Genomic DNA, 144,179 nt, shown 5'->3' on the forward strand with positions numbered 1-144,179 from the left:
TGCACTCTTGGAGATCTTAGTATCTTTAAAAATGCTAAAAATAGGAAAAAAAAGTGGAAAACATAAGAATAGCCCAGTGCTACTTACCCTCCGATTTTTCCCTTTATGAGAGAAATGCATGTTGCTTCAGCAACACTTTGGCGGCAGGACAGCTTAGATCACACAGTGGATAATGGCTGATGTAAATCCCTATCCTTCCACATGGTGGCACTGCAGACTCACTTGAATATGTTGTGCCTCAAATATTAAAATCCTTTCTTTCAGGTTTTCGTACTTTTTAAGAACAACTGTTGGTTGGCTGGAGATAGCTGAGGAGGTCAGTGCAAGGTCACCGTGTGACGCACCTGGCTCCAGTGCCGCAAACGCTTCAATTATCTTGTCCAAACATCAAAAGTGAGTTTCACATCACACTTACTTCCCTTCTTTCCTCATCACCAGCACTCTGCTTTGTCAGCCTGCTCCTCCACATCCCACCTTACCCTTACTTCCCTTGCAGTCTTACCTTTCTATCTCTCTCTGTACTGAATCACTTCACCATCCTGCTATGCAGCCCTCACACTCGCTCTCACTGTTATGCAATGACAACAACTAACAACGCACAGGGAGGCTCCTTCCTCTTGCCATCTCACTCCATCCTGGCCTCCCTCTAAGATTCTACCTTATGGATTCTTCACACTCACTCCATCACTCTCGCTGAAACTCCACTTGTGTCCTTCCTTGCAGGAAAAGATAGCCCACAATAAGGAGAGAGCCAAGACAGGAGGAGGCAGATCATCACTCGCCACATTAACTCACACTGAGGAGGCTGCTCGCGACATCATGGGAGGTGGCGAGGAGCTGGAAGTGGGGGACGGAGAGACAGGCGCACTAGAGGAAGCTGCGTTATCATCCCTCACTTTTACAATTCCTCATTGACTGCAATGGCATATGTTGCTCATAGAGATTGACTTCTGATCATCTGCACAATAGGATGTGTCTGCTACCTCCAAATCTGATGTCTAACTCATGCCTTTACACTCCCACAGGACCATCGAGAGCCCCCCTCCCCACTGTCCAGGAGGAAGAGCCGGACGAATCCTCAGAGGAACCTGCAGCCTCTGAGGGAGCAGCGTCAGCAGAAATGAGCGGACTCAGCACCAGCGCAGAAACACACACCTCGACGGGGCCTTCGCAACATAGAGTAGTGTTGTCACTTGGTGTATCACAGCTCACAAGTGAGCATCAGCAGATGGTGGAGACAGCGACAGCAGTGGAGAATCCTCATCGGGGGTCACAGGACTCTCCTAGCTCTGCTCAGCTGCATGTAGACACTGTGCCTCTGGGGCAATCCAGAAAGAGAGCGGTGCTGGAACTCCAGGATCAAATGCAGGAGTCTCTGACAGGGTTTGCAACCACGGTAACTGTGAGTGTGCAGAGAATGGAGGAGTCCATCTCAAACATGAGCACTGCCTTTGTGGAGGCAATAGCGCATGAACGTGCCGCCATGGAGAGGGTGGCAACCTCCATGGAGGACATAAGCTGCCAGACTCAGGATAACATGGTGACTCTTCTAAATAGATGGTCTGCTATGGAGGAGAGATGGGCAGCTATTGAGGAGAGACACCAGAGGTACATGGACGTCCCCGTTATGAGGAATGTCAGTACAGAGGCAGGTCCTCATGGCCCCACTGAGGTGCAGCAAGGTGCTCTCCAGCCACTTGCTAGCAGTGAAGTGCGGGTGACCCATGAGAGGGATGTTGGTGGCAGACAACAAGGAAGTGTGGGCTCCTCTCCAAGCGCTCACACGGCCATGCCACTGTGGAGCCCTTGGTCAGAGCCGTAGGTTCCTCACCCAACTAAGATGGCCGTCTCAGCCCCTGCACAGCCGCAGGAAGAGCAGACTGTGGAGGAGCCCTCACAGACTCCCAAACCCAGAGGACACCCGGCAAAGGCGTCTAAGCAGGCACAGTATCAAATTGAGCAAGGTGCCTCTACATCTGCTGAAGCCACAGGAGAAGCACCACGTAGGAACATGCGTAAGAGGAAGTTAAAGCACTAATAGTCACAAGGGTAGTCATTTGGGTGTTTTATAGTGTTGTTCAATATCGAGTGTCATCCTTTTGTGATGTAATTAAACAAAAGTGATGGCAAAGAGTTGATGTTCTGGCCTATGTGTTTTGGGAAATGGAAGTTCAAGAGTGAGGGCTCAGGTCTAATTCCATTTATAATGATGGTGCTGAGAGTGAAGGGACATCACCGTTTATTGGACAGATGATGCATGAGGTTTTGAGAATGTCGGCCTTATATTCAACTCCATCTGCCAGCTCCCTGTGTTTGAAGTGTAAGCTTACGCAAATCTGGCATGGATGAGTGCTTCGCTTGCCAGACGGCCAGCAATGTGGCCGCGTGCGGCTGCAATGGCCACATCCAGCCCGGCAATATGTGGCTCCCCGTCCTCCTCCTCATCCTCCTCCTCCTCCTCATCCTCCTCATCCTCCCTCTCATCCTCCTCCTCTTCCTCGTCCTCTTCCTCTTCTTCCGAGGAGTCTGTGTGCTGAGCCACTTGTTCATCCGGCAGCACGAAGCCGCGCTGCTGTGCGATGTTGTGCAGGGCACAGCAGACCACGACGATTCTGGACACCCTGGCTGGTGCATACTGCAAGGCTCCACCAGATCTGTTCAGGCATCGGAAGCGCATTTTGAGCAAGCTGATGGTTTGCTCTATGATGCTTCTGGTGGATAAGTGACTCAGATTGTACCGCTCCTCAGCCTCGTTTGTTGGCCTCCTCATCGGTGTCATAAGCCACTTTTTCAGGGGATAGCCCTTGTCTCCAAGTAGCCATCCGCAAAGTTGAGTTGGCGAATTGAAGAGCTGAGGCACAGTAGACTGCCGCAGGATGAAGTGTCATGGCAACTGCCAGGGTACTTAATGCAAACATGCATGATGATCTTCCTGTGGTTACACACCAGCTGGATGTTCAGGGAGTGGAATCCCTTGCGGTTGACAAATACAGCTGGGTTGTGATGGGGGGCCCTAAAGGCCACATGTGTGCAGTCTATGATGCCCTGCACCATTGGCAAGCCTGCCACACTGGCAAAGCCAGCTGCACGCGCGGTCACACTTGGGCCATCCGTGGAGAAGTGGATGTAATTGTGGGCCTTTACAAAGAGGGCATTGGTGACCTGCGTGATGCAGGTGTGTGCAGCCGACTGGGAGATGCCGCTGATCCCTGGAAGGAGCCCGAAGCAAAGAGGTTGAGTGCAGTGGTGACTTTGACAGCAACTGGTAAGGTGTGTCCACCCGCTCCTCTGGGCTCCAGGTGTTGGTGCAGCATTGCGCAGATGTCAGCGACTACGTCTCTTGAAAGTCTCAGCCTCCTTTGGCACTGCTGCTCAGTCATGCTGAGGAAGCTGATCCTCTGTCTGTAAACCCTGTGTTGGGAGTATCTCCTGCGGCGAGGTGCAGCCCTGTGCTGAGGCCCTCCGCCCTGTGCTGAGGCCCTCCGCCCTGTGCAGCATCAGGTAGTTGAGGAGGAGGTTGCTGCTCCTGGTGCTGGTGCTGCTGTTGTGGCTGGTTGTGGTGCTGCCGTGGCTACTCTTCCTCCGAATGTGACGACCAGGATAAGAGGATGTAAATGGTTCCCATCCCGTTGCTATAGATTTCAGTTCAGGCAAGAAGCTTGCAAGCGCATAGTCGAAGTGGCCTGAAATTATTGCAATCAGGTCACACTGCAGATGGCTGTCAGCATGAACAGTCACAAGGTCAGTAGAGTTGCTAAATCTTATCCCAAACCTCCAACAACAAAGTTGTGGCATTTGAATGTCAGCCATGTTGCAGGAGCGCTTTTAAGCAGCTGCAGCAATTGACAACAAATCATGTCCTCGAGAAATGCACCAAATGCACCAAAATTGGAATTACAGATTAAAATAGGATTAGCAAGGCACTTAACTGCCTTAACTGCCTGTCCAGCGTTTGCTGTCAGGTCAGTTTGGGAGCGACCCGGGGGAGAGGGGGGTCCAACTCTAACCCCGGGGGCCTATGTATGGCGGGGGGGTGGTCGGTCTGATGGGGAGGAGCTTGGGGGGCCGGGGGGAAGCACTCCTGCTCCTCCTGGCCCACAAGCAGCACTGTGAAGGTACTTAACGTCTCCCCGAAGCAGTCCTTGCCTCACTTCAGCTGTTGGGTTTCCCGAGGCCTGGGAACAATGCTGCCCACTGTAAAACCTGTTAAGCAGCTTAAATCAAAGGTTGCCAGCCTCATTGAAATACTTAACTTGCCAACCCGCTGCCTGCCCCTTGTCCCGCCTCCGTTAAACCTGGAAGTGGGCAGCATGGAGGCGGGTTAGGGTTGGGGTTCAGATTTTTAAAATTTTCACCCCCCCCACCCGCTCCCAACCCACCCATTTGAGTGCGCTAAAATTCCCCCCATAGACACTGATGTAACTTAGAAACACTCGCCGCGAAATTCGGCACCTTAGCACCGGCAGTTAACGCCGGTTTGGAGACAAAATGGCAACAGTCTCGCTCCCGCCCACATCCAGCGAGGCCCACGATGGTCGCCATCTTGGTGAGGGCAATAACGTGGGCGGGACGTGTGTGCAGCGTCAGTATGCAGAGTAGGAAGATCGTGATGTCAGTCAGCGTGTAACGCTGATTTGACGCATGACCTGCCATTTTTAATGTCGCCGTTCCAAACAACGCTCTCTCCTAAACACGCACAGCTGAACGCGCGTTCAGCTGCACGTGGGACCCCCCACCAGCGCAATTTAAAGCGATACATCTAACTTGCAGGTAAGTTGATTATTTCTCTTGCACTGGCTCTTGCAGAGTTTATATGAACACTGGATTGTTGGAAGACATTTATAACATTGGTAAAGTGTGCAGGGAGTGCTGCTGGATGCTGGGAAGGAGTTGGCTGCAACTGGATGGTCTCTACATCTCTTGCTCCCAGTTATGGGGGCTCTACTTGCAGTCCTCCTCGCGCTACAGCATGACAGGGAGATGGAGCAGGGACAGCAAAGACAAGCTGCTCGCAGAGGGAGGGAGAGGAGGGCTTTCAGCAGGAGGTCTTACCCACCTAGGATCTTCAGTGAGACTTCTCCCACCTGCACCTAAGCCAGGAGCAGTGTATTCGACGGTTCCGCTTCACCAAGGAGGTGGTCACAGAACTCTGCCACTCCTTGGGACCAGACCTGCAGCCACAGAGCAGGGCGACGACAGCTCTGCCAGTGGCCCTCAAAGTGACTGTGGCCCTGAATTTTTTCACCAGTGGCTCCTTCCAGGCTGGAACAGGCAACATTGCAAACATATCGCAGTTCACCATCCACCACTGCATCCGAGAGGTCACAGAGGCTCTGTACTCCAGGAGAGGGGACTTCATTATCTTCTCTCTAAACAGAGAGGAGCAGGAGGAGCGCGCACATAGCTTTGCCAGGATATTGGATTTCCCAGGCACAATCGGCTGCGCACACATGCCTTTGTGGGCGCCGCATATCAATGCTGAGATGTATTGTAACCGTTCACTTAATGTGCTGTTGGTGTGCGCCCATGCCCAGCATACCACAATGGCGAATGCCTGGTATCCTGGCAGTAGTCATGATGCCATCATCCTGCACCAGTCCGCAGTGCCAGCAATTTTGCAGCCACCACGTCAATCCCGAGGGTGGCCGCTCGGTGACAAGGGCTATCTGCTCTACACCTGGCTGACGACTCCCCTCCGCAACCCACCACTCATGGCCAGCAATCATAGAATGACAGCCATGCTGCCACGAGGAATTTCATCGAGCAAACCATCGGGGTGCTCAAGCAACGGTTCCGCCACCTCGGTTCTCTCCAGCACTCACCAGAGCGGGTGTCCCAATTCATGGTGATCTGCTGCATCCTCCACAACTTGGTCATCATGAGGGCGCAGCCCTTGCCACCAAGGGTTTCACGACCATCTCAGGAGGAGGAGAAGGAAGAAGAGGAAGAGGAGGAGGAAGAGGAGATGGTGGAGGAGGAAGAGGGGGAGGAGAAAGGGAGGAGTCAGCCTGCAAATTGCCATTGCGGACTGGCTGTCCATGAGCGCATCATCAGACTCTGCTTCCCCTGAATGAAACCCCAGATCCCCGTTGCTCACCACTTCCCCACCTTACCATCCCTCCATCACGGAACATCACAGCATCCTCTTGCCACAATGCTGAAATGAAAGCCACCACAAAACAAACATCCCAAACACAATGTATAAATGATTAATTTCAATATTACATTACAAAGTCAACTAATCACCCTTATGCAATCCCTTAGTATCTGCCTTTCATGTGCCTTTGTCCATTCTAATGCTGCTACGAAGTGCTACCCCAGTGGCTGCAGCATGGCTGGTGGAAGACTGCTGACTTTCCGAGGGGTACACTGCAGATGGCCTTGCAGGAAGACCTCAAGCAGCTCTGGGCCTAGAAGGCCCGGCTTTAGACTGCACCACCTCGGTATGGGCGGCAGCAGTCTGGGCTGGCTGACTGACAGGCAACTGCAATGGCACTGGTGGAGTGGTCGTGGTGGAAGTACGAATGCTGTCACCATGAGAGAGGGCAGCAGGTTCTTGCTCCACGGAGCCACAGCCACTCCCCCGGGGTGGCGCCTCAGCATTCTTAGCCATCTGTTGGAGCACAGATTGCTGGAGTGCTGTGAGACCCTATAAGCCCCTTTCCACACTTGTAAACCCAGCCATGATGGCAGCAGTCTGAGCTTGCGTAGCAGCAGTCTGAGCTTCCACTGCAGCACTCAGATATTGGGTAGCTTTCAATGGTGCTGCAATGGAAGCTGCGACATCGTCCATCACATCCAGCATCATGGTTGGGTCCACAAGTTCTATAATGGAGTTGCCCATCACTTCCATCCTGGAAATCATGGGCTGCAAGCTCCACACAAGTCCCTGTGCAAGATTAGAGCCGGACTCCTACATGCACCTTGACAGTGACAAGAGGCTCTCTGGCAGGCCTGCCATTGCACCAAGCACTTCTGTTTGCATGCCCATCACCCTTCTTCTGAAGGCCGCCCCATCGAAGTCCTCATTTGAGTCCTCTGCAGCAGAACTCATGCGACCTCGCCCTCCGGACAGCTGGCACCTGCAATATCCTTTCCCCCTGCCCTGGCTGCAGCCCATTCATGCCCAGTGACTCCCCACGTGCAGATCCCGCCTCTATACTATCCTCTAAAGTTTGCGCAGTGCCATTATCTGAGCTGGGAGTGTCAGATGGATGGATCTCCGTACTTGTTGAACATCCTGTTGAACACGTGGTCAGTCATATTGTTGGGCAGATTGCCTGTGAATGGTGTCTCTTCTTCACCATCACCCTCCTCCTCTATTTCTTCCTGTACAGGCTGGGATGGTGGCAGTTCTTGGGTATCTGAAATGAGAAAGGGACAAGGGTTGGGTTGTGGAGAGGGGAGGCGGGAGAAAGCAAGATGTGCATGCTTACACCATCAGCAGCTTGTAAGTGAGAAGGAATTGTGGGAGGAGCAGGAAGTGGGATGTGAGAAGAAGGATTAGGTATGAGCATACCATCACCATCATCATTAATGCGGAAGCAGCATGCCATAGACAGAGCTAAGCGATCCCACAATCAACGGATCAGATCAAAGCTCTGCAGTCCTGCCACATCCAGTTATGAATGGTGGTGGACCATTAAACAACTAACGGGAGGAGGAGGCTCCATGAATATCCCCATCCTCAATGATGGTGGAGCCCAGCACGTGAGTGCAAAAGACAAAGCTGAAACATTTGCAACCATCTTCAGCCAGAAGTGCCGAGTGGATGATCCATATTGGCCTCCTCCTGAAGTCCCCACCACCACAGAAGCCGGTCTTCAGCCAATTCGATTCACTCCACGTGATATCAAGAAACAGCTGCGCGCACTGGATACAGCAAAGGCTATGGGCCCCGACAACATCCCGGCTGTCGTGCTGAAGACTTGTGCTCCAGAACTAGCCGCGCCTCTAGCCAAGCTGTTCCAGTGCAGCTATAACGCTGGTATCTATCCGACAATGTGTAAAACTACCCAGGTATGTCCTGTCCACAAAAAGCAGGACAAACCAATCCTGCCAATTACCGCCCCATCAGTCTACTCTCAATCATCAGCAAAGTGATGGAAGGTGTTATCAACAGTGCTATCAAGCGGCACTTACTCACCAATAACCTGCTCATGATGCCCAGTTTGGGTTCTGCCAGGACCGTTCAGCTCCAGATCTCAAAATAGCCTTGGTCCAAACATCGACAAAAGAACTGAATTCCAGAGGTGAGGTGTGAGTGACTCCCCTTGACATCAAGGCAGCATTTGACCGAGTGTGGCATCAAGGAGCCCTAATAAAACTGAAGTCAATGGGAATCGGGGGGAAAACTCTCTACTGGCTGGAGTCATACCTAGCACAAAGGAAGATGGTGTGGTGGTTGAAGGTCAATCATCACAGCCCAAGGACATCGCTGCAGGAGTTCCTCAGGGTAGTGTCCTAGGCCCAACCATCTTTAACTGCTTCATCAATGACCTTCTCTCCATCATAAGGTCAGAAATGGGGATGTTCGCTGATGATTGCACAGTGTTCAGTGCCATTCACAACTCCTCAGATAATGAAGCAGTCCACATCCACATGCAGCATTCAGGCTTGGGCTGATAAGTGGCAGGTAACATTCGCGCCACACAAGTGCCAGGCAATCACCATCTCCAACAAGAGAGGCTAACCACCGCCCCTTGACATTCAACGGCATTACCTTCACCAAATCCCCCAACATCAACATCCTGGGGGTCACCATTAACCAGAAAGTTAACTGGACTAGCTGCATAGAAACTGTGGCTACAAGAGCAGGTCAGAAGCTGGGTATTCTGAGGCGAGTGTCTCACCTCCTGACTCCCCAAAGCCTTTCCACCATTTACAAGGCACAAGTCAGGAGTGTGATGAAATATTCTCCATTGCTTGGATGAGTGCAACTCCAACAACACTCAAGAAGCGCGACACCATCCAGGACAAAGCAGCCCGCTTGATTAGCACCCCGCCCACCACCTTAAACATTCACTCCCTTCACCACCGACGTACCGTGGCTGCAGTGTGTACCATCTACAAGATGCACTGCAGCAACTCGCCAAGGCTTCTTCAGCAGCACCTCCCAAACCCACAACATCTACCACCTAGAAGGACAAGGGCAGCAGGTGCATGGGAACACCATCACCTCCAAGTTCCCCTCCAAGTCAAACATCATCCTGACTTGGAAGTATATCGTCGTTCCTTCATCGTCGCTGGATCAAAATCCTGGAACTCCCTCCCTAACAGCACTGTGGAAGTACCTTCACCACACAGACTGCAGCGGTTCAAGAAGGCAGCTCACCGCCACCTTCTCAAGGGCAATTAGGGATGGGCAATAAATGCTGTCTTTGCCAGCGATGCCCACATCCCATGAAAGAATTTTTTTTAAACTTTCAGCCTCGCCAGAGCCGCAGTGATGGCCCCTCCAATTATATCTAGAACCAGCTGGGTCAGGTTTTGAAGCCATGCTTGTCCCCCACCTGTTAACTCCTGCTGGCGCGTCCTTGGCCTGCAAGAGAAGGAAAAATGTGTCAGTGAGTGTGGTGCAATGTGTTTGGGTGATGTGCCTGTTATGATTGAATAGATGGCATTGTGTGCAGGGTGTGAGATGTGGGTGTGAGGCTAGCAACAGTGGTAAGTGTGTGAGGGTGAGGTGAAGGTATGATTGTGAGGTATGAGTTCCGATTGCTAGAGATTATTAGTAGGTGAGTAAAGGGGGTGTGGTGCATTGAGCAGTGTCTGAGGCTAGAGGTGCACTTGGTGGGATGTGGCATTTGAAGATGCATTCACTGAACTTGACCACTCGTGTGAGGTCATTAAACTTCTTCTGGCATTGGATCCAGGTCCTGGGGGAAAGACTAGTGGCACTGACTGCTTCAGCCATCTCCTCCCACTGCCTTCGTACAGTGTGTCTGGAAGGTCTTCTGGCCCCCTGTGGGTAAAGGACCTGCCTCCTCCTGTAGACCCCCTGCACTAAGGCCTCCAGTGCTGTGTCAGAAAATTCAGGTGCCCTTTCTCTGCCCTGTTGTGACATTGCTAACTTCCCCTTTGCTTAGCGCCAATCAGAATGAGGTACTTCTTTCACAAAGCACTTCACCTTTAAGAAGTGCAGACAGCATTTCACCCTGCAGGCAGAGCATATACAGAGCAGACCCCACGATATTGGGCCCCCTGGTCAGCGCTGAGTCAATCAGCATGTGAATGAGCAGGCAGCATGAATTTTGTGTGCTGCCTGCATTACTTTCAACAGACGTGGGCAGATTGCGCATCGCAATCCCTGCGCCTGTTTTCGGGCCTTATCCAATTAAGCCCCAGAGTCCTGGGTCATCCCACTCAGTACTTCCACCGCCCACCTTGACATTACCCCTCTAATCAGTGCCTGTTTTTTTCTACCCTTCTGCCAGTTTCTTATCCATACCCAAGTGATGCCATGAATCCCTGCAGCTTTGAACTTAATTAGTAATCTTTCATTTGCAAATGCCTTTTGAAAGTTTAGTACACAAGGCTGTAGGATTTGCTACAGTTAACTTGGGGTTTTCACAGCCTCAAAGGATTCAAGGAGGTTGGTCAAGCAGGATTTTCCCCATTTAAAGCTGTATTGGGTTGTTGTATAGATAACCCCTAGGTTTACTCCTGATAATCAATTCCATTTTACGTTGATTTGCATCTTTTAACATTCTCAATTCTCACCTGTTCTCTGGCAGTTCTCTTGTTATTGTACTGGAAGAAGTTTTTGACTGTAACATTTTGCCTCTACAGCAATGCTTTCTTCTAGTTTTCTCTTAGCTCCTCTCAGCTCCCTTTTAACTTGTTTCTGGGTGAGCCTATATTCATCCCAGTGAGCCCCTTCTCCTTTCTCCTTGCAAGATATGCAGTGAGGTAATATTTCCTCTTCAATTCCCTTCTAATTTGTTAATTAATTTAAGGTCATGGGGATAATTTTGGCTTTGTGCGATAGTGTAAAATTGGTGATAGCTAATCGACAGCCGGTTTGAAATGTGAAGCGGGCTGCCGATTCGCTATCCCACATTTTACACTCTCCCGCAAAGTCACAAATGTATGGTGCTAACAATTTGATAGCTGATCACATTAATCTGGGTGAGATGATGGCACACTAATATGCTAATATTACTGAATCTTTGTAAAATTTTAATTGAATTTCATCCTGTTTATTAAGATGTTAATATAAGTCCCATTCTTTGCTGTGCTTCTGTAATTAGGACTGCAGTGCTATGATATGAATAGTGCAGTTACATTAATCTTCTGTAATTATGCCTGTATGCCCAAGGGAAATTGCATTGCCTGCAGATAAAATTATGCAGTTTGTTCTCATTTTAGTTTGCTTCCCGTGTCTGTTTTTCCTATTTACAAGCATAAAGTGGCTGCTGTTGCAATGTGAGTGGGTGAAGTTATTATTTACAACAGATTTCAAATTAATTTTGCCCAGTACTGTGTTGATGTAGGAATTTATAGTTCACTCATACAATGAATATAGATCTGAAGGCCAGAATGTTTTTCTTTTTATTGGCATCATAACTTACACACTGCTCTCAAGAAGGTGAAACAAATCTAAATGGTACATTCATCCACTTGAGTCTTTAAGCATGAATGTATGGCAGTTTATTTTCATTATTGCAAATCGACTGGGTATTAACGGTTTCCGCTTTCTATGCTCTACAAATAACCCTCATGCTCATAAGTGTCTTTTGTTAACTGACAATAGTTACTACTATTTTACAAACTTTTACTGCCATTACTATTAGCAATTAAAAAACATTTTAAAATGTTGCCTTGAAATGACCTTCAGGTGTTCTACTCGTCAGCGCAGTGTAAGTACCATTGATGTGCTAACTACCTGGATCATGACAAGGAACAGTGTGTAAGAAGCCTGTGCCTTGGCAAGAATTATGGCCCCGATATTCCATTTGTTGCAAGCTCAGCAGTTATGCCAGGATTGTGCCCAACAGTGCCCTCGAGCACTGAGCTGCCAGAGGTTGTGGGGCCAGTGGGAGCATGTCCCAATCGCACAAGGCAAGCAGGCACAAGTTTCCACTTGGGTTGCATCTTTGGCACCTGCCCAAGCCTCAAGCTGTGGGGGTGGGAGGGGATGCATAAATTTATTTTAAATTAGTTCCATCTGGGAGTTGCTTGCCAGGCCTGGACCCCACTACTGAGACCCACGTGCACCCTTGTGGAGGACAGTATGCCTCATCTTACTGAGAGGACAGATCATCACTGCTACACTGAGTTCCCTGGCCAGGACCAGGAACTCCTGGATTGGAAAGTCCCCGTCTTCAACCCATCATTTGCCTTATAAGGGGCAGAAAGAAGTTCCACCCCTTACAATGGAGACCCAACATAACCAGGTCTCCATTGTTTCCGTGGGGGTCATACTGGTCTCCTGCCAGAGTTACGCCAGAAAACTGGCAGAACTCCTGAGGGATTTCAGGCCCACTACCTTGACCTGTGTCAGATCCTGGAACTAGAAATGTAGCCAAGCAGCAACATCCTTACAGCACGTTCAATGCAAATGAAAATGACCAACAGACTAATCTTCTATGCCACTGGGTCCCTCCCAGACCCACTTTTTTCAATCATGTGGTATTACCCTGAAAACAAGGTGCCATCGATTGATGATGTGAGTACATTTGTGCACCTGTAGGCAGTGGCTTCCATTTATCAATAGAAAGGGTAACTGTTCCCTTCATGTTCAAGAACCAGCAAAAAATTGTGTTAAGTTAATGATTGTTTTCCAAGAGTGCTCACAGCGCTCTTGTCTTATGGAATCAAGGGTTTTTCAACTGTTAAAGAAGAAACATTGAAGGCAAGTTGAAGGCTGTTAAAAAAGCATACAGGATCCTTGGCTTTATAAATAGAGGCATCGAGTACAAAAGCAAGGAAGTTATGCTGAACGTATATAAAATATTGGCTAGGCCCTGGCATGGTCGGCCAAATGGCCTCCTTCTGTGCTGTATCATTCTATGATTCTATGAAACACAGACGACCCCAATGTACCAATGTGTTCCTTTGTAAGTACCTTATAGCAAGATGTACAATGACTTCATAAAATATATCTATTTACTTTTTCCTTTAGGAAAATCAGTTAAAAGATGATAAATAAGGAAATATTGTAAAATTTAAACTTGCTCCTTATTTCCTTACTTGCACCTAATTTTCTGAATTATTATGCATATCAGAAAATAATTATAGGAATATAAATTGAACCATACTATCACGTAATTGGGTGTTTACGCTAGGTTCAGCTTCATTGACCAATCCCATAAAGAGATCCAAGGTTTGAACAGAAAACCCTCATCACTGAATTACAGTGCATTGGATACAGCACCTGCTGCCATATGAGCTTCTTAACTTCGGTACGTGGCAAAACGTACATTCAATCAGACCTTGGCTTAGGCTTTAAACGACTAGACAGTTATATTGAAAATTAAACAGGCAAATGAACAATAGTCAGCATAAACTTGTCAAAATGTCAAAAACAACAAAGGCACTTCTCCTATTCTGCCTAAAATTGACCATGGAAAATGGTCAATTACTTGTTAAGTGGCTATCTGCTACACCTAAGGCTTCTGAAAACTGCTATCATTGCTGGTTGCAATACAGCTAAGATATATATCCAGATTTCTTTGAAGGTATACCAGAACAAAAATAATTTAAATTGCATTTCTCTCAATGAAATTAGATGTTCAGCCATTCATAGAATTCAAAATAGTATTTACCCACACAAGTACAGATGCCAAATAAGATTGTACTGTAAGCAGCCCCACAGTATGATTCTAGTTGAATCATAGTTTCATAGGATGGTTACAGCACAGAAGGAGGCCATTCGGCCCGCTAGTTCCACTCCCCTGCCCTTTCTCCGTAGCCCTACAATTTTTTTCCTTCAGGTACTTATCCAATTCCCTTTTGAAAGCTATGATTGAATCTGCCTCCACCACCCTCTCAGGCAGTGCATTCCAGATCCTAAACACTCGCTGCATAAAAAAGTTTTCCCTCATATCGCCTTTGGTTCTTTTGCCAATCACCTTAAATCTGTGTCCTCTGGTTCTCAACCCTTCTGTCAATGGGAACAGTTTCTCTCTATCTATTCTGTCTAGACCCACCATGATTTTGAAAACCTCTATCAGATCGCCACTCAATCTTCTCTGCTCCATGGAGAACAACCCCAGCTTCTCCAATCGATGTACGTAACTGAAGTTCCTCATCCCTGGAACCATTCTCGTAAAACTTTTCTGCACCCTCTCTAAGGTCTTCACATCCTTCCTAAAGTGCGGTGCCCAGAATTGGATACAATACTCCAGTTGAGGCCGAACCAAGACCAAGCTTTTTGTCGCCTGCCCTAATTTCTCCTTATGTGGCTCGGTGTCAATTTTTTTTTTGTCTTATAATACTCCTGTGAAGCGCCTTGGGACATTTTACTATGTTAAAGGCGCTATATAAATACAGGTTGTTGTTGTTGTTTATAAAGGTTCTTCATAGCTTCCTTGCTTTTGTACTCTATGCCTCTATTTATAAAGCCCAGGATCCCATATGCTTTTTTAACCGCTTTCTCAACCTGCCCTGCCACCTACAATGATTTGTACACATATACCCCCAGATCTCTCTGTTCATGCACCCCCTTTAGGACTGTACCCTTTAGTTTGTATTGCCTCTCCTCATTCTTCCCACCAAAATGTATCACTTCGCACTTTTCTGTGTTAAATTTCATCTGCCACGTGTCTGCCCATTTCACCAGCCTGTCTATGTCTTCTATCCACTATCCTCCTCACTATTCACTATACTTCCAAGTTTTATGTCATCTGCAAATTTTGAAATTGTGCCCTGTACACCCAAGTCCAAGACATATATCAAGAAAAGCAGTGGTCCTAGTACCAACCCCTGGGGAACACCACTGTGTACCTTCCTCCAGTCCGAAAAACAACCGTTCACCACTATTCTCTGTTTCCTGTCACTCAACCAATTTCGTATCCATGCTGGCACTGTCCCTTTTATTCCATGGGCTTCAATTTTGCTGGCAAACCTATTATATGACACTTTATCAAACACCTTTTGGAAGTTCATGTACACCACAACGACTGCATTGCCCTCATCAACCCTCTCTGTTACCTCATCAAAAAACTCAAGTTAGTTAAACACGATTTGCCTTTAACAAATCCATGCTGGTTTTCCTTAATTAATCCACACTTGTCCAAGTGATTGTTAATTTTGTTCCTGATTATTGTTTCTAAAAGCTTCCCCGCTACTGAGGTTAAACTGACTGGCCTGTAGTTGCTGGGTTTATCCTTACACCCTTTTTTGAACAAGGGTGTAACATTTGCAATTCTCCAGTCCTCTGGTATCTAAGGAGCTTTAGAAGATTATGGCCAGTACCTCCGCGATTTCCACCTTAACTTCCCTCAGCATCCTAGGATGCATCCCATCCGGTCCTGGTGACTTATCTACTTTAAGTACAGCCAGCCTTTCTAGTACCTCCTCTTTATCAATTTTTATCCCATCTAGTATCTCCACTACCTCTTTCACTATAAGACTTTGACTGCATTTTCTTCCTTGGTGAAGACAGATGCAAAGTACTCTATAGTTTTTGCACCTCTCTGTAATTTCCCTGCAAATTTGCTCCTCTACATCCTTCCCACTAGTTGGCAGCCTATAAAATACATCTAGTAGTGCAATGGCACTATTATTTCTTAACTCTAACCAAGTAGATTCTGTTCTTAACCCCTCCAGGACATCCTCTCTCTCCAGCACTGTAACATTCTCCTTAACCAATACTGCCACCCCACCTCCTTTCTTTCCTTCCCTATCTTTCCTGAACACCTTATATCCAGGAATATTTAATGCCCAATCCTGCCCTTTTTTGAGCCAGGTCTCAATTATCGCCACTGTTACGTCCGTGTAATAATAAGAAAAGGACTGCAGAGAACGGTACAACAGGTGTTTACTCAACGTGGTTCAAACTGCAACTGAAACAAACAGATTACTACTCAGCGTTATATACAGGTGTGGTCACTGCCGGTACTACAGTATACATGAGCTGTAGAATGTAGTTCCCCCCTTAAAGGTACATGAAGGATTGGGATTTGAACCAGTTGAATGTTGCAGTCGAGCGACACAGCATGACAACCTAGTTTCAGTCGAGACTAGTTTAAAAACACAATGGACTGAACTACAAAAGTGATTAAGCATGTGGAGATATGAGAAGCTGATTAACCTTTGAGCCATGTCCAATCACGAGTCACTGATCGGCCGAAGCCACAATGAAGTAAGAAAGGACCCTGCTGTCCAGATAACTGGACAAACTTAGATAAAAGACAGAACTAAAAGAAGGGGCTTAGCTAACGATGTAAAGTTATAATTAGGTTGTTTTTGAAGGAATATAATTGGGGAGGGGGGCAGCTGTTGCCACGAAGCCAGACTGGCCAAGGAATAAGTAATGTAATCAAGGCTATCGATGTGCTCCAGTCTTGTACTGTATATAAGCTTGTGAATTTTGTTGATCGGGGAGAAGGTGCTCGCACAGACCGCAGGGTCTGAGACGCTTCTCCCAGAGCTCTGTTTTCAATAAACTGCACCTTTTACTTTACCACAGATTAGATGTGAATTTATTTTCACCCAACAGTACATACATTACAATTCCTCCCCTTTTAGATTAACAGTACCATAACACTCATTTAACAATTAAATATCAAACTAATTACAATTAACACTTTTAACATGCAACATTAGCTGAAAATAGTCTATTTATAAATTCAGTCTTTGGGGAGGCTTCCTGATCCTTTCTGGATAGTGCCTTTCCCGAGTGTCTTGCTCCTGGTGCGGAGGCGATTCTGGCCCCCTGTCGTCGGTTGGTTCATCAGCTTCCGATGCTACTGTTTCTGGGGTAGATGCTACCTGTACATCGGGTTCATCACCAGGTACGTATGGGCGAGGCATGGGGTTGACTCATTCCTGTGACTCTAGGATCTGGTCAGCATGGCGTCTCACGATGCTCTCCCCAACGTCCACTGTGTACATTAGTGGCCCCTGCCGTCTGCATATCGTGCCTGGTTGCCATTTCTCTGTTCGGTAGTCGGGGGCCAAGACTGGTTGCCCTATATTGAAGCTCCTTGTCGGCTTCTCATTGATGTACTGGAATTGCTTACTCTCAACATCTCTTCGTACATTTGGTCTGAGCAAATCCAGACGAGATCTCAACCTTCGGGGTCTGGTTGGTAACTGCATGTGTCGCATTTCTGTAGGCTAACAGGAAATTGTCCACCTTATGCTGCAGTGGAATGTCGTCATCGCACATGGCCCTTACTGCTTTTTTAAAGGTTTGTACGAACCTCTCAGCCAATCCATTTGTGGCTGGATGATACGGGGCGGATGTATAATGCCTTACCCCATTCCTTCTCATAAATTTTCGAAACTCTTCGGATACAAACTGTGGTCTGTTATCAGAGCAAATCTGCTCTGGCAAGCCGTTACTGGCAAATATGGTCCGTAGGACTGCAATCGTTTTCTCCGTGGTGGTGGAGGACACTTTGATCACCTCAGGCCATTTCGAGTGCGCATCCACGGCTATTAAGAACATTGAGTCCATGAATGGACCAGCAAAATCAATATGCACCTGTTGTCATGGAGAGGAGGGCCACTCCCATGGGTGTAGAGGGGCATGTGGTGGTGCATTTTGGACCTTCTGGCATCCTGAGCAGCTCTTTGTCAGGTCCTCGATTTGCTGATCGATCCCCGGCCACCACACATAAGCCCTAGCAAGGCTTTTCATTTTCACCCCTCCCAGATCACCTTCGTGAAGCTCATTGAGCACTCTCTCCCTTAACTTGGGTGGAATTACCACTCGGGATCCACACATCAAGGTCCCCTGGCATACTGACAGCTGTTCTCTTCTGGATGAGAATGCTGGCAACAGTGAGTCGCCATGTGTTGGCCATCCCTTCACCGTCAAATCATATACCCGAGACAGTGTCGGGTCATTTCGGGTCTCCTTCTCTATATCCGCGTTAGTTACTGGCAAGCGTTCAATTATAGTCGAATAAATTATTTCAACAGGGTCCACTGCTGGTGCTTCCTCCGCAGTAGGCAGTGGCAGGCGTGATAGCCCATCAGTGTTTCCATGCTGTTTTGTGCCCTTATACTCTATTTCATATTGGTTCGCCCCTAGAAAAAGGGACCATCTTTGTAGCCGTTGCGCAGTCATCACCGGAACACCCTTCTTTGGATTAAAGATGGAGACAAGTGGTTGGTGGTCAGTCAGCAAGGTGAACTTCTGCCCGTGCAGATAGTGGTTGAACTTTTTCACTCCCCACACTAGGCTGAGGGCCTCCCTGTCAATCTGGGCGTAGTTACGCTCGGCTGAGGTTAGTGACCGAGACGCAAAGGCTACTGGCCTCTCCGAGCCGTCCGGGAATTTGTGCGACTGCACCGCTCCAATACCATAGGGTGATGCATCACACGCCAACCGAATTGGTAGTGCTGGGTTGAAATGAGCCAACACCTCTTTTGATGTGATCGGTTCTTTGCACTTCTGGAAAGCTCGTTTACATTCGTCATTCCACTTCCATGGTACCCCCGTTTGTAGTAGGGTGTTCAGTGGGTGTAGTACTGTAGACAAATTCGGCAAGAACTTATGGTAGTAGTTCACCAGCCCGAGGAACGACCTCAGTTGTGACACATTTTCCGGTGCTGGAGCCTTAACTACTGCCTCAATCATTTCAGGGGACTTATGTAACCCCTCTTCATCAATAACGTGGCCACAATACGAGATCTGCTTCTGGAAAAACTTGCATTTGTGGCGATTAGCTCGGAGCCCATATTCCTTCAATCTAGTGAGCACCTGCTCCAGGTTGGCGAGGTGATCACTGTCATTTTCGCCCGTGACCAGGATGTCGTCCAAATAACACTGGGTCCCTGGAATCCCTTGCAGGACTTGACCAATTGCCCTTTGCCAAATAGCCGGAGCTGATGCTACCCCGAACACCAGCCGTTTGTATTGGTAGAGACCTTTGTGAGTGTTGATCGTGAGGTACTGTTTCGAGGCTTCTTCTACCTCCATTTGCAGGTACGCCTGGGCCAGATCAATCTTAGTGAAGCGTTTTCCTCCAGATAGCGAGGCGAAAATATCTTCAATCCGCGGAAGCGGATATTGTACCGTGTGAAGGATTGGGTTCACTGTCACCTTAAAGTCCCCACAGATGCGAACCTTCTTTGGTTCCCCAGGCATATTACTCAACGACCTCTTCATTACAGGAACGATGGGTGTAGCCCACTCGCTCCAGTCCACTTTGGACAGTACTCCTGAACGTTCCAAACCTTCCAGCTCTGCTTCGACGGCTGGGCGGATCGCATAAGGCACTGGTCTGGCCTTAAAAAACTTTGGGCTTGCATTTTCCTCTATTTTGATCATCGCTGTTATGCCTTTTAGTGTTCCGAGTCCCTCCTGGAACACTTCTTGTGCGTCAGTTAGCATTTTTGACAGTCGTCCAGGTGTGACATCGTCATCCTTTTTGGCATCTACCATCAGTGCTTGTATGACATGCCAATCTAACTGTATCTTCCGGATCCATTCACGTCCTAGTAGTGGTGGTCCTCCATCTGGCAATACATATAGGTCCATTTTTGGTGTTTCCTTGCCGTTGCATATCACGTTCACCCTTATTTTTCCTTTGGGGTAGACTTTTTGCCCCGTGTACGTCTTCAAGACAATCTCTGTATCTCTCAAGGGTATATGTGAGAATAGCTGCTTGTAGTCCCTTCGGTTTATGGCTGTTAGGGCTGATCCTGTGTCCAATTCCATTTTCACTTGGACTCCGTCTATCTTGAGCGTGACCCAGATAGTTTGGTGATCCTCCATTTTGATTACATTATGTAGTTTCAGACAACCCAGCTCCTTGCTTCCGGAGTCTGTATCACTTTTCTGTTCGCCTGAACTACTCTCCGTCACCTTATGTACCTTCTTGTACTTCTCCTGTGGAGATTTCTTGCTGCTGGTTTTCTTTCCCGACCTGCAGACTCTTGCTATGTGTCGTACTTTTCCACACTGTCTGCACACTTGGTCCTTGAACCAACAATCCTTCTGGTCGTTTGTTGTTCTGCCGCAGCGATAACACTTCACTGCTCCATATGACATTTCATTTGTGCCATATTCTTGCGGTCTCCGTTGTATCTCTGCAGTGCCCCGTGCGGCTGCTTCATGTGATACTGCCATGCTGAAAGCCTTGTCCAGCGTAAGATCTTTTTCTGATAGAAGCCATTTCTGGGTTCCTTCACTTTGAAGCCCACACACAAACTTGTCCCTTAAAGTATCTGCTAGTCCCGTTCCAAACTGGCAGTGTTTCGATAGCTTGCGCAGTTCCGTTAAATACTCAGCATTACTTTCATCTTTATGCTGGTTCCTTTTGTGAAACTTAAATCTTTCTGCTATCAGCAGCGGTGTGGGGTTTAAGTGGTCCTGTAGGATTGACACTATGTTTTCAAAATCCTTTTCTACTGGCTTCTCTGGGGTTACTAGGTTTCGTAGTAAGCCATACGTTTTTGCACCCATTGAATTCAACAATACCAGCGCTTTCTTGTCATCTGGCACTTCATTCGCCTTGCAGTATACTTCTATGCGTTCGACATATGTCGTCCAATCTTCGACTTCATTGTCGAACGCTGTGATACTGCCACTCTTCGGCATTTTTGGGTGTGGTTAGACTGGCTTAAAATGGCATCTCCCGTGCTTTCCTTTCTTCCCCGCTGCGGCTTAAAATGGCGTCTCCTGCGCTGCTGCCAACGCCGCTCTCGGCGGTCCTCGTGGCAAATGGCGATGCCCTGTGGGTTTCGTGCGCTGCTCCTGCGCTGCTGCCAACGCCGCTCTCTGCGGTCCTCGTGGCAATGGCAGTGCCTCGCGTTTTCCTGCGCGCCTCTCTCCCCCGTTGACGCTGCTCGGCCTTTGACCACTGGCTGCGCTCTGCTCTCTCTCGCCTCTCTCCCCCATTGACGCCGCTCGGTCCTGAACACCGGCTGCGCCCTGTGCGCTCTGCCCTCTCTCTCTCCCCTGTCGATGCTGCTCGGCCTTTTTCTGTGCCGTTCGGTCGGGCTCTAGCCCGTCGCTGTCCGGGAAGGGTCTGCGCAGTACACATTGCCAGCCCGTTTCGCTGGACCACCGTGACTGGAAAGCCAAGCCTGGCTCTCGACAGCCTCCCCTGCGATGCTCAATTCTCCGCTGGATGACTGGGCGGTTGCCCATGGTCGACACCCGTGCTTCTGGACTCGACCTTTTTCCACCGTTCTCCAGGAGCGAATCCCTGGGAGGTGATGCAGAGTTGCAGGTAGGTTCGAACTTGCTCATCGCCACTGTTACGTCCGTGTAATAATAAGAAAAGGACTGCAGAGAACGGTACAACAGGTGTTTACTCAACGTGGTTCAAACTGCAACTGAAACAAACAGATTACTACTCAGCGTTATATACAGGTGTGGTCACTGCCGGTACTACAGTATACATGAGCTGTAGAAAGTAGTTCCCCCCTTAAAGGTACATACATTACAGCCACAACATAATTTTCCCATGTGGCTATTTGCATCTGCAGCTCACCAACCTTATTTACCACACTTCATGCATTTACACACATGCACTGTAAATCTCTTAGACCTTCTTGTATTCTCTCTTAGCCTGACCCCACCTAATACCATACTATTTCTTACTCTAGTGCTATCTGTCTTTCTCAATCCTTTGTGCACATTCTTTCTCCTTTCTAATGGTTCATCCTGGTTCCTATCCCCCTGACAAATTAGTTTAAACCCTCCCCAACAGCATTAGCAACCCCCCGCCCACCCCTCCCAGCTCTGTTGAGGTGCAACCCGTCCGGCCTGTACAGGTCCCACCATCTCCCCCAGAACCGGTCCCATTGTCCAAGGAATCTAAAGCCCTCCCTCCTGCACCATCTCTCCAGCCACGCATTCATCTGCTCTATTCTCCTATTTCTATACTCACTAGCTCGTGGCACCGGGAATAATCTGGAGATTACTACCTTTGAGGTCCTGCTTGTTAATCTCTTTCCTAGCTCCCTAAAATCTGCCTGCAGGACCTCATCCCTCTTTCTACCTATGTCGTTGATACCGATATGGAATACAACCTCTGGTTGTTCACCCTCCCCCCTCAGAATATTCTGCAGCCATGACATCTTTGACCCTGGCACCAGGGAGGCAACATAGCATTCTGGAATCACGTTTGCGGCCGCAGAAACACCTATCTGTTCCCCTAACTATTGAATCCCCTACCACTATTGCTTTCCCGATCTTCCTCCTCCCCCCCCCCCCACCCCGTACAGCTGAGCCACCCGTGGTGCTGTGGACTTGGCTCTGGCTGTACTCCCCACAGGAACCATCGCCCTCACCAGTATTGAATACTGGTTAGAGTGTAGGATTCACAACATTGGACTTTATATTAATAAGGGTCAAATGGCAGAAGAGGCCGTGATTTTAAAGACTGTTTTCAAAGAAGCCCAGAAAAAGGGGCATACAAAATGGCCACCATATCATGTGACCAGCTTATTGGGACACTTTAAAATGGTTCCTGCGCAACCTCAGACAGATTTGTGGATTCAACCCACAGTAAGTTCTGGAAGCCGTTCCTGAGAGAACAAAACCAGACCCACAGGTATGCATATGGATTAGATGCATATCTCGTCAAGATCGGCCTGGAGACAGAGGCCATCAAAATGTTGCCCCAGACAAAAGGGGACAATTTCATATTCATGAGAACAGCACCCAGGACTAGATAACGAGATCAGCAGGCCATTAAAAACAATGGAGGTAATTCCAGGCCAGAGATGGGCCTGTTACCAGCCGTTTAAGACATTTAAAAATATAATGGCTACCCCACTGTGCTCACAGCCCGCCAAAAATAAAACAAAGACTAACCTGATTTTGGGCGGGAAGTGAAGCCTCTGGAAGAAAGGTATATCTGGAAGACCTTGTCGGCAGTTAAACACACAGCACTCGGGACAAGCTGGCAGCTGGAGGACACGCAGGCACACAGGCAGACACGCCGGGTTGGAGAGCTGGAAACACGCAGCTTGAATCCGGACACCCAGAAGAAGGAGCAGTCAATCGCAGGAGGAAGAAGAAAGCCAACATCGAGAAGGCCGTCTCGAAACCGGCGTTCCGCCCCGGGGAAGCACATCGGGAGATCATCGACCATCCCCGGGCCGTTGCCGGAATGAGAGGCCATCGACCCAACTTGGGAGAAGAGACAAAAAAATAAAGGTCCCAAGCGAAGAAACCTTCCAGCCACCCCGGCTCAGGAGAAGAGAAAGGAAACTGAAGAAGTGATGGGAGCCAGCCCAAGGCTCCTCTAACCAGGGTCGAGCCGACGATCCTCGACCCCGCCGACATCCAGGCCCGCCGGTGTCCAGCCGCCCCCGACCCCCACCTCAGGAGAGAGGTGTGGCGCAGCTCGCAGGGGCTCCACGATCCACGTGGAGACGAGATGCCTGAAAGGACCAAACACAGACTCGATTTCAAAACCTTGCACTTCCTAGTGGGATTGGTGAGCATGTTTCTGGCCCTTCACAATCAGATCTAGATAGGTTTAATAAGGGGGTGGATTTAAGGGTATAATTAACATGAGTTGTTGTCCCTCGATGTTCCGTGTGTTTCCTTATTTTCATGATAATCTTTGTAGAGTATAAGATGCCTGTATTTGCTTTAGTTAGTACTGTGTCGTTATGATTTTGTTTGTGTGTTTTTCCCTCCCATGTACTCCCTTATCTGCTTGCATTTGATTTGATATTTTCCCTTATGCAATAAAATTTCATTTTGTTTCATCAAACTTGGTCTACAAGAGTTTTCTCTACATTGTAGTTCCTGTGCCTAAGTCCAGAGTATAGAATCTAAGGGGCGAGTGGGTCGAACCACTCAAGATTTACTGTGCAAGAGAGAGAGGCCTCTAGAGAGAGAAACCTCAGGGAAACCTCTCAAGGAAAACCCCTTACAAGAGAGTGAGATGCACTCAGGAGACTCTTGCACTACCTGCCTGGCCCTCCTTGTCTGTCTGGTGGTTGTAACATTTGCATACTGAATTATCATTGGCCCGCAGGCATCTGTAAGGAATACCTATTATATTCACATGTGCTCACATGCTGAGTTGTCATTGGCCTGCAGACATCTGTAAGGGGTCCTAACTCCATCTTGTCCTGACTGTGCTGTATGATTGAGATCACAGACCTGATGCTTCAAAAAAGAGTTTAAACTGTAATACTCCGTTGTCCTGCAATTTATTATTTTTGTACAAAGTGTGCAAAACAAGACATGGTGTCAGAACAGGGATTTGAAATGGACATCGTTGGAGCTCCCTTACCTCGAATGAATTGGGAATCTTTGAACGTACATAGCGAATGGTGCAAGTTCAAGCAACACGTGCAGTTGATGTTCTCGGGTCCGTTGAAAAGCAAAGGGGAGGAAGAAAGATGCAGCTACCTACTCCTGTGGATCGGGGAAAAGGGGAGAGACATTTTTAACACATGGTCTCTCACCGCAGATGAAGCAAAGGTACTGAAAAGTTATTTTGACCGTTTTGAAGCATATGTGATGCCCAAGACAAATACGATATTCGCTAGGTACAAGTTTCAGGAGAAAGTACAAGGAGCTAGTGAGTCGTTTGAACAGTTCATGACTGAGTTAAAACTGCTGGTAAATGACTGTGCATATGCAGATAAAGATGAGATGGTCAGAGACCGCATCGTGTTTGGAATACATTCAGCTAAAGTGAGAGAGAAACTTTTGAATGTTGGGTCCGGGCTAACGCTGGACAAAGCTATAGACATAGCTAGATCGCACGAGATAGCCCAAACATAGTTGAAAACCATAACTGGCGCCACGAGCAGCTTGCGTGAACAGACAGCGTGTTTCAGAACAGAAAGAACAGAGAGAGTTCTAAAAATGAGTGACATAGACATAAAATGCTTCAAAAACTGTGGATATTGTGGAAACAACTGGCATGGAGAAAAGGAGTACTGCCCTGCCAAAGGAAGGCAATGTGCTAAATGTGGTAAATGGAACCACTTTGCTAAAGTTTGCAGGACTGTTTTTGGATTAACAGTACACACAGTGAGTGACAGCCAAATGCCAGATAGAGAGCCAAATGCACAGGAACTGTTTATTGATTCTGTGTCACAGAAAAAACAGATTTCAGAGACTGAGCAAGCCTTTGCAGATATTGAGATAGGAAAAAAGGGCACAGAGCTTAAGTTTAAACTAGACACTGGAGCTCAGGTTAATGTAATTCCTCTGAGTGAGTATCACAGCTTGAAGGATGAGTGTGAGCTACAGCCCACCTCACACAGACTGACCAGCTATGGGGGTGAGCAGCTCATTGTAAAAGGCACATGCGTGATGAAATGGAAGTACAAAGAAAGCGACCTGATGTTGGATTTTTACATTGTTGACACTCAAGCACCTCCAGTGCTAGGTCTAAAGGCATGTTTAGACATGGACCTTGTCAAGCTAGTGCTATCATTGACAGCACCAGTTGAGAAGCAGACAGTCATGGAGGAGTTTGCTGACATTTTCAAAGGAATCGGACTATTCCCAGGTGAATGTACTATTCACCTTGATCCAGCAGCAACCACTATGGTTTGCCCACCGAGAATGATACCCCTTGCTCTATGTAGTCACCTGAAGGAGGAGCTGCAGAGCATGGAGAATACAGAAATCATCGTCCGGGAAACAGAACCGACAGAGTGGGTCAACGCGTTAGTAGTGGTTGAGAAACCACGTACAGGCAAGATCAGAGTCTCGACCCCAGAGATTTGAACAAGACTATCAAACACCCTCACTACCCTCTACCAACGCTAGATGACATCACACCCAAGCTAGTGGGAGCACGTTACTTCAGTGTAATGGACGCACGATCAGGATACTGGACTATCAAGCTCACGGAAGAGTCATCTAAGCTAACAATGTTCAACACACCATTTGGACGCTACCGATTTCTGCGTTTACCATTTGGTCTTATCTCAGCTCAGGATGAATTCCAGCAGAAGATCGATGAAACCTATGAAGGCCTCGACGGAGTAGTCGCAATCGTATGGCAGGAATAGAGAGGAACATGACAGGAACCTCCGTGCGATGCTACAAAGATCATGGGACAAAGGTATCCAGCTCAACCCCGAGAAAAGCATAATCGGATCCACCGAGATCAGTTATTTCGGGCATCGCCTCTCAACTGATGGCATTAAGCCGGATCCAGAGAAAATCTCCGCCATCAAGAAGATAGAGCCGCCGAAGAACCACGCAGAGCTAGAGACAGTACTAGGCATGGTTAACTACTTAGCCAAGTTTGCCCCGAGCCTCTCCGAAATCAACACACCCATGCGTCAGTTGCTCAAACAATCCAATGAGTTCCTGTGGGACAAACAACATGACACAGCATTTCAGAAAATGAAAGACCTAATCACCAGAGAACCAAGACCAGTTCTTGCCTACATCGACCCCAACAAAGAGCTCAGACTACAAGTGGACGCGTCCAAGTACGGACTAGGCGCAGTATTAATGCAAGAAGGAAAGCCCATCGGCTACGCTTCCAGATCTCTCACAGACAGTGAAATCAACTATGCTCAAATTGAGAAAGAGCTATATGCAATTCTGTTTGGATGTAAGCGTTTCCACCAGTACGTCTATGGCCGACAAGTCATTGTGGAATCCGACCACAAGCCCCTCGAGTCAATCATGAGGAAACCACTAGCCGCAGCCCCACCAAGGCTACAGAGAATGATCCTTCAGCTACAGAAGTACGACTTCACAATCATTCACCGCCCAGGCAAAGACATTCCTGTCGCAGACACGCTCTCCAGAAAGTCTCTTAGCTACCAGGACAGCAGCCTCAGTGAAGGCATGGATGTGCAGGTGCACATGGTGTACAACAGCTTACCTGTGAGTGACTCAAAACTGAAGGAGATCCGAGCAGAAACAGAGAAAGATGCACAACTCACACTGCTGAGCAAAGTCATACATGAAGGATGGCCTGAGAAAAGGAGGAAATGCCCTCAGAGCATATCTGAATTCTGGAACCACAGAGATGAACTGTCACAAATCAACGGAATCGTCTTCAAAGGGGAGAAAATCATCATTCCTACCAATCTCAGAGAAGAGATGTTGACAAAAGTTCATGCTGGACATATGGGCATGGAAAAATGCAAACAAAGAGCACGTGACATTATGTTTTGGCCCGGGATGTGCAAACACATTGAGGACATTGTCGGAAAATGTTCCATTTGTCTGGAACGCCACCCATCAAATGTCAAAGAGCCCATGATACCTCACCATATCCCAGACAGGCCCTGGCAGGTCATCAGCTGCAAGCAAGTGCATGCAAAACGTGTACAGAGACAGCAACACCAAAAGAGATACTATGACAGGTCAGCTAGACTACTGCCACCGCTGCACAATGGAGAATCCGTCAGAATCCAGGAGCATGACTACTGGAAGCCAGCAATCGTCATCCAGCCAGCTGACACTGAGCGATCGTATCACGTCCGCACCCCAGAAGGACAGGTGTACCGCTGCAATCGCAGGCACCTCCTGAACACCAAGGAACAACACCGTCATTCCGACGAGAGGATCAGTTCAACAGAGTGTGATGAACAGAGCAATACACAAAACACATCATACTTACTTGAACCTGAACTGTTGACCGATTGAGGAGCATGCTCAGTTCCATACCACACAAGGTCGGGATGAGAGGTCAAGCCTAGAGTTATCCTTGACTTGTGAACTGTCAAAGGGTGTAGGCGGATCGCTGCCCTAAAAAAAAATCTGTACATTGTTATTGCAACGTTGAGATGTTTTCAGCGCTAGTTAAATGTTGAGTTTACTTATATGTTTATGCTACCGAGAACATTATGTAGAAGAAAGGTTTAAAAGTAATGCATAACATTTTTCTTTTAAAAGAAAGGGGATGTAACATTTGCATACTGAATTATCATTGGCCCGCAGGCATCTGTAAGGAATACCTATTATATTCACATGTGATCACATGCTGAGTTGTCATTGGCCTGCAGGCATCTGTAAGGGGTCCTAACTCCATCTTGTCCCGACTGTGCTGTATGATTGAGATCACAGACCTGATGCTTCATAAAAGAGTTTAAACTATAATACTCTGTTGTCCTGCAATTTATTATTTTTGTACAAAGTATGCAAAACAAGACAGTGGTCACCCATTCCCTCTGCCTGCACGCTCTTATGCTGCGGGGTGACCACCTCCTGAAATATGCTATCCATGTAGCTCTCAGCCTCACAGATGTACCGCAGTGATACCAGCTGCTGCTCAAGCTCCGAAACCCAGAGTTCGAGCTCCTCCAGCTGACGACACTTCCTGCACATGTGGTTGTTCAGGACACTGGAAGTGTCCTGGAATTCCCACATGGCACATGATGCGCATTCCATGGGACTGAGGTGCCCTGCCATGCCTCTATTTATCCAACTTACAGAAATAAATTGAAGACTAAGGGCTAGAAATTCATTATAGCCAAGAAATGGGCTGTGTTTAGACTAAAAATGGTTAAGTAGTGCCAGTTGAAAATCATCTAGACTGCACGCAAAATTTGTCCTCACTCCTCATTAAAATGATTGCCATCATGATTCTCATCTAAAAACCCAAGCTCATTGGCATTACACTGAAAAGATGGACCAATATCAAGGGTAGGCTAAACGCAAGTAACGATTGCCACAGGGTTTTTTCACTACTTAAAGGGGAGGTTCATTGATGCTGCAGCACCTCATTCTCAGCATCAACAACCATAAGAAGGACAAGGAGAAGGAGCACTTATTTACAAATCCTGATGGCAGATCTCCAGTTCAGGGAGAGAGCCCGGGGGGTTTCTGAGGAAGCTTTGGAGGCATTGGTTTTAGCAGTGGAGAGAAGGCAGGTGGTCCTGTACCCCACAACTGGCAGGAGGCCCTCACCACAAGCCTGCCGGACTATGTGGAGGAAGGTGGCACACCACATCTTGGGCAGCACTGTGCTCCCCAGGACCCACACACAGTGCAGAAGGAAGTTTAACGACCTCACACGGGTGGTCAGGGTGAGTGAAGGCTTCAACAAATGCTACATACCACCATCTGGACCACAATCTTCACACACTGCCCAAAGCACCCCACCCCCAGCACTCACCCACCAACAATCTCTACCTAACAACAACCACCTCTCACACCTTGCACACAATGACAGCTATTCAACTATGGCAGGCACAAGGTTCATTAGTTATTAGAATTCATGAGATATGTGTGATATATTTATGGATAAATTTATTAAGTATGTTTGGAATATTTTGTGGTCTCTCTCATTTCACCTTTGTGCCCAGGAGGATGCCTGAGATGGCGTAAGACAGGGATTGTATGATGGGGATGTGGTGAGCTACGGGGATCTGGGGTTTCATTCATGCGAATCAGATTCTGATGAGCCGGTCACGGACAGCCCGTCCAGAAGGCCGATTGTCTTGCTGCCTCCAGCCTCCCTCCTGTTCCTCCTCCTCCTCCTCCTCCTCCTCCTCCTTCTCGTCCTCCTCTGCCTCGTCCTCGTCCTCCTGAGGTAATCCCGCAATCCCGCAGCCCCCATAACTGCGAGGAGGTGCTGTGTGCAAAAGCGTTTAACAAATAATGAGTGACTTCTGCACTTGAATTAACACTCCCTGTCACCAAAATAACTTGAAATAACTAAAGAGAGCTGTTTCAGTTGCAGGAAGTAACAAACAGGTACTGAAACTGCAGAACCATGTTAGTTGCAGCTGATTAGGGATGGTGCCTTTAAATATCGCTGCTGTAGCCTGTTTCCTGCTGGTAGACATTAGGGGGGAAAAATTCCGTTGCTTAGCGCCTCCCGTTAGCACCTCCGGGGGGTGCTAACGGGGCGCTAGGAACTTAGCGCCCGAGTGTGGTGATTTTAGCGCCGCTCGCGAAATTGACCAGTCGTTTTGCGGTGGCACTAAACACTACCACCACGATCACCTGCGCCCACAGATCGTGATGTCAGTCAAGCGTGCAATGCCCCGGGTAGCGCCCCGGACTGGATATTGAGTCGCACCCCCTGCCTTAGCGCTTGCCGCTAGGAACGACAGGTAGAGGGGAGCGTTTTCAAGTCGGGAAGGGGCTGGGGGAACGCTATTTAAAGACGGGAGCTTCCTGCCTTTTCTTGTCAGCAACATTTTTGGTTTTAACGCTGTCCTAAGGAGTTTTGGCCCATTTGAGGTTCCTAAATGCCGAGCTCTTTCCCTGGGCCTATCCATTAGTGCTTCCACACAATTGCTTTTGAGGTCTCTCCAGGCCGAGATTCAAGGCTGCTATGAGCAGGGAGTGACTGGCCAGCAAGATGGTCCCTCCCCTTTAAGAACTGGACGGCGCCAGTCTGTTTGGCTTCCATGGTAATTGGCATGGCCTGAGCTTCGGTAGCGTTCTGAGGTAGCGCCTCGCTCCCTGATATTTGCGCCTTAAGAGAGGTGTGTAGTGCCTGATTTAGCACTCAAATCACCTCCAGGGGCGATAGAGGCGAATTTTGCAGTCGGAGGTGATAATTAGCGCCAGGCGCCAAACTTGGCGCCTGACCGATATTAGCGCCCCAAAATGGGTGCTACCCAATTTTCCCCCCAGCTCTCCCTGTCGTTGTTCTGCGCTGCCGTTAAGGTAAGTGGGTATTACGAAGTTGTGAGATCGGACGTCCAGCACACTCACTGACGGCGAGGTCCCAGGCGATCGAGTTTTCCGGCAGCACCACTGGCCACACCAATATGGCGTGCGGCACTGGAACCGGCATCAGCTGTCGTTACAGATGTCAACGGCATTTTAGCGCCATCTTGTGGCACTAATGTGTGGCGCAAACCACACGGATTTTCCCCTATGAGTCTTAAAAGTTGGGCCTACCTATATCCTCTGGCCACTTTGTAAGGGGTTTTCTCTCCGAGGTCGCAAAGGTTTCTCTCGCCAGAGGCCTCTCTCTCTCTTTTGCACAGTAAAACCTTGAGTGGTTCGACCCACTCACCCCTTAGGTTCTAGACACTGGACTTAGATGCAGGAACTACAATGCAGAGAATACTCTTGTAGACCAAGTTTAATGAAACGAAATGAAATTTTATTGCATAAGGAAATACAAATCAAATGCAAGCAAATAAGAGGGTACATGGGAGGGAAAAACAAATCATAACAACACAGTACTAACTAAAATAGATACAGGCATATTATACTTTACAAAAGTCATCATGAAATGGGGAAACACACGGAACATCGAGGGACAACAACTCATGTTAATTATACCCAAAATGCCCACCCTCTTAAACCTATCTAGATCCGATTATGAAGGGCCAGAAACATGCTCACCAATCCAGTTAAGAATTGCAAGGTTTTGAAACAGGTCTGCGTTTTGATCCTTTCAGGCGTCCTGTCTCCTCGTGGTCAGCGCTGCGGGCTGCGAGCCGCGACACGCCTTCTCTTCCTCGAGGTGAAGGTCACGGACAGGCATTATCTCAGCGGGCCTGGACATCGATATGAGGGAAGATCAACTGTTTGACCACTTTCAAGAGGTCTCTTCTAGCCAGTTACCATTTTCAGATAGTGTCTTCTGTAGGGCTGCTGCCCTCTTGTCTTGTCAACGGCCCGGGGTTTGTCGATGATCTCCCGATGGTTACCCCGGGGCGGGACGCAGGCTCAAATTGCCTTCTTGATGGCTGCTTCGTTGCTCTTCGCTGTCTTTGATGGCTAATGGCTACCCATCGCTACCCCGGGTGTCTCCAATTATACTTCTCAGATGAGGCCTTTATCTCCCGCCAAATCAAGGTTAGTCTTTGTTTAACTTTTGGGGGGCTTGTAGCACAGCGGGGTAGTTATTATATTTAAACTGCTTTCGGGATGGCCGGTGGTGGCCATCCCTGGTCTGGGATGACCCTGTATTGTTTCGAGTGTCTTCTTGGTGTCTTTAATGGGTCTTTGATGCTCCCCTTATGAATATGAAACTGCTTTCCTTTGTCTGGGTAAACATTTTAGATGGCCTTTATCTACAGGCCGATCTGACTGGATCTGCATCCAATCTTTATGTATGTGTTCGTGTCTGGTTTTGTTTTCTCAGAAACGGCTTCCAGAACTTACTGTGGGTTGAATCCACAAAAGCTGTCTGGGGACTGCAGGAACCATTTTAAAGTGTCCCAATAAGTCAGTCACAGGGTCTGGTGGCCATTTTATATGTCCCTTTTCTGGGCTTCTTTTAAAACAGTCTTTAAAACAAGGCCTCTTCTGCCAAAGGACCCTTATAGTACAATATTAATTTTGCGGATCTTACAACTTCTCTCGCTCTCGTAAAGTCTTTGTTCAAATGAATATTTATAGTTACATTAATTAGTTTATCTAGTTAAGTTAGAGAGGAAAAAAACGCCAATAACTCACCCAGCAATCACCTACCTACTGTCCGGTGACGTCACTCCTTGTTTTTTTGCTGTTCTTTTGGCATTCGCCGGATTTGTACTGCCGGCCTCTGCTGCCGACTCCTTTCAGGTCCCGGAATGGTATGACTTATTGATCAGGTCCAAACACCTTGCACGATCTGTGAAACAGGTCCCCATTCAAGGACAGTGGCAACAATCAACTCACCCACATCGGCCAGTCTGGGATGTGTACTCTCAGCTGCTTACAGAAATACCTAGCAGTGACCAAATTTAAGCCTGTCTGTGCTGTGTCGAGCAAGAAAGAATCCAATAAATGATCCATCATAGACAAAAATGCTTCATTTTTGTCATAGTATCCATAGTTAAGCTATGAAATTAGTTTAATTCATTTCATTTCTAGCCCAATAGAGAAGAAGGATGTTGCGTAACTCACAGACAAAATTCTCACTTCCTTATATGTTTGGTTAAATTTGCAGCTGTGGACTGCTGAGTTCTTCGTTACTTCAAGCATGGGAAACTGGCTGGTGAATGAGGGAGTTTCCATCTTTGTGATTGTAAGTACTCCAAATGTAAAAAGCAATCGGAAAATGTTCCAATCTTTAACATGTTGATTTATTTTTCTTGTTACTTTCATTGTTTGGCTATTTTATCCTTTTGTTGGCTTTGTAAACAATTTATTTTTGATTAAAATATAAATAAGAAAATGAAGACTACAGATTCAATTTTTTAAAATCTAACTATGGTAGGTTAAATTTGTAGCTGCTATTTTAGACAACTATAAAAGCTAGTTTAGTACTATTAGTAATCTTTTTAATAGACATGCATATATGTAAAACAGAGATGCTTATGCTTTTAATTGTTCTTCAGAAAATAAATTATAAATCAAAACACTAGATCGATCACATGGAGAAATTATAATAAAATTGTTCTCATTTGGAAACATAATTTCCTTTCCAATGCTGCTTTAGCTAAATACATGGATATTAAATATTTAGTTTCAAATATTTCCCTTGGTTGCCTTTACTTTGCCATGAAATTTAATGTGTTGTAGGTAAAACCGGTCAAATAACAAGCCGAACAGTAAATCTGCTATGACAGGAACAAACAGAAAGTGTATTTTAATGAAGGTGATGTTACACATCTTCATGCTAGCGAGGGAACATAAACTCTGGAGGTGCTGGTGTAGTAGTGAATGTCAAGTGTTTGTTGTTAATATTTGATTTTACAGCATTCAAACTTTTTTTTTTAAATACACAGTTGTTTAATATAGTAGTATAGTGGTTATTTTACTGGACTAGTAATCCAGAGGCTTGGACTAATAAATGCAGAGAATGTGAATTCACTCCCACCATGGTAGTTTGAGAATTTGAATTCAGTTAAAAAAAAAAGTCTGGAAATAAAAGGTAAAATAATTATCTTAAAGCTATCGGCTTGCCGTAAAATGCAACTGGTTCCTTAATGTCCTTTTAGGGAAGGAACTCTGGCGCCCTTACACGATCTGGTCTATATGTGACAGCAGTCCCACATCAATGTGGTTGACTTTTTACTAACCTCTGAAGTGGTCCAACAAGCCATTTATCCAATAGCAAAATACTGCGGGTGCTGGAAATCTGAAATAACAACAGAAACTGCTGGAAACACTCAGCAGGTCAGGCAGCATCGAGGAGAGAGAAACAGAGTCAACATTTCGGGTCGAACCCTTCGTCAGAACAAGCCATTTAGTTGTATACAAAGAATAAGGAAAAATGTAGTGCAGCAGTTCAAGAAGGTGACCCACCTCCACCTTCACAGGGCAATTAGGAGTGGGCAGTAAATGACGGCCTTGCCAGCGACGCCCACATCCTTGAATGAATTTTTTTTTAGAGATGAGAGCTATCATTTTAAAAGGTTCTCCAAATTTTTGATTAGCACCTCTATTATATTACAGAGGAGTCTGGAGAGATTCATTTTATAAATGTTATAATGTGAAGTGCACAGATTTCAAGTGTAGCAAAGTGAATTCTACAAAATGTTATCCTGCAGCAATTAATGTTGGCTTTATTAACAGCACAAGTAGGTATGGTAAATACATCTCATCCAGATTGGTGTAATTCATAAAGTGAAATAGGGAGTTTTTAAATTTTTTATTGTGGTCAAGATTTCTGAAATTAACTTTTGCATAACAGTTTGTGGTGAAGTGCGATCATTTTACACCAGTACGTGCTACATAGGAGATATAAAAGATGATTTCCCTCTGTCCTGCTGCCAAAAAGCGTCCAAAAATGGGTGTAATGCAGAAGAAAAATGGGCGCTAATCCTTTGTTCTCACTCTGCTTCTGATTTGCACCGCACCCAAACTTCCTCTATGGTTTTTCTGCTGTTTGTACCTGACTGTGCCTGTGCCAGGGGAATTTATAATGGGGAAACAAAGAAATGGCAGACCAATTAAATACATATTTTGGTGCTCTCTTCACAAAGGAGGACACAAATAACCTCCCAGAGATGTTGGGGTCTGATGAAAGGGAGGAACTGAAAGAAATCAGTATTTGTAGGGAAATGGTGTTAGGGAAATTGATGGGATTGATGGCCGATAAATCCCCAGAGCCTGATAATCTACATCCTAGGGTACGTAAGGAAGTGGCCCTAGAAATAGTAGATGCATTGCTGATCATCTTCCAACATTCGATGGAATCTGGAACAGTACCCATGGATTGGAGGGTAGCTAATGTTACCCCACTATTCAAAAAAGGTGGTAGAGAGAAAACGGGGAATTACAGACTGGTAAGCCTGACATCGGTAGTGGGGAAAATGCTAGAGTCCATTATAAAAGATGTAATAGCAGAGCACTTGGAAAACAGTGACAGGATCGGACAAAGTCAACATGGATTTACAAAAGGTAAATCGTGCTTGACTAATCTACTGGAATTTTTTGAGGATGTAACTGGTAAAATAGATAAGGGAGAACCAGTGGATGTGGTGTATTTGGACTTTCAGAAGGCTTTTGATAAGATCCCGCAAGATGCGCTATCAATCACTCAAAAGACTGAGGTTAAGCGAGTAACTAACAGGCTTTTATTAACAAGAGAATGAAGGTGTGCCTCGAGTGGTCGACCAGTCCAGAATACAGAGGGACTGTGGAGCAGTCACCTTTATACCTGGACTCGTGGGAGGAGTCAGCCGAGGCATGTACAGACATGTACACAGTGGAATACAAACAGTGATTTACCACATTCACCCCTTGTTTAAAAATGAGTCCGGTGGGGTGAAGTGTGTTAAACGTTTGTGTATTTGAGTCTCTCCGGAGGTCTTGTCTGCCGCTGTGATCGACGTGGTGACGGCAGGGGTAGTGAAGCTTCCGGCGTCGAGTCCCGCGTAGGCTGGGGCACTGTTGTGTAGTCCTCGTGGGTGTCGAGTGGGTCGCGGGGCCCAGGCGTGCTGTCTGCTGGGGTTGGATATTGGATTGTGGGGGGGGGTGGTAGTGGGTAGTGGGTTACTGGGGCCCCCGAGGGTGCGAGGTCTCGTATGGAGACTGTGTCCTCCCGCCCGTCCGGGTACGCAATGTAAGCGTACTGGGGGTTGGCATGGAGGAGGTCGACCCTCTCGACCAGGGGGTCCATTTTATGGGTCCTCACGTGTCTTCTCAGTAGGACCGGCCCTGGGGACGTCAGCCATGGCGGTAGCGATGTCCCCGATGTGGACTTCCTTGGGAAGACAAACATTTTCTCATGAGGGGTGGCGTTAGTGGCAGTGCAGAGCAGTGACCGAATAGAGTGGAGCGCATCGGGGAGCACATCCTGCCAGCGGGAGGTCGGAAGGCCCCTAGACTTTAAGGCTAGCAGGGCGGCCTTCCAAACTGTCACATTCTCTCTTTCCACCTGTCCGTTCCCCCGGGGGTTGTAACTGGTGGTCCTGCTTGTGGTAATACCCCTAGCGAGCAGGTACTGGCGTAGTTCGTCGCTCATAAACGATGAGCCCCGGTCGCTATGGATATAGCTGGGGAAACCGAACAGGGTGAAGAGGTCGTTTAGACATTTAATGACCGTGGCACTGGTCATGTCCGGGCAGGGGATGGCGAACGGGAAACGGGAGTACTCATCAATAATGTTGAGGAAGTACACATTACGGTCGGAGGAGGGGAGAGGCCCTTTAAAATCAACGCTCAGGCGCTCGAAGGGGCGAGTGGCTTTTATCAGGTGAGCCCTGTCTGGTCTATAAAAGTGCGGTTTGCACTCAGCGCAGACTTGGCAGTTCCTGGTCATGGTCCTTACCTCCTCAATGGAGTAAGGCAGGTTGCGGGCCTTGATGAAGTGGAAGAACCTGGTGACCCCCGGGTGGCAGAGGTCATTGTGGAGGGCCCGCAGTCTATCGATCTGCGCGCTGGCGCAGGTGCCACGCGATAGAGCATCCGGGGGTTCATTGAGCTTCCCGGGCCGGTACAAGATCTCGTAATTGTAGGTGGAAAGTTCGATTCTCCACCTCAAGATCTTGTCGTTTTTGATTTTGCCCCTCTGCTTGTTGTTAAACATAAAAGCAACTGAACGCTGGTCAGTGAGCAGGGTAAATCGTTTTCCGGCCAGGTAGTGCCTCCAATGACGCACAGCCTCCACAATAGCCTGGGCCTCCTTCTCAACAGCGGAGTGTCTGGTCTCCGGGCCCTGGAGGGTTCGTGAAAAGAAGGCCACGGGTCTCCCCGCCTGATTAAGGGTAGCGGCCAGGGCAAAGTCGGACGCGTCGCTTTCCACCTGGAAGGGGATGGATTCGTCCACTGCATGCATGGTGGCTTTGGCAATGTCTTCCTTGATACGGTGGAAGGCTAAGCGGGCCTCTGCCATCAAGGGAAAAGAGGTGGACTTGTTCAGCGGGCGGGCCTTGTCCGCATAGTAGGGGACCCACTGGGAGTAATAGGAGAAAAACCCTAGGCACCTCTTCAGGGCCTTGAGGCAGTGGGGCAGTGGGAGTTCCATAAGGGGACGCATCCGGTCGGGGTCGGGACCGATGACTCTGTGTTCCACAACACAGCCAAGGATGGCGAGGCGGGTTGTGCGGAATATGCACTTCTCCTTGTTATACGTCAGGTTCAGGAGTTGGGCGGTGCAGAGGAATTTTTCGAGGTTTGCATCATGGTCCTGCAAGTCATGGCCGCAGATGGTCACATTGTCCAGATATGGGAAAGTGGCCTGCGACGCATTTTGATCGACCATCCGGTCCATCTCCCTTTGGAAGATGGAGACCCCGTTGGTGACGCCAAAGGGGACCCTAAGGAAGTGATAGAGGCGGCCGTTTGCCTCAAAGGCAGTATACTGGCGGTCCTCAGGGCGGATAGGGAGCTGGTGGTACGCTGATTTCAGGTCAATGGTCGAGAAGACGCGGTACTGCGCGATCTGGTTGACCATATCAGCAATGCGGGGGAGTGGGTAAGCGTCCAGCAGGGTGTAACGATTTATTGTCTGGCTGTAGTCGATGACCAGGCGCTGCTTCTCGCCAGTCTTAACGACCACAACCTGGGCTCGCCAGGGGCTGGTGCTGCCCTCAATAATCCCCTCCTTCAGGAGCCGCTCCACTTCGGTTTTAATGAAAACCCTGTCCCCGGCACTGTATCGCCTGCTCTTTGTGGCGATGGGCTTACAGTCGGGGGTGAGGTTAGCAAACAGTGGGGGGGGGTGACTCTGAGTGTGGAGAGGTTGCACCTGGTGCGCGGCGGGCAATTTGGAAGCTGCTGGCTGCGGACTGTGAGTGGGGGGAGGGGTCCACCGTACGCCATCGTAACACTTTTAAGGTGGCACTGAAAATCTAACCCCAGTAGGACAGCAGCGCAGAGGTGGGGCAGGACCAGAAGTTTAAAATTATCGTACACAGTCCCGTCTACTAAGAGTGTCACCACGCAGTAGCTGCCAATGTCCGCTGACTGGGACTCGGAGGCCATAGAAATCCGCTGGTGCGCAGGCAGGACTGGGAGAGAGCAACGCCGCACCATGTCGGGGTGGATGAAGCTCTCCGTGCTCCCAGAGTCAAAAAGGCAGATTGTTTCGTGACCATTTACCTTAATGTCCATTGTGGACCGGGCCAGCTGGTGCGGTCTCGCTTGGTCCAGCATAACGGAGGCCAGCGTAGGGGTCGGTGTGTCGTTGCGGGTATCAGATGAGGCGGTGTTGGGGGCCAAGATGGCGGCTGGCGTCCAAGATGGTGGCGTCCATGATCCCCATGTGGCTGGAGGCGTCCAAAATGGCTGCTGTTCCGGTGGTTCTCACATGGCTGGGGAGGCCCAAGATGGCGGCCCGCACGGCCCACACGCGGCGCTGCTGGGGTTCGGGGTGGCTTTGGCCCTGCAGATGCTGGCGTAGTGTCCCTTCTTCCCGCAGCCCGAGCAGATCGCATTTTTCGCCGGGCAGCGCGCTCTGGGGTGTTTGGCCTGGCCACAGAAGTAGCATTTCTGGCCTTGGGACACTGCTGCGGTAGTTGGGCCGTTGCTGGGATGTGGCTGGGGTGGCACGGCGCTATGAGACGGTCCTACCGTGTCCCAGGCTGTCGTTCCCCGCGGCGTCCACGGTGCAGAGGAGTAGGCATCCATGCCCCGGTAGGCTGCGTCCAATGATAGTGCGAGTTCAGAGGCCTTGTTGAGGTCGAGGTCACTCTGCTCCAACAGTCGCTGTCGGGTGTAATTGGACCTGTGGCCCGCCACAAAAGCATCCCGGATAAGTTCCTCTGTGTACACGGCGGCCTTTACATCCTTACAACCACAGGCCCGGCCAAGCACAGACAGTGCCTGAAGGTATTCCTCGGTCGATTCCCCAGGTTGTTGTTTACGACTCCCCAGGAGGTGCCTGGCGTACACCTCGTTCACTGGGCACGTGTACTGGTCCTTGAGGAGCTTGAGAGCAGCCGTGTACGAGGTCGCGTCCTGGATGACCGAGTACGCTCAGTGGTTCACTTTGGAGATCAGGACATCCAGTTTGTCCTTATCCGATTTGACCGTTGCAGCGGAGGCGATCAGGAATTTTTCAAAGCACTTAAGCCAGTGAGCAAACTTGGTGGATGCGTCCGCCTCCCGATGGTCTAAGTCCAGGCATGCTGGTGTGAGGATCTTCTCCATTATAAAAAATCTTGTTAATAAAATTGATGCGCTATCAATCACTCAAAAGACTGAGGTTAAGCGAGTAACTAACAGGCTTTTATTAACAAGAGAATGAAGGTGTGCCTCGAGTGGTCGACCAGTCCAGAATACAGAGGGACTGTGGAGCAGTCACCTTTATACCTGGACTCATGGGAGGAGTCAGCTGAGGCATGTACAGACATGTACACAGTGGAATACAAACAGTGGTTTACCACGCCGCATAAAAGATTAGCGTGTAAAGTTAAGGCACATGGGATTGGGGGCAAGGTATTGACTTGGATAGGGAACTGGTTGGCAGACAGAAAGCAAAGAGTTGGAACAAACGGGTCTTTTTCCAAGTGGCAGGCAGTGACTAGTGGGGTACCGCAGGGATCGGTCCTTGGACCCCAGCTATTCACAATATATATTAATGATCTAGACAAGGGAACTAGATGTAATATCTCCAAATTTGCATACGACACAAAGCTGGGTGGGCGTGTGTGCTGAGAGGAGGATGCCGAGAAACTCCAGGATGCTTTGGACAGGTTGGGTGATTGGGCAAAAGCATGGCAGATGCAATATAACGTGGATAAATGTGAGGTTATCCACTTTGGTGGCAAAAACAGGAAGGCAGATTATTATCTGAATGGCAATAGATTGGGCGAAGGGGAAGTGCAACGAGACCTGGGTGTCCTTGTGCACCAGTTGCTGAAGGTAAGCATGCAGGTGCAGCAGGCGGTTAAGAAGGCAAATGGTATGTTGGCCTTCGTAGCGAGAGGGTTTGAGTACAGGAACAAGGATGTCTTGCTGCAGTTATACAGGGCCTTGGTGAGACCACATCTTGAGTATTGTGTGCAGTTTTGGTCACCTTATCTGAGGAAGGATGTTCTTGCCATGGAAGGAGTTCAGCGAATATTCACCAGGCTGATACCTGGGATGGCAGGAATGACGTATGAGGAGAGATTGGGTCGATTGGGCTTGTACTCGCTGGAGTTTAGAAGAATGAGAGGGGATCTCATTGAAACTTATAAAATTCTGACAGGACTGGACAGACTAGATGCAGGAAGGATGTTCCCGATGGTCGGGGAGTCCAGAACCAGGGGTCACAGTCTAAGGGTAAGGGGTAGGCCATTTAGGACTGAGATGAGGAGGAATTTCTTCACCCAGAGAGTGGTGAACCTGTGGAATTCTCTACCACAGAAGGCAGTAGAGGCCAAAAGATTAAATATATTCAAGAAGGAGTTAGATATATTTCTTAAGGCTAAAGGGATCAAGGGGTATGGGGAGAAAGCAGGGCCCGGGTACTGAATTTGGATGATCAGCCATGATCGCATTGAATGGCGGAGCAGGCTCGAGGGGCCAAATGGCCTACTCCTGCTTCTATCTTCTATGTTTCTATATTTCTATGTAAGAGGGCACAGAAATGTAAATAACATGAAAATAGATGTCAGAGGGTTTTGCACCCAGATTTCCTCTAATAGCACAAGGTGCAAATAAGGGGTCAACTGTCCCAGTAAAAATCTGGTGCTATTGATTCCTGAGCTGCTGTTTAGCTACTATCACTCATAAGTGACATGTCGGCGACGTCAAGATAGCTCTTTATTTTTAACTTTTTGAATAAACATTGATTTGCTCCAGGACTTGTTGCCAAATGCTGTTACTCTTATACACTTCGTGGGGGCCACGGCCTGTACCTCGGCACCGCGCTTCCCCCCTCACTTGTAATGTGGCGTTTGTGCAGGCAGATGACAGGAAACAACCACAAGCCTCCTTGACAGCTGCTGAAGTCATTCGTCTGAGCCTCTCCTGAGTCATTCATAACTATTTTCCTACCACAGAGTAGGAATCCATACACCCCATGAAGATACCTCTGCTCTAAGCCACCTGGAATAAAAAGAGAAGCCTCGTAATCAAACCAGTTCCCTTCTCCTATTCCCGCATCATCATCCCAGTGATGGAACAGTAGTTTGTACATATTCCATGGGGTTGTCCAATTTTTCTAAAGGAGAAGGCCACACCAATGAATAATCACAACTTTTGATGGCTATTGTTAAACGTAGCACTCACCAATTATCATCTGCAGCGGTCACTTTTAATATTTGATCCCCTAGCCATAGTATGTAGTGTAACAGGTAGTATGGGGATGATTCTGGCGGCTGGCCGCGATAGGCCGCAAATAAAAATGTCAATCTGCTGCATATGCTGTCCGCATGTCTGCCTTATACTGCCATCGCTATTCATGTTGTAACCTCTACGGTTTTTCATTTGATCAGATGGACTGATGCATGCCCTTTTAAAAGGGTATTGTTGATGCATCCATCCATTGTTGGAAGTAGGCCAGGAACGGAGATATGAGGCAAAATTTTCCAAGACCCAGCAGTGCACCTGTGATTTTCTAATAAGCAGCGCACTGCATTTAAGGCCCAGCCCATGGTGCAGGGCCTCAGAAAATTTCACCCGTGATTTATAAGACATTTTCTTGGCTTAGTTTCAGTGGCCATTTTAAAAGTGTGCAATTTTTCATCTTGTTTCTACCCAAAGCAGTTAGCCTGTCTGCCATTCGCTTAATGGAGTGCTTTGTGACAAACCTGAGCGCCATTCTGGTTCAAAATTGTGCTATTATATGTTTCTTCCTTCATTTTTTAGTTTTATATCTATATGTTTGGAATGAAAAATGATTTTTCTGAAATGGCTAGTGTTAAAATGAAAGTGGTCTTTTCCCTTGAGACCACAAGCTGAGAACGGAGGCATTCTTTCTGTGAGAAGGAAGGTCATATTGTTTGATCTGGTGGTGTATCAGATAACGGGAAGCTGTGCTTTGTATGGCGGTGACTCATTGTTCCAGTATTTACTGGAGCGGGATTTCCAAGTGTGCAGGGAAGAGTTCTGGTCGGAACGCATGGAATTTTAACTCCACAGCGTGTGTGTTTGTTTTTAACAGATTCCCCACCTGAAGCCAGCCTGATTGACAGGCTTGGCTCCCTGTCGGGCGGGGAACGCTACAGAAGAGGCCGCAGCCCAGGAGCAGGTAGTTTTCCTGCTCCTCAGGTTGGAGACCACGAAGGTGGAGCGGGGTGATCATGGGGGGTCGGAGAGAGATTGGGAGGAGAGATAGGGGGTCGGGGGGGGCGTTGGTGATCACAGGGGGGGGATCGGTGATCGTGGGAGGGGTATCCGATAGGTGGGGGATCTGATCGCAGGGAGGGTACAATCGTGTGGAGTGGGAAACAGCTTTGCTTGGAGGGCCGGGGGAAGCACACCTGATCCTCCTGGTCCACAAGCTGATGCTAGAAAAGCATTTACCTCTTCCAGGCAGCAGCCCTCTTCTCCCTTTAGCCGTCGAGTTTCCCGAGGCCTGGGAAACCCGGACGGCCAGCGTTAAAGCTGGAAGGCAGATACAATATGAGCCACGCAGCTTCATTAAAATATTTAAATGAGTGACCTGCCTCCTGGGAGTGGGTTGGTCTCCCATCACCACCACAACCCCCTTTCCCACCTCCGTTAAAGCCAGAAGTGGGCAGGTTCGAGGCAGGTTGGGTTCGGGTTTGAGATTTTTTACATTTTAACATCCCACCCGACCCAAACCCACCTAATTCTGGGGGTTAACATTACCCCCATTATGTCAGCGTTGGTATTTCCTGAGTAACATAAGATGCTAGGTGTTGCTACACATTAACATAGAATGCGGCCACTTGACATCATTGTGTCCTTGAAATCTATTCTGATTGATAGGTTTGATTGATTGGGAAGATAGCTGTTTTACCTATCCACTATCTTGAAGTTCAAAGTGAAGGGTGGCATATAATCCAGGCTAGTAATCCAGATTTTTCAATGATTTTTCCTGCCTTGCTGTTATATATATTACTAGCTGGAGTGCCCGGCGGTGCCGAGGCTTTTTCGAGGGCATGTTGTTGTTGGAAGAGAGAGAGCGACTGGGGTGGAAGAGAGAGAGCGACTGGGGGGGAAGAGAGAGAGCGACTGGGGGGGAAGAGAGAGAGCGACTGGGGGGGAAGAGAGAGAGCGACTGGGGGGGGAAGAGAGAGAGCGACTGGGGGGGAAGAGAGAGAGCGACTGGGGGGGAAGAGAGAGAGCGACTGGGGGGGAAGAGAGAGCGACTGGGGGGGAAGAGAGAGAGCGACTGGGGGGGAAGAGAGAGAGCGACTGGGGGGGAAGAGAGAGAGCGACTGGGGGGGAAGAGAGAGAGCGACTGGGGGGAAGAGAGAGAGCGACTGGGGGGAAGAGAGAGAGCGACGGGGGGAAGAGAGAGAGCGACTGGGGGGAAGAGAGAGAGCGACTGGGGGGAAGGGAGAGAGCGACTGGGGGGGAAGAGAGAGAGCGAGCGACTGGGGGGGAAGAGAGAGAGAGAGCGACTGGGGGGGAAGAGAGAGAGAGAGCGACTGGGGGGAAGAGAGAGAGAGAGCGACTGGGGGGGAAGAGAGAGAGAGAGCGACTGGGGGGGAAGAGAGAGATAGAGCGACTGGGGGGGAAGAGAGAGATAGAGCGACTGGGGGGGGAAGAGAGAGAGCGACTGGGGGGAAGAGAGAGAAAGAGCGACTGGGGGAAGAGAGAGAGCGACTGGGGGGAAGAGAGAGAGCGACTGGGGGGAAGAGAGAGACGGGGGAGAAGAGAGAGAGAGAGAGGGAAAGAGAGAGGGAAGGAGAGAGGGAGGGAAGGAGAGAGAGTGAAGGAGAGCGAGAGGGAAGGAGAGAGAGACAGGGAAGGAGAGAGAGAAAGGGAAGGAGAGAGAGAGAGGGAAGGAGAGAGAGAGAGGGAAGGAGAGAGAGAGGGGGAAGGAGAGAGAGAGGGAAGGAGAGAGAGAGGGAAGGAGAGAGAGAGGGAAAGCAAAGGAGGGAGAGAGGGAATGAGAGAGAGAGAGAGGGAGACAGAGACAGAGGGAGGGGGAGAGAGAGACAGAGAGGGAAGGAGAGAAAGGGGAAAGGGGTGGGGGAGCAAGGGGTGGGGGAGCAAGGAATGGGGGGAAAACGGGTGGGTGGGGGAGAAGGGTGGGGTGGGTGGGGGGGAGAAGGGTGGGGTGGGTGTGGGGGGGAGAAGGGTGGGTGGGGAGGAGAAATGGGTGGGTGGGGTGGGATGGGAGGGGTGGGGGGGTGGGAGAAAGGGGTGGATGGGGGAGAAAGGGGTGGGGGGGAGGGGTGGGTGGGGGGAAGGGGGGTGGGGGAGGGAAGGGGGAGGTGGGAGGGGGTGGGGGGGAAGGAGGTGTGGGGGAAGCAGGGGGGAAAGGAAGGGGGGAAAGGGAGGGGGAGAGGGAGGGGAGGGGGGAAAGGGAGGGGGAGAGGGAGGGGAGGGGGGAAAGGGAGGAGGGAGAGGGAGAGGAGGGGGGAAAGGGAGGGGGGAAAGCGGGGGGTTGGGGGGAAGAGGGTGTGGGGGAGGGGGGGAAAGGGAGGGGGGTTGGGGGGAAGGGTGTGTGGGGGAAGGAGGGGGAAAGGGAGGGTGGTGGGGAAAGGGAGGGGGGAAGGGAGGGGGGAGCAAGGGGTGGGGAAACATAAAATTTAAAGTACTTATAAAACATTTTTGGTAAATCTTTCTATAACATACACTTTACAACCTCACCAATCTTTTTATTTAAAAAGGGGTCCTCACCTGTCAGTGTGTTGTATCACAAACAATGGCCGCCGCTTGCTTTTCAGTTGGAAAGATTTGGCCCCGCCCACACAGTCGATTGTCTGTCTCGGTCACCAGGACCCGATTGGGAGCACAGAAGCCCCACCCACTCTATGTTCCTGTACTAAGATGGCTGCGCATGCACTCTGTTACACACTGAATCAAAATGGCGTCGCACTGTAACTTTTTGCCCTCCTTGACAAAGATGGCTGCCGTTAACCTGGGGCTGTCAGCAGAATAAATTTCCTCAGCTGCAAACACAGGATCTTCAGATTATTATTCGGGGCTTGCGACCTACCCCAGTTGCTTATGAAGCCTCCCCACCTACTGACCCCGGGAATGGAGCTGAGGCAGCACACCCTCTCCCCTCTGCCAGTGTTTGTCTCTGTCTAGGCTGGGAGTCTGGGACTAGAGTTGCGCTGCTGGCAGTTGGAGAAGCCTAGGCCCCGGGCCTGGAAAAACGGCGAAAGGTAGGAAAATTATAGAGGTTAGAGAAAAGATTTACAAATTAATTAACTTTTTTAAAAAACAATTTGTGTTTTAAAAGCAACTTTTTTTTTGCTGGGAATGTAGATTTGAAAAGAAACACGCAGAAAGTGGGGAAAAAGAAATGAACAGTTTGGAATCAAGATGGCGGCCACTCACCTCGGTTCAGAACGATAAGGCCCGCCCACACATGCACCGATTGGTCAACCGTCATGTCACTGCAGTGTAGGATTGGTCAATCGTCCTGTCACTCGACTCTAGGAGGGCCCGCCCGCACGCGCGACGAACCTGCCCCCGCAACGCAGCGATTGGTCGACCGTCGGGTCGCTCGACCGTACGATTGGTCGACCTCGACGTCACTCGATGCTAATGAGCGGATAATGAGCGGAATTTTGAACGTTTTTTGGATACCGCGGGCGCAATTTTTGTCCGGCCGAAATGTAAATACGCTTATGACCGTTCCGGAATCGTAAGCTTTCTTTTGATGTAACGCACATGTAGGTACGCTCTATAACTTTAGAGTGTATAGCCGGACAGACACACCGAAGGACAGACAGACAGATAGACAGACAGACAGATAGACAGACAGACAGATCTATTCTTTTATATATATAGATGATTGATGGAGCACCCTATAAGAGTTCAGTCCCACTCAAAGCTTCTCTTCAAGGATGTACGCTCCAAAGTTACTGAAGAGTTATTGCAGTTTATGTGAATCTGTTTGTTCTTAGTTCTTTTTAATCTTACTTCTCACTAAACTTCATTCATAGTTTTCAGCCTGAGCCATAAGATATGTCAGCATGGGGTTTACAATCAGAAATGTACGGTGGTATCCATACTACGTCCAGTGAATACCACAATGTTAAAAGTATATATTGTTCACCTGTAGACTCGCTATCCTAGCTATTTTGTGCATAAGGTCAATTTTTAGTTTATAGAAGATAAAAACATAAGAACATAAGAATTAGGAGCAGGAGTAGGCCATACGGCCCCTCGAGCCTGCTCCGCCATTCAATAAGATCATGGCTGATTTTCAACCTGAACTCCACTTTCCCACTCGATCTCCATATCCCTTGATTCCCCTAGAGTCCAAAAATCTATTGATCCCAGCCTTGAATATAAGCAACGATTCAGCATCCACAGCCCTTTGGGGTAGAGAATTCCAAAGATTCACAGCCCTCTGAGTGAAGAAATTCTTCCTCATCTCAGTCTTAAATGGCCGACCCCTTATCCTGAGACTATGCCCCCTAGTTCTAGACTCTCCAGCCAGGGGAAACAACCTCTCAGCATCTACCCTGTCAATGCCCCTCAGAATCTTGTATGTTTCAATGAGATCACCTCTCATTCTTCTAAACTCCAGAGAGTATCGGCCCATTCTACACAATCTCTCATAGGACAACCCTCTCATCCCAGGAATCAGGAATAGGAAACATGTGCTTGTGTATAGCTGTCTATAGCATTGAATACGTACTAAAAGAGTTAAATTATGTGAACAAGTTGCGTAGACTAAGCTTATATTACCATGAGTTTAGAAGATTAAGGGGTGATCGAATTGAGGTGTTTAAGATGATTAAAGGAGTTGATAGGGTAGATAGAGAGAAACTATTTCCTCTGGTGTGGGGAGCCCAGAACAAAGGGGCATAACCTTAAAATTATAGCTAGGCCATTCAGGGGTGATGTCAGGAAGCATTTCTTCACATAAAGAGTAGTGGAAATCTGGAACTCTCTCCCCCAAAAAGCTGTTGAAGTTAGGTCAATTGAAAATGTCAAAACTGAGAGTGATAGTTTTTTGCTGGGCAAGGGTATTAAGGGTTACAGAATCAAGGCGGGTAGATGGAGTTAAACTAGATCAGCCATGATCACACTGAATGGCGGAATAGGCTCAGGGGACTGAATGACCTACTCCTGTTCCTACGTTCCTATGTTCTTAAAACTGCCCTTAGAATGCCAAAATTGTAGCATGCCTCACTGAGCTGCTGATAGGAAATATTGCTTACATTTAGATCCAGGGATCAGCATGAGAAAGATCAGTCAGATTTCTAATATTTTATTTGGCATTTTTCAATAGCTGTTATATTGGGGTGCCTGAGTACAAAAATATCACTCAGCCTAACACTGCATATGACAGACGACAAGGGTTTTCTAAATTTAAAAAAAAGTTATTTCGCTTCACCTTCACTGTAAATAGAAACTTACTCCGCATCTTGTTATTTTTGTCGCTGCTATCTGGCGCTCAGCATTGTTGTAAAAGGACTACTGAGCACTTGGTTTGAGTATAAAACAAGGCTTTAATCAACTGTTTCACAACCATGAGATTCTAGTTACATCACTAGTTCCTGGTTACAAAAACATCCTGAGCAAGCTGGGCCCACGCCCGAGTATTTATACTCCTTGGACAGCGCCACCAGCTGGCCGCCCAGTGTTACTTCATGAGTCATTTCTTCATGAATGATAAGATTCATGACAAGCATCATGGATCTTTTGTTAAGTGTTGAATTGGAAAAGTACTTCAATGAAAATTGTTCCTTTCTCATAAATTAAAAGTGATTTTTAGTCCCACAGTTTAAGGTACTATAATTCTTTTTTTTTATTAAGAAACCTAGGGTAAAACCTTAGGACACCACCAAGTCTAAAAAGAGGAGGCGATAAGACAAGATAAATCAAGAAATAGTGCCTGGTGACATCACGCTTGAGTTTCAGAAGCCTGGAGGTTGCATGAAGCAAGGAATACTGCGGGGAGAGGTGGGGGGAGAAAACCCACAGTTCCGAGGTTCTGGGAAACAATCAGTTAGAGTTGAAGAGGGTGCAACGAGCCCGGATTTCCACATAATGGGGTAGATTTTTCTCTGTACCGCCTGCGCATGTGTTACTGACTGGACCGAGTGCCATGAGGAAAATTGGATGAGGAGGATTGCACTGCAATGTAACGCAGCCCACGTGATTTTTCCTCCATTAATTTAAATGGAGGGAAAATTGGGCAGGACCTGTTATGGGTGTGCAATCCTCCCTCCCTAAATTCCTGTTCTGAGCACCATCAAGGTGATGTTTTACGCCCATTTGGTATAGATAAGAATCTGCCGCGGTGAGGATGCAGGGAGCAGGATGGTTGATGTAAGATGCTGGACGTGAAGCTTACAGGGGAACGAGAAAGTTGAGTTCAGAGGAGCAATGACCATAATAATATCAACAAAATAGAGAGAGAAAAAGGTTGCAATGGAGATAGAAGTTGGGCCACAGAAGGCTAGAATATAATGGCCCAGATATTCCGATCCTTGCGGGTGTGTACGCACTGTGTACCCACCCGTAGGGACATCGGAAATGCCGGTTTCAGGCATGCACTGTGCATGCACTGAAAACCGGCATTTCCGATCTGCCAAGAAAGCTCTTGACAGATCCTCCAGCTGCCCTGGAGCAGGGCCTCTTCAGGCAGATAGTTCCGCTTTTTGGAGACCCTCCGCCCGCAGAAAACCCATACAATTCTTACACCTGGTAAAAGCAGGCGTAAGGCCTGCTTTTACCAGGATAAGAGTTGAAAAAAGTTTTTAAAAAATTATTTTCACCGATTTATCATTTAAAAATACTTTAAAAAAGGTAAGTTTATTTTTAGCCCTGTAAAAAACTTAATTATTTTTTTCAAAAAATTAAATTTTTGTTTAAAATACTTAATTTATTGTAATTTCAAGTCATTTTAAAAATATGATGTTTTTTAAAAATTTATTTAAAGTTTTACTATGTTTTTTCATTGATCTCCATTCATATATTTGACGGGTCTTCCTGTCAAATGTATGACGGTAGATTCCCTTCTGTGATTGGCTCCCCATGGCCCACGTGATCCCAGGGACGCTGCGAACTACCTGCGCCTCTGGGATACGTGGGTCCTGCACACTTGGAGATTGGAGAGGCCCAGCAATGGAAGTGTGTGCGTCCCGGGAGCCCTCAGGTAAGGGCGCAGATTTTTCCAGATCGCAGGCCTCCGCCCGCGGGAGGCCTACAATCGGAAATTACGGGCCAATCTTTCACTCAGCCCTATGTGACATGATTTCTTACTGTGTTCATTTCTCTTTGTTTGCAGCTGGTGTGGCTTGGATTAAATGCTTTTATCTTTGTGCATTACTTTTTCGTGTATGAAGCTGGAGAAAAGTTTTATTACACACGAGAGCTCGTTGGAGTAAGTTTGCATGCCTTAAGACACCACGATTTTGGATGGCAGTTTCTTTCCTGTATATCCACTGTTGCTCATGTGTGTTTCTTTTTATTTATTTAGCCTGCTCTGGCATGGGCTCGAGCGCCTGCTGCATGTTTGAACTTTAACTGCATGCTGATCCTGCTGCCAGTGTGCCGAAATCTGTTGTCATTCATGAGAGGATCATGTGGGGTAAGAGCTTAAAATATCTGTATGATCGTACAAAAATGTGTACATTTTTCAGCCTTTTTAATATTTTTTTCAGCCCCTGTCTTTAAGTCACTTGTGTTGTGTCCCCTTGTGTTGTTATTACTATGTAATACAGACACTTTTAACTCATTTTAGTTTACAGATTTTACTCAGTGCTTTCATGATGTTGCTGCCGCATGGTGCGGAGTGATACAAGATGTCCGACTGTGCACTGCCTGACACAGTGTGCCACATAGCAGTATAAATGCACTAACCAAAGTAGTTCCATATAACAGTGTAACAAGTAGTTCCATTTAACGATGTGATAATATAACGATGTAACAACTTGTACTGTTTCTGAGTTGAGAAGGTGGGCAAGTGACGAGCTTTCAGGCTCCTCCCACTGGTACTTTTGATGCAGTCATCGGAAATAGCCTGAAAGAAGCTCTGCAAGATTTTCCTCCTGATTTTCAGTTTCAGTGCTTGGTGTCTCACTCAGCTGAAATCTGGAAATCACAGGTAAAATTCTGCAATACCAGCCAAGGCACAAAACATAAGAACACCACAAAGTCGCATCACTGTGCTGTTGACGTGGATTATTTCTGTTCCTAATATTTAATCTATTAATTATTTTTACTTCAGTAGCCAACTACAGTACCTCAAGACAGAAGTACTTTATCTAATTTTTTCCTCATCCATTGAAGACACTGATTAATATCGAAGAATGATACCATGGATGCAAGAGTCCCTCCAATTTCTTGCCCCAAGTGACCAGTCTTTTAAAGGGCAGATTAAAGAATATTAAAGGGGAGGTAAAAATTTGAAATTGTAAGCTGCAAGTTGTTTAAAAAGGAATTAGGTAGTTGCTTGAAAGAGAGGAATATCAAAGGGTATTGAGAGCGAGTAGAAGAGTGGGATTAGGCTAGGTGATTTATGTGGAGAAAAACACCAATGCAGATTTAATGAGATGGCTTGTTTCTGTGCTGTAATATTTTAAATTGCACGACATTTACTCACTAAACAGTTGGGAGAGCTGGAAGCATGATTATGCAGGATACTTCCAAACAATAGTGTTTCATTTATGAGAGTATTTCACCTCTACTCCTTTTCAGTAAACAAAAATAGAACGGTGGTACAGGAGACATATTGGTTACCATTTTCCTTTTAAAACGATCAGCAAAAAGCTTTGCTAGAATTGCTGCCAGCTCCCTGCTTAACCCGAGAGTTAAAATTGCAGGGGGTGGGAATGCTGCGGGAAGGCAGGGGATACCGCCCTCCTGCCATTTTTACCCCTTCCTGCTCGCACCTGCAGTCTTTCAATCATAATACATCAAAAGAGACCAGGTGCAGAATATGCATTGGATTTTGCAGTAGAGGCTAACAGCGTTCACCGTTATTAAAGTAGAAATCAGACAGCAACTTCTGGTGACCGCACATGCACAGTTAAACATGGAAATCTTGAAGTTGCTGTCAGAGTTGCTGTGCTCCACCACAAGTTGAGCTGTACCAGTATCTTGTCGAGAGACTCAGCATTGATTTACATGGAATGGCATGAAGTTGCTGTACTTACATGATAAATACACACTAAACACGCCAGATAAAGTTAGGGCTTGTCTATTCAAATGTAAGAAATCACACAACACCAGGTTATAGTCCAACAGCTTTATTTGAAATCACAAGCTTTCGGAGTGCTGCTCCTTCGTCAGGTGAAGTGGAGAGATGCATAAAAACACAGCTTATATAGTCAGAGAATAATGTCAGATGTTTACAGGTAATCTTTCTAACTGCCATTTATAACACCTCGGCAGAGAGATAATCACAGCAATCAAAGGTGTAAATGGTGTCCAAACAGGTCAGTCAGAAAAACATTACATCAAAGAACAATGAGGTGGGGTCACAAGGGGTCAAATGTTGCAGATGCTGGGGTCTGTATGAAAAACAGAAAAACAGAAAAAAAACATTTTTTTTGCTGGAAATCACAGCAGGTCTGGCCGCATCTGTGTGGCGAGAACAAGCCAACGACGACTCGAGTCTGGATGACCCTACGTCAGGTGGGGTTACATGTAGCGTGACATGAACCTAAGATCCCGGTTGAGGCCGTCCTCATGGGTGCGGAACTTGGCTATCAGTTTCTGCTCGACGATTTTGCGTTGTCGTGTGTCTCGAAGGCCGCCTTGGAGAATGCTTACCCAAAGATCGGAGGCTGAATGTCCTTGACTGCTGAAGTGTTCCCTAACTGGGAGGGAACACTCCTGCCTGGCATTTGTTGCGTGGTGTCCGTTCATCCGTTGTCGCAGTGTCTGCATGGTCTCGCTGATGTACCATGCTCCGGGGCACCCTTTCCTGCAACATATGAGGTAGACAACGTTGGCCGAGTCACATGAGTATGTACCATGTACCTGGTGGGTGGTGTCCTCACGTGTGATGATGGTATCTGTGTTGATGATCTGGCATATCTTGCAGAGGTTGCTGTGGCAGGGTTGTGTGGTGTCATGGTCGCTGTTCTCCTGAAAGCTGGGTAATTTGCTGCGAACGATGGTCTGTTTGAGGTTAGGCGGCTGTTTGAAGGCGAGTAGTGGAGACGTGGGGATGGCCTTAGCGAGGTGTTCATCGTCATCGATGACATGTTGAAGGCTGCGAAGAACATGGCGTAGTTTCTCCGCTCCGGGGAAGTACTGGACGACGAAGGGTACTCTGTTGGTTGTGTCCGTGTTTGTCTTCTGAGGAGGTCTATGTGATTTTTTGCTGCGGCCCGTCGGAACTGTCGATCGACGAGTCGAGCGTCATATCCCGTTCTTACGAGGGCGTCTTTCAGCGTCTGTAGGTGTCCATCGCGTTCCTCCTCGTCTGAGCAGAGCCTGTGTATTCGCAGGGCTTGTCCATAGGGGATGGCTTCTTTAACGTGGTTAGGGTGGAAGCTGGAGAAGTGGAGCATCGTGAGGTTGTCCGTGGGCTTGCGGTAGAGTGAAGTGTTGAGGTGTCCATCTTTGATGGAGATTCGTGTGTTCAAGAATGAAACCGATTCTGAGGAGTAGTCCATGGTGAGTTTGATGGTGGGATGGAACTTGTTGATGTTATCATGTAGTCTTTTCAGTGATTCTTCGCCGTGGGTCCATATCCCGGTGTTGTGTGATTTCTTACATTTGTCCACCCCAGTCCAACACCGGCATCTCCACACCTTGTCCATTCAAGTGTAAGTAAATTTTTAACGGCGTGCTAAGTCATAATTACTGCCAAACACCCTCTCTGGCACTGAAAATTAACTTTTACAAGTGTGGAGTCTCATTCCTTCAGATTCTAATTATTGTTGGAGATTCAAAAAAATAAAAAATAATTTATTTTTGAACATTTTCTTTCTGCCTCTTTTATCTCTCTCTCTCTCTTAATCCCATCTTCCTTTCCTTCTCTTTATTTCATTTGCTGTACATGATATGACATTGAATTAACTATTTTAACTGACACTTCCTGGTTCAGACTCCTTGGGTTGGATTTTCCCTATGGTGGCGGGATAGTTGGATGGCGGGTTCCTGTCCCACTCCTGTCTGCAGCCACTCTCTCAAAAAGATTTTCCGCAGATTGGCCTTGTTAAGCCCGCCTTGCGGGGTTCCTGGCCAATTAAGTGGGTTTGATGACATCATTTGATGACGCGTCATCAGCCTTAAAGGGACCACGGCCACATTGATTTTGACAGTTGTGCTGTCAGTGTTCTACAGCATTGAGGTGCTGCACACACTGACAAGCACCGCACAGAGGTGCACGGCTGCACCCAGGCTCTCCCATGACTCCCTCTATATGCTTATGGAGGAAGTCACAGCACACAGGGAGATTCTCTTTCCTTCCCATGGGCGGAAGAGACCTCTCCAGGAGATCAACGCAGTCTGGTTGCACATTGTAGAGGAGGCCACAAGCAGGGATGTCATCAGGAGTGCCTGGCTGCAGTGGCGCAAACCTTTCAATGATCTCAGTAGATCACGAAACGTTACTGCAATGCCACACTCAAACTCATCCTGCTGTGCCACTCATCACATCCCCATCACTCTGCCTTCTAGACCCTACTCCTGCACAACCTTACTCACACCAACTTATCTTGCACCTCCACCCATCCCTCTCTAGCTACATTATCACTTCCCCATCTCACTAGCCACAACTCACACTCACCCACATCCTACTGCAAGCATACCAACTAACAACACACAAGGGTAAGCACTTGGAGATTTAGCCAATGTTCATGTGAAGTTTCTGATAATGTGTTGTTATACAGTGAAATCTATATTTTCAACACTTCACCATATTGGACAGATCTGTGCGCATCTTGAGAAGTGTCTACTGAGATCCAATGAATGTTGAGACATAACTTCCTCCCCCCCCCCCCCCCCACTAGAGTGATGAGTGTGCATGGAATGGCTTGGACGTTATAGGGATGCTTTATGGTGCTGGTGTGGGGTGGTGTCAACTTGGCGCATCATGTGGCAGCCAGGGTTAACAGCGTCAAGTGAAGTAAATCTGGCCATGGTGATGCCATTGCTGGCCTCCTGAGCAGCAATGTTGTCAGGGCTGATGCCCTGTGTCCTGTGCAGCATCAGGTGATGGTGAAGAAGGTTGGTGTTGTTGTTGGTGATGTTGGTGCTGGGGCTGACCATGGAAGGATTCAGAAGAGCAAGGTGAGATAGTTTCTAGGGCACCGATGTTGCTGCAATCGATGTCAGTGGCAGGTGAGATGACAGAAACGATCTGTCAATGGTGAGTGAGGTTGTTCCAATGAGGTGGCACTGGACATACAGTTGGCTCTAAACACTTGCAAGCTAAAGAAATCTCTATATATCTTACAAATGCAGCAACCAACAGTTTATGCGCTCTGAAACTGAACATCTGCAACATAACATCCTTTACACCACTTCTGCAGTTGTCAGCTTATCAGATACATCAAAGCAGACTCAACTCACGACAGGGTGAGCTGGCGTGTTCCCTGAGCAGCGGGTAACCCGTGGGGAGCACGTAAAATTGGAAGGTAGCCTCAAAATAGCATTGAATTGGCTGTTAACAAGCCATTTAATGATCTCAATTGTCTCCCCGCCGCTTGGTGGGAGACTCGCGTGGAGGCGGGTTGACAGCGGGTTTCCTACCCGTTGTCAATCTTTGCTATTTTGACAGCGGACCCGCCTCCAAACCCGCCCTCTGAGCACCGGCAAAATTCAGCCTTGTGTGTCTCAGTAACGATTCTTCGATCTGATTGGTTAAGGAGATACACAGTTGCTGGCTCTGTTCACACAGGTCCCGGATCCACTGTAGAGGGCACCATGCAAAAATGGCTCTCTAATTACAGCAAGTTCCAGTGCAAAAGCCCACAGAAAGTCTGTGGGCAAGTGCAAGCGTAATGATAGGCTGGTGCCATTTGTTCGCCGCTGACCGCAATATCCGGGCCATTGTTTTGGCTACTGGAATAAAATTCAATAGAGGCACAGGATCTCTGCCACACTGCTTGGGTTATGCGGTTACTGATGTGACTAAAGCTTCGCTGCAATGATTATAAATGGGCACTACTTGAAAATTTGTCTGATCTAGTCCCCATTACATTCAGAGAGAGAGACAAACAATTATTGACAACGTAACAGGAAACTCAAGAGGGAAAAACTGAGACAGGACTTCTGGTGCTATTGATTTGGGGCTGTACATGTTCTGGGCGATGCTGATACCACCCTCCTGTCACTGTATTTTGTAACATCTGTTTTAATTTAAAGTGTTGCAGGCGAACTCTCAGAAGACCACTGGACAAGAACATCTCCTTCCATAAGCTGGTCGCTTACATGATTGCCCTCCACACAGGTAAATGAAAGAGAGCTGTTTTACACCATTGTAGCTTGTTTTATTCTTAAGCCTTTTGATCTTTGGGGTTTATTTCTTCCTGAATTCAAGTCAAGAAATCAGATGAAATCAGTTGCAACAAATATGAGCTTTTTTGGAATGTTCATAATCATTAACCTTTGGATTTAATCAATCAAACAATTTTGGAAGGAACTAATCAAATGCTTTGCAACAAAGTATAATACTAAAAGGACCACTAGCTGCAACATCAAGGCTTCTCCTCCAAGGAACTTCACTCAGCCTTGTGTAAGTAATGCAGGTGACTGAAAGTACAATCTGTATCAATGCTGTCCGTTCATATCAAGTGTAGACGAAGTACTCCCTGCACCAAGCACGAAGACAACCATGATTGCAATATGACAACATTGATGTTTCCAGGTTTTATAGTGTTTAATCCTAATTTTTGAATGTATTTTTTGGGGATAATTATCAGATTTAATCCTGAAATCAGAAGGCATGCCTATGTGCTACACAGAAGAATTGACCATATTATTAAGACTAATAATTCAATCCCTCAGCTGCTAGATATTACTGCAACACTGAAAGGAGAATAAGCTGTGACTTCAGTTCTGATGAAAGGTCATCAACCTGAAATATTGGCCTTGATATTAACCCCTCACGACGGGCGGGAGAGGGTTGGTGAGGTGTGCTAAAGAGTTAAATACAGGGAACGAGACCCCAACCCATCGTACACATGCCTGCCGCCTTTTTAATAGCATATTAACATATTTAAATCAGGCTTCCACACTGCAATTGGGGACCTGATTTAAAATTTACTGTTGCTGCACGGGTTTCCCAGGAGTCGCGAAACTTGGCAGTGAAGGGGAGTTGAGAGCTGCCAGCTCCACAGTATAAATGCCTCTAACAGCACGCCTTGCGGCCAGGAGGAGCAGGAGTGCACCCCCTAGACCCCTCAAGGAAGCGGTCGGCCTCCGCCAGCCCCAATCGCCAGCGTCCCCCCATCCCAGCCCTCCCGATTGTGGGCCTCTGCAACCTCCCAATGTCTGGGGACCGTCCCCAAGGGTCCCAGACTGCGGCCTCCTGTCACTGGTGTTCCCTCCCTCCCACTGGTCAGGCTGTCCATTTGGCCGGCTGCCAGGCAGGAAACGGGCCTAAAATATGTTAATGGGGTCCTGCTGTTAAATTCAGCAGGACCTTTGCATCCCCGACCTTGCCGGGTTCTTCGGCCATTTTCAGCCTCACCCACCTCCCCGACTCCCCGTAAATATCGGAGCCATTAGCACTGTTTCCCGCTGCAGAGATGCTGCCTTGACCTGCGGAGTGTTTCTAGCATTTTCTGTTTTTATTTCAGATATCCAGCATCCGCAGTATTTTGCTTTTGTTTGACATTATTATCATTGTTCTCTGCTCACTATTTTTTCATTTCCGCTAAGCACCAATCTAAAGGGAGTGATGTCATTGAGAAGAGGATAAGATTTTTCTCACACATTACAAGTGTAAACTTAAGATTAAGAACAGCACCGATGCTTGGCTATAACATTACAATATTCTTTGTAACACTTGGTCGTATTTTACAGCTGTAGTGTACTATCTAAAAAAAATCAACAGTGCAATATGCACTGGACTACAAGGAATCAGGCTGTGCCATTCTGATTATGTATCAGATTTTGATATAAAAATGTTAAATAATGGATTCAGAACCATGGATTGAGGTGACTTCATTGGCCATATATTGCTCATTATTATCTGAATAGTGTACAATGTCTTTGCACAATACATTAATCGCATTTTTCTTGATTATTATCTATACATTGCAATATTTATGACAGACTGTGCATCACTTCCTTCACAGTCATTCACATCATTGCACATTTATTCAACTTTGAGCGATTTATGAACTGCCAGCTAGATGAAAGTGGACCACTTAATGCAGCTTTGTCTAAAGTGGGAAGCAATGGAAGTTATCTGAATCCAATTCGATCCAACACGACGGTAATCTTCAATATTCTATTGATGTCTAATTAAGTTGCAGCTGTAATAGTTGCTAAACTCTAAAGGCGATGTGCTCATTTCAGCAGAAATTATACAAAAAGTAATAAGAATTTCAATTTTCTCACGAACTACTGTTTTTACCATCTCCAGACAATTGTCTTTCTAAAGGTTCTCTTGTGGGTGCAGCTCTCTAAGTTGATCAACAGGAGGCTCGCTCTCAGAGGGCAAATTGGGAAACATCTGGTTCTGAGTCTGATTAACAGTTTGGTGCCATTTTGTGTCAAAGTCCACTTGGATCTGAGTTGAGACTGGCCAGAATTCACCTTGTTTAAGACTCTTACAGTTGGTAGAAAGAATGGGGTATAAATTCATCAGCGCCTAGTTTCGGGCACGAAGATGGTGATGTGGCCACAACACGTGCCTGAACCGAGAGGCCCGCGGCCAGCCCATAAACTGGGCCAGCACCTGCCGCACCTCCACTGGTAACTTGCCAATTTGAAGCGGATCAGTGTCGGGCTGCTTGCCTCATTGACAGCAGACCTGGGGATGGGAGGGAGTTAAGTGGCAACTGGGGGTCGATTGCAATAATGTAGTTGGGTGAACATTCCTGCTCCTCCTGGCTCCACAGTAATCATTTTTTTTTAAATATTTTAACAAGAAACTTTGTTCTGCGATATTTTATTCAGCCGAGGGGACCTAAAACAGATGTTAGGCTCCTCAGTTACATATGTGAGGGGCCAATTCCTGTTTTAGGCAGCCGGCAGGGACGCCTGAAAAAATCACCCGATCTTATATAGGGTCGGATGCCTGCAAAATGGGTGCAATGAGGTCCAATTTCTACCCTAAAAGACCTTTACCCAGCTAGGTTGAGTCAGATTTAAACCAAAGGAATTAGTGTTTTTATTTTTTGCCCTTACTTTCTGAGACATCTAATTTTCCCTTTTGTTTCAATTATTGGTCAACATGTTGTTTATACATTTGCTGTCTTTCCTTTCTAGAATCCCACTAAAGTGACATTCACAACCTTGGCCGGGTTGAGTGGGGTTGCCATCACTCTGGCTCTGATACTGATGATAACGTCATCAACAGAAATTATCAGGAGATCATATTTTGAAGTCTTCTGGTACACTCACCACCTTTTTGTGATCTTTTTTGCTGGGCTTGTGATCCATGGAGTTGGGTATGTATTGTACATGGAAATTGTATGTCTTTTATAGCATCTGACGGTTAACATAAGCATCATTAGTGTATTTGTTAGATTTAAAATGAAGAAAGGGTCACTGAAGAATATGGGATGCTCCATACCAGCCTTCAACAAACAATAGGAGCTAATTGTATTAAATATGGCTGCAGATCTTTCAGGGTTTTGTAGATCATCCTAAAGTGCACAGACAGACTAGTCCACTCCCTTTTTTACTCGCAACTGACATATGCCAGGCAGACCTGTAGCAAAGCATTCTAAAAATAGGGGACAAGGCTCAATGGTCTTTCATACACTGACATTTAATTTAAAAATCAAGTCCAATGCCTCTTTAAAGCTTTCTCACAAAGAAAGTATTTTTTGCTTCAAATCACCAGGCAAATTGTTCGTGGTCAAACAGACACCAGTCTAAGGCAGCATAATGCCACCTATTGCAAGGATAAGTATAATCAATGGGGGAATGTTACAAAGTGTCCTATGCCTCAGTTTTCAGGGAATCCACCAATGGTACGTATGTCTTCAGTGTACTTTTAAAACAATATTTCTTTGAGACAATTTAATCATATTAAACTATTTATTCACACTTTCCTGCTTAACCAAATTGATCCTCTTATAGACTTGGAAATGGGTGGTCGGTCCGATGGTCCTGTACGTCTGCGAGCGATTTGTGCGATTTTGGCGATCCCAGCAGAAAGTTGTTGTTACAAAGGTAAGCATATGTTTATGACTGATGTTTCTTCGATAGTGTGCAGCATTGCCACATACCCCAAATTCTTTCAACATTATGGCCAATACTTGTGTGTGAAGAGATGGGACAAATGAGAATTTTTTGTAGTTGCACCCTTGTTTTTAATCTCCAGAAATAAACCAAAAGTTAGTAAACTCTACCAGGAAAATTGTGTGCTGAACTGCAGCACAGTGCACTGTGTCATGGAATGGTAGAATCTGTGTTATCACCTGTAATCCTCCGTATATTGAGTGCACGAGCTAAGTCATGGGCCCAGATTTTGCGATTGTAATGACGCCGAAACTGTCAGTGTGCACTGTCATTACTCTGTGAAACTGACAGCAACTTCTGGCTTCTGCACATGCGCAGTTAAACGAGGAAATCAAGAGGTTGCTGTCAATGATTCCCTGCTTCTCCACAGGGTGCGTTGTTGCAATCCCTGCAAACGGCAATCTTTAGAAATCACTTGAACTGATGTGAACTTCCCCTTTTATGCTGTAATTCTGCTGTTAAAACCCCCCAAAAAAGTTAAACCTTTTGAATGAGGGGTAACTGGGTTTTTAACAGTGTACTAAGTCATAACTACTGCTGAACAAATTCTCTGGCCCTGAAAAATTAATTTTATATTTGTGAAATGTCAAATGTTTCTATTATGATAAAAATTCTGTAGGTTTTTAATATAATTAAAAATAAATTTTAAGTTTGTTTATGGTATTTCAGCTTCTACCTTAATCCCATGTGTATGTCCCAATCTTTATTTTGCCTTCTGTAAAATTTATAAAAAGTGGATTATAATCCGTGCGTTTTACTTCCTGGTTTGCTGTCTGTGAGAATTCTTCAGTGTGATTGGTTGCTTAACCTGCTTGATGACATCACTGTTGCTGGACGCCGGAGATCCCTTGGAGTTGGTGCCAGAATCAAAATAACATCAAGAAAATTGAAATCCATGCTGGATCTTTGTGGCCGGATTTCTTCAGCATCGCGCGCCTTCACTTCACCACTGACCGCAAAGTCCAAGCCATGATGTTCTGCAGAGGCACAATGTAGAATTTTGGTGCTTCCTGACAAAAAGTGCCAAGGGGAAAGCAGAGGGAGAATTTCCTTTGGCACATCCCTTGCACCTCTTAGCAGCAAGTTTTAGAGTGGCATATGAAGCGGTCTGGAAGCAGTTGCCCAGCCTCCATTGCAATCTGGGAAGCTATTTCACTTGAGGAGAACAGAGAAAAAAAATTAGAAAAATTCTTTTTAACAAAAAAGACAAAAATCTGCCAATAAGAAATACTCCACAAAACAGCATATCAAATCCCATTCATTTTCTTATTCATATTGAAACTATTACAGCATGGTGGCATAGTGGTTAGCACTGTTGCCTCACAGTGCCAGGGACCCGGGTTCGAATCCGGCCTCGGGTGACTGTCTGTGTGGAGTTTGCACATTCTCCCCGTGTTTGCGTGGGTTTTCTCCGGGTGCTCCGGTTTCCTCCCACAGTCCAAAGATGTGCGGGTTAGGTTGATTGGCTATGATAAAAATTGACCCTTAGTGTTAGGGGGATTAAATACATGGGGTTACGGGGATAGGGTGGGATATGTGTTGGTGTAGGGGTTACGGGGATCGGGTGGGATATGTGTCGGTGCAGGCTCGATGGGCCGAAATGGCCTCTATCTGCACTGTGGGGTTTCTGTGATTCTGTGATATTAAGAAAGGTAAAGCAAATTCTTGACTGTTAGATTTGTATTACATGAGAACTTTATGTAAGGGAATAAAAATTGGCAAGGAATTGCTTGCTATTGTGTTTAATTGTACAATTCATTGTCTTTTGCTCAAACAGTTGTAGCAGTGTATCTCTATCCATAGGTTGTTACCCATCCCTCCAAGGTGCTGGAGCTGCAGATGAAGAAGCGAGGATTTAAGATGGAGGTTGGCCAGTACGTTTTTGTCCAATGCTCAAAGGTTTCAAGGCTGGAGTGGCACCCTTTCACATTGACCTCTTCCCCAGAGGAAGACCACTTCAGCATTCATGTGAGAAGAATGGGAGACTGGACAGACAGTTTGTTCAAGGTGTGTGGCGGAGACCAAAAGGAATTCAGAGAAGCTTGGAAAATCCCCAGGTGAGAGAACCAGCAAACTGAAATATCCATTTAAAGTTATTTCTGCTAGCCAATAAGGTGTTTTAGAAATTAAATTACAGTGCAAATTCCATTAGATATTTGAGGAGTGATTTCCCCAAACTGGCACTTCCAGTAGGAAGCAGTGCTAACAGGGAGTGGGGCTCTGGAAATCACAAGCCAAATGTCTATGATCCAAGATGCCCTCGCCATGAGGATCATAACCTCCTGGGAGTGCTGGATCACAGAGTCATTCCTTTGGAGTCTAGTACAACTAGTGCTAGGTTATACCTAATTCAGACAGATACTCAAGGGGGGATTTTAATTCACTCCACCTGGTGGAAACCAGGCAGATGGAGTTAAAATTGAGAGGCTCTTTCCCCGCCCCCCCCTTCCCCGCCCCCCCCCTGCCCCCACTTCTATACCATCCCATGGCGATTTTAACGCTGGGCAGTTGAGGCATCCATCCGAGTCAGACCAAACGCCTCATTAATATATGCTAATCAGGGTCAAATTGCTCACGTAGGACCCCGAGGCAATTTTAATGGCCTACTGGCCAGAATGACCATGCAGTCACTTTGACAAGAGAAACCTGCCTGACACCCAGTAAAGTCCCCAAAAGATTAAGTAAAAAAACAATCTTTTTTCCTCTAGGCCCCACAAGCAAAGCCTGGGCCTCTGCCGCCCTGGGCACCTCTCCCCACAACACCTTGCTGAACCCCACCCCACCCTGTGACATATCTGATTGCCGGTGGGTGGCCTCTGGGTCATTCAATCTTCTCCTGCCGGCAGCCAGCCAACTGCCCCTTTACACCGGTTTTGGGTGGGCAGTTGGTGCTGGACAGCAGGATGTTAATGAGGCCAGGTTGCCCTGCCACAGAGACACCCAGGCGAAATGTTCGGCAGCTCCCCCCAGTTTCCCACCCAGGAATTAAAACTAACACTTTAGATCTCTGAAGTCCTCACATACAGAGCAATACTAAGTCCCACAGTGACCCTGAAATTATGCTGTAGGCTAAGTGTACTAATGTGTTTATCTGAAACCCCTCTTCCCACTGCTTTAACAGAGTCAAAGGCCGGGATCTTACCTGAAGAGGCGCATTGGGGGCGGGACTGCTGCCTTTTGGGTTCTAGTCCCACCCCCAGTGACGTCCGACGCACAGGTGCTATTTTGCATCAATTGGCCTTGTTAAGCCCGCCCTGCGGGCTTGCCAACCAATTAAGAGAAAGCCAGTGTTAGATGACGTCAGTTGATGATGCGTCATCTGCCGGTTTTCTTAAAAGGGCCACCACCATTTTTTTTGACAGATTAATTTTTCAGTGTTTGACAGCATTGAGGTGCTGCAAACACTGACAATCACTGTACAAAGGTGAGCCCTTGCACCTTGGCTCTCCAGTGACTCTCTCCTTAGGCTAAAACAGATGGCAGCTGCAGGTGAGGTTACAGAAGCGATCTGTCACTGGTGAGAGAGGTTCTCCCAATGAGGTGGGATTACACAAACACTTCAAAGCTTGTCATGTACAGAAAATTCTAAACACATTAAAAATGACTTTCCCAACATTTTTTTACCTCTGCAACTCACAAGTGTCCAATTGGATCCTTCACACCACTTCTGCAGCTGTCATCTATACACAAACATTACAGTAGACCCACAGCATGCCACACTTAACCCTGGTGGGGTTTCCGACATTGGGAAGCCCGCAGTAGAAGGGTCAAAATTGGAAAAAGCCTCTTAACTGCCTGTTAACTACCTGTTAACCAGCAATTAAGTGGCTATAATCCTCTTCCTGCCGCTAGGAGTCGGGTCCCTGCGCAAATCAGGGACCCAACTCCTGGGAAGATTGATTGGAGGCTGCCAATCTTTTTGATCTTGCCAACAGTCCCATCTCCAAACGCGATCCCTGAGCGCTGGCAAAATCGCCCCCATAGAGTCATAATGGCACAGAAGGAGGCCATTCGGCCCATCGAGTCCGTGCTGGCTCTCTGTAGAGCAATCCAGTCAGACCCATTCCCCCGCTCTATCCGCGTAGCCCTGCAAGTTTATTTCCCTCAAGTGCCTATCCAGTCTCCCCTTGAAAACATTGACTGTCTCCGCTTCCACCACTTCCGTCGGCAGCGAATTCCAGGTCATCACCACTCGTTGCGTAAAAAAGTTTTTCCTCCTGTCCCCCCTATATCTCTTGCCCACAACCTTAAATCAGTGTCCCCTAGTCCTTGTATTATCAACTAGTGGGAACAGCCTTTCCCCGTCTAGCCTATCCAAACCCATCATAATCTTGTACACCTCTATCAAATCATCCCTCAACCTCCTTTGCTCTAATGAAAACAAATACAGCATCTCCAACCTGTCCTTGTAGCTAAGATCCCCCATCCCTGGAACCATTCTGGTAAATTTCCTCTGCAACCTCTCAAGGGCTTTCACATCCTTCCTAAAGTGTGGTGACCAGAACTGGATGCAATACTCCAGCTGCGGCCTAACCAGCGCTTTATAAAGCTTCAGCATAACTTCTCTAACTTTTGTACTCAATACCTCTATTTATGAAGCCCAAGATCCCATATGCTTTGCTAACCACTCTCACAATATGTCCTGCCACCTTAGGGACCTATGCACATTAACTCCCAGATCCCTCTGTCCCCGCACACTCTTTAAAACAGTGCCATTAAGTGTATATTGCCTCTCCCTGTTCCTTCTGCCAAAATGCATCACCTCACACTTCTCTGTATTAAATTCCATCTGCCACTTGTCTGCCCATTCTGCTAGCCTTTCTATGTCCTGTTGCAGTCGATTGGTATCATCTTCACTGTTTGCCACACCCCCAAGTTTGGTGTCATCGGCAAATTTAGAAATTCTACTCTGCATTCCAATATCCAGGTCATTTATATATATCAAAAAAAGCAGTGACCCCAGCACTGACCCTTGGGGAACACTGTCTACCATCTTCCAGTCTGAAAAACAGCCATTTACCACAACTCACTGTTTTCTATCCTTAAGCCAATTCTTTATCCAAGCTGCCACTGATCCACCTATTCCATGAGCCTCAATTTTGTTAACCAGCTTTCAATGTGATACTTTGTCAAATGCCTTCCTAAAATCCATGTAGACAACATTTATTGCATTCCCTTCATCAATCCTCCCTGTTACTTTATCAAAAAATTCAATTAGATTAGTCAAGCACGATCTGCCTTTTACAAATCCATGTTGGCTCTCCTTAATTAGCTTAAACCTCTCCAAGTGCCCATTAATTTTTTCCTTGATTATTGTTTCAAAACTTTACCCACCACTGATGTTAAAGTGACCGGCCTATAGTTACTAGGATTGTCCTTACACCCTTTCTTGAACCATGGTGTCACATTTGTCACTTTCCAATCCTCAGGCACTTCCCCCGCATCTAGGGAAGATTGGAAAATGATGGCAAGCCCTTCCACTATCTCCGCCCCAATTCCCTTAGCAACCTGGGATGCAAGCCATCTGGACCAGGCAACTTATCCACTCTAAGCATACCCAGCCTTTCTAGTACATCCTGTCTATCAATTTTCACCCCTTCCATTGCTTCTACCTTTTCCATTTCTACTGATATTTTGTCAGCATCCACCTCCTTAGTAAACACCGATACAAAGTACTCATTGAGTATTCTAACCTTGCCCTGTGCATCTAAGCATATATCACCTTCTTTGTCCCTAATAGGCCCCACCCCGCCTCTTACTACTTGCTTACTGTTTACATGCCAGTAGAAGATTTTTGGGTTCCCTTTTATGTTAACCGCCATTCTACTCTCATATTCTCTCTTTGCCAATCTTATTTTCATCTTCACTTCCCCTCTCAACTTATTGTATTTGGTCTGGTTCTCCCTTGAAGAATTCACCTGACATGCATCATACACCCTCTTTTTTTGTTTCATCGTCTTCTCTATCTCCATCCAAGGAGCCCTTGCTTTGATTCCCTTACCCTTCCCTCTTGTTGGAATGTACCTAGCCTGTACTTGGAACATCTCCTTCTTAAAGATCACCCATTGTTCCATTACAGTTTTTCCTGTCAGTCTTTGGTTCCATTTTACCCTGGCTAGATCCTTTCGCATCCCTTTGAAGTTAGCCCTATTCCAGTTTAGAAGTTCCACTCTAGATTGTTCCTTGCTCCTCTCCATTGCTAATCTAAATCTTATGATACGATGATCACTCGCACCCAAGTGTTCTCCCACAGACACTTGGTCGACCTGGCCCACCTCATTCCCCAGCACCAGATCCAGCAATGTCTCCTTCCTAGTTGGGCCAAGAACATACTGGTCAAGGAAATTCTCCTGAACACATTTCAGAAATTCCTCCCCCTCCTTTCCCTTTAAGCTAGCATTATCCCAATCAATATTTGGGTAATTAAAGTCCCCCAATATCACCACTCTATAGCTCTTGCATATCTCTGCGATTTCCCTGCAGATTTGCTCCTCTACCTCCCTCTCATTATTTGGAGGCCTATTGAATGCCCCCAATAGAGTGATCATATCCTTTTTGCTCCTCAACTCTAACCAAATTGATCCTGCCCTTGTCCCCTTCCAAACACTACAATGTTTTCCTTAATCAGCACTGCCACCCCACCTCCCTTTTTTCCTTCCCTATCTTTTCTGAACACCTTGTCCCCTTGAATATTAAGTGCCCAGTCCTCAACGTTTTTAAGCCATGTTTCCATTATAGCCACATCATATTGCCACACAGCTAATTGTGCTTGTAGCTCACCAACCTTATTCACCACACTTTGTGCGTTTACGTATGTGCATTCTAAACCCATTTTTGAATTTTTCATAGTCATTCTTAGTCTGCTCTTATCTAATATGGTACTACTTCCACCTCCAGTACTACTTTCTTCTCTAGTACTACCCAACACACTCACTCTTTTATGCACCTTATTCCTCTTTTCTACTCCTATATACTGGTGCCCATCCCCCTGCCAAGCTAGTTTAAACCCTCCCCAACAGCACTAGCAAACCTCCCTGCGAGAATATTGGTCCCAGCTCTGTTGAGGTGTAACCCGCCCGGCTTGTACAGGTTCCACCTTCCCCAGAAACGGTCCCAATGCCTCAGGAATCTAAAGCCCTCCCTCCTGCACCATCTCTCCAGCCACGCATTCATCTGTTCTATCCTTCTATTCCTGTACTCACTAGAACGTGGCACCGGGAGTAATCCGGAGATTACTGCCTTTGAGATCCTGCTTTTTAATCTCTTTCCTAGCTCCCTGTAGAGGCACTAACCTGTCAAGACTTTCTCAGTACTGACTTGTGTTCTGTTTCTTTGGGAGACCCTGCTGATAGTTGAGATACTTCTGTATCAAAGAGATTACAATTACTAGCAGTGTCACTTTTTGACATGGCCTTTTTGTTTCAGTATTGCAGTTGATGGTCCTTTTGGCACTGCCAGTGAGGATGTATTCCTATATGAAACTGCTGTTCTTGTTGGCGCAGGGATTGGAGTTACTCCCTTTGCATCCATCCTCAAATCGGTCTGGTACAAGTACACTCACTCTGATCCAAATCTGAAACTGAAAAAGGTAATCACACAATGAGCACATTTACTTCGGGAGATTTATTTTGCTGGCAAGAATTGATTGATTAGCAGAATTTAACTGATATTTGGTTTAGATTCAGTGGTTTGCAAATGAAACTAAAATAAAAATGGGTCTTATGACAGTGTAAAATCCAACAAGCGATCGCGGACGGTGGAAACATTGGGGCAGCAGCTCCTGTTCTTCCAGGCCAGAGCCCACAAAAATAATTGAACACTTACCTTTCGAGGGCCTTTTCTCTTCCATCATCCATGGCACTGCGCACGCTCTGACCAGTTCCTACCTAAAATGGCAATCGAGGTCCTATTTATGTCATAGGACAATGATTTCTGCATTAAAAGGGGCCTATCGCTTGAATCAGGCAGTTATTTGGACACCCGGTGGTAGGCCTTTTTAAAATGGAGCTGGCTGCATTGCCGGTGTTAGTGGGATAGTAAGGCTACTGACTCCATTTTGAGGCCGTTACAGCCCTGTTACCGCTAGGCGAGGGTATTCAACACTAACCCATTCAGTTTTATTTGTAACCAAATATTACCTGAAGCATTAGGCTAAGAAAATCACAGTGTAGGGCCTTTAATTTAAAGAAAATATGTGCAGTCTACTGCGAATTCAAAGTCTAAAAAAATTTAATTATCCAATAATTTGAATTAAGCATCATAAACATTATCACAAAATGGAAATTTAGTGATAGAAAATTTAATTAAGTGACTAATTTGAATAGAGTGGCTTTCATCTCTAAAGAAAATAGAATATTATCATTTAGCAGAGCCAATACTGGAAATCATTAGCTTTTTCCCCTCGAAAATCTACAATGAGTTAGCTTAACTTGTGAAAGCCCATATTTTGCATTTTGTTGGGGGACGTGGAGGATAGGAGTAGGTACAAAATGTTGCAGATAAATCACCTTCAAAGTATTTACAAATCAGCTATATGTGAGTGACTACCAAGCTAGCAGATAGGCTAATGGCTTTCTTGAAGTCCAAATATCACCAGTGCAGCTAAGTGTACCGGATTATGATATGCAGAAAAGTCCATCTCTCAGGCATCAAGGAGTTTCATTCGAGTTATATTTTCACTTACTTCAGTTCCATCTCTTGATAATCTTATGTTTAACATATTACTAGTGCTGCCAGTCACTGTCTGTTCATTAGTTTCTTTAGGCTAAATTTTAATTAAATTCTGGTAGCTCTTAAGACATATTCCAATGTTGCAAGACCAGTACTAGTAAATGAGAAATCCACTACTGCTCCTGTCACCTGACCCCGAGGCTGTTTCCACTGTCGCTCACAATGCTTTTAAATCTAGTGCTAGATTCTGAAAAACATCTGTGATCAGCTTTTAGTACCACAATTGTACATCCCAAAATTAAATCAATTTTTCTTCCTGACCTTTTACTGAAAACCCTTCTTTAGCTTGTCAGGTCTCATATGACAATTCTCCTCACACAGATAGATCATTTTTATGCTTGTTAATAAATAACTGAATGCCTACCAGAAATACGCTTATTTTATTTTTTTTGTCTTCTTGTAAAATAAATACTCAGGTTTCAGTAAATAAAAGCACCATAAAAATAAGTGCAAAGTAATAATAGGCATGTACTACGCTAATAAGGAAAGCACATGCATTCCGGGTGAGGTAAGGGAGGAGTGGGCGAGGAAGTCCTGACAGTCACACTTTATGAGAGAGCAGGGTGGCATCAGACCATTACAAGTTTTTTAAGCATTTGACAGTTCTGTGATGCAGCAATCTAGGTTACTGGTCTTCTCCAATAACTTCAAAATGACTGTTCGTGCTCTAGGGACAAATAGAAGGGTAGGACATAAAGCAAAGTTGAACTGTGAGATGGGCGAAGGGATAGCTGTGATGGCAAAAGGAGTTGGAGAAAAATTATATTGATAAATTGTGAGAGGGCAATGTAAGAAATAAAAGATAAATTGCACAACAGACACAGAGAAACTTTAAAGATCTTGATTTCCTTCTTAGATCTACTTCTACTGGCTATGCCGAGAAACCAGTGCTTTTGAATGGTTTGCTGACCTCCTGCAGTCACTCGAGTCACAAATGCTTGAAAGAGGCAATTCTGATTTCCTGAGCTACAACATTTATCTCACTGGGTGGGATGAAAACCAGGTAATTATTTATTATTACCAAACTCATCCAGGAAGCTTTATCCTCGAAATATGATCCGAAAGGGTCAGATCTGGATTCTTGTTCGTCTGCTATGTCTTGTAATGGCCAATGTGGTTAGAGTGCATATCCTGCCAAAAGGAACCCTAAATGGTTCATTGGGCTGCATGGTGTTAGCTACATGGAATATCCGAGATCCGATCCCCAGTCTGCATGGACAAGCCCATATCAGTCAGGGCAGCAGTGGATACACTACAACTGGCCTGAGCATTTCCAGAGCTTTTTAAAGGAAATCACAGCCAGGATTCCTGCTGATGATCACCATCCAGGCGTAACTTGATATACATCTAAAGTATCGAATGATTTTGCCTCTGGGATAGTATCACTAATTAAACATTTGTATAATTCACCATATTAAACTATAAGAGAGGAATTTTTACTTCCTGACGTGTTGGGAGAAGGGTGGGGGGTGATCCGGTGGCAAGTGGCAGAAATCTGTTTCCCCGCATGCTGTGGAGATTCAACTCCACAGCGTGTGTCTTTCATTATTGACAGGTTCTCTGCCGGAAGTCAGCCTGATGGACAGGCTTGGCTTCCAGTCAGGCGGGGAGCACTCCAGAGCAGGCCACAGGACCAGGTAGGTCCGATCCCCGACCTGGGGGTGGGGGGGTCCGATCACAGTGAGGGGTTCTATGGTTGGGGGGGGGGGGGATGTGTCTGATGGTGGGTGAGCTTAGGGGGCCGGGAGGAAGCACTCCTGCTCCTCCTGTGCCACAAGGAGCGCTCCCCGAGGATGTCCTCACCTCACTGCAGCTGCCGGGTTTCCCGAGGCCTGGGAAACCCGGCTGGCCACAGTAAATCCTGCAAAGCAGGTTAAATCTGTGGCTTCTAGCCTCATTAACATATTTAAAATGCCAACCCACCTCCTAGGAGCAGATTAGCTGCCCGCCCCTTGTCCCACCTCAGTAAAACCCGGAAGTCGGCTTGTTGGAGCCGGCTTCCCGACAAGCTTGACATTTTTGCCCATTTAACCCTCTACCTGCACCCACTCCCACCCACTCGCCCATGTTAAAATTCCCCCTTAAGTGTCTTTCAGTTGTTCAGTGGTTTTTATTGCTGAAGGTAATTTGGTGAGTGCATTAGTGTGTGAAGAGATTGTAGCACTGAGAGGTGGAATGTGGCTGGTGCTTACTTTACCTTTATAATACTCCTGTGAAGTCAAATAAAAATCATATATTTGCCAGCCTTTTGGTTCCACAAAGGATTTTGCTCAATCCCATATTAGAAATGATTAAGATTAGTGTGGTATGCGCCAGTCAGTGTATTTGTTTACGCCTTGAACATATTTTGGGTGTTAGTGTGGTTTTACAAAGGTTACATTCAGTAAGAATACAGAAAAGTAAAAGTGGGGTTTCGCTAACTGTTCACTTAGTGTGCTACAGCATACTGTCCATGTCAGGATAAGGTATTACATTAGTGTTTTTACATGTCTAAGGCTGCCTGGATAAATTGACTCATGTGTTCTGTGGATGTGGGTAAATTTAGTTCTGATCTTCACTAGGAAAATTCTATATGACCCATAATTTCAAACTTCCCCAAATGTTACAGAATTGAAAGTTTCCAATAATCCAGCCAGCCACATTCAAGGGTTTTTTGTTGTTGTGAAATCTGATAAATTTTAGACCACAGCTAAAAATATATACAAAAGCAAACTTCTGCAGATACTGGAAATCTGAAATAAAAACAGAAAATGCTGGAAATACTCAGCCGGTCAGGCAGCATGTGTGGAGAGAAAAACAGAGTTATTGTTTCAGGTCAGTGACCCTTGGTCAGAACTGGAAAAAATTGGCGATGTAACAGGAGAGAGAAACAGAGTTAATGTTTCAGGTCAATGACCTTTCATCGGAACTGGAAAAAGTTGGTGATATAACAGGTTTTAAACAAGTAGAGAGGCAGGGAAAGGGGAGGGGAGGAAAGAACAAAAGTGAAGGTGGTGCAAGGCAAAGGGGGATGTTAATGGGACAAGTAAAGAAACCAAAGATGGAAGATGAACCATTACCAACAGCTGCTGTCCGAAAAAATGGGAGCAGTGGTTATGATCTGAAATTGTTGAACTGAATGTTGAGTCTGGAAGGCTGTAAAGAGCCTAATCGAACAATGAGGTGCTGTTCCTTGAGCTTCCGTTGAGCTTCATTAGAACAGTATAGAAGCCTAAGAACATAGAGATCAGAGTGGGAGTGGCGACCCAAAGCTCAGGGTCACGTTTGCAGACTGAACGGTGGTGTTTCGCAAAGCGATTGCCCAATCGGCATTTAGTCTCCCCAGTGTAGAGACCACATTGTGAGCAGCGAATGCAGTATACTAAATTGAAAGAAGTACAAGTAAATTGCTGTTTCACCTGGAAGGACTGTTTGGGGCCCTGGACGGTGGGAAGGGTGGAGGTAAAAGGGCAGGCATTGCATCTCCTGCGCTTGCACGGGAAGGTGATGTGGGAAGTGGAGGGGGTGTTGGGAGTGATTGAAGAGTGGATCAGGGTGTTGCAAAGGGAACGGTCCCATCGGAATGCTGAAAGGGGAGGGAAAGGGAAGATGTGTTCAGTGGTGGCAACACATTGGAGATGGCGGAGGTTGATCCGTTGAATGTGGAGGCTGGTGGGGTGGAAGGTGAGGACAAGGGGAACCCTATCGTGGTTCTGGGAGGGAGGGGAAGGGGTGAGAGCAGAAGTGCAGGAAATGGGATGGACAGGGTCAAGGACCCTGTCAACCATGGTGGAGGGGAATCCTCGGTTGAGGAAAAAAGAAGACATATCGGAAGCACTGGTATGGAAGGTGGCATTGTCAGAACAGATGCAATGGAGACGGAGAAACTGGGAGAATGGAATAGAGTCCTTACGGGAAGTGGGGTGGGAGGAAGTGTAGTCAAGGTAGCTGTGGGTGTCAGTGGGTTTATAGTAGATATTGGTCAACAGCTAATATTATAAAGATACGTTTGAGAAACCTGTCACATGGCAAATATCTGAGTCACATCACGCTATAAAAAAGGTATGAATCATAGAATCCTACAGCACAGAAGGAAGCCATTCGGCCTGTCATGCCTGTGGTGGTTCTTTGAATGAGCTATTCAATTTAGTCCCACCACCCCCAGCTTTTTCCCCGTAACCCTACAATTTAGTCCTCTTCAAGTACATGTCCAATTGCCTTTTAAAATTCTGATGGAATCTGCTTCCACCACCCTTTCAGGCAGTACATTTCAGATCCTAACAACCCACTGTGTGAAAAAAAATGTCCTCATTTCCCCTCCAGATCTTTTGCCAATTATTTTAAATCTATAACCTCTGGTTACAGACCCACCTGCCAGAGGAAATAGTTTCTCCCTACTCGCTCTATCAAAACCCCTAATAATTTTGAATATCTCTATTAGTTCTCCCATTATCCTTCTCTGTTCTAAGGAGAACAATGCCAGCTTCTCCAATCTCTTAGTGTAACTGAAGTCCGTCATCCCTAGTAATATGCTGGTAAACCTCCTCTGTAGCCTCTCCAAGGCCTTGACATCCTTCCTAAAGTGGTGCCCAGAATTGTACACAATACTCCATCTAAGCCTAAACAATGATTTGTAAAGGTTTAGCATGATCCTTGTTTTTGTACTCAATACACCTATTTACAAAGTCAAGTATCCCATTGAAATAAAGAATAGATTTGCCTTTCTAATCTAGGCTTTATTAGCTTAAAAATCCTGTAGCACATCTTCAACACCCAGTCCCAACTAAAGGCTGGAAAGAACTGAATTTAAGATGGCCACCACAAATCACATGACATCAACTACCAATGAGATTACAGCATATATCCCAAGGCAGGAAACAAACAACCAATCACAATACTTCTTACTAAACATAAAGAATAATCACCACATTCACCCCTCCTTTTAAAATATACTCCAACCTAAATAACCTTTACAATTTATAATTAATTATTTACAACTAAAACTATGCACAGACAAAATAAAACTATTCAACATGACACAATACTAAGTGAGCAACAAATAGTAACATTGCACATAAGTATTAAGTATCTCTCAACTAAAACAATATAATATAATATTTCAACAATTTTAAAACATTACTATCAATTTAAAAGTCCATTTTCAATCGGTCGACCAGATATCTTGTTCGTGTCGACCTTCTTAACCTTGGTGAAATTCCTTGCCCTCCCACACCAGGAGACACAGAAGTATCTTCTGCAGGAAGGCTATCCATATCCCGATCTTCAACGGTTTCCGGATTAGAAATCCCATCAGGAGGTAAACTGGGACGGTCATGAACATCCATCGAGGGCTGACTAATAGGAGTATAATTATCTGCAGTCGGATTGGAAATATTCATAGTATCTGTAACAGCATCCACATTATCTAAATCATGACTATTGTTAATATCCTCAGAAAAGGGCTGGCCACCACAAGGAGCCAAGTCTTTAATTGAAACGGTACTTTCTTTCCCATCTTGGAATCGAATATGAGCATATTGGGAATTTGCCTCCAACAGCTCCACCTCCTCCACTAAAGGATCATATTTTGACAATCTAACATGGCGTCGAAGCAGCACAGGTCCCTGCATAGTAAGCCATGAAGGTACCGAATATCCCGTAGTAGATCTCCGCGGATAGTTAAAGAGCCTTTCATGGAGGGTCACATTAGTAGCCGTTGAAAGCAATGATCTAATGGAATGCAGGGCATCAGGCAGTACCATTTCTCACTGTGTATTCTTAAGGTTCCGGGATGTCAAAGCCAACATAACTGCCTTCCAGATCACCCCATTGTATCGTTCGCACTGTCCATTACCCTGGGGATTATATGGGGTAGTTCTGCTAGTAGAAATTCCCCGACTCTGAAGGTATTCCTTCAACTGGGAAGACATAAAAGAACTTCCCTGATCCGAATGGATATACGCAGGCATCCCAAAGATGACAAAAAGTTGAGTCAGACATTTGATAACTGTAGCAGCTGATACATCTGCGCAAGGAAAAGCAAAAGGGAACCTTGAAAACTCATCCACAACAGTAAATATATATCGGTTTTGATTAGTTGAAGGAAGAGGCCCCGTAAAATCGACGCTCAAACGTTCAAAAGGAGAAGTAGCCTTTATAAGATGAGCTCGTTGAGGCTTAAAGAAATTCGGTTTACACCGAGCACAGATAGAACATGATGAAGTCATCCGCTTGACATCTTCAACTGAAAAGGGCAAATTCTTACTGCGTACGAAGTGTATCATCCTCGTAACCCCAGGATGGCATAAGGCATTGTGAAGATTAATAAGCGTATCTCCGTGAATCACAGAACAATAAGCCCTCGACAGCGCATCAGCAGCAACGTTATCCTTCCCCGGACGATAAGCTATATCAAAATGGTAACATGCCAACTCAATCCTCCACCTCATTATTTTATCATTCTTAATCTTTCCAAAATGTTTGACATCAAACATAAAGGACACAGACTTTTGATCAGTTACCAACGTAAAATGTCGCCCCGATAAATAATGTCTCCATTTACGCAGTGCTTCTACTATTGCATACGCCTCTTTCTCTATTGAAGAATGCCTTTTTTCACTATTGTTCAAGGTACGTGAGAAAAAGGCCACAGGTCTTCCATTTTGGTTCAGAGTAGCCCCAATTGCAAAATCAGAAGCGTCTGTCTCAATCACAAAAGGAACCTGCTCATCAATAGAATGCAAAACTGCTCCAAGGATATCCTTTTTAAAATTATCAAAACACATCCTGGCCTCCCATGATAGAGGATATGTCGTAACCCGAATAAGAGGCTGGATCTTCTGTGAAAAATTTGCAATCCAATTAGAATAGTAAGAAAACAGTCCAACAACTCGTTGCAAAGCCTTAGAATTAGTAGGACAAGGTAAATCAATCAATGGTCGCAGACGTTCTGGGTCTGGTTTAATCTTGTTTCCCGAGATAATGTACCCCAGTAGATTTACCTCAGTGGTCGAAAAGGTACACTTCTCTTTATTGAAAGTTAAACCAACTTTTTCCGCAGCTTGAAGGAATCTTTCTAAATTAGAATCATGCTCCACCCTTGATTTGCCACACACCGTGATGTCATCTAAGTATGAAAAGGTGTCAGAGAGAGAGTTATCACTTATAAAAGCATCCATTGCCCGTTGAAAACAAGCAACACCATTAGTAACACCAAATGGTATTCGGCAAAACTGATACAGCTTTCCACCAGCCTCAAAGGCCGTATATGGTTGATCCTTCTTAACAATAGGAATCTGATGATAAGCACTCTTTAGGTCAATAGTGTTAAAAACCTTATACTGAGATACTTTATTGATAAGCTCATCAATCTTAGGCAAAGGGTACGCATCTAATTGAGTATACCTATTAATAGTTTGGGAATAGTCTATCACCATTCGTTTCTTATGTCTCTCGTTAGTCGTGACAACTACCTGTGCCCGCCAAGGCGAACAACTAGGTTCAATGGTTCCTTCCAATAAGAGACGTTGAACTTCAGAATTAATAAATTCTCTATCCTGACTGCTATACCTTCTTGACTTGGTAGCAATTGGCTTACAATCCGGCATCAAATTGGAAAAAAGTGATAATGGAGAAATGGATAAAGAGGTTAATCCACAAATAGATAAAGGTGGCTTAGTCCCGCCAAATGAAAGACTGAGAGACTCGTGTAACTGAAGCACATCATGACCAATCAAAATATCCGCACAGAGATTAGGCAAAACAGATAGGCGTATATCAGTATACGTATTACCTAGAAGAATCAATTTCACAAGGCAACAACCAGCTACTTGTGAAGTGAGAGTCGTCTGAGCCATACACACCTGATAGGAAACAGGTGAAATTTTCAAATGCTTCTCCTTTGCAAACTGAAGACTTATAAAACTCTCGGTACTGCCCGTATCTATAAGGGCCTTCACTTCCAACCCATTAACTTGGACCGTAACTATAGCTTTGTTTAGGCCATGAGCAAATGCAGCAGAAATTGATGCAATAAACGCCCTATCTAAAGGCTGAATAGTCACAGAGGAGGTAATTGAACCTGATGATTTACACACACTTGCGTAATGACCTCTCTTGCCGCATTTACTACACACAGCCTCCCGAGCAGGACACTTCAGACGAGGGTGCCGGACGTTCCCACGAAAATAACACTTCTGAATCCTAGAGGCAACAGCCGCTGAAGTAGAAACTGTTTCAGAATCTAGTAAACCACTCCTATTAAGTCCACATAATTCCTTTTCATCCGGAACTGCCGAAACCACAGTCACAGGCCGATTAAAAAGAGCATAAGAATCCGAACTTCTCTGAGCCACATCCAATGTAGAAGCTTGCTCAAAAGCACTCTTAAGATCCAAAGTCTTATTTTCTAACAACCGCTGACGAATTGATCTAGACAGTAATCCATTAATAAAAGCATCCCGTACCGATTCTTCCTTATATTCTTCAGCCGTCACGGCCTTATAATTACAGTTAACACTAAGGCACCGAAGTGCTTGTAAATAAGTATCCAAAGATTCTCCCACCTGCTGCCTACGGGCAGATAGAAGATGACGTGCAAATACCTCATTCTTTGGTTTAACAAAAATCTTTTCCAATGTAGAAATAGCCACTTCGTAAGTTTTACAGTCCAAAATATACTTATACAAATCCGGAGCAATGTAGTTGATCAGCATATTCAGCTTATTTAGAGACTCTTGATCCAACACGCCCAAAAAGTTTTTTAATGTACAATACTAGTGTTTCCATTTATCATCCACTCCTGCAGAATTAGGGTCAGCATTGAATCGTTCTGGTTGAAGATACCGCTCCATTCTGACATAAAGTTAATAAATTGAAATAAAGAATAGATTTGCCTTTCTAATCTAGGCTTTATTAACTTAAAAATCCTGTAGCACATCTTCAACACCCAGTCCCAACTAAAGGCTGGAAAGAACTGAATTTAAGATGGCCACCACAAATCACATGACATCAACTACCAATGAGATTACAGCATATATCCCAAGGCAGGAAACAAACAACCAATCACAATACTTCTTACTAAACATAAAGAATAATCACCACACCCATATACTTTCTTAACCACCTTGTCAACTTGCCCTGCGACCTTCAAAGATTTGTGAATATGTACCCCCAGGTCCCTTTACTCTTGCACCCGCCTCAAAATAGTACCATTTAGATTATACTGCATCTCCAAGTTGTTCCACCCAAAGTTCATCACTTCACACTTATCCACATTAAATTGCATCAGCCATATATCTGTCCATTTCACCAGTCTGTCTGTGTCCTCCTGAAGTCTGCTACTATCCTGCTCACTATTTGCTACATTGCCAAGTTTTATATCACGCGTAAACTTCCAAATTGTACTCCCTATACCCCAGTCCAGATCATTTATATATAGCAAGAAAAGCAATGATCCTAATACTGATATCTGGGGGACCACACTGCATACTTCTCTCCAGTCAGAAAAAAATCTGATCAGCCTTACTCTCTCCCTCTATCCCTTAGTCAATTACAAACCCAAGTTACCACAGTCCCTTTAATCCCATGTGCATCTATTTCCCAAATAAGTCTGTTATTTGGTACTTTATCAAATGCCTTTTGAAATTACATGTATACAACATCTACTGCACTACCTCCATCAACCCTCTCTGTTACTTCATCAAAGAACGCAATCAGGTTAATCAGACACGATCATCCTTTAACAAATCTGTGGTGGCTGTCCCTTATTAATCCATGCTTCTCCAAGTGAGAATTAATTTTGTCCTTGACAATGATCTCTAGTAGTTTTCCTACCACTGACTTTAGACTGACTGGCTTGTAGTTACCAGGTTCATCCCTCTCCCCTTTTTGAATAGTGGTGTAACATTTGCAATATTCTAGTCCTCTGGCACCACTCCCATATTCAGGAAGGATTGAAAGATTGTGGTCAGAGCTTCTGCTATCTCCACAATAGCTTCCCCCAGCAACCTAGGATGCATCCCATCTGGACCGGGTGACTTGTCAACTTTGAGTGATGCCTAAATATTTAGCACCTCCTTTTTTATCTATTTGTATCCTATCCACTATCTCTACTCTCTCCTCCTCTACTGCAACATTAACTTCATCCTCTTCTTTTGTGAAGACAGATGCAAAGTATTCTTCAATACCTCAGTCATGCCCTCTGCCTCCACAAGAAGATTTCGGGGGAGAAATTCGTTATAGCCCCGTTTGGGGCGCTAACTTTGAAAAGTTGAAAAAATTAGCGCCAGGCACTAATGTTTCTCAACTTTTAGAAAATTCGGTTTTGCGCTCCAGGAAGGAAGTGGAGCACTAAATCAAGCACTCCACTTCCTTCCTGGAGCGCAACAGGCAACAGGCGGGGCGGTAGGACAATGGGCCATGCAGCGCTGCCGCATTGGAAGGCTCCTTCCTTCCCTTAAAGGGAAGGGCCATCGCTGCAGGCTCTGCAAGGAAAGTAACTTACCTGGTCCATGACGGCAGCCACGATCCGGCCCAATCAGCCCAATGCACTGTAGCAGAGCGCCGGGCTGATCGAGCACTAGGGAAAAAAGCAACAAAAAAAAGAGAACGAGCATTTGATTATTTTTTTCCCTACCTCGACTAACTCACCTTTAAGTATCACCCCCGAAGTGCCCTGCCTCCCGATGAACACCTCCTGCAGCTGCCAATGTTGTCGCCCGGCGATGCTGCAGGGAGCAAAAAACAAGTTCGGGACCAGGGCGATGCGCCCAACGATGACATCACAATCTCCGGGCGAAGGAGATCAGGATGCAACGCCATACCGCCACCGCAAACCTCCTACCAAATTTAGCGGGAGTGAATCTTCTCACCGTGTCTGGGCAGTAAGTTGTTAGTGCCCCGTTATCACCCCCCCCGGAGGCGATAACAGGAGGCGCAAAGGTACCCAATTTCTCCCCCTTCCTTCTTTGCCCCTAATCGGTCCCACCATTCCTTCAACAATCCTTTTATTTTTTTATATGTTGTTAAAGGATTTTTGGGTTTGCTTTTATGTTACCTGTTAATCTTTTCTCATACTCTCTCTTTGCCCTTTTTATATCCTTTTTAAGTTCCCTCTGAACTCTCTGTATTCTGCCTGGTTTTCTATTGTATTCTGTACCTGAATGATCGATGCAACTGTAACCCCAGCTCCTTTTCTGTTCCTTAACTCTAACAAAATAGATTCAGTCTTTGAAACCTCTAGTATATCGCCCTCTGTAGAACTGCAATATTATCCTTGATCAATACTGTCACCCCGTCCCCTGTCTTTTTTCCTTCTCTATCCCTCCTGAATATATTCCAGCCAGGAATATTTAGTTCCCACTCCTGCCCATGTTTAAGCCATGTCTCTGTTATATCCACTATATCATAACTCCATGTGGCAATTTGTGCCTGCAGCTCATCAACCTTATTTGGAAAACTCCTCGCATTAACACAATTGCATTCCTGTACCATGCTAGTCTAAAACAAAAGCAAAATACTGCGGATGCTGGAAATCTAAAATTAAAACTGAAAATTAGTCTGCTTTTTTCCCCCTCCAAATTCCTACTCTTTCTACACGATTCTTTATTCTGTTGCTGTTTGCCCCTCCTAGTTTTCTATGCATCATGTTTCTCCTCTGTGCTGCTACGTCCTGGTTCCCCTCCCCCTGCCAAATTGGTTTAAACCCCCCTCCACAGCACTAGTTAACCTCTCCAGAGGACATTGGTCCCAGCCCTGTTCAGGTGCAACCGGCTTGTACAGGTCTTTCCTGCCCCAGAACTGGTCCCAATACCCCTGGACGTGGGAGAGAGCAGCATCGAGCGCGGCGGCAGAGCTTAAAAGCGGCGGCAGTGAACGAGGCCTGACCACAGAGCCTGGTCCTGGGAGAGAGCAGCATTGAGCGCGGCGGCAGAGCTTAAAAGCGGCGGCAGTGAACGAGGCCCGACCACAGAGCCTGGACCTGGGAGAGAGCAGCATCGAGCGCGGCGGCAGAGCTTAAAACCGGCGGCAGTGAACGAGGCCCGACCACAGAGCCTGGACCTGGGAGAGAGCAGCATCGAGCATGGCGGCAGAGCTTAAAACCGACAGCAGTGAACAAGGCCCGACCACAGAGCCTGGACCTGGGAGAGAGCAGCATCAAGCGCGGCGGCAGAGCTTAAAACCGGCAGCAGTGAACGAGGCCCGACCACAGAGCCTGGACCTGGGAGAGAGCAGCATCAAGCGCGGCGGCAGAGCTTAAAACCGGCAGCAGTGAACGAGGCCCGACCACAGAGCCTGGACCTGGGAGAGAGCAGCATCAAGCGCGGCGGCAGAGCTTAAAACCGGCAGCAGTGAACGAGGCCCGACCACAGAGCCTGGACCTGGGAGAGAGCAGCATCAAGCGCGGCGGCAGAGCTTAAAACCGGCAGCAGTGAACGAGGCATACCAATTCAGCAGCAGGGGACAGAGGTAAAAAGTAATCAAAGTGTGACGTCAGCAGGAAGCAGGTAAGTGATTGGTTGGTGAGTATTTCTCTCTTTTTTAAACTTTAACTCTGTTTTATAGTTTCTAAGGTCTCTCTGGTGTAGCGGGGATTGTTGGTAAACTATTTAACTGTAGTGTAATTAGTGGGATTGATTGATTTAATTTAAACTCAATTAATTAAAGGGTAATCATGGCAGGACAGCCCGGCCCTGTGATTTGCTCCTCCTGCGAAATGTGGGAACTCAGGGACACTTCCTGTGTCCCTGACAACTACGTGTGCAGGAAGTGCACCCAGCTGCAGCTACTGACAGACCGCATTGCGGCACTGGAGCTGCGATTGGATGCATACTGGAGCGTTCACGATGCTCGGGACATCGTGAATAGCACGTTTAGGGAGTTGGACACACCAAAGGTAGAGGTTGGACAGGAAGAAAGGGAACGGGTGACCAACAGGCAGAGTACTAGGCGCAGGTAGGTAGTGCAGGGGTCCCCTGTGGCCATCCCCCTCTCCAACAGATATACCACTTTGAGTACTGTTGGGGGGGATGGCTTATCAGAGGAAGGCAGCAGCAGCCAACTCCCTGGCACCAGGGGTGGCTCTGCTGCACAGAATGGGAAGAAAAAGAGTGGTAGAGCTATAGTAATAGGGGATTCAATTGTAAGGGGAATAGATAGGCGTTTCTGCGGCCGCAAACAAGACTCCAGGATGGTGTGTTGCCTCCCTGGTGCAAGGGTCAAGGATGTCTCCGAGCGGCTGCAGAACATCTTGGAAGGGGAGGGTGAACAGCCAGTTGTCGTGGTGCATATAGGCACCAACGATATAGGTAAAAAGCGGGATGAGGTCCTAAAAGCGGAATATAGGGAGTTAGGAGGTAAATTAAAAAACAGGACCTCAAAGGTAGTAATCTCAGGATTGCTACCAGTGCCACATGCTAGTCAGAGTAGAAATAGAAGGATACTTCAGATGAATACGTGGCTAGAGGAATGGTGCCAGAGGGAGGGATTCAAGTTCCTGGGACATTGGAACCGGTTCTGGGGGAGGTGGGACCAGTTCAAACCGGATGGTCTGCACCTGGGCAGGGCTGGAACCGATGTCCTAGGGGGAGTGTTTGCTAGTGCTGTGGGGGAGGGTTTAAACTCAAATGGAAGGGGATTGGGAACCTGAGCAGGGAGACAGAGGAAAGGGAAACAAGGATAAAAGCAAAAGATAGGAAGGAGAAAAACAAAAGTGGCAGTCAGAGAAATCAACGGTTTAAATCAAACGTGGCCACAGTAAATAATAATTCTAATAGGTCTAAGAGCGTTAAAAAAACAAGCCTGAAGGCTTTGTATCATAATGCGAGGAGCATTTGTAATAAGGTGGATGAATTGGCTGCGCAAATAGAGGTAAACGAATATGATTTGGTTGGGATTACGGAAACGTGGCTCAAGGATGGCCAAGACTGGGAACTCAACATCCAGGGGTATTCGATATTCAGGAAAGATAGGCAAAAAGGAAAGGGAGGAGGGGTAGCATTACTGGTTAAAGAAGGGATTAACACAATTGTAATGAAGGATATTAGCTCTGATGATGTGGAATCTGTATGGGTAGAATTGAGAAATACTAAGGGGAAAAAAACATTAGTGGGAGTGGTATATAGACCTCCAAACAGTAAGGCGGAGGTTGGGGATGGCATTAAAAAAGAAATTAAAGAAGCGTGCAATAAGGGCACAGCAGTCATCATGGGTGACTTTAATCTACATATAGATTGGGCTAACCAAATTAGTAACAATACTGTGGAGGAGGAATTCCTGGAGTGTTTACGGGATGGTTTCCTGGACCAATATGTCGAGAAACCAACCAGAGATCAGGCCATCTTAGACTGGGTATTACGTAACGAGAAAGGATTCATTAGCAATCTTGTTGTATGAGGCCCCTTGGGTCGGAGCGATCATAATATGACCGAATTCTTCATTAAGATGGAGAATGAAGTAGTTGACTCAGAAACTAGGGTCCTCAATTTAAATAAAGGAAACTATGATGGTCTGAGGAGCGAGTTGGGTGGGATTGATTGGGGAATGGCACTCAAAGGGTTGACGGTGGATAGGCAATGGCAAACATTCAAAGACCGAATGGATGAACTACAGAAGTTGTTCATCCCAGTTTGGCATAAAAATAAAACAAAAAAGGTGACTCAACCGTGGCTAACAAGGGAAATTAGGGATAACATAAGATCCAAGGAGAGGACATACAAATTGGCCAGAAAAAGCAATAATCCTGAGGATTGGGAGCAGTTTAGGATTCAACAAAGGAGGATAAAGGGATTAATTAAGAAAGGGAAAATAGAATATGAGAGTAAGCTTGCAGGGAACATAAAAACTGACTGTAAAAGCTTTTATAGATATGTAAAGAGAAAAAGATTGGTGAAGTCAAGCGTGGGTCCCTTGCAGTCAGAATCGGGGGAATTTATAATGGGGAACAAAGAAATGGCAGACCAACTAAATACATATTTTGGTTCTGTCTTCAAAAAGGAGGACTCAAATAACCTCCCAGAGATGTTGGGGAACATAGGGTCTGATGAAAGGGAGGAACTGAAAGAAATCAGTATTTGTAGGGAAATGGTGTTAGGGAAATTGATGGGATTGAAGGCCGATAAATCCCCAGGGCCTAATAATCTACATCCTAGGGTACTTAAGGAAGTGGCCCTAGAAATAGTAGATGCATTGCTGGTCATCTTCCAGAACTCAGTAGACTCTGGAATGGTACCCATGGATTGGAGGGTAGCTAATGTTACCCCACTATTCAAAAAAGGTGGCAGAGAAAAAGCGTGGAATTGTAGACCGGTAAGCCTGACATCGGTAGTGGGGAAAATGCTAGAGTCCATTATAAAAGATGTAATAGCAGAGCACTTGGAAAGCAGTGACAGGATCGGACAAAGTCAACATGGATTTACAAAAGGTAATCTACTGGAATTTTTTGAGGATGTAACTGGTAAAATAGATAAGGGAGAACCAGTGGATGTGGTGTATTTGGACTTTCAGAAGGCTTTTGATAAGGTCCCGCATAAGAGGTTAGCGTGCAAAATTAAGGCACATCGGATTGGGGGCAAGGTATTGACTTGGATAGAGAACTGGTTGGCGGACAGAAAGCAAAGAGTTGGAATAAACGGGTCGTTTTCCGAGTGGCAGGCAGTGACTAGTGGGGTACCGCAAGGATCGGTCCTAGGACCCCAGCTGTTCACAATATATATTAATGATCTGGACGAGGGAATTGGATGTAATATCTCCAAATTTGCAGATGACACAAAGCTGGGTGGGAGGGTATGCTGTGAGGAGGATGTCATGAAACTCCAGTACGATTTGGACAGGTTGGGTGATTGGGCAGAAACATGGCAAATGCACTATAATGTGGATAAATGTGAGGTTATCCACTTTGGTGGCAAAAACAGGAAGGCAGATTATTATTTGAATGGCAATAGATTGGGAGAAGGGGAAGTGCAAAGAGACCTGGGTGTTCTTGTGCACCAGTCGCTGAAGGTAAGCATGCAGGTGCAGCAGGCGGTTAAGAAGGCAAATGGTATGTTGGCCTTCGTAGCAAGAGGGTTCGAGTACAAGAACAAGGATGTCTTGCTGCAGTTGTACAGGGCCTTGGTGAGACCGCACCTTGTGTGCAGTTTTGGTCACCTTACCTGAGGACGGACGTTCTTGCCATGGAGGGTGTGCAGCGAAGATTCACCAGGCTGATACCTGGGATGGCAGGAATGACATACGAGGAGAGATTGTGTCAATTGGGCTTATACTCACTGGAGTTTAGAAGATTGAGAGGGGATCTCATCGAAACCTATAAAATTCTGTCAGGTCTGGACAGACTAGATGCAGAAAGGACGTTTCTGATGGCCGGGGAGTCCAGAACCAGGGGTCATAGTCTAAGAACATAAGAACATAAGAAATAGGAGCAGGAGTAGGCCAATCGGCCCCTCGAGCCTGCTCCACCATTCAATAAGATCATGGCTGATCTGATCCTAACCTCAAATCTTCTATCACTCTCCATCCACCCAAACCCATGTGATCTCCCGGGAGAGGCGAAAAACCAGTTAAAGACCCAATGGCCAATTTGGGAGAAAAAAATGTGGGAAATTCCTCTCGGACCCATCTAGGCAATCAAAACTCGTCCAGGAGATCACTCTGTCCCTATATTTTCTACAGTACTTACCTTCTGTAAAGGCGATCTCCACCCCAGCCAGGAACAGGAATAAAACCATCTCCTGAAATCTAACACAGAATTAGAACACAGTAGGAGCAGAACCAGGCTACACGGCCCTTGGGCCCAGTCCACTACACACAGGGCCATGACCATTCCGAACCTAGACTCATGTCCAATTTCCTGCCCGCTCCCCGTAACCCTTAATTCCCTTTACTTCTAGGAAACTATCTATTTCTGTTTTAAATTTATTTAACGATGTAGCTTCCACAGCTTCCTGGGGCAGCAAATTCCACAAACCTACCACCCTCTGAGTGAAGAAGTTTCCCCACATCTCAGTTTTGAAAGAGCAGCCCCTTATTCTAAGATTATGCCCCCTAGTTCTAGTTTCACCCATCATTGGGAACATCCTCACCGCATCCACCCGATCAAGCCCCTTCACAATCTTATATGTTTCAATAAGAACGCCTCTCATTCTTCTGAACTCCAATGAGTAGAGTCCCAATCTACTCAACCTCTCCTCATATGACCACCCCCTCATCCCCAGAATTAACCGAGTGAACCTTCTTTGTACTGACTCGAGAGCAAGTATGTCTTTTCTTAAGTGTGGACACCAAAACTGTATGCAGTATTCCAGGTGCGGTCTCACCAATACCTTGTACAACTGCAGTAATACCTCCCTGTTTTTATATTCTATCCCCCTAGCAATAAAAGCCAACATTCCATTGGCCTTCTTGATCACTTGCTGCACCTGCATACTAACTTTTTGAGTTTCGTGCACCAGGACCCCCAGATCCCTTTGTACTACAGTACTTTCCAGTTTCTTTCCATTAAGATAATAACTTGCTCTATGATTTTTCCTGCCAAAGTGCATAACCTCACACTTTCCAGTATTGTATTCCATCTGCCAAATCTCTGCCCACTTACTTAGCCTGTCTATGTCCCTTTGCAGGTTTTTTATGTCCTCCTCACTCACTACTTTCCCTCCCAACTTTGTATCATCTGCAAACTTTGATATGTTACACTCGGTCCCCTCCTCCAAATCGTTAATATAGATTGTAAAGAGTTGGGGACCCAGCACTGACCCCTGCGGAACACCACTAGTTACTGGTTGCCAGTCTGAGAATGAACCATTTATCCCAACTCTCTGCTTTCTGTTAGAGAGCCAATCCTCCACCCACGCCAGAATATTACCCCCAATCCTGTGATTTTTTATCTTGAGCAATAATCTTTTGTGTGGCACCTTGTCAAATGCCTTTTGGAAGTCTAAATACACTATGTCCACCGGTTCCCCTTTATCCACCCTGCATGTTACTTCCTCAAAAATCTCAAGCAAATTTGTCAAACATGACTTCCCCTTCATGAAACCATGCTGAGTTTGTCCTATTAAATTATGTTTATCCAAATGTCCCGTTACTGTCTCCTTAATAATGGACTCTAACATTTTACCAACCACAGATGTTAGGCTAACAGGTCTATAGTTTCCAGCCTTCTGCCTACTACCCTTTTTAAATAAGGGTGTTACATTAGCAGTTTTCCAATCTGCCGGGACCTTTGCTGAGTCCAGGGGGTTTTGGAAAATTATTACCAATGCATCCACAATCCCTACCGCCACTTCCCTCAAGACCCTAAGATGCAAGCCATCAGGTCCAGGGGATTTATCCGCCTTGAGTCCCATTATTTTACCAAGTACCACTTCCTTAGTGATTTTAATTGTATTTAGCTCCTCCCCCCCTTGAGCCCCCTGTTTGTCCAGTGTTGGGATATTCTTAGTGTCCTCTACCGTAAAGACTGATACAAAATAATTGTTCAGCGTTTTTGCCATCTCCATGTTTCCCACCATTAATTTCCTGGTCTCATCCTCTAAGGGACCAACATTTACTTTAGCCACCCTTTTTCTTTTTATATAACTATAGAAACTTTTGCTGTCTGTTTTTATATTTTTTGCTAATTTACTTTCATAATCTATCTTCCCTTTCTTAATCAATCTTTTAGTTATTTTTTGCTGTCTTTTAAAGACTTCCCAATCTTCCATCCTCCCACTAGATTTGGCTACCTTATATGCCCTTGTTTTTAGTCGGATACTATCCTTAATTACTTTAATTAGCCACGGATGGCTATCTTTTCTTTTACACCCTTTTTTCCTCAGTGGAATATATATTTTTTGGAAGTTGTAAAATAACTCCTTAAATGTACACCACTGATCATGTACCCTTTAATCTATTTTCCGAGTCCACTCTAATCAATTCCGCTCTCATACCTTCATAGTCTCCTTTATTCAAGCTCAGCATGCTTGTTTGAGATCCAACCTTCTCACCCTCTAATTGAATATGGAATTCAACCATGTTATGGTCACTCATTCCAAGGGGATCCTTTACTAGGACATTTTTAATTAATCCTGTCTCATTACACAGGACCAAATCTAAGGTTGCTTGCCCCCTGGTCGGTTCAGTTACATACTGCTCAAGAAACCCATCCCTAATACACTCAATGAACTCATCCTCAAGGCTGCTCTGCCCAATTTGATTTGTCCAGTTAATATGATTATTAAAATCCCCCATAATTATAGCTGTTCCTTTATTACAAGCCTCAACTATTTCCTGATTAATACTCCGTCCAACAGAGTTGCAATTGTTCGGAGGCCTATAGACTACACCCACTAGTGTTTTTTTCCCCTTATTATTCCTTATCTCCACCCAAACTGTTTCACTATCCTGCTCCTTTGACCCAATATCATTTCTCTGTATTATAGTGATTCCTTCCTTTATTAACATAGCCACCCCACCTCCCCTCCCTTCCTGCCTGTCCTTCCTGATTGTTAAATAACCTGGTATGTTTAATTCCCAGTCATGGTCACCCTGCAGCCATGTTTCTGTAATGGCCACAAGATCATACCTATATGTCGTTATTTGTGCCGTTAACTCATTCATTTTGTTACGAATGCTACGTGCATTCAGATAAAGAACTTTCAAATATGTTTTGTAAGGATAAGGGGTAAGCCATTTAGGACTGAAATGAGGAGGAATTTCTTCACCCAGAGAGTGGTGAACCTGTGGAATTCTCTGCCACAGAGGGCAGTGGAGGCCAGTTCATTAAATATATTCAAGAAAGAGTTGGATATATTTCTTGAGGCTAAAGGGATCAAGGGATATGGGGAGAAGGCAGGGACAGGGTACTTAATTTGGATGATCAGCCATGATCTCATTGAATGGCGGAGCAGGCTCGAAGGGCCGAATGGCCTACTCCTGTTTCTATGTAATGCTGGAAGGGGAACATCTAGAAGTCATGGTCCATGTTGAAACCAGTGACATAGGTAGGAAAAGGGTTGAGGTCTGACGGGCAGCTTTTCAGGAGCTGGGAAAAAGATCTCAAAGGTGGTGATTTCTGGATTACTCCCAGTTCCACCTGCTAGTGAGTACAGAAACAGGAAGATTGTGCAGGTGAATGCGTGACTAGAGAAGTGGTGCTGGAGGGAGGGCTTCAGATTCATAGAAACAAAGAAACATAGAAGATAGGAGCAGGAGTAGGCCATTCGGCCCTTCGAGCCTGCTCCGCCATTCAATGAGATCATGGCTGATCATCCAAATTCAGTACCCTGTCCCTGCCTTCTCCCCATATCCCTTGATCCCTTTAGACTTAAGAAATATATCCAACTCCTTCTTGAAAATATTTAATGAATTGGCCTCTACTGCCTTCTGTGGTAAAGAATTCCACAGGTTCACCACTCTCAGGGTGAAGAAATGCCTCCTCATTTCTGTCCTAAATGGCCTACCCCTTATCCTTAGACTGTGACCCCTGGTTCTGGACTCCCCGACCATCGGGAACATCCTTCCTGCATCTAGTCTGTCCAGTCCTGTCAGAATTTTATAAGTTTCAATGAGATCCCCTCTCATTCTTCTAAACTCCAGCGAGTACAAGCCCAATCGACCCAATCTCTCCTCATACGCCATGCCTGCCATCCCAGGTATCAGCCTGGTGAATCTTCGCTGAACTCCTTCCATGGCAAGAACACCCTTCCTCAGATAAGGCGACCAAAACTGCACACAATACTCAAGATGTGGTCTCACCAAAGCCCTGTACAACTGCAGCAAGACATCCTTGTTCCTGTACTCAAACCCTCTCGCTACAAAGGCCAACATACCATTTGCCTTCTAAACCGCCTGCTGCACCTGCATGCTTACCTTCAGCGACTGGTGCACAAGGACGCCCAGGTCTCGTTGTACTTCCCCTTCTCCCAATCTATTGCCATTCAGATAATAATCCGACTTCCTGTTTTTGCCACCAAAGTGGACAAGCTCACATTGATCCACATTATATTGCATCTGCCATGCTTCTGCCCAATCACCCAACCTGTCCAAATCATCCTGGAGTTTCTCGGCATCCTCCTCACAGCACACACGCCCACCCAGCTTTGTGTCGTCTGCAAATTTGGAGATATTACATCTAGTTCCCTTGTCTAGATCATTAGTATATATTGTGAATAGCTGAGGTCCAAGACCGATCCCTGTGGTACCCCACTAGTCACTGCCTGCCACTCGGAAAAAGACCTGTTTATTCCAACTCTTTGCATTCTGTCTGCCAACCAGTTCTCTAGCCAAGTCAATACCTTGCCCCCAATCCCATGTGCCTTAACTTTACACGCTAATCTCTTTTGCGGGACCTTATCGAAAGCCTTCTGAAAGTCCAAATACAGCACATCCACTGGTTCTTCCTTATCTATTTTACCAGTTACATCCTCAAAAATTCCAGTAGATTAGTCAAGCACGATTTACCTTTTGTAAATCCATGTTGACTTTGTCCGATCCTGTCACTGTTTTCCAAGTGCTCTGCTATTACATCTTTTATAATGGACTCTAGCATTTTCCCCACTACCGATGTCAGGCTTACCGGTCTGTAATTCCCCGTTTTCTCTCTACCACCTTTTTTGAATAGTGGGGTAACATTAGCTACCCTCCAATCCATGGGTACTGTTCCAGATTCCATCGAATGTTGGAAGATGATCAGCAATGCATCTACTATTTCTAGGGCCACTTCCTTAAGTACCCTAGGATGTAGATTATCAGGCCCTGGGGATTTATCCGCCTTCAATCCCATCAATTTCCCTAACACCATTTCCCTACAAATACTGATTTCTTTCAGTTCCTCCCTTTCATCAGACCCTATGTTCCCCAACATCTCTGGGAGGTTATTTGTGTCCTCCTTTGTGAAGACAGAACCAAAATATGCATTTAATTGGTCTGCCATTTCTTTGTTCCCCTTTATAAATTCCCCTGATTCTGACTGCAAGGGACCTACGCTTGACTTCACCAATCTTATTCTCTTCACATATCTATAAAAGCTTTTACAGTCAGTTTTTATGTTCCCTGCAAGCTTACTGTCATATTCTATTTTCACCTTCTTAATTAATCCCTTTGTCCTCCTTTGTTGAATGCTAAACTGCTCCCAATCCTCAGGTTTACTGCTTTTTCTGGCCAATTTATATGTCCTCTCCTTGGATCTTATGCTATCCCTAATTTCCCTTGTTAGCCACGGTTGAGTCACCTTTTTTGTTTTATTTTTATGCCAAACTGGGATGAACAAATTCTGTAGTTCATCCATGCAGTCTTTGAATGTTTGCCATTGCCTATCCACCATCAACCCTTTGAGTGACATTCCCCAATCAATCCTACCCAACTCGCGCCTCAGATTATTGTAGTTTCCTTTATTTAAATTCAGGACACTAGTCTCTGAGTCAACTACTTCATTCTCCATCTTAATGAAGAATTCGATCATATTATGATCGCTCTGACCAAGGGGCCTCGTACAACAAGTTTGCTAATTAATCCTTTCTCATTACATAATACCCAGTCTAACATGGCCTGATCTCTGGTTGGTTCCTCGACATATTGGTCCAGGAAACCATCCCATAAACACTCCAGGAATTCCTCCTCCACAGTATTGTTACTAATTTGGTTAGCCCAATCTATATGTAGATTAAAGTCACCCATGATGACTACTGTGCCCTTATTGCACGCTTCTCAAATTTCCCTTTTAATGCCATCCCCAACCTCCGCATTACTGTTTGGAGGTCTATATACCACTCTCACTAACATTTTCTGCCCCTTGGTATTTCTCAGTTCTACCCATACAGATTCCACATCATCAGAGCTAATATCCTTCCTTACTATTGTGTTAACCTCCTCTTTAACCAGCAATGCTACCCCACCTCCTTTTCCTTTTTGCCTATCTTTCCTGAATATTGAATACCCCTAGATGTTGAGTTCCCAGCCTTGGCCACCCTGGAGCCATGTTTCCGTAATCCCAATCAAATCATATTCGTTTACCTCTATTTGCGCAGCTAATTCATCCACCTTATTACCTGCACCTGTTCAGTGATATGAAGAAAATTCAGTCATTTTCTGCTGATTTCTCTTGATCTTAGCCTTTAATTGATATCAGTATATGGCCTAGAAATTCAGTTGGGCCCCGTTTGGGGCGTCAAGCTCGCCTGGGCGCCGGAATTACCGCTGCGAGCGGAGCCACTTGCGCCATCCCGATATTCAGTTTCAGCACCCCAAACGGAAGCGGGCCGCCACTCGAGGCTCCCCGCGCCCCGCTTGGGGCGCTCACACTGAATATCGCCGCGCTAAGGGCCACAGCGACACACGCTGTGGCACGGCACGCTGCGGTACTGCAGGCCTTCCTCCCACTGTTAAGGGGGAGGTGCCTGCAACAGCGCGATCCCCGCTCGCGAGTGCCGGCAAATGAGCCCGGCACCAAGGAGAAGTGCCGGGCTCTCGGGAAACAGCCGGCAATGCCGCGGGGGGGGGGGTTTAGAAGGCCGGGGACGGAGGTGCTGGCAGGCGGCCGCCGAAAAAGCGGCCGCCCCGCACCTCCACCTTAACTTGCGCCACTACCGCCACAGGTAGGCCCTGTGAACCAGTCGCGATTTGCGACCGGCGTTAAAGAGGCGGGCACGACCAAATATGGTGATCGGGGCGGGAGTGGGGCGCTGCGCACACCGATGACGTCATCGGTGGCGGCGCAGCGCTACAGGCTAACGCCGCCATTAGCGCCCCGCTAAATATCGCGGGAGGTGTGGTCAGTGGCGCTAAAGCCACTAAGTGCCCTCTTTGGCCGCTAACTGGTGGTGCAGCCCACTGAATTTCTAGGCCTATGTCTTTATACAGCTCTTAGACCTGGTCGCCTTAAAGGAACATACCAGTTTATACATAGAGTAATATATTGCGAATTACATGGTATAGTGCTTCTGCACTTATAAAACTTCCACTGGCTTACTATGAGCAAAACACAGCAGATCAGCTAGTTAAGAATTAAGATTTATTTTATTGTATAATTTTGGAAATGTTGAAAATACATAAGTGGATCAGCACCTGAAAGAGAAAAGATTAGCTACCTATTTAAGGTATGGCCCTTCACCAGAAACTGTTTTCAGATGGTAACCATTTCCAGCAATTGTATGTATTCAAGTATTAGCCATTTCCATTAGACAATAGGGCAGAAATCATTGTTGGTGAAGTTACCATACGAATGGTCAACAGGTTTATATCAGATTTCTCTCTCAACTATTTTAACCAAGTAAAGAGGAAATTGATATTCCATTTTAAGCACTCATTTGATTACATCACCAATAGCATCTTCTACCCTATTATCTCTATCCATTTGTTTATGCTGTAATGTCTTAGTAAATTAGTCTTAGCCATTCGTATATTGTTGGAACATGCTGTTGTTCTTTGATTGAGTGACAGACGCTAATGCAGATATTAAATAATATTTTCACCACTCTTAGGCCGCTCACTTTGCCATGCACCATGAAGCCCAAACAGATGTCATCACAGGACTCAAACAAAAGACTTTATATGGGAGACCAAACTGGGAGAATGAGTTCAAAGACATTGCAACCAAACATCCAAGGTAGGGCTAGTGAACAAACAACTGAACCAGAAGTGCTGGCTTATTTTATTTTTGTTTTCCCCCCCCACAAAACTTCTATGACCAAGCTAAAAAAAAGTTCTTCTGAGAATTGTATTAATGACACAATTTTATTGCTGCTGAGGTTTCTCGTCTTTATTAACACGTGACCTTGAATTATCATACCCTCAGCTTAAAGCATTTTAGTACTCCGCTTCACTGGTTAGACATCAATCTGTGAATAACTTACTGCTCTATGATGTAGTTGCTAGGCAGCAGTGAGGGAGAACAGACATGACTTTCATTTTACCCCTTGAGTAATACAAGCTGAAAAGTGACAAAATGCATTAGAGAAAGCCAAATAGAGCTGAAACAACAATACTCCCTTTTAAAGTAAGTGTAATCTCCATTTGCGTGCAAGTTAAAAAAAACTGTTAGTCAACAGTATTATCATAAATGTAATGTCATTATTCAGATTTCATACATGCATAGCTGTACATTCAGGGTGTTGTGTATCATTTGGATGTTGCTAATATTGAAAGTGCTCAATTTATTCTAAAAATTCCCTGCAGATTACCGAAGGGAAAAAGAAATGACGCCCATGCTGCAGTCAGTCACAAACAAATTTTACAAATGGGCCTGGAACAGGTGCTAGGCCCCTGATTTTCATAAGCAATGGCCCAAATGCCAGTATCAGACAGGCACCCTGGACGACTACAGGGGACCCTAACCAATACAATGGGCTGCGCACTTCTGGACACTGCATGCCCACAAAAAAAGGGTGATGCACAATCCAATTTCTAGACCCATGCATCTGCCCAAAGAAACTGCTGTGGCCACAGTGAGCTTCTAAATAAATTACAAACTACAATACTCACACCTGAATTTCTGTTTAATTACACCATTTTCTTTAGCTACAGTGTTCAGAACAAAGGTATGTTAATAAACAAAAAAAAATTGTGAATCTGAATCCAATTGACATTAGTGAGCACAGAAAAGTTGCCAGTTAGGTGATTGCTTCTTGGTGGTAACAAAGGTGCTCAAGGATGAGAAAGTTCTACTTCATTAAGAAGAAATTACTTAGACCCTTGCCTAGGATTACTAGTCTAAGAATTGTAGCATTGTGCGTCAACTTGGCTCTAGGTCAGAATATTGTGGGTTCCAGCCCCAGACTAAGGTTCGAACTTATAATCTTGGTTAACGTTCTGGTGTAATATGAGGAACTATTGCATTGTTGTAGATGCTATTCCTCAGATGAAATGTTTAAATGGAATCCTATCTGCCTGTACTGGATGTTAAAGATTTGAACAGAAGCGAGATGTTCTGCCCAATGGCACGGACTCAATGGGCCGAATGGCCTCCTTCTGTGCCATTAATACTCTATGGCTCCCTCAATCATGCTTCCCTCAATCAATACCAATGGTCATTCATCTCATGGCTGTTTGTGGAACACTGCCAGCACAAAATGGCTACTACATTTCCTATGCAGAACAGGACCATCAAGTGCTCTGCTGAAATACTTATTTTGTTGACCACATTGATGATGTCTTTATGAGAGTCCAGAACGTTACCCTCCCAGCTAAAGGGAAGACAGAAGTAGCGATCAAAGTGGAATAATGGAAGAGGGCATATTTTTTAAAGTAAGATGTTATTATTGAAAAAAAATCTTTTATTTTACAGCACTAATGTGGGAGTCTTCCTCTGTGGGCCAGTGGCTCTGGGTAAAACCCTAAATAAAATGAGCATTGCTCATTCATCTGCTGATCCAAGAGGAGTACATTTTATATTCAACAAGGAAAATTTCTGAATTCTATTACCAGGAAACTCTTTTGTATCCGGCACCGACGGGACCAGCGTGCTGCCGGTTGATCAAAAAGTCCGGATTACAGAGAGGTATATTTACTAAGGTACGAGAGCCCCATACACAGTCACAGATCCAGGAACCCCGGTTACACAGCCACTAATATGAAGTAAAACTTACCTGAACCTACTCCTGAATTTTGTCAGTTAAGAGAGATTTCCGGTTATTTAGGTGCTGGTAAAAAGAGAGTTTCCTGTACTATCATTTTTTTCTTCCGATTCCACAAGTTTGTAGCTTTTTGCAATAAAGCACACTCACAAAGAAGCATGACATAAGCATCACGCATCTGTATTAGCTAGCATTGTCATTAATATTTTTATTATTTTCTTAAAATGGCTCATATACAGGCCTCTTTGTTGCTTATTGTCCCTGGGTGTCAGCCTGTCCCCAAAGCTTTTGCGTCACAGTGCCAACACCCACATTGTTTGTCAGTACTGTATTTCAAAATAGATTGAAAATTAAATACTTGCCTGCTCATGCCAGTGAGACCAAACTCATGCCCAGCACCTTTGATTCCACAGCTCATGAAATATTTGCATCAGAGAACTGAATTTTCAATGTGATTTTACTTTGTGGGTTTGCAATACGTTATGTTTATATTTGGATTTTCAATGTCTATAGAAGTTTATGGATCTTTGACACGTTGGAAAAGGAGGGGTTCAAGGACCAACTCAACCCCAGACATGAATCCCAACCCCTTGGTTCCCCTAGATGCTTATCGTTCAATCATTGGTTCTGGTCCCTCCATGTAGCTGTGAGGGTCAGCCTGAAGTGACCTTGGTAATGAGGAAAGAATGGAAATATCATCAAAATACTAGCTTTGAAGAACAGTTCTTTACCATATTAAAAATACTAGAGGCTAAATATTTAACAAGCCCATTTCCAATAACATACCACCAATTTTTAAAGAACATAAACCATGCATTGGAAATTTCTGTCATCTACATCCCATGGACTTAGGAATTCTGAACAAGCTCTTCAGAATATCTGTTACCTTTGATACTTTCCCCCCCTCTTGATCACCTTAATCTGAAGTGTTTCTAGTTGATATTGAAGCGGCTTTGTCGCCATGTCTCTGCTTGAATACGGGAAATGTCATTCATGTGAGCAGTCATAAATGACATCTGCCACTGCAACTATCATGTCTTTTCTTTATTTTTAAATATAAAAACAGACAGAAGTGTGAAATTCACATCAAATATAGGATCTTCCACAATAGAAACATTCCACTGCAGACAGGTGACAATAGATTATTTGAAAACTGTTTCTGACTGGACCATAAATCTAACTAAACCCCCCACTGAAGCTAAATGGATCAGCTGCTTTTGTTTTGTGATACAATGCAAACATTAATGCTGAATATCGCAAAAACACGATTGAAATAAATTATGTTCTAATAACTTTACATTGATTGAGCACGCTAAAGAAATATTTTTAATGTGGTGGAATTTATGCTGGTGTTGATAAGAAAAACTAAATTATGAGGGACTTTCTGTTTCAGAAGTTCCAAGCTCATGGAAACATCTTTTTGTGAAGATTTTAACGGCTCCACCCAGCTGGAATGGGGTGGTAGCAGGCCTTGAAAAGGCATTGCAACATTTAGCACCCTGTTCCCACGCCCCGTTTTACCACTGCCATTTTTTTCCAAGGCCTTCAGCCAGGCAGCTTAGGCACCCGATTTTCAGGCGGGAGCCTACTTTCAATATGCAAATCTGGGTCCTACCCCGGTTGTAGGACCCCAATGCAAATTATCGCTGCAGGCCACTCCAAAACCTGGTAAGTATTTGGTTTATGAGATATTTTTGTGGGGCCAGGAGGAACATATGCCAGAATACCTACTCCACCCTCCCAACTGGCGAGGTGCCTATGAGTGCCTAGACAGTGCTTGTAGCTCACCGGGATTATGGAAACGAGGCCCAGCTCTCAAAATGACTTTGACCTCTCTTTGGGTACTTCGAGCAGGTGTCATGAGCACTCTTCCCACCATTCATCCAAAGTCTGCCCAAAATGAAAATCTACCGCCTTATATCTGAGCCCTGATGTAAGAGGGAAATCATCAGCTGAAGCTAATGGAACACCAAATGAAATCTGCTTTTTGTCACATCCGAGATAATCAGGAACCAGAAAGTTTGAAGGCAATGGTTCAAATTTAAACCAAACAGACCAACAGAAGGGTACACAAAGCTTTTGACATATAGACAAACTGCTTTATTTTTATTATTATATAAACGCCTACAAAATAGATGCTTACAATCTGCTGGCATAATACAATTGGATGTTGATTTTATATAGCTGACCAAAGTTGCAAATGTCTAGTTCTGAGAAAATCAATGTGTATATTGTTTAATCTTTTGAGTAATGAAAGTCTCAGATTTTAGAATATGTACCTGTTTTATAGAATATAACAGGATTCTTGTCTATGTAGTCTCAATGATTAGGATTTAAGAAATACTTAAATAAAAAAAGTTCAAAATTATCTTCTCATATATTTTTGATTTTGATGGCCAAGACCAAAAGAGGAAAATGGTTGTCTATGATTTCTGTGTAACAGATAATTCCAGTCACTTCTTCCAGATAAAAGGTGTCACTGTGGGAACCCACATGAGCTCTAGCTATGCCTGTCTGTGTGTAGGATATGTTGAACACTCTTCTGTCCAGTTCTACTCAGGCTCCCTCCCTGACCTCTTTTTCCACTGTGTTTGTGCTGCTTCCTGCTCTTGCACTGATCTAGAAAATGTAATTAATTTTGCTTTAAATTTCCACTCCACCCTTACCTTTATGTAGTCCAGTTTTGACTCTCCCCTTCCCTTCCTGGACTTCTCTCTCTTTATCTCTGGGGATGGGCCTCCCAGATAAAATTTATTACATTTATTGCAAGCGCACTGGCTCCCACAATTTCCTGGATTAAGCCGAGGATTCGTCCCTGCTGAATCTGTCCATTTCCCATGCTTTTACCCTCACTCCTTCGTCCCCCCTCTTATTTCTTTGATTTCTTTCATTATGCCTCCTATTGTCACATAACTTCTGCTATTTCACCATCTCCTGTTTTCCACTTAAGCACTTTACAGGTCATTCAATTTATTTTCCTGTGTGTATTTTTCTCCTCCCCTTATTCTGTTCCATTTTAAGTGCCATTCATCTGTATTATCTACCAGTTCTAATGAAGGGTGCAGGCCTGAACCTTTAACTTGGTCATCTCTCCACAGATGCCCCCTGACCTGCTGAGTGTTGCCAGCATTTTCTGTTTGAAATATTGTGTGTAGGTTTGAGCACACTGGCTTCAAAACAATATCAATGTATTTGAGAGGGCTAAAAGAGGAGCAGTACAGATAATGCCAGAGTATGGCTATAAGGAGAGCCTAGCAGGAAAAAAAATACTTTTATTTGAGAAAAGACGATTGGAAGAGGGACAGGATCTTTAAAAAATGCTGAGTTTCATAGATAATGCAGATATAAGCACACTATTTTGGATTGTGAGTAGAGAACTGGAATATAAGACTGTTAAGGGTCTAGAAAAAGTTAACTAGGAATATTATTTTAACCAAACTGCGGGAGTAAAACTAGCAGACACAGGTTCAAACAACAGAAGGTACTTTTAGGATAAATATCGTGAAATTCTTCTTCACACAATAAGTGATCAACATATTCAATAAACTTCCAGAAAGAGTAGTGGAGCCATAAAACCCTTGGATCATTTCAAATAATTGGATGCTACAATGAGGGAGATGTTAAGATCCCTCTTAATGGGCAAATTAATATGGACAGGGTAAAAACATAAGAGGTTAAGAAATAGAAGCAGGAGTAGGCCATACGGCCCCTCAACCTGCTCCACCATTCAATAGGATTATGGCTGACCATCGATCTCAACTCCACTTTCCCGCCCGATCCCCATGATTCCCCTAGAGTCCAAAAATCTATCTATCGCAGCCTTGACTATACTTAACAACTGAGCATCCTGATGTGCCTCAATAATTCCGAGACTCGAAGTTAGCAGAACAAAAACAAGGCTTTTATTAACTTAGAACGTAACACGTAAGAGAGAGAGATGTCTTCCTTCTGGAGGCTGAGGCCAGACTGAGTTAGCTTACAAACGGGGCCAGGTATGGGCGAAGCCCTACAAACAGCACATTCCAGTACACAATACAATGAGGTCTGGGGGAAGGGAAATGACACTGAAACCGATCTCAGTCACAGGCAGTGATGAATGGAAGATTTCATCACATTCACCCCTTCTATAGATTTAGTCTGTTCGGGGGTTTGATAGTCCTCTGCGACCGACGTGGCTGTTGCGGTGCCGCGGGTGTCGGCTGGGTGTCCCCAGTAGCCTCCTGGGTCTCTGCCGGGGGTGCCGCCAGGGTTGTTGAAGGGGTAGTTGGTGGGGGTGCCGTTGGTCGGTGTTCTTCCGGGGGTGATGAAAGAGTAGTGGGTGGGTAAGAGTTGCTGTGATCGTCGTTGCCGCTATTGCCGTGATTGTTGTCGATGCCGGCTGGGGCGACGTCTTTTATGGACACGGTGTCCTCCCTTCCGTCGGCGTGCCGGACATATGCGTATTGGGGGTTGGCGTGGAGTAGGTGTACTGGCTCCACGAGAGGGTCCGTCTTGTGGCCCCTCACATGCCTTCGCACGAGTACCGGACCTGGGGTGGAGAGCCATGACGGCATGGATATGCCTGAGGTGGATTTCCGGGGAAAGACAAACATTCGTTCATGAGGCATGGTATTAGTGGCCGTACACAATAGCGACCGTATCGAATGGAGCACATCCGAGAGGACTTCCTGCCAGCGGGAGATAGGGAGGCCCTTGGTCCTTAGAGCTAGAGTGACTGCTTTCCATACTGTCCCGTTCTCTCGCTCCACTTGGCCGTTACCCCGGGGGTTGTAGCTGGTGGTACGGCTCGTGGCGATCCCCCTGGACAGCATGTACTGGCGTAGCTCTTCACTCATGAAGGACGCCCCCCTATCCGTATGGATGTAGCTCGGCATACCGAACAGGCAGAACAGGCTGTTGAGGCATTTAATGACCGTGGCGCTGGTCATGTCTGGGCAGGGGAAGGCGAATGGGAACCGGGAGTATTCGTCCACAATGTTCAGGAAGTAAACATTGCGGTCGACGGACGGGAGGGGGCCCTTGAAATCTAAGCTGAGCCGCTCAAAGGGCCGTGTAGCTTTGATTAAGTGGGCTCTATCTGGGCGGTAGAACCGAGGCTTGCACTCAGCGCAAGTGCGGCAGTTCCTGGTCAGGGACCGAACTTCCTCAATCGAGTAGGGTAAGTTACGGGACTTTATGAAGTGGAACAGCCGCGTGACCCCTGGGTGGCAGAGGTCGTTGTGGAGGGTCTGTAGCCGATCCCCGGTGGCGCTGGCACACATCCCTCGTGAGAGGGCGTCAGGGGATTCGTTAAGGGCCCCTGGCCGGTAAATGATGTCGTACTCGAAGGTGGAGAGCTCGATCCGCCACCTAAGAATCTTATCATTTTTAATCTTCCCCCTCTGTTTATTATTGAACATAAACGCTACCGACCGCTGGTCGGTAAGTAGGGTGAAGCGTTTGCCGGCTAGGTAGTGGCGCCAGTGGCGCACTGCCTCCACGATGGCTTGGGCCTCCTTTTCCATGGAGGAGTGTCTGATCTCGGGCCCTTGGAGGGTCCTCGAGAAGAAAGCTACGGGCCGCCCCGCCTGGTTGAGGGTGGCCGCCAAGGCGAAGTCAGATGCATCACTTTCCACTTGAAATGGAGTGTTCTCGTCCACTGCCTGTAGCGTGGCCCGCTCAATATCCTGCTTAATGCTTTTGAAGGCGGCGTGGGCCTCAGCAGAGAGCGGGAAAGAGGATGCTTTCAAGAGGGGGCGGGCTTTGTCGGAGTAGTTGGGGACCCATTGGGAATAATAAGAAAATAACCCCAGGCACCTTTTCAGGGCTTTGGGAGTGTTGGGCAGGGGCAGCTCCCGTAGGGGGCGCAATCGGTCGGGGTCTGGTCCGATTTCCCCATTCTCCACCACGCTGCCTAGTATGCAGAGGCACGTGGTGTTGTAAACGCACTTGTCCTCGTTGTAGGTGAGGTTGAGTTTTTGTGCGGTTTTCAGGAACCTCTCGAGGTTCGAGTCGTGATCCTGCTGGTTGTGACCGCAGATGGTGACGTTGTCGAGGTAGGGGAAGGTTGCCTGCAAGTGGTGGTCATCGACCATGCGGTCCATCTCCCTCTGGAAGACCGAGACCCCATTCGTCACCCCAAAGGGGACTCTGAGGAATTGGTAGAGGCGTCCGTTCGCCTCGAAGGCGGTGTACGGGCGGTCCTCTGGTCTGATAGGGAGCTGGTGGTATGCTGACTTGAGGTCGATGGTGGAGAACACCCGGTATTGGGCGATTTGGTTCACCATTTCTGATATGCGGGGTAGCGGGTAGGCGTCTAGTAGGGTGTACCTGTTGATCGTTTGACTATAGTCGATCACCATCCGTTTCTTCTCGCTACCCCTTACCACTACCACTTGGGCGCGCCACGGGCTGTTGCTGCGTTCAATAATGCGCTCTTTCAGGAGCCTGTCTACCTCGGTCGCGATAAACCGCCTGTCCTCCCAGCTGTACCTCCTGCTTTTGGTCGCTATTGGCCGGCAGTTAGGGGTAAGGTTCGCGAATAGCGAAGGCGGCTTTACCTTCAGGGTAGCCAGACCGCACACTGTGAGGGGCGGCTGGGACCCACCGTACTTGAGCGTGATGCTTTGGTGGTTGCACTGGAAATCCAGGCCCAAGATCACGCTCGCACATAGGTTCTTCATGATTAATACTTTAAAATTATCATATACAGTTCCGTTAACGCACAATTGTACCGTGCAGTAACCCAGAATGGTCGATGTCTGGGTTTTGTCAGCCATAGAGATGGTACCCTGAGTAGGGACCACCTTTAGGGAGAGTTGTTGTGCCAGTTCTGGGTGGATAAAGCTCTCCGTGCTTCCACTGTCAATTAAGCATTTAACCCGGCACCCGTTTACCTCGATGTCCACCATTGATCTGGATAGCGAGTGCGGCCTCGTCTGGTCCACTGTGACCGATGCCACTGTAGGGCCCTGATCGATACAAGATGGCGTCCACGCTGTCTGCTCACAAGATGGCGGACTCCACGAGGTCGGGCAAGATGGCGTCCAAGATGGCCGCTCCCACGGCGCACACGCGGCGGTGGCGGGTTTTCCGGCGGTTGGTTTTCCGGCGGGGTTCCCTCTGCACACCTTCCCGAAGTGCCCCTTCTTACCGCACTTAAAGCAGGTGGTGCCTTTCGCCGGGCACAGGTTTCTGGTGTGCTTTGGCTGCCCGCAGAAGTAGCAGTTGGGTCCCTGACGCGTCGCGGCTGTCGTAGGGCTTCTGGGGGGAGAGCGGGGCCCAGCCGGTGTCGGGCTGTCGGGCGGGGAAGATGCCTTCCAAGATGGCGGCGCCCTCGGTGCACACGTGGCAGCGTGGACGGCGCAGGCTGAAGAGTAGGCGTCCGAGTTTCTCTGGGCCACATCCAGGGATCGCGCGGTGTCCGCAGCCTGTTTCAGGTCCAACCCCGTTTTTTCCAGCAGTCTTTGCCGGATGTAAGTGGAGCTGAGGCCTGTGATGAAGGCATCGCGAACAAGCTCGTCAGTGTACACTGCGGCTTTTACATCTCGGCACTTGCAGTCTTTGCCAAGCATTTTCAGGGTGCTTAGGAACTCCTCCACCGATTCCCCAGGTCGCTGTGTGCGGGTAGCGAGCAGGTGCCTAGCATACACTTCATTCGTAGGCTGCTGGTAATGCGCCTTTAAGATGTCACAGGCGGCCAGGTACGTCTCGGCGTCTTGGATGAGGGGGTAAACTCGGTGGCTTACCCAATTCCGCAGAATTCCGAGTCTCATCCTCGCAGCGTCCGTAGCGTCTTTGATGGCTGCGGAATTGTCCAGGAAGAATTCCATACACTCAAACCAGTGTCCGAAGCGTGCTGATGTGTCCGGAGCATGTTGATCCAAATCCAAACGTTCGGGTTTCAGGAGTTGATCCATGGTGTTGAAAAATAAGTTAATAAAATTGATGTGCCTCAATAATTCCGAGACTCGAAGTTAGCAGAACAAAAACAAGGCTTTTATTAACTTAGAACGTAACACGTAAGAGAGAGAGATGTCTTCCTTCTGGAGGCTGAGGCCAGACTGAGTTAGCTTACAAACGGGGCCAGGTATGGGCGGAGCCCTACACACAGCACATTCCAGTATACAATACAGCACATTCCAGTACACAATACAATGAGGTCTGGGGGAAGGGAAATGACACTGAAACCGATCTCAGTCACAGGCAGTGATGAATGGAAGATTTCATCACACATCCACAGCCCTCTGGGGTTTAGGATGGCCTTCCACATCCATAATTATCTTATGATCTCATGCTAATATAACAGTACTCAGTTGAATTTCAACCCCACAGAGCATTGGATATGTGGAACAGTCTTCCAGCAAGAGCAATCCTTCAAAAAGAGATAGATAAATATCTGGTTCAGAACAGGATTGAAGGCTATAGGGATAGGTATCAACTGAAATGATCAACTGCTCCAGAGGAGCATGCGATGGTTTCCAAGCTGTTCAGATTCAGGTGGCTGTTTTTTCTGTGGATGGCTGTTTAACTATGATGCCCCTTCATCAAGTAGCTTGCCAGCACTCATTACCTAGGCTACTTGAGCAAGGTACTAGAGAGTACCTACCACCCATGAAACTGTACCCCAGCAAGGAGCCAACAACTTCAGGAAAGGAGGGGCGAGAACGGACGAGAAAATAAAACACATTAAATAAACAAGACTGGTTCCACAGCAATGAAAACAGGGGCCAACACAAGGGAACTGCTTCAGGAAACAGTTTGCCAATACAAATGAGCCATTAAACATTTAAATCCACAATCCCAACTGAATAGTCAACATAACACAGACACTTGTAGTGATGGAGAGTTTTCAGAGTGTTACTGTGCAACCCAAAGGCTGGAGGTCATTGGAGATGTAATAATTGCACAAGTATGTAGGTTGCTTAATTAGTTCAAACTAAATTAAGGTGATCACTTCAATTAAATTTGCAATATGTTTTCAATACTCTTCTGATGTTTCAAAGATGTTCTCACTGACATGAGAAAATATCTTGAATCCCACATATCAAATCCAGCTGACTGGAGATAGCTGGTATCTTGGATTATAAACTGACAGGATGTGGTCTGATTTTTGTTGCATTAGATTTTAAATAGATGCAAAATCATAATAGAACATAGTTTAAATTTCTATCACACCCAGTGTCAACATCTAGCACTCTCAGGTCAGATGGAACATGGGTTAATAGCAGAATAAAGTTCCCACTCCTCAGTCCCAACAGGGGATTTAATAAAAAATACATTTCCTACTCTAAGAAAATCTTATTTGAATATGATTTTACCAACACTTTCGCCAACCAGCCTCTGCACACATTTAGCATAAGGTGCACTGACAGGCATGTCAGAGAGTCAGTTATTTCTCTCCTACACAGCTGCCATTTAGAAACAGGATTGAGTCACATGTGACTAATATTCTCAGCAACACCCAACAGAACTAGACAGGCTTGACAAAATTGCAAAAGTGCTTCTTCCTCTTTTAAAAAAAAATGTTTGTAGATTTTACAAATTATTAACAGTATAATGTTAGGTACTATACCGTTCTATCTACTGATTTTTTTTTAAACTGAATATACAAAAATAGCACTTTGTGAGTGATGCTTCATACATTATACAAAGAGAAAGTATCAACTGATTGAAAGGCTTCCTTAAGCAAGTTAATCTTTTCATATTGCATTAGAAAGCTGTGTTGTGCTGTGATTCACAATGATATGTATTTCAACATATTTGTCAACTTTCCTGTAATGCAATATGACTGGCTTTAATTTCAGTATTAGTGTCAAGGATTAGGCTCAATTGCAGGCAACTGAGAAATGTTGCACCTTTAAAATCATGGCACAAAGATACCTGGGAGATGTGGGAGAAACTAACTCCGCCCCCAACCCCTCCAAAAAAAAACCCAGAAGGTATCATTTCTGGAGGAGCTGGCCTGTCAGAGTTTGACTGTATAACTGGATCCATTAATGCCCCAGTGCCTATTTCATTTAAGTTTTTGTCCCATGTTTCCCTAGTTGCTGACCTTAGCAAATCACAGCAAGTTTATTTTCAGGCTGCAGCTGGCTGCATAAAACCAGTGTGTCAGGAGCCTTTAAAATGAGCACGTGTCTTAATCTAAGATAAAAGCAGCTACAGCGAGACACTTTGCACATCGTGGAGACAACACATATAAAAATGACCAACAGAAAAGCCACAAGTTGGTTGACAATGTCAAGACTTTTCACAGCTTATTGCTGAAGAATCATAGAATAGCAGAGAAACAGGCCATTTGGTCCATCAAGTCTGCCCCAATGTTTTACTCCACATGAGCCACCTAGTCTAATTCCATTCTTCTGCTCACTCCACATACCCTTTAATACATGTCCTTTTCAAACAACTTTGTAATTCTAAAAGAATATATTAATTTTGCATCAGCAATGGTTTGGTAGAGAATTGTCAGCTTTGCTCAATGATAGGACTCTTGCATCTGAGTCAGAATATCATGGGTTCAAGCACCGGGTCTTGAGCACATCATGTAGGCTGGCACTTCAGTGCAATACTGAGGGAGTGCTGAATTGTCACAGGTGTTGCCTTTTGGATGAGGTGCTAAACCGAGACTCTGTCTGCCTGTGCAGGTGGATGGCACTATTTGAAGAGGAGCAGGAGAGTTCTCCTGGCTGATATTCATCCATCAATCAACCCCACTAAAACATAACCGGCTGCCATATTTGCCTATGCAAGTGTGACTAAACTTCAGACGTAATTTATCGACTGCAATGTACTTTGAGACATCTTCAGCATGTGAAAGGCATAGGCCTAGAAATGAGTCTGGGCCTGTTTTCAGATTCAGCACCATGCGACCAGCGTGCGCCCAAACTGAGGGGCCTGAGGATGGATGGAAATTGGTCCTCAGCATACTCGGCCTGAGAGCCGCTGGCGCTGATCGTCGCTCTACAGGCAACTCACCCGAGGGAAGGCATCAACGTCGAGCTGCCTGACTCGCCGGCACCAGCCCTCAGGCAAGTCCCAGGAAGAGGGATTGGAGCAGGGGAGAGGGAGGGGCGGGGCAAGGTGTTCGCAACTCCTGTGGAGTCGGGAAGGAAAGCAATGCTTACAATAAACGGGTCATTTTCCAAGTGGCAGGCAGTGACTAGTGGGGTACCGCAAGGATTGGTCCTAGGACCCCAGCTGTTCACAATATATATTAATGATCTGGACGAGGGAATTGGATGTACTATCTCCAAATTTGCAGATGACACAAAGCTGGGTGGGAGGGTATGCTGTGAGGAGGATGTTGTGAAACTCCAGTACGATTTGGACAGGTTGGGTGATTGGGCAGAAACATGGCAAATGCACTATAATGTGGATAAATGTGAGGTTATCCACTTTGGTGGCAAAAACAGGAAGGCAGATTATTATTTGAATGGCAATAGATTGGGAGAAGGGGAAGTGCAAAGAGACCTGGGTGTTCTTGTGCACCAGTCGCTGAAGGTAAGCATGCAGGTGCAGCAGGCGGTTAAGAAGGCAAATGGTATGTTGGCCTTCGTAGCAAGAGGGTTCGAGTACAAGAACAAGGATGTCTTGCTGCAGTTGTACAGGGCCTTGGTGAGACCGCACCTTGAGTATTGTGTGCAGTTTTGGTTGCCTTACCTGAGGAAGGACGTTCTTGCCATGGAAGGAGTGCAGCGAAGATTCACCAGGCTGATACCTGGGATGGCAGGAATGACGTATGAGGAGAGATTGTGTCGATTGGGCTTATACTCACTGGAGTTCAGAAGACTGAGAGGGGATCTCATCGAAACCTATAAAATTCTGTCAGGCCTGGACAGACTAGATGCAGAAAGGATGTTTCTGATGGCCGGGGAGTCCAGAACCAGGGGTCATAGTCTAAGGATAAGGGGTAAGCCATTTAGGACTGAAATGAGGAGGAATTTCTTCACCCAGAGAGTGGTGAACCTGTGGAATTCTCTGCCACAGAGGGCGGTGGAGGCCAGTTCATTAAGTATGTTCAAGAAAGAGTTGGATATATTTCTTAAGGCTAAAGGGATCAAGGGATATGGGGAGAAGGCAGGGACAGGGTACTGAATTTGGATGATCAGCCATGATCTCATTGAATGGCGGAGCAGGCTCGAGGGGCGGAATGGCCTACTCCTGCTCCTATCTTCTATGTAATTGCCCATCATTGGAAGCCGCCGGGGTCGCTGAAGAATCCTGAGCAGAGCAGGCCAACAGATTTTGAAAGGGGGCCCTTTAACGGGTGTTAGGCACATATTTCACATATTTAAAAGGCCCGGAACTGTAGGGGTTCGCAAAATCCCCTAAATCCCTGAAGATCGGAGAATATTGTTCCACACCGTGGACGAAGAATTACGTGATTTGAATTGCCTCTGGGTTGGACAGTGTTTTTTTAAAACGTGCCCAGAACCGCAAAAGGCTGCGTTGTAGCATGTGGACAACACCGGAATCGAGGAACTTTGTGGAAAAATTTGCACACTTTAAGACAGCACATTTTAATAAAATTGTCCCCTGGAGTTTGGGAATTGTAAAAGGGGTTTTAAAAATGGCCGTCAGAAAGCATGGCCAAAAGGACAAAAGTGGGAGGATACAGTGGTAGTCAGACCTGCCAATCAAAGGGAGTTCCCTTCTCAGAAGCAATCGATGTTTGTTTATTGACTTAAGGGATTAACCCACTTGAACAGAAACCGCAGAACAATCGGCTCTGTTTACACAGCAGTCTAGCCCCATTTCAACACCACTTACACACAATGGATACATCTAAACCCCGGAAAAAGGACTTTGATAGGGGACAGATCAATATGGATGGGTTTGAATCACCCATTACTCAGAACAATAGGGCAGTTGGATTCCCTTTTGTTTTAGCCCAGGTGAACTCCGGATGTGGGCGGGTACACTTCGGCCCCAGAGTGCAGACACATTTAACCAATCCAACCATTTTGAATCAGCCAATCACAGCCTTCTCTTGTATATTGGAACTTTTGGACGCAAGTTTTGCACACAGACTTTTTCAGCGCCAAACAGGAGTTGGCAGGATATAAAAGATAGCTCCTGAGAAGCTATCTCTCTCTTACTTCGCTGGGCCACAGGTGAGCAGGTTTTCTGACTCCTCAGCAAGGCAACCTAGTAAGGAGTTAGGGGGTGGTGATTAAGGGGAAATTGCTAAGATTGTTTAATCAACATTGTAGCCATTAATCCCTCATTTTTGCCATCTGCCTTCCCCCAATTTAAGCAATTTTACTGTAATTACTGTGTTCATGTGGTATAGTTTAAAATTTGATTACAGTTTCTTTAGTTTAATAAAGTTTGATTTTCTCACACCCAGACCAGTTGTCCGTTTTAATATATGATTAATTTTAAGTCCTTCAGTCAGAACTGGAAGGTGGGGTAGCGATTCGAAACCGCTGTTTAAATTGGTTTACAGTGTAGCAGCAAAAGGCTGCCTGACCAGGTGAATTACCGTAAACCAGGTAAAAGGTTGGACTTGGTCAGAGTGCAGGCAAAGGCTGCTGACCAGGTAAATTACCGTAAACCACAGAAAAGACACTGTAACGTATATACCTTTAAGGGGGGGAACTACTTTTTACAGCTCATGTATACTGTAGTACCGGCAGTGACCACACCTGTGTATAGCACTGAGTAGCAATCTGTGCAGTTCAGTTCCACTGTGAGCCACGTTGAGTAAACACCTGTTTGTACCGTTCTCCTGCATTCTGTGTCTTATTATACACAGACACAACATTGGCGACAAGGCAAGTTCGAACCTACCTGCAACTCTGCATCACCTCCCGGGGATTCGTCCCTGGAGATCAGTGGATTGGAGGTCAAGGCCAGTGACTCGGGCGTCGACCACGGGCAACCGCCAGTCATCCAGCAGAGACTCGAGAATTGCGGGGGAGGCTGTCGAGAGCCAGGCTTGGCTTTCCAGTTGAGGTGGTCCAGCGAAACGGGCTGGCAACAGGTAGTGCGCAGACCCTTCCCGGACAGCGGTGGGCTAGAGCCCGACCGAGCGGCACAGCAAAGGGCCGAGCAGCGTCGACAGGGGAGAGAGAGAGAGGGCAGAGTGCACAGGGCGCAGCCGGTGTTCAGGGGCCGTGCAGCGTCAAAGAGAGGGAGAGAGAGATGCACAGAAACCTACGAGGCGCTGCCATTGCCACGAGGACCGCCGAGAGTGGCGTTGGCAGCAGCGCAGGAGAAGCGCGCGAAACCTACAGGGCGCCACCATTGCCACAAGAACCGCCGGGAGCGGCGTTGGCAGCAGCGGGGGAGGAAGGAAAGCGCGGGAGACGCCATTTTAAGCCATTGGGAGACGCCATTTTAAACCACACCCAAAGTGCCGAAGAGTGGCAGTATCACCGCATTTGACAATGAAGTCGAAGATTGGACTACGTATGTCGAACGAATAGAAGTATACTGCAAGGCAAATGAGGTGCCAGATGACAAGAAAACGTCGGTATTGTTAAATTTAATGGGTGCAAAGACGTATGGTTTATTACAAAATCTAGTAACCCCAATGAAGCCAATGGAAAAGAGTCTTCACAGAAATCACAGAAATCACAGAAACCTCACAGTGCAGATAGAGGCCATTTCGGCCCATCGAGCCTGCACCGACACATATCCCACCCGATCCCCGTAACCCCTACACCAACACATATCCCACCCTACCCCCGTAACCCCACGTATTTAATCCCCCTAACACTAAGGGTCAATTTTTTATCATAGCCAATCAACCTAACCCGCACATCTTTGGACTGTGGGAGGAAACCGGAGCACCCGGAGGAAACCCACGCAAACACGGGGAGAATGTGCAAACTCCACACAGACAGTCACCCGAGGCCGGATTCGAACCCGGGTCCCTGGCGCTGTGAGGCAACAGTGCTAACCACTATGCCACGATACTAAAGGAACATTTAAACCCCACACCGCTGCTGATAGCAGAAAGATTCAAGTTTCACAAACGGAACCAGCATAAGGATGAAAGCAATGCTGATTATTTAACAGAACTGTGCAAACTATCGAAACACTGCCAGTTTGGAGCGGGACTGGCAGATACCTTAAGGGACAAGTTTGTGTGTGGGCTTCAAAGTGAAGGAACCCAGAAACGGCTTTTATCTGAAAAGGACCTTACGCTGGAAAAGGCTTTCAGCATTGCGGTATCATATGAAGCAGCAGCACAGGGCGCTGCAGAGATACAACAGAGACCGCAAGAATATGGCACAAACGAAATGTCATATAGAACAGAGAAGTGCTATCGCTGCAGCAGAACAACACACGACCAGAATGATTGCTGGTTCAAAGACAAAGTTTGCCGACAGTGTGGAATAGCAGGACACATAGCACGAGTCTGCAGGTTGGGAAAGCAAACCAGTAATAAGAAACCTACCAAAGAAAAGTGCAAGAAGGTACATAAGATGACGGAGAATAGTTCAGATGAACAAAAGAGTGATAACGACTCCGAAAGCAGGGAACTGAGTTGTCTGAAACTACATAATGTTATCACAACGGAGGATCACCGAACCATTTGGGTCACTCTCAAGATAGCAGGAGTCCAGGTAAAGATGGAATTGGACACAGGATCAGCCCTAACAGTCATAAACTGACGGGACTACGAGCGGCTATTCTCACACATACCCTTGAGAGACACAAAAATTATTTTGAAGATGGACACAGGGCAAAAAGTCTACCCCAAAGGAAAAATAAGGGTGACCGTTATATATAACGGTAAGGAAACACCAAAACTAGACCTGTATGTATTGCAAGATGGAGGACCACCATTACTGGGACATAAATGGATCCGGAAAATACAACTGGATTGGCATTCCATACAGGCACTGACTGTGGCTGACAAAAAGGATGACGATGTCACACCTGGACGACTGTCAAAGATCCTAACTGACGCGAAAGAAGTGTTCCAGCAAGGACTTGGAACACTAAAAGGCATGACAGCGACAATTAAAATTGAAGAAAACGCAAGCCCAAAATTTTTTAAGGCCAGACCGGTACCTTATGCGATCCGCCCAGCCGTCGAAGCAGAGCTGGAGAGTCTGGAACGTTCAGGTGTACTGTCCAAGGTAGACTGGAGCGAGTGGGCTACACCCATCGTCCCTGTGATGAAAAAGTCGTTGAGCAGCACGCCTGGGGAACCAAGGAAGGTTCGCATCTGTGGGGACTTTAAGGTAACAGTGAACCCGGTCCTTCACACCGTACAATATTCACTTCCGCGGATTGAAGATATTTTCGCCTCGCTATCTGGAGAGAAACGCTTCACTAAGATTGATCTGGCCCAGGCGTATCTGCAAATAGAGGTAGAAGAAGCATCAAAAAAATACCTCACAATCAACACCCATAAAGGTCTCTACCAATACAACCGGCTGGTATTCGGGGTAGCATCAGCTCCGGCTATTTGGCAGAGGGCAATGGAACAAGTCCTGCAAGGGATCCCAGGGACCCAGTGTTATTTGGACGACATCCTGGTCACAGGCGAAAATGACAGTGATCACCTTGCCAACCTGGAGCAGGTGCTCACTAGATTGCAGGAATATGGGCTCCGAGCTAACCGCCCCAAATGCGAGTTTTTTAGAAAACAGATCTCATATTGTGGCCATGTTATCAATAAAGAGGGGTTACATAAGTCCCCAGAGAAGATTGAGGCAGTAGTCAAGGCTCCAGCACCGGAAAATGTGTCACAACTGAGGTCGTTCCTCGGGCTGGTAAACTACTACCATAAGTTCTTGCCAAATTTGTCTACAATACTACACCCACTGAACACCCTACTGCAAACTGGGGTGCCATGGAAGTGGAGTGACGAATGTAGACGAGCTTTCCAGAAGAGCAAAACACTAATCACATCGAAAGAGGTATTGGCCCATTACAACCCAGCATTACCAATTCGGTTGGCATGTGATGCGTCACCCTACGGCATTGGAGCGGTGCTGTCGCACAAATTCTCGGACGGCTCAGAGAGGCCAATAGCCTTTGCGTCACGATCACTAACCTCAGCCGAGCATAACTACGCCCAGATTGACAGGGAGGCCCTCAGCCTAGTGTGGGGAGTGAAAAAGTTCAATCACTATCTGCACGGGCAGAAATTCACCTTGCTGACTGATCACCAGCCTCTTGTCTCCATTTTTAATCCGAAGAAGGGGGTTCCGGTGATGACTGCGCAACGACTACAAAGATGGTCACTTTTTCTAGGGGCGCACCACTATGAGATTGAATATAAGGGCACGAAACAGCATGGAAATGCTGATGGGCTATCACGCCTGCCACTGCCTACTGCGGAGGAAGCACCAGCAGTGGATCCTGTCGAAATATTCCATTCGACTATAGTTGAATACCTACCGGTAACTAACGCTTGTATCGAAAAGGAAACCCGAAATGACCCGACACTGTCTCGGGTACATGATTTGATGGTGAAGGGATGGCCAGCACATGGCGACTCACTGTTGCCAGCATTCTCGACAAGGAGAGAACAGCTGTCAGTGTGCCGGGGGACCTTGATATGTGGATCCCGAGTGGTAATTCCACCCAAGTTAAAGGATAGAGTGCTCAATGAGCTTCATGAGGGTCATCTGGGAGGGGTAAAAATGAAAAGCCTAGCCAGGGCTTATGTGTGGTGGCCGGGAATCGATAAACAAATCGAGGACCTGACCAAGAGCTGCTCAGGATGGCAGAAAATCCAAAATGCACCACCACAGACCCCTCTACACCCATGGGAGTGGCCCTCATCTCCATGGCAACGGATGCATATTGATTTTGCTGGTCCATTCATGGACTCAATGTTTTTAATAGCCGTGGATGCGCACTCGAAATGGCCTGAGGTCATCAAAATGTCCTCCACCACCACGGAGAAAACTATTGCAGTCCTACGGACCATTTTTGCCAGGAATGGCTTGCCAGAACAGATTTGCTCCGACAACGGACCACAGTTTGTGTCCGAAGAGTTCCGGAGATTCTTGAAAAAGAATGGGGTAAGGCATTACACATCCGGCCCGTATCATCCAGCCACAAATGGATTGGCTGAGAGGTTCGTACAAACCTTTAAGAAGGCAATAAAGGCTATGTACAATGACAACATTCCGCTGCAGCACAAGGTGGACAATTTCCTGTTCGCCTACCAGAATGCGACACATGCAGTCACCAACCAGGCCCCAGCCATGATGTTCTTTAACCGAAGGTTAAGATCTCGCCTGGATTTGCTCAGACCAAACGTACGAAGAGATGTTGAGAGTAAGCAATTCCAGCACATCCATAAGAAGCCAACAAGGAGCTTCAATGTAGAGCAACCAGTCTTGGCTCGCGACTACCGAACAGAAAAATGGCAGCCAGGAACGACATGCACACGGCAGGGCCCACTAATGTACACAGTGGACGTTGGGGAGAGCATCGTGAGATGCCATGCTGACCAGATCCTAGAGTCACAGGAACAAGTCAACCCCATGCCTCGCCCATACGTACCTGGTGATGAACCCGACGTACAGGTCGCATCTACCCCAGAAACAGTAGCATCGGAAGCTGATGAACCAACTGACGACAGGGGGCCAGAATCGCCTCCGCACCAAGAGCAAGACACTCGGGAAAGGCGCTATCCAGAAAGGATCAGGAAGCCTCCCCAAAGACTGAATATATAAATAGACTATTTTCAGCTAATGTTGCATGTTAAAAGTGTTAATTGTAATTAGTTTGATATTTAATTGTTAAACGAGTGTTATGGTACTGTTAATCTAAAAGGGGAGGAATTGTAATGTATATACCTTTAAGGGGGGAACTACTTTTTACAGCTCATGTATACTGTAGTATCGGCAGTGACCACACCTGTATATAGCACTGAGTAGTAATCTGTACAGTTCAATTCCACTGTGAGCCACGTTGAGTAAATACCTGTTTGTACCATTCTCCTGCATTCTGTGTCTTATTATACACAGACACAACAGATACCCCCTGCAGAACGGCTAAAAATTACCCCCACAAGCGTAGCAGTGGGACCAGTGCCTGCGCAGATCAGGTGCAGGCTGGCCCACTGCTAAATCTGTATGCTTTGCATCAGTTTTACACCCAAAAAACAGGCACCAAGCATACCAATTTCTACCCCACTATATCAATGAACTTTTTTTATTCCAACTATTCGTTGCATAGAGATTTTTCCTAAATTCCTCACTCAATTTTTATATGTGCCCTCCCATTACTGTCACACCTATCTATTATTTACCTTATCATAATTCTTCATAGGCTTCAAGACTATCAGGTCTTCCCTGTTGTGTATGTACCTTTAAGAGAATAACTGGTCTCAGACTGCAGTACCGGCAGTGACCACCCCTGTATAAAAGGCGCTAGTGAGCCTCTGTAGTTTCAGTTTCCCGATTGACTTCAATCAGTAAAGACTTGTTTTGTTCAACTCCTGCTGTCCGTGTCTCAATCATACACGGACATAATACTGGCGACGAGCAGATACGAACTTACCTACAGTCTGCACCGCCTCCTGGGATCCATTCCTGCAGCGAAGTGAGCAGAGGTCGAGGCCAGAAGGAAGAAAGAAGCAGTAGAAATGGGCGTCGACCGTGGGCATCTGCCCCTGTGTTAGCGGAGTTGAAGATTGCTGGAGAAGCTGTCGAAAGCGGGGCCTGGTTCCTGTCGACGGTGCTTCAGCTAATCGGGCTGGTGGCAGGAAGTACACTGATCCTTCCTGGGCTGCGGCGGTCGCGAACTCGAGCGGGTGGCTTGCAACGGGGTCGAGCAGCGTTGTTGGGAAGAGGAGAGAGAGAGGGTGGAGCACACAGGGCGCGGCCAGTGCTACGAAGCCGGGCTGCGTATAGACCCGAGAAGAGGGAGGCAAGAGTCCCACAGGGTTGTTCCACGACGGGAAAATAATTTTTTAAAAAAAGAAATATTAAACCCGCAGGAAACCGCGAGGAGCTGCAGGTTGCAACGGAAACCGCGGAAAGCAGCGCTAGCAACAGCGGGGAAGAAGGCAAAGCGCGGGAGGCGCCATCTTAATCAGCGGGGAAGAAGGCAAAGCGCGGGAGGCGCCATTTTGTTAAATCGGGGAAGAAGGCAAAGCGCGGGAGGCGCCATTTTAGATTTTCAAGATGCCGAAGACTGGCTGTATCACTGCCTTTGATAATACAACAGAGGACTGGACCACGTATGTGGAAAGAGTCGAGGTATATTGCGAGGCAAACGAAATAGCCGATGAGAAAAAGGCATCGGTATTGCTAAACTTAATGGGCGCTAGAACGTACGGCCTATTGCGGGACCTGATTACTCCAGCCAAACCGAAGGCGAAGAGTTTTAACGAAATTGTTGCTGTCCTACAGGAACACCTAAACCCTACACCGCTGCTGATAGCAGAAAAATTTAAATTCCACAGGAGAACTCAGCATAAAGATGAGAGCAATGCTGAGTACCTTACGGAACTACGCAAGCTATCAAAGCACTGCCAGTTCGGAGCAGGACTGGCAGATACCCTACGGGACAAATTTGTCTGTGGACTCCTGAGTGAAGGAACACAGAAGAAGTTACTCTCAGAGAAAGAGCTGACGCTAGATAAGGCTTTCAGCGTAGCAGTATCATACGAAGCAGCAGCCAGGGGAGCTGCGGAAATACAACAAAAGCCACAGGAATACGGCACCCACGAAATGACATGGGGATTTGCAAAATGTTATCGCTGCGGCAGAACTAACCATGACCAGAAGGACTGCTGGTCCAAGGACAAAATATGCAGGCAATGCGGAAAGATGGGACACATTGCATGAGTTTGCAGGTCTGGGAAGAAGACCAGCGACAACAAAAAGGCTACTAAGGAACCGTACAAGAAAGTACAAAAGATGACGGACAGTAGTTCCGAACACCAGATGAGCGATAGTGAATCCGGGAACAGGAGACTAAGCAATCTCAAACTTCACAATGTAATCTCAAAAGAGGATCACCGAACCATTTGGGTCACCCTCACGATAGCAGGGTCCCAAGTTAAAATGGAATTGGATACAGGATCAGCGCTAACCGTCATGAATCGACGAGACTACGAGCGGCTATTCTCACACATACCCTTGAGAGAGACATCCGTCATCTTGACGACGTATACGGGGCAAAAAGTATACCCCAGAGGAAAAATAAGGGTGCCTGTCGAACACAACGGCAAGAAAATACGGAAATTGTATCTCTACATACTGCAAAATGGTGGGCCACCGTTATTGGGACGTGAATGGATCAGAAAGATAAGCTTAGATTGGCACTCCATTCATGCAATGACGGCGGACGGTAAAAAAAATGAAGACGTCACTCCTGGACGATTGTCAACAATCTTAGCTAACGCCAAAGAGGTATTTCAACAAGAACTGGGCACTCTTAAAGACGTAACCGCCTCGATAAAAATAGAAGAGAATGCAATTCCCAAGTTTTTCAAAGCAAGACCGGTACCATATGAAATTCGCCCAGCCGTCGAGGCAGAGCTGGAGAATCTGGAGAAGGCAGGCGTGTTGTCTAAGGGCGACTGGAGCGAGTGGGCGACACCCATCGTTCCGGTCATGAAGAAAACGTTAAGCAATAAGTCTGAGGAGCCAAGGAAGGTTCGCATCTGTGGGGATTTCAAGGTGACGGTGAACCCAGTCCTTCACACAGTACAATATCCTCTTCCAAGGATAGAAGACATCTTCGCCTCACTGTCTGGAGGGAAGCGTTTTACAAAAATTGACCTAGCACAAGCATATTTGCAGATGGAGGTTGAAGAATCCTCTAGGAAGTATCTCACGATAAACACTCACAAAGGTCTTTACCAGTATCATCGATTGGTATTCGGAGTAGCATCGGCTCCGGCGATATGGCAAAGAGCGATGGAACAAGTCCTGCAAGGGATTCCGGGGACTCAGTGTTACTTGGACGACATCCTTGTGACAGATGAAGATGACAGTGAACACCTTAACAACCTAGAACAGGTGCTCACTAGACTACGGGAACATGGGCTACGAGCCAACCGCCCCAAGTGCGAGTTTTTTAAGAAACAGATATCGTATTGTGGCTGCGTGATTGATGAAGAGGGGTTACATAAGTCCCCTGACAAAATTGAAGCGGTTGTTAAGGCCCCAGCGCCTGAAAATGTGTCGCAACTGAGGTCATTCCTCGGATTGGTGATTTACTACCATAAGTTTTTGCCGAATTTGTCGACAATTCTGCACCCACTGAACGCCCTGCTACGAACGGGAGTAGCATGGAAATGGAGCAATGACTGTAAGCGGGCCTTTCAGAAGAGTAAGGACCTAATCACTTCAAGAGAAGTATTGGCTCACTACAACCCAGCACTGCCGATCAGACTGACGTGTGATGCGTCTCCCTACGGCATTGGGGCGGTACTGTCACATAAATTCCTTGATGGTTTAGAGAGGCCGATAGCTTTTGCGTCACGCTCGTTAACTTCTGCCGAGCGTAACTACGCCCAGATTGACAGAGAGGCCCTCAGCCTAGTGTGGGGGGTGAAGAAGTTCAATCACCACCTGCACAGTCAAAAATTTACTCTACTAACCAATCATCAACCTCTTGTCTCCATTTTCAACCCTCAGAAGGGCGTACCGATAATGACAGCGCAACGGCTGCAGAGGTGGTCCCTTTTCCTAGGGGCACACCAATATGACATCGAGTACAAAGGAACTAAACAGCATGGGAATGCTGATGGATTGTCACGCCTACCGTTGCCGATGGTGGAAGAAGAAGACCTTGCAGTGGATCCAATGGAGTTATTCCACTCGACCATAGTCGAATGTCTCCCTGTGACGAATGCAAACATAGAAAAGGAAACACGGAATGACCCGACACTATCACGGGTCTATGATTTAACAGTGAAGGGATGGCCAGCGCATGGCGAACCTCTGCTGCCAGCATTCTCGCCGAGAAGAGAACAGCTGTCAGTGTGCAGAGGAACCTTGATGTGTGGATCCAGAGTAGTAATTCCACCTAAGTTGACGGATAGAGTGTTCAATGAGCTTCATGAGGGTCATCTGGGCGGGGTAAAAATGAAGAACTTAGCCAGAGCGTTTGTGTGGTGGCCGGGAATCGATAGAGAAATCGAAGAGATGACCAAGAGCTGTGCAGGATGCCAGAAGGTCCAAAACGCCCCACCACAAGCTCCTCTGCATCCATGGGAGTGGCCCTCATCTCCATGGCAAAGGGTGCACATTGATTTTGCTGGTCCCTTCATGGACTCGATGTTTTTAATTGCGGTGGATGCAATTCAAAGTGGCCAGAGGTAATAAAAATGTCCTCAACCACCACGGAAAAACTATCACAGTTTTACGAACCATATTCGCCAGGAATGGGCTGCCTGAACAGATTTGCTCTGACAATGGACCACAGTTTGTGTCTGAAGAGTTCCGGAGGTTCTTAAAGAACAATGGTGTTAAGCATTACACATCCGCCCCATATCATCCAGCCACTAATGGATTGGCCGAGAGATTTGTCCAAACATTCAAGAAGGCTATCAAGGCAATGTGTAATGAAGATATACCCCTACAACACAAGGTGGACAACTTCTTGTTGCGGTTACCAACCAAACTCCAGCCGGTTTGTTCAAACATTCAAGAAGGCTATCAAGGCAATGTGTAATTAAGATATACCCCTACAACACAAGGTGGACAACTTCTTGTTTGCCTACCGGAATGCGACACATGCGGTTACCAACCAAACTCCAGCCATGATGTTCTTCAATCGAAGACTACGATGCTGCTTGGATTTGGTTAAGCCAAACGTCAGAAGAGATGTGGAGAACAGGCAGTTTCAGAATATGAATGAAAGGCCGACCAGGAGTTTTAAGATAGGTCAACCAGTTTTGGCCCGGGACTACCGCACTGAGAAATGGCAGCCAGGAATGATTTGTACACGGCAAGGACCTCTCAAGTATACCGTGGACGTTGGAGAGAGCATTGTAAGACGCCGTGCTGACCAGATTCTAGAGTCACTGGAAAACGTCAACTCCACACCACGATCTGATACACCTGGCAATGAAATCGACGTACCAATTGCAGCTACCGCAGATTCGGTGATATTGGAAGCAGATGAACCAAACAACGACATTGATCCCAACTCAACATTGCCAGAAGAACCTGATACCCCAAAGAAGCTAGGGAAACCGAACAATGCGAAGAGGTCATTCAGACATTTAATGACCGTGGTACTGGTCATGTCTGAGCAAGGGATGGCAAACGGGAAACGGGAGTACTCATCAATTATATTGAGGAAGTACACATTGCGGTCAGAGGAGGGGGGGGGCCCTTTAAAATCGCCGCTCAGCCGCTCGAAGGGGCGCGTGGCTTTGATCAGGCTTGCTCTGTCTGGCCTATAAAAATGCGGTTTGCACTCGGCACAGATTTGGCAGTTCCTGGTCAAGGTCCTGACCTCCTCGATGGAGTAGGGCAGGTTACGGGATTTGATTAAATGGAAGAACCTGGTGACGCCCGGGTGGCAGAGGTCATTGTGGAGGGTCTTCAGTCTATCAACCTGCGCGTTGGCGCATGTACCACGTGATAGGGCATCTGGGGGCTCATTGAGTTTCCCGGGCCGGTACAAGATATCGTAATTGTAGGTGGAGAGTTCGATTCTCCACCTCAAGATCTTGTCATTCTTGATTTTGCCCCTCTGCTTATTATTAAACATAAAAGCTACTGAACGCTGGTCAGTGAGCAGGGTAAATCGTTTTCCGGCCAGGTAATGCCTCCAATGTCGCACAGCTTCCACAATGGCCTGGGCCTCCTTTTCGACAGAGGAGTGTCGAATCTCGGGGCCCTGGAGGGTCCTTGAGAAAAAGGCCACGGGTCTCCCCGCCTGGTTAAGGGTTGCAGCTAGGGCAAAGTCGGATGCGTCGCTCTCCACTTGGAAAGGGATGGACTCATCCACTGCGTGCATTGTGGCCTTCGCAATATCTCTTTTTATGAGAGTGAAGGCTGCACATGCCTCTGCTATCAGGGGGAAGGAGGCGGACTTGATGAGGGGTCTGGCTTTGTCCGCATAGTTGGGCACCCACTGAGCATAGTAAGAGAAAAACCCTAGGCATCTCTTCAGTGCTTTTTGGCAGTGGGGGAGGGGGAGCTCCATAAGGGGGCGCATTCTGTCGGGGTCGGGGCCGATGACTCCGTTCTCCACTACGCAGCCAAGAATGGCAAGGCGCGTGGTACGAAACATACATTTGTCCTTGTTGTATGTTAGATTCAGCCGCTGGTCCGTACGGAGGAATTTCTCTAGGTTAACATCATGGTCCTGCTGGTCGTGGCCGCAGATGGTGACGTTGTCTAGATAGGGGAAAGTGGCCTGGAGCGCGTTCTGGTCAACCATCCGGTCCTTCTCCCGTTGGAAGACTGAAACCCCGTTGGTGACACCGAAGGGAACTCTGAGGAAGTGGTAGAGACGACCGTCAGCTTCAAAAGCTGTGTACTGGCGGTCCTCAGCCCTGATGGGGAGCTGGTGGTATGCCGACTTCAGATCAATCGTCGAGAACACCCGGTATTGTGCTATCTGATTGACCATGTCAGATATGCGGGGGAGTGGGTATGCATCCAACTGGGTGTAGCGATTGATCGTCTGGCTGTAGTCAATAACTAGGCGCTGTTTTCCGCCAGTCTTCACCACCACCACTTGTGCTCGCCATGGGCTGGTGCTACTCTCAATAATCCCTTCCTTCAGGAGTCTCGCTACCTCGGATTTAATGAAGGTCCTATCCCCGGCACTGTAACGCCTGCTTTTGGTAGCGATGGGCTTACAGTCGCGGGTGAGGTTAGCGAACAAGGAGGGGGGGGAGACTTTAAGGGTGGAGAGGCTGCAAATGGTGCGCGGCGGGCGATTTAAAAGCTGCTGGCTGCAGACTGTGAGTGGGGGAGGGGTCCGTCGTACACTAATGTGACACTTTTAAGGTGGCACTGAAAATCCAACCCCAGTAGAACGGCAGCGCAGAGATGGGGCAGGACCAGAAGTTTAAAATTTTTGTATTCTGTGCCCCGTACTGAAAGGGTCACTACACAGTAGCCACCGACGTCCACTGACTGGGCTTTGGAAGCCATAGAGATCCGATGGCGCGTCGGCAGGACCGGGAGAGAGTAACTGCGCACCGTGTCGGGGTGGATAAAGCTCTCCGTGCTCCCGCTGTCAAAAAGGCAGGTAGTGGCACGGCCGTTTACCGTAATCTCCATCATGGACCTGGACAGTTGATGAGGGAGAGATTGGTTCAGCGTCACGGAGGCCAGCGTATGGTCAAGCGAGTCGATGTGGTTGTCAGATGAGGCGGTGGTTGAGTCTGGGTCCCCCGTGATTGAAGTTGGAGGCGTCCAAGATGGCGGACAAAATGGCGGCGCCCATGATCCCGATCCCCACGCGGCTGGGGGAGCCCAAGATGGCGGACAAGATGGCTGCCCCCACGGTTCGCACGCGGCGCTGCTGGCGTTAGCGGTTTTACCTTTGCAGGCGCTGACATAGTGTCCTTTCTTCCCGCAGCCGGAGCAGGTAGCGTTTTTCGCCGGGCAGCGTGCTCTGGGGTGTTTTGCCTGGCCACAAAAATAACATTTCTGTGCCTTGGACATCGCTGCAGCAGTTGGAGGTGGCAGTCCCATGACCCAAGGTTGCGGTGTCCATGGTGCGGAGCGGTTAGGGGAGAAAGCGTCCATATTCCTGTGGGCCGCGTCGAGCGAGAGTGCGAGGGACACTGCCTTTTTCAGGTCTATTTCTCCCTTCTCCAACAGTCTCTGCCGGGAGTAGTCGGACCTTAGACCCGCAACGAAAGCATCTCGGATCAGTCCCTCCGTGTGTGCTGCGGCTGATACTTCTTTGCAATCGCAGCCTTGGCCGAGTATCCGTAGTGCCCGTAGGAAAGCCTCCACCGATTCCCCGGGCTGCTGTCTGCGGGATCTTAAGAGGTGCCTGGCATAGACCGTATTTACCGGGCGTGCGTACTGTCCTTTAAGCAGATCGATAGCCGCCGCGTAGGTCGTCGCGTCCTGGATTAGTGTATAAACTTGGTGGCTCACCTTTGAGGCCAGGATTTTCAGCTTGTTTTCGTCTAGGGTCACAGTTGAGGCTTCCAGGTAAGCCTCGAAGCAACGCAGCCATTGTGCGAATTTGGTAGCCGAACCCGCTTCTTGGGGGTCTAGGTCCAGGCATGTTGGTCTGAGGGCTCGCAGCAGCGCCTGCTGCTCAGCGTTTGGCGCCGTCGGTTGATGCAGCTCCTGCTGTTCAGCATTTGGACCCGACATTTTGTTTTGCTAATAAAATTGATGCGCTATCAATTCCTCATAAAAGACAGAGGCCTAGAAATTGAGTTTTGGCGCAGCCAGGGCTTTAGCGCCGGAAGTTAGTGTCGGAGCTAAGTCGCGCTGGTCGGGCCCAAAATTCAATAGTTCTGCGCCCAAACGGCTGCCGGCGCTGCTGAGAGCTGTTTGCACCTGAAAACTGGCGCAACGCGCTGAATTTTGGCGCTATTCCGGCGCTGCGGCGCCCGCTGCGGTGCGGCAGGTTTGGGAAGTGCAGGCCTCCTCCTTCCCTTAAGGAGGAGCTGCCTGCACCCGGCCGCGGCCCGCGAAAATCTTTTTAAAAATGAGCCCGGCACCTCGGACAAGTGCCGGGCTTGCTTCTGTTCCGGGGGGGGGGGGGGGGAAGTCCGGGGAGGGAGCTGCGGCCAGGCGGCCGGCGGGAAAGCGGCCGGCCGCCGCGGGGCCTTTAATGCGCCGGCGCAAAGTCATGTAAGACTCTGTTGCCAGAGTCTTAGTTGCGGCTGCCACGGGCGAGGCGGCCGCAACTGAATTTCGGCGCTGGGGCCCGTCGGCATGGCAACCGGGACGCTGCGCACACCGATGACGTCATCGGTGCTGGCGCAGCGCTACCGGTCTACCGCGGCGGAAGGGCCCCAGGCAATTTCGGCGCCGGCGCCAATTGCAGCACTAGGCCCTCTAGCGCCGCAAAATCGGCGCTAAGGGCACTGAATTTCTAGGCCAGAGAGTTAATTAATAGGCTTTTATTAGCAAAGAACAGAGCATGCCTCTCGTGGTTGCCTGGTATCCAAAAGGGCAGGGGGCTGCAGAGCAGTCACCTTTATACCCGGGCATGTGGGTGGAGCCAGGGGCGGAGTCAGCTGAGGCATGCATAGGCACAACAGTGTGCAACAACAACAACAACAACAATAACAAACAGTGGTTTACCACAGCCCGGGACTACCGCACTGAGAAATGGCAGCCAGGAACGATTTGTACACGGCAAGGACCTCTCATGTATACCGTGGATGTTGGAGAGAGCATTGTAAGACGCCATGCTGACCAGATTCTAGAGTCACTGGAAAACGTCAACTCCACACCACGATCTGATACACCTGGCAATGAAATCAACGCACCAATTGCAGCTACCGCAGAATCGGTGATATTGGAAGCAGATGAACCAAACAACGACATTGATCCCGACTCAACATTGCCAGAAGAACCTGATACCCCAAAGAGGCGTTATCCAGACAGAATCAGGAAGCCTCCTCAAAGACTGAACTTATAATTGCTTAAACTTAACCAATGTATCTAGCAACCGTAATTGTGATTGTAATTAGTTATCATTTAGTTGTTAAATGAATGTTATGTACTGTTTATCTAAAAGGGGAGGAATTGTTGTGTATGTACCTTTAAGAGAATAACTGGTCTCAGACTGCAGTACCGGCAGTGACCACCCCTGTATAAAAGGCGCTAGTGAGCCTCTGTAGTTTCAGTTTCCCGATTGACTTCAATCAGTAAAGATTTGTTTTGTTCAACTCCTGCTGTCCGTGTCTCAATCATACACGGACATAATATTCCCTTTAGCCTTTCTAGTGAGAAAAGCCCGAATGTCTCAAGTATGTCTTCAGAACTGTAACCCTTAACCCTTGCTGACATCCTAGTGGATCTACACTGTACCTTCTATTGCTTTTATATTCTTCTTAGAAATGCAAAACAAGAGCTTTCTGGAACAATATCCCACCCCCAGGAGAAAACAATGTAAATGGGTAGTATTAATACAAAAAATATACTAATGCTGGAAATCTTAAATAAAAACAGAAAATGCTGAAAATATCTAGCAGAAGAGCCAGCTTTTATGAAAAGAACAGACAGATTAACGTTTTGTGTGTAAACGCTTCATCAGAACTTGCAAGCGGTTTTTGATCCTAGCCCAATTGCTAGACGGACGGTTCGAATCGCCCCCGCCTTACGAAAGTTCTATACCCGGGAATTATTATTCAGAGTGTAAATGAAATAAGTCATGGACAGGAATGCTTCAGTGAAAAATCAAGCTTATATTTATTTGGTCTAACATACACTGGCTAAAACATGCACTACTAAACAAAATCACTGTCTCTGTGGAGAATAAAATATTGGTTACAAACAACATACATACAGTGCACAACTGGGGACTCTAACAAGCAGTAATTCCCTTGTTGCTATGGTGGACTCTAATTTCACCCCTACCAATGAATTACCCAGTCGCATAAACCCCTTCGCCATGCCTGAACCAAACGAAGCTCCCGCCCTCGGAATAGCCCAAAAATTCACTTCTGAGAAAACTCTGAGCCTTTACAGCTCACGGGTTACCGACTTGGGGCACTCGAGGCGGTGTTTACCCCCACACGCGGTCGGTTTCAATCACTCCGCTCGTAGGCTTCTCTGGTACTTCTTGTTAGTTCGATCTTGTTGGAGCAGGGAGCGAGAGAGAGAGAAAGAATGGTGGGAAAGAATCTATCTTTTATAGGAGTCTGGCTACCCCTATCTTTCCTGACAATCTTTAAAATCCTTTTGTTTCTAAGCACTCCGGTGCTTAATCAGTGATGGGTCATCCTCGGACCCATGAGTATTGGATTAATGGCCCTAAGTCTGAGACATATCTTTCAGTCTTCGTGTTGGGAAAAAAACGGCTCCTTTTCGGCTGGCTGAGGCCAGTGGGTTCATTGTTCTGCTTCTCTTCTGAGATGGAAGTGAGAAGTGCTTTTGCATATTAGAGTGGCCTTTCTAATAAGTTCAAGTTCAATGGCCCCCTTCCTTTTTCCAGGACTGTCGGGTGAACCCATACATTCTGAATGACTGACAGTTCTTTTGTCACAGCCAACTGCCATGCGTTCTCTGGAGTTTTAACAAACCAGTCTACCCCACGCATTTGCACAGGGCGATCCCACCACAGGGAAAACACGCTCAGCCCATAAAGTCCACAAAAATATTCTCGACTGAGTCCATTCTTCAAACAGAGACTTTACGACCTCTTCAGAACTGGAAACTGAAAAATAATTGAGCCCCTTTCCATAGTGGAAGATAAAAAGAGGAAGAAAGGGGAGCAGGGGAAGTTAACAGACACTTCAATTACAGAGAGGACGTTAATGGGGTGAATTATTTTCAAAGTGCTTAATAGAAAAATAGGAACCTGCTATATGGTACGGAAATTTATTGAATAAGGCAATGAAAAGACATTTTAACAAAAGAATATAAATAGCTACAATAGTGTAGCTTCACAAAAAGTTGCAGGAGGTCCAAAATGAAAAGAGGAAATGCTGGACACGCATCATAGATCTGCCAGTCCTAAAAAACTATATAATATAGAATAACCTATACCATTGGCTTAGAAGCACCTGCTAGCACTATGTTCTGAAGTTCTGTGGTCTACACCCACAATATAAACCTGCCTCCCCTCCCCTCAGAGGTTGACCAGCCCACTGCACCACCTGATAAAATAAAGCTGGGATATAGAGCTACGGCCTGATGTTAATGATCATACAGTGTGCTCAGGATTAAGATGAAATACTGTTCCTGAAGCTTCAATTGAGCTTATTTAAAGAGTGTGGGAGCCAAAGGCAGAGGAGTCAGAGTGGGAATGGGAGGGACACCCAACATGATGAGTCACTAGGATGTGTTCAGCAAATTGGTCATGTCAATATAGAATAGACTGCACCGTGAGCAGCAAAAGCATTATATGAGGTTATTGTAATTGTATGTAAATTGCTGTTTCACACTGAAGAAGTGCCTGGGGCCTTGCACAATGGCATGACAAGAGGTGACTTGCCCATCTACTGCAGTTGCACAGTAATGTGCCAGGGAAGAGTAGCTGAAAGTTGGGGTGGTGGAAGAATGAACAAGGATACAACAGAGGCAACAGTCCCTCCAGAAAGTGGAGAATGGATGAGGAAACCTGCTTGGCGGTGGGATCGTGTAGGTATGGAAATAGTGGAAGTTGATCTGGTGAATGTGAGAGCTGATGAACTTGAAGGTGAGGCTAAGGGGTACTCTGTGGTTGCAAGAAGAGGGATTTGGGCATGGTGAAAGGCCATGTCAACCATCATCAAGTGGAAATCTCAGCAGAGGAAAAAGGGGGATATTTCATAAGCTTTGGTGCAGAAAGTAGAGCCATCAGAGCAGATGAAATGGAGACGGAGTGTGTAGCAAAACAGAAATATTAATAAGCACTAGCTTCCAGGTCAAAGGTCTGGGACAACTGCCCAAGCAGATCAATAGCATCCACAGGTAGACAAGAGAGAAACTGTCCAATGTTCAAAGGGCCATAAGCAGACTTTGTCTCCCAAGCATTTTCATAGAATATTTTAACCCTTGAAGGATTTCAGTTGCATTTTATTTATCTAGATATAAATAAAAAGATGTTCTGGTCTGAACCTACTTTAGGAAAAAGAGCAGAAGATTGTTTAATCAGATGTAGCGGTTAGTAAAAATTAAGATTTTAGAATCTACAAATTGTAAGAAATCGTAGATTGGAAGAGATAATAGTCTGTTACGGGTTCCCTAGCTCAGCAGTTTGCCTAAGTTGATGACACAGAAGAATTCCAGTCATGTCAGAGAGTTGTGCAGAGAGCTGAATTACAAGGTCAGAACAGTGGGCATAGCTAGGTCTGATAAGGGATGTAGCAAAGAGCCGTAGGATAAACAAGCTGTCTAAAACAAGACCTTTAGAACCGAGATAAGGAGGAAAATGACCTTGTGAGGCTTGGAGGGGGCTGTCAGAGGTACCCTCTCCCTTGTAATTGGACAATGGGATGGGTAAAAATGATTGACACCAGGTATCCACCAGCCCATCGGAATGAGGTATAAAAACGGGCGACCGAGAGAGGAAAACAGGCAGTTAGGGGCGAAGGCTTCTTCAAGCTGGATGTATGCTGGCTACGGCCTAACACCTTGGTCAAGTTTAGCCTCTGAGGTAGATCAATGCTGGCTGATAGCCTAACACTTCCAACAGCTCGAGGGATGACCCAACAGAAGTGACCGCTGCCGCAGACTGCAGGTATCCACCCAATCCGGGACCACCGTACTGCCTCACCGTCCAGTCGTTTCGTTCCATTCCATTCCAGGGCCATAGTTCGCTCTCATCTGTCACGGGTTGTATGTCTACTTTATTAATTTCAATTGCATGTAGTATTTAATTATGCTTAAACTGTAGGGCCTAGAAATTCACTTGCGTTTGCGCCCAATTAGGGGCGAAAGAGTGGGTTGCGCCGGAAGTTGCGTCGCGCCCGAAATTAGGTGGGCCCTAACATCGGCGTTAGCCGGTAGCGCTGCGCCGGCACCGATGACGTCATCGGTGTGCACAGTGCCCCGGTACCGCCCGAAGCCACGCCGATCCCCATCTTCAGTAGCGGCCGCCTCATCCGTGGCGGCCGCTAACAACATCGGGAGACCGGGTCCTTACAGCAGCCTTAGCGGGGCGCTTTAAGGTGGAGGTGCGGCCGGCCGCTTTTTCGGCGGCCGCCTGCCCGCACCTCCTTCCCCGGCCTCCTCCACCCCCCCCCTCCCGCGGCATTGCCGGCTGGTTTCCGTGGAGCCCGGCACTTCTCCGTTGTGCCGGGCTCTTTTGCCGGCACTTGCAATCGGGGCTCCGGCCGTTGCAGGCACCTCCCCCTTAAGAGAAGGGGGAGGCCTGCAGTACAGCAACCTGCCGCACCGCATCGGGTGGCGCAGCGGGACCGGCAGCGCTGAAATTCACTTTCAGCGCCCCAAGCGGGGCGGCCAAACCCTGGAACAGCGCCCGGTTCCACTTTGGGGCGCTGAAAGTGAATATGGGGCGGGCACAACTGGCTCCGCGGCGGGCGCAAAATTTACGGCGCAAACGAGCTGGCGGGGCTATACCCAATTTCTAGGCCTAGCTTTTTAATAAAACGCCTTACAACTCCTAAGACCCTCTGGGTAATCTGTGAATTAAATATATAAATTACAGGAAATTGTTATTGCAAAATATGTTGTATTTCTCGAGAAATGTCTTGTAATAATCTAATGCTATGTATATAAAGTTGCCATTACATCACAGTAAGACACATTGCAAAACATGACTCATTCTCCACTCTTCCACCTTCCTCAAATATGCTCAATGTTTACCAACGTTTGGGTTGGGTTTTTTTAATTCACCACAAATCAACCCCTAAAGATTTTTCTCTCTTACATGGCTTACTGAACTATTCCGTTAATTTAATATCTCACAACTATCACGGGCTCAGGCATGAACAATTGCTACTTGGCTGAGGTATTTGAAGACTGGGGACACTGATGGAACTGTATCCCACCAAAATGCAGTGTCATCACGAATGGAGAGTTCTTTTAAAAAAAATAAAAAATATTTGAAACAGAATTGATAAAATAATTAATAAATGGAATTAAGTGGAGGACACTATCAGCTGTGATTGTCAAATGGCCCTTTTCTGTGCTGTTAAATTCTATGGAGGCGATTTTGGTGTGGAGTGCATATCAGGCAGGGGAGGGCAGGGCACGGGCTACATCCATCCGAAGGAGTCAGCATAGGGTGCTTGCAATTCTTGTGGCCCGGCCTCATTTACATTAATTCGGCAAGGTACCAGCGTGAAACACACTCCCTATAGGCAGCTCACTGATCAGGGGGTGGGAAATCTGGCAGGGCAGCCAAAGGGCCTGCATCAGTGCCTTAAAGGGAAACGATGGAAGCATTGGCAGTGAAACGAAGCACCAGTTTCAAGAAGCAGGTAGAAGTTTTGCAGCACCCAAAAGCAGCAAGGATAAAATTTGTGAAAAACTTTGTCTAAAAACCTACAAGAGATTGCAAAAAAACAATCGTGCCAAACCTGCATCCAGCTTCCCTGACTGCATCTGAAGATCTCTAATCTATGCTCAAAATGGCTGCCTCCTGACTTCTACTGCCCATGTTTAGTGGGTGGGAGCAGGAACCGGTGCTAATGCAGCAGGTAGAGATGAAAATGGTGTCAAGGGTCTTATGTCAATTGATTCCACCTAGATCGAGGTCAGTGCAAAAATTGGAATGGGGGGAATCAAGCGGTAAGTTGGCATTTCAACCAATCACAGATGCAAATTGGGGGCTAGGAAATCACTCCCCATGATTCTATAAACATTGTACAATTTTTTTTCTTTGTAACATTAAAACTATATACTGTATTCTTATTTCAATATCTTTTTATACTTAAAAAAGGTATCAGTAGGACACCTGGAACAAATCAATCTTTTTCAAAGAGTGCAACACCTCACATTGTTCTTCCCAGAAATGGAATAAAAATCTGGCGAGCATGTAACTCTGCTCCATAATTAAACTATCCCGCCCCATCAGCCCACTTTGTCTTCTGTATTTGTGAATTGCTGGACCTTTATCCTAGATATGAAGACATTCTGGGGTGGTGGGGGGTGGAATTGAGTTCAATGGAAAAGAAAGTCAGGCGTGGTGAATCAATTTACTATGAGCCCATTTCGTGCTACTGGCGTAGGCCAATTTTACCCCTTGGATGTTTTGCCCCCCATCCTGAAATAGTAGTGTGAAGAAACCAGGACAAAAGACATAGTTGTATGAAATAACTATTAGTAAGATTTGACCCATTCTTGCTAGTGAAAAGGTTGATAAATTCAATCTTTGCTAATCAATTATCACTAAAACAGAACTCGTTTTGGGAAATGAAACTTTTTTTTGATTTGGGCAAAACCAGTTTCCTTTTTTGATGCTGCAGATGTTGCTAAATAACCACTCTCAGTTAAATATTTCCTAAACTAGACTTCAGCTGTTTGTGTGAATGTAATATGTGAACATTTACTTTGTATCTATCAATGCTTGGTTGAATCAAACAGAGAAATCATTGGTCCCAGACCTGAAACGTTAACCCTGTTTCTCTCTCCATGGATGCTGCCTGGCCTGCTGAGTTTTTCCAGCGTTTTCAGTTGTTATTTCAGATTTCCAGCATCCGCAGTATTTTGCTATTGTAGAGAAATCATTGTAAAGGGTTCACTTTGCTGTAACAACAATCAGTAGCAGCCCAAGAACAGACCATATAAATAGGTTAAATCAAGAACATAGAAGCTTAATGCTCATATGACAGAGTTAAATTCTGCTTTACATTTATTTCCTGTAAAATCATAAACTGTCTGGTCTGCGTTCAGTAACTCCACACCTCTCCATGTTAACCCAGGCCAGGCTGTCATCTCACTCAGTGCAAAACTTAAAACTACAAATTCACATCCTACTACTCTGTAGTGAACCTTGAGCGAGGAGTGAGGAAAACCAATCTCAGCTGCATGTTAAGTTTCCAGTCTGTGCTCTTGAACTTCTGCCCATTTAACTCTCTTTTTATTTTGTCAATTCTTTAAAGCAGCTTCCTCAGCTAAACTGTACCATTTGGATAGAGCCTCCTATCGGAAACGGTCTGTTTTGCAATCTGACTGAATTAGTGTGCATTTCCAGCATAAGTTCAAATTTCCAGCATTCAGTTTTACTTTATTTCTGTTTGATTTACTGCCGCTTCTCTTCCAATTATCTCACGCTTAAAAACTCTGTTCCTTTGTGATTCTTGTTTGTCTCTTTTATCCTGTTCATCTAAGCACTGTCCTATTTTTCTTTGTTATTTCTAACTGTGCTTCCCACCTTTGTGACAGTAATTAACAGTAATTGTTCTCTCCCTGTTGTTCCCTCTTTATTTTGGTCCGTGCCATGAAAAGGCTACTCCAGCCTAAGCTTACAAGGTACTCAAATATTAACCTGTGGCGTTGCCACATTGGGGAAATACTGTGTGTATGTAGATAAACCTGTATAATCCCCTTTTAACTGCTGTATTCCCCTCCCCCCGCAAGACAGTTGCAAGCTGAGAGGAATAAGGCACGTTCAGACTTGCCTGCTGCTGATAGAAGGAAAACCAATCAGGTTCCAGCAGGTGACCAATCCGTGAGTCATCACAGGTTCGCGGGCTTCACGAATTCAGTACTGTACAGTGAGAGTTGGAGTAAAGACCTATTTCTTGTAGCTCGTTGTGTTGCCTATTTCTTTACGCGGGAGACCGTAGTCCCCCACATTGGTGACCCCGAATGTCGGTGGCCGAAGCCCCCGACTCACGCAGCCCTACAGAGGCCAGCAACGACCCGATGGCAACCAGCAGCAGCCTGATGTCGGCCGGCGCCGCGTCCTTGAAGCTCCCCACCTTCTGGGAACACCAAGCACCAGCTTGGTTTGCACACTCGGAGGCCCAATTCACCCTTCGCAGGGTTCAAGACGATGAAGAAAGGTACCTCCACGTAGTCTCAGCACTAGCAAGCTCTACCGCCGCCGAAGTTCTCGACCTGCTGGGGATCCCACCACAGACCGGCAAGTACTCAACCATTAAGGGCCGCTTGCTGCAGGCTTACGGCCTGTCCAAGGAGGAGAGGGCCCGCAGGCTTCTCTCACTACCAGGCCTCGGCGATTCTACCCCGACCCAGTTGATGAGCCGGATGCTTGCGCTCCTGGGTTCTGAACCGCAGTGCTTTTCGTTTCGGGCCCTTTTCCTCAGCCTGCTTCCTCAGCAGGTACAGACTGCCCTCGCAGGGTCCCCGATCACGGACTGCGTACAACTGGCAGCCGCCGCGGACAAAGTTTTCGCCATCGCCCAACTCGGCTGTGCAGCCGTGAGGCTCCCCGACACCACCGAGCGCACGCCGCCACGCCAGGCCGCAGAACTATGCTACTACCACGCGCGTTTTGGCCATAAGGCCCAGCGCTGCAGAGCACCCTGCTCTTTCGATCAAACCAAGATGGCCACCCAGCCCAACGCACCAGCCCCGCGCCGCCGCCTAGGCCCGCTCGACCGCACCCCCACCGCCACGATGGCCATTGGCACCGCAGGTAAACTGCTGTACATAACCGACTCTCTTTCAGGGCGCAGATTCCTTTGCGACACCGGAGCCCAATGCAGCATAATTCCTGCCTCCCAGCTCGACATCCAGGCAGGCCGCAGCGGCCCACCCCTCGTGGCGGCAAATGGCACAGCCATCGCTACTTTCGGAAAGCGACGGGCCGAGGTTTGTTTCAACGGCCAGCGATTTACGTGGGATTTCATGACGGCCTCGGTGGCACATCCTTTGCTGGGCGCCGATTTTCTTTGCGCCCACGGACTCCTGGTCGACGTCCGCGACAGGCGCCTGATCGACGCAGCAACTTTCGCTTCACTGGCCTGCCAGCAGAGCAACAGCCCAGCCCTCGTCGGGTCTTGCTCCGCCCCGGCGCATGACGACTACGCCCGCCTACTCGCAGATTTCCCGAGGCTCACACAACCGACCTTCTCAGCCATGGCAGCCAAGCATGGGGTCGAGCACCACATCGCCACTACGGGACCACCAGTGTTCGCTCGAGCCAGACGCCTGGAACCAGCCAAGATGGCGGTGGCCAAGGAAGAATTCGCCACGATGGAAAAACTGGGCATCATCCGCCGCTCGAACAGCCCTTGGTCGTCCCCCTGCCACATTGTGCCCAAGCCGGGCGGTGGCTGGCGCCCCTTCGGCGACTACAGACGGCTTAACGATGCCACCACACCCGATAGATACCCCATTCTGCACATCCAAGACTTCTCGGCACACCTAGCAGGAAAGTCCATCTTTTCCAAGGTCAACCTGGTTTGCGGCTACCATCAGGTCCCCGTCCACCACGCAGACGCCCAGAAGACGGCGGTCATCACCCCCTTCGGACTGTTCGAGTTCCTGCGCATGCCCTTCGGGCTTAAGAATGCTGCACAGGCCTTCCAACGGCTCATGGATTCCGTCCTACGGGACCTGAGCTTTCTGTTCATCTATCTGGATGATATCCTCGTGGCCAGTACCAGCAAGGCCGAGCACATCACGCATTTGCGCTCCCTTTTCCAACGCCTCAGCCAACACGGGCTAATCGTCAACCCAGCCAAATGCCAGTTCGGAGCAGCCCAAATTGACTTCCTCGGCCACAGAATCTCGCCAAGGGGAGCCATTCCCCTACCTTCCAAGGTGCAGGCGGTGGCGGACTTTCCCCAGCCCACCTCGGTTAAGGCGCTGCAGGAATTTTTGGGGCTGGTCAATTTCTATCACCGGTTCGTGCCCAAGGCCGCCGCACTCATGCGCCCCCTCTACGAAGCCACCAGGGGCAAAACGGGCAAAGAGCAACACACCTGGTCCAGCGAGATGGCGACAGCCTTCCACCAGACCAAAAGCGCCTTGGCCAACGCCACACTACTGGCCCACCCCATCCCAGGCGCCAAGACCGCCCTCACCACGGACGCCTCGGATTACGCCGTCGGCGCCATCCAGCAACAGTGGGTCGAAGGCGCGTGGCAGCCACTGGCATTTTTCAGCCGACAGCTGCGCAAGAACGAGCAGGCCTACAGCACGTTCGACAGAGAGCTCCTGGCCCTGTTCCTGGCAATCCGGCACTTCCGTTTCCTTCTGGAAGGCCGGCCGTTCACCGCATTCGTGGACCACAAGCCGCTCACTTTTGCCATGGCCAAAGTAACCGAACCCTGGTCCGCGCGCCAACAGCGCCAACTCAACTTCATCTCGGAGTTCACCACGGACATCCGCCACGTCGCCGGCAAGGACAATTTGGTGGCCGACTGCCTCTCAAGACCCTCGCTCCACGCAGTGCACCTGGGCGTCGACTACGCCAGCATGGCGAGAGACCAGGCTGCCGACGCGGAGATCCAGGCCCTCAGGACGTCAACTACCAGCCTCACCCTGGCCGACATCCACTTCCACGCAGCCGGCACAACCCTCTTGTGCGACGTCTCAGTCCCCTCGCCTAGGCCGGTCGTTCCATCCGCCTGGCGCAAGCGAGTTTTCGACATCATCCACGGCCTTTCACATCCAGGGATGCGTGCGTCTCAGAAACTTATGTCCGCCAAGTTCATCTGGCCTGGACTCCACAAGGATGTGAGAGACTGAACCAACACATGCGTGCCGTGTCAGCGCGCTAAGGTCCAGCAGCACACCAAGGCGCCATTGGAGTGTTTCCCGGTGCCCGAGAGGCGTTTCGACCACGTCCACGTCGATCTGGTAGGCCCCTTGCCGCCATCGCATGGTTTTACACACCTGCTCACGATCGTCGACCGCACCACCAGATGGCCCGAGGTGGTTCCCCTCGCCTCCACCACCACGACCGACGTCACGCGAGCATTTGTCTCGACATGGGTGGCCTGGTTCGGCGTGCCGACCGACATATCCTCGGACAGAGGCCCCCAGTTCACCTCCCACTTGTGGAATGCCATCATCGCCGGCCTCGGCACCAAGTTGCACAGGACAACAGCCTACCACCCGCAAGCCAACGGGCTCTGCGAACGCTTTCATCGTTCTTTGAAAGCCTCCCTCCGTGCCAGCCTGGCCAACACCAGCTGGATCGACAAACTACCCTGGGTTCTCCTGGGATTGCGTACCGCGCCCAAAGAGGACCTCCGCGCCTCTGCGGCCGAGATGGTCTACGGCCAACCACTCAGAGTACCAGGCGACTTCCTCCCCCTGACAACGGAGCCGTGGTCGGCCGCCAGACAGCTTTCCCTGCACCAGGACGCGGCCCAGCAATTCCGTCCAGTGCCCACTTCGCAACACGGCCCGCAGCCATCCTACGTGCCTCAAGACTTACGACATGCGGAGTTCGTCTTCGTGCGCCGGGACGCGCACAGAGGCCCGCTGCAGGCACCATACACTGGCCCCTTCCCAGTATTGGAGACGGGGGACAAAGCTTTTCTTATCGATGTCAGCGGGAAGCCGGACCTTATTTCAGTAGACCGCCTCAAACCGGCGCACCTGGGCCTCAGCTTCCCGTTTCGGCCGGCTCTTTCCCAGCGGCGGGGCAGACCTCCCGCATTGGCGGCGGCCCCACAAGAGGACCAAGACATGCCAGAACCTTACTTCCCGGCCGCCGCCCCACCTTCGCCGGCAGCCCGTCCAGCCAGCCCACCAGCAGACCAGCCGACGAACCAACCGGCCGACCTCCCAGACAGCCCTCCTCACACGCCAGATGGCTACTACAGCCGCTATGGCCGCTTGGTCAAACCTCCGCAGAGACTGACTTTTACAGTTAACGAGGATTCTGGGGGGCGTATGTGGCGTTGCCACATTGGGGAAATACTGTGTGTATGTAGATAAACCTGTATAATCCCCTTTTAACTGCTGTATTCCCCTCCCCCCGCAAGACAGTTGCAAGCTGAGAGGAATAAGGCACGTTCAGACTTGCCTGCTGCTGATAGAAGGAAAACCAATCAGGTTCCAGCAGGTGACCAGTCCGTGAGTCATCACAGGTTCGCGGGCTTCACGAATTCAGTACTGTACTGTGAGAGTTGGAGTAAAGACCTATTTCTTGTAGCTCGCTGTGTTGCCTATTTCTTTACGCGGGAGACCGTAGTCCCCCACAAACCTACCTTTCCCTGATCAGCTACCATTATATTTCCATTTGTTGTGCATTTCCAACTTTTTGTTGCTTTAGCTGAAAGGAATACTTCAGGGTACGTGTTAAAAATGAAGTAACAAGAGGACTTGGAAAAATAATTAATCAAGTAGCCCCAATTTTTACATTCCTTTCTGCAAAAAAAATGCTTAAGATGTACCATGTGCAAATTGTGTGAACAATGATTACTATGCACAAGGCATCACAACTGTCTGGGACAGGGTGGATAGACCAGTAGGCCTTTTCCTGTCCATAATTTTTCGCATGTACGTATGCATTATTAGGGGCACATTCAAAAAGGGCACCAGATGATGAGGCAGCACTTCATACCTTTCAGTCACTCATCAGCTGATGGAAAGAATGGGAAAAAAATTGCAAGGCATGGGAATGTCACATGAAGTGGTATATTAAAAAAATGTAAATTTACTGCAGCAAAACGTATTATTGTTGTTAAAAAAATCATATAATAGCCATTTCCTAATATTCAGTAGCATTAAATTGGAACTCATCACCCATGAACTTAATGAAACCCCTCTGTGGACTTAATTGTCTCAAATTATTGGTGTGTGCCTTTGAATGAATGCAAGGCTGTAATTTTGAGCAAGGCTTTTCTACTTTTGTTGTACTGTAATCATGTTGTAAGCATTATCAGTTTTATAAATATGCTCCACTATTAGCAAAAAAACATAATGAACGGTGTTAACAAACTACGTTACACTTAAACAGAATGGTTTGTGCTGGTAGTGATATATAATTAAGCATAAAAAAAGGTCAACTTCACATTGGTTTACTAGTGTATATATATGCAAGCTGAAAAAGCATTATACAGGGCACGCCTCTTAAGCAAATGGCTTATTTTCTTCAGTTCATATATCCCAGCAAGAAAACGTAAAATGTGTTACAATCCAAATAAACTAATTAAAATTAGGGGTAAGTTTCCAGCTTCACCACACAGGTGACAATGTGGTAAAGCGAATTGCCCAATTACAGAATCCTTTGATTTCTATCCATGTGGTGTTGGTGAAAATTTACCCCTTCATTATTTTTGTCACAAACACTTAACAGAAATAGATTCCATTAAATATGAATGGGAAGAAATTAGCCTTTTAAAACACTACACCACTGAAGGAATGTCAACAATTAACAGAATTGTATTTGGAGCAGGCTTAGTTGAAGTGAATTACAGATGAACACTATTTATTGGAATAGAAAGTGGAAAATGAATGTTATAATCGGTGAAATCTTTAGTCTTAGAAATTATATATAGAGAATAACAGTTGGAAACACCTTACAAAGATTTAATATAAGAGTTTTAAATGGTCATTTATCAGCTGAATGGCTTATAAATGAAAATGTCGAGTAATAATACTCCTACATAGTAGAAAAATATAATAGTAGCTGATCAGGACTGTGCTGTAAAGTGTATAGGGACTCAAGTTAATTTGGAACCATTATGTGCACAAGTGTGAAGTCATCAAGCCATAAATCCAAAATTACTTTGTTATGGAATCATTCCCTGGTGGCTATTTGGGAATTCCCATTATACACCTCTCTTGGACAGGATACAAGCAATGGCTGGTTCTTCTCTCAACTTAGGCCCTTTATGTTGCAACATTTATCATTCTTTTATTAACATTATTATTACTATCACCAGTGCTCCTCTGAGCGTCAATCTCTTGCTACTCCAAAGCCTCAAACACGCAATCCTATGTTTTACTCCTCCCTATATCCTGACTGTGATTATATCAGGACTCATCAGTCGTCTATCTTTCCCAGGACCATAACTGGAATTCCTCAGTCTTTACTCCTTTCCTATAACAACTTGTATTTATATAGCACCTTTAACATAGTAAAACATCCCAAGGCGCGTCACAGGAGCATTACCAAACAAAATTTGACATCAAGCCACATAAGGAAAAAAGGTAGGTTTTAAGGAGTGTCTTAAAGGAAAAAAGAGCTGGAGAGATTTAGGAAGGGAATTCCAGAGCTTAGAGCCTCAGCAGCTGAAGGCACGGTTGCCAATGGTGGAGCGATTAAAATTGGGGATGTGCAAGAGGCCAGCATTGGAGGAGAGCAGATACAGACAGTTGTAGGCAATGTTCCCTTTAAGCTGCACGGCCGCGCAGCAGTCTGCAGCTCCCGTGCAGGTTGCTCACTGGCTTTTCAATTGGAATAACTGAGCATGCGTGAAAATTAGAATGGGCTGCACAGTTACTTAAAGGGGCCATGCACCCAAAAGAAATTAGAGTGAACATTGATTGTAGGGCTGGAGGAGGTTGCAGAGATAGGGAGGGATGAGGTCATGGAGGGATTTGAAAACAATAATGAGAATTTTACAATCAAGGGATTGTGCAACCAGGGGGCCAAAGTATCAGCAAGCACAAGAGTGATGGGTGAGTGGGACTTCGTGTGAGATAGGATACAGGCAGCAGAGTTTGGGATGACCATAAGTTTATGGAGGGTGGAAGATGGGAGGCCGGCCAGGAGTGCGTTGGAGTAGTCAAGACTAGAGGTAACAAAGACATGGATGAGGGTTGCAGCAGCAGATGAGCTGAGACTGGGGTAGAAGTTGAAGTAGGCGGTCTTAGTGATGGCGCAGATATGTGGTTGGAAGCTCATCCTGAAGTCCAATATGACGCCAAGGTTGCCAACAGTCTGGTTCAGCATCCGACAGCTGTCAGGGAGAGGGATGGAGTCGGTGGCTAGGGAAGAGTTTGTGGCGGGAACCGAAGACAATGGCTTCGGACTCCCCAACATTTACTTGGGAGGAAATTTCTGCTCATCCAGTACTGGATGGCGGACAAGCAGTCAGACAATTCAGAGACCGTGGAGGGGTCGAGAGGTGGCGGTAGAGCTGGGTGTCGTCAGCGTACATGTGGAAACTGACACTGTTTTTGTAGATGAGAAATAGGTGGGGGCCAAGGATAGATCCTTGGTGGACACCCGAGGTAACGTTGCAGGTGCGAGAAGAAGCGCCATTGCAGGTGATCCTCTGGCTACGACTGGATAGATAAGAATGGAACCAGGCGAGGGCAGTCCCACACAAATGGACGACAGTGGAGGGGCGTTGGAGGAGGATGGTGTGGTCAATTGTGTCAAAGACTGCAGACAGGTTGAGAAGGACAAGGAGGGATTGTTTACAACTGTCACAGTCACATAGGATGTCATTTGTGACTTTGATGAGAGCTATTTTGGTACTGTGGCAAGGGCAGAAACTTGATTGGAGGGATTCAAACATAGGCTTCCAGGAAAGATGGGCAAGGATTTGGGAGGCGACAGCACGTTCAAGGACTTTGGAGAGGAAAGGGAGGTTGGAGATGGGGCTGTAGTTTGCAAGGACGGAGGGGTCAGGGGTTGGTTTTTTGAGGGGTGATGACAGCACATTTGAAGGAATGGGGTCAGTACCAGAGGAGCGAGAGCCTTTAACAATATCAGCTAACATGGGGGCCAGGAAGGGAATTTGGGTTGCCAGCAGTTAGTGGGAATAGGGTCAAGGGAGCAGGAGATGGAGCTCATGGACAGGATGAGCTCGGAAAGGGCATGAGGGGAGATAGGAGAGAAACTAGAGAAAGTTGCAAGGTCAGTGGGCAACCTTAGAGGAAGTTTGGCCTGGTGCACTAAGGGAATGGAGGGAAGCGGCAGAGACAGCTAAATGGATGGTCTCAATCTTAGTAACAGTCAAAGCAATCCATGAGCTCCTCACACTTGCTGTTGGAGGTGAAGGTGGAGGAGGCAGAAGAGAGGGGTTTAAGAAGATGGTTTGCAGTAAAGAAGCCGGGGGTTATCTTTGCATTCCAGGATGATCCTGGAATGATGATCAGTTTTGGCAGAGGGGAGCAGGACCCAATAGCGCTTTATGTGGTCCAGTCAGATCTGGTGCTAAACTAGTTGTCTGCCATATGCGTTCAAGTCTGCGTCCTTTAGACTTAAGGGAATGGCGATGAGGGCCATTTCAAGGACAATGATCAGGGTGAGAGAGAGTAACGGTTTTAAATGGGAACTAGGCCATCAAAGGTGGTGGCGAGGGTGTGGTTGAACAGATCAATAGCAGCAGAAATGTCCTCGTGAATGGAGGGCCAAAGGCTAGAAGGTTGGGATTTTGAAAGTGTTGTTGTAAGTGAATTGGGAGAAAGTTTTTTTCCAGGGACAGACACAGAATTAGGGTTGGGAGGGGGAAATAGGTGGAGAGCGATATGAGGAAGTGATCAGAGATGCCTTATCTGTGATTGACACGATGGGAGTAGCGAGGCCACGTGAGATGGCAAGGTCAAGGAGGTGGCGGTGAATATTGGTTGGGGAGTTTGTATGGAGGGAGAGATTAAGGGAAGATAGTAGGGCAGTGAACTCAGAGGAAAGCATGATGAGTTGAGGTGGAGGTTGAAATCACCAAGGATATGATGTTGCTTGGTGCAGAGGCTGAGGGAGGAAAGCATTGAAGATATCTTGGTGAGAAATTTGACACAGTACTTGGGTGGGTGGTAAAGACGAGGATTTTATATGAGAGGCAAGAGGGGTGGAACAACGTGAAATGCTCGAAGAAGTAGATGGCAGAGGAGATGGGGGAACAGACCAAGACGTGATTTGGTGATAGCCACCGCGGTGGTCTGGGCGGGCCAAGTGGTGGAAGGTATAGTCAGGCAGGGAGGCTTCATTTAGGGGGAAGGTGTCATTAACCCTCAAGACAGGTTTCCATCAAGGCCATGATGTCGATGCAATCATCCACAATAAGCTCATGGATGGCAAGGGCCTTGTTCACAAATGAACGGACATTCTGGAGAGAGATGTAGAGAGGGGCGGTGATAGCTGATCCAGTGGCACAATCCACATAGCCAGCATTGGAAGGGGCAAGTGGGACAGGAAGGAGGTAGGAAAGATTAGCCCCCAGCGGGCACATTGGGTGGGAAGGTCGACAAGATAGTAGGATGGGGCAGTTAGGGTTGCTGCTCGCAAGGAGGCAGCAATGGGTGCCTCGATGGGCCCTTCGGAGGATGCCAAGAGAGGCACAGAGGGAAGCTGTAGGCTTATCAAAGAGGGAGTCAAGCCTGGGACAGTGACAGGAGAGTAGGGAGGTTGAGGAGTACTGAAGTGTTGGGGTAGGGATTTGAACGGGCAGAGTACTCGAGAGGGGAGAAATGAAAGGAGGCATGACGACAGGAGAGAGGGGTCTAGGAGGGGTAAAAAGAAAAGAAAAAAGTGGAAATAGAAGTGGTGAGCTTGGGTCTGGAGCAGCAGCAAAAACACACACAAAAGATGACTTTCTATCAGAATAAGTCCATAAGAGAAACAAACGATAAATATATATTAAGAACAATGGAAGTACAATAGTAGAAGATATAAAAAGCATGGGGATAAATTTTAACCAAGAATGACAGAAATATTTCTACATCAAATCAAAAATATAGTAAGATTAGGTTAAGGCAGTCAATCTATGCTACAGCAATCCAAAATATATTCCACTGTTCTGTTCTCTCCCCATAGCCCTGCATGTTGCTCTGCTTCAAGTATTTATCTAGGAATTGAAAGGTACGAGAACAGACTAACAGTAAGGAATAAGTCGGCTAACACATACCATGCAAACCCATGGTGTGAGTTTTTCATTTTAAGATATTGTGCAGAACTATACTGAGCTTCTATGCAACGTGAAAGTAGATAGTACAACTTACTTCAGCCTTTCAATAACAATGCTTATGGAAACCAAAATTGTACTACCCACTTTAGTGTTTAAGGATCCTGATCTGGAGGGTCTGTGATAACGGGTTCCAGCTTAAATGTGTGGTCCCTAGGAAAATGCTGCAAGTGGCAGCCGCTCCACTATGGCATTCATGCTCACTCCATGCAAGTCCCGTCACTACTCCATCAGTCGCTGTTTTCATTGTGATCTCAGGTTTGGAAATGCCGAGTACCCTTGTTCCTAACTATGTCGCCTCCTGTGTTTTTTCCTGTTCATTAGTTTGTTTGCAAGAAATCCAATGGGCAGCTCTATTAAATGTAATTTTAATTTTATAATGATGGTGCAGGATTTCAATGCTGAAAATATCAAAATACTGAGATTCTCTCTACAAAACTGCCCCCTGGTGGGAGTATCTTTTCTAATTTAATTCTTTTCTCAAAACGTACATACTTCTAAAGTAATTTTTACACAATTTATTTTTAAAAAACTATTTAAAGGACTATTTAATGCTTGAAACACAAACAACCTTAAAAAGCAACGAAGGAGAAAAAACATTAAAAGCTTTAATAGTCAAACTGTCTATCCAAGTTACAAATTCAAAGTCTAAAAATGTCTTATTAACAAGTAGGGCACCATCCCCACAAGACAGCAGCTCATTAAGCTCAGGAAAAGAAAGTTGCAGCCAGGGTGAACACGGTGTACAGCACCTGTAGGACCCAAAAACACACAGGGAAAGTTACTATAGTGTAAGGAACCTGGTACAGGAAACTTTCTGGTATCCGGCACTGATGGGACCGAGTTGGTACCGTCCCATCAAAACTGCCGTATAAACCAGCGCTAATGTTAAAACATACGGAGCTTTTCAGCTCCGTGTGAATCAACAAACCCCTGTTGCTTAGCAACAGCTTCAAAACAGTCGGCCGCAGCTTAAAAGCGTCGCTGTAGCTAAGCAACAGCTTCAGCTTGACCTTGCAGAGCCTGACTGGGAAAAAAAAAGCAACGAGAAGTAAAAAAAACTTATAGGAAACGGCTCCTGAATTTTGCCGGTAGATAGAGCTTTCCGGACTTTTAACCTCCGGTTAAACGAAAGTTTCCTGTACTGCAGACTATGTACCAGGTTGATGGTGCAAGATTAGAGCCACAGAATGTTGCCTTTTAACCTGTCTCTCACGTACCACTCGCTTATGACAGACCATCAAATAACCGTTTGTTGTATCTCTGCAGGTCCCTACTTCAGCACAGGACACATTCAAAGTACAATTTACAGTGGAAAGCCTTGCCCCAATCACATTCCACCTCAAACCACTGTAATACAAACATAATCACTTCCTGACATCCAGGATGGGCTTCAGTTTGGTCATCGTTGACCTCTTATATGAGAAATGCAGCACTGTTGTGACATTGGGCAGCTGAACCATGCCATTCAGTTGGGAGAGCAGATATGTATGGAACTTGCATATTGTTAACTAAACACTAGATGCCCCCCCCCCCCCCAATGAGAGTAAGCACATTATAGCAATTACACTCCAAGGTCTCTCTTGCATTTCTTTTGTTATTCTTTGATAAGAATATGGTCATTATTATGTCATCAAAAGTGTATGAGGAACATTTTTGGAAAATTGCCAAAAATTACTGAAAAGTTAATCTGGCCACCCATTTCCAGTGCATGGGAAAATAAACATCCAAGTAAAATACAAAAATCAGGCAAACCAATTGTCTGTAATTGTAGTTCAGGGCAAAGATCCCACTCATTGATGGGCCAAAATTGGTTATGCAGTGTGAACTTAAAATGGATCGATAACAAAAAAGATCACGACTCAGACTCATGGACATACTCATGGTAGAGTACAAGTCCTTATTCAGTCCGAAACTTGGTACAGCAAAGGATATCAGGGTACACCATGTGAAAGAGGGGGCAAAGCCAAAAACACTAAAAAAGTTTTTATAAGCAGGAAAGAAATCACGGAAAGCCAAATAAGTATAAAATTTGCCGTTAACAGTTAAAATGAGACCTTAACTGTACAGGTTATTAAGTAGTCTGCTTACAAGGGCAAAATGTATTGGTAGCAATCTCTGGTCAGTGGGTGGTACAGCTGGCTGGCACACCAATAGGCAGTACCAGTAAATGGAGGGATGTTGTTTCAACCCCTTGTACTTCTGTTCTATCAAGGTCCCACCCTCTGCTCTATCACTGTCCGGAGGCATCGGACCTCCTTTAATGCCTCCTGTTGGGGGAGGATAGGAAAAATTGGAGGCACTAGTTGTCGAGCTGCTCTTGCATGTTTTATATACTAGTTAGCTGAGGAGTAGTACCAGCGAAGGGCTGCAGCAAGTCAGCCACTTATCCACAGGTGTGTATCATTGCAAAGCCTGCACAAGGAGAAGAAAAAGCGAGAGAGAATTTGACGGTAACAAGAAATGCTTTGTTGTTAGCAGTCCAAACACGAGTAAGATGTTGCTACCCAATTATTCAACAGTATAGAATAAACCTTCCATTTTGGCATCCAAGTAAATGACTTTTAGTAAGAATTACTTTTTATAATGGAAAACAACATTGAATTACTGATTATATGAATGAGTGACCATAACATGGTTGAATTCCATATTCAAGTAGAGGGTGAGAAGGTTGGATCTCAAACAAGCGTGCTGAGCTTGAATAAAGGAGACTATGAAGGTATGAGAGCGGAATTGATTAGAGTGGACTGGGAAAATAGATTAAAGGGTAAGACGGTACATGATCAGTGGTGTACATTTAAGGAGTTATTTTACAACTTCCAAAAAATATATATTCCACTGAGGAAAAAAGGGTGTAAAAGAAAAGATA

At 46.7% G+C, this 144,179-nt stretch overlaps 1 protein-coding gene across 1 annotated transcript; it reads left to right on the forward strand.

Annotated features, from left to right (window-relative positions):
• Positions 1-32,936: 32,936 nt before the first annotated feature.
• On the forward strand, positions 32,937-97,411 carry cybb (cytochrome b-245, beta polypeptide (chronic granulomatous disease)). The gene is made up of 13 exons (XM_086006617.1): positions 32,937-33,005; positions 49,698-49,793; positions 49,890-50,000; positions 55,736-55,820; positions 57,673-57,812; positions 58,811-58,992; positions 59,391-59,520; positions 59,630-59,722; positions 61,595-61,848; positions 67,217-67,379; positions 69,378-69,524; positions 92,953-93,077; positions 94,755-97,411. The coding sequence occupies exons 1-13, from the start codon at positions 32,961-32,963 to the stop codon at positions 94,879-94,881; spliced, it is 1,698 nt and encodes a 565-aa protein (XP_085862743.1). The 5' UTR covers positions 32,937-32,960; the 3' UTR covers positions 94,882-97,411.
• The last annotated feature ends 46,768 nt before the right edge of the window (positions 97,412-144,179 follow it).

This window comes from Somniosus microcephalus, chromosome 14 (genome assembly GCF_052327205.1).
Source record: "Somniosus microcephalus isolate GS21.2 chromosome 14, FLI_Smic_1.0, whole genome shotgun sequence".
Classification (NCBI taxonomy): domain Eukaryota; kingdom Metazoa; phylum Chordata; class Chondrichthyes; order Squaliformes; family Somniosidae; genus Somniosus; species Somniosus microcephalus.

What these genes read in the sequence shown, in the direction of transcription:
- cybb (XM_086006617.1), top strand. Translation starts at nt 32,961, where the DNA reads ATGGGAAACTGGCTGGTGAATGAGGGAGTTTCCATCTTTGTGATT. An exon ending in CATGATTGCCCTCCACACAG is followed by an intron (nt 55,821 to 57,672) that starts GTAAATGAAAGA and finishes CTTCCTTCACAG; the next exon opens with TCATTCACATCATTGCACAT. An exon ending in ATTGCAACCAAACATCCAAG is followed by an intron (nt 93,078 to 94,754) that starts GTAGGGCTAGTG and finishes TTTATTTTACAG; the next exon opens with CACTAATGTGGGAGTCTTCC.